At 33.4% G+C, this 144,179-nt stretch overlaps 10 protein-coding genes and 1 non-coding gene across 16 annotated transcripts; 4 read left to right on the top strand and 7 right to left on the bottom strand.

Moving 5' to 3' along the window:
- Positions 1-30,067: 30,067 nt before the first annotated feature.
- Positions 30,068-32,089, bottom strand: LOC110663443 (ethylene-responsive transcription factor RAP2-4). Its single transcript, XM_058150334.1, has one exon. The coding sequence runs from the start codon at positions 31,552-31,554 to the stop codon at positions 30,409-30,411; it is 1,146 nt and encodes a 381-aa protein (XP_058006317.1). The 5' UTR covers positions 31,555-32,089; the 3' UTR covers positions 30,068-30,408.
- Positions 32,090-34,774: 2,685 nt separating this feature from the next.
- LOC110663445 (uncharacterized) lies at positions 34,775-44,851 on the bottom strand. Of its 5 annotated transcripts, XM_058150332.1 has the most exons (6): positions 44,660-44,851; positions 43,472-44,283; positions 43,334-43,387; positions 43,013-43,197; positions 42,673-42,783; positions 34,775-35,092 (listed from the first exon to the last, which is right to left on the bottom strand). In XM_058150332.1, the coding sequence occupies exons 1-5, from the start codon at positions 44,701-44,703 to the stop codon at positions 42,697-42,699; spliced, it is 1,182 nt and encodes a 393-aa protein (XP_058006315.1). In that variant the 5' UTR covers positions 44,704-44,851; the 3' UTR covers positions 34,775-35,092; positions 42,673-42,696. The 5 variants fall into 5 exon arrangements, with proteins under 5 accessions (XP_058006315.1, XP_058006316.1, XP_021678425.2 ...); XM_058150333.1 differs by lacking the exon at positions 34,775-35,092 and having other exon boundaries at positions 42,439-42,783; positions 43,472-44,259; positions 44,660-44,850; XM_021822733.2 differs by lacking the exon at positions 34,775-35,092 and having other exon boundaries at positions 42,439-42,783; positions 43,472-44,262; positions 44,660-44,850.
- A 1,691-nt stretch (positions 44,852-46,542) lies between these two features.
- LOC110663446 (acyl-coenzyme A oxidase 2, peroxisomal) lies at positions 46,543-51,772 on the top strand. The gene is made up of 7 exons (XM_021822737.2): positions 46,543-47,066; positions 47,912-48,027; positions 48,473-49,353; positions 50,510-50,689; positions 50,781-50,947; positions 51,028-51,151; positions 51,375-51,772. Exons 1-7 carry the CDS (start codon positions 46,627-46,629, stop codon positions 51,528-51,530), a joined length of 2,064 nt encoding a protein of 687 aa, XP_021678429.2. The 5' UTR covers positions 46,543-46,626; the 3' UTR covers positions 51,531-51,772.
- A 412-nt stretch (positions 51,773-52,184) lies between these two features.
- LOC110663447 (protein ALTERED PHOSPHATE STARVATION RESPONSE 1) lies at positions 52,185-58,559 on the bottom strand. 2 transcript variants are annotated; one of them, XM_021822740.2, is made up of 5 exons: positions 56,503-58,559; positions 56,275-56,349; positions 55,618-55,823; positions 53,136-53,359; positions 52,185-52,969 (listed from the first exon to the last, which is right to left on the bottom strand). In XM_021822740.2, exons 1-5 carry the CDS (start codon positions 57,590-57,592, stop codon positions 52,315-52,317), a joined length of 2,250 nt encoding a protein of 749 aa, XP_021678432.2. In that variant the 5' UTR covers positions 57,593-58,559; the 3' UTR covers positions 52,185-52,314. The 2 variants fall into 2 exon arrangements, with proteins under 2 accessions (XP_021678432.2, XP_021678431.2); XM_021822739.2 differs by having other exon boundaries at positions 55,618-55,832; positions 56,503-58,542.
- Positions 58,560-61,971: 3,412 nt separating this feature from the next.
- LOC110663415 (type I inositol polyphosphate 5-phosphatase 5) lies at positions 61,972-65,595 on the bottom strand. Its single transcript, XM_058150564.1, has 10 exons — positions 65,213-65,595; positions 64,956-65,046; positions 64,803-64,877; positions 64,354-64,441; positions 64,164-64,268; positions 63,207-63,750; positions 62,822-63,015; positions 62,618-62,726; positions 62,365-62,513; positions 61,972-62,261 (listed from the first exon to the last, which is right to left on the bottom strand). Exons 1-10 carry the CDS (start codon positions 65,333-65,335, stop codon positions 62,036-62,038), a joined length of 1,704 nt encoding a protein of 567 aa, XP_058006547.1. The 5' UTR covers positions 65,336-65,595; the 3' UTR covers positions 61,972-62,035.
- Positions 65,596-66,484: 889 nt separating this feature from the next.
- LOC110663413 (protein DOWNSTREAM OF FLC-like) lies at positions 66,485-67,223 on the bottom strand. Its single transcript, XM_058150565.1, has 2 exons — positions 67,064-67,223; positions 66,485-66,975 (listed from the first exon to the last, which is right to left on the bottom strand). Exons 1-2 carry the CDS (start codon positions 67,221-67,223, stop codon positions 66,650-66,652), a joined length of 486 nt encoding a protein of 161 aa, XP_058006548.1. The 3' UTR covers positions 66,485-66,649.
- A 2,223-nt stretch (positions 67,224-69,446) lies between these two features.
- On the bottom strand, positions 69,447-71,710 carry LOC110663411 (protein SOSEKI 2). Its single transcript, XM_021822695.2, has 5 exons — positions 71,282-71,710; positions 71,132-71,201; positions 70,946-71,058; positions 70,089-70,872; positions 69,447-69,850 (listed from the first exon to the last, which is right to left on the bottom strand). Exons 1-5 carry the CDS (start codon positions 71,481-71,483, stop codon positions 69,733-69,735), a joined length of 1,287 nt encoding a protein of 428 aa, XP_021678387.1. The 5' UTR covers positions 71,484-71,710; the 3' UTR covers positions 69,447-69,732.
- Positions 71,711-76,486: 4,776 nt separating this feature from the next.
- On the top strand, positions 76,487-79,475 carry LOC110663416 (probable glucan 1,3-beta-glucosidase A). Its single transcript, XM_058150335.1, has 8 exons — positions 76,487-76,714; positions 76,807-76,926; positions 77,018-77,209; positions 77,673-77,834; positions 77,960-78,126; positions 78,340-78,489; positions 78,696-79,042; positions 79,216-79,475. The coding sequence occupies exons 1-8, from the start codon at positions 76,499-76,501 to the stop codon at positions 79,407-79,409; spliced, it is 1,548 nt and encodes a 515-aa protein (XP_058006318.1). The 5' UTR covers positions 76,487-76,498; the 3' UTR covers positions 79,410-79,475.
- An 8,385-nt stretch (positions 79,476-87,860) lies between these two features.
- LOC131181951 (small nucleolar RNA R71) lies at positions 87,861-87,967 on the top strand. Its single transcript, XR_009150421.1, has one exon. It is a non-coding gene; the product is annotated as a small nucleolar RNA R71 (small nucleolar RNA).
- Positions 87,968-94,628: 6,661 nt separating this feature from the next.
- LOC110643964 (FCS-Like Zinc finger 6) lies at positions 94,629-96,104 on the top strand. The gene is made up of 2 exons (XM_021796508.2): positions 94,629-95,271; positions 95,644-96,104. Exons 1-2 carry the CDS (start codon positions 94,880-94,882, stop codon positions 95,843-95,845), a joined length of 594 nt encoding a protein of 197 aa, XP_021652200.2. The 5' UTR covers positions 94,629-94,879; the 3' UTR covers positions 95,846-96,104.
- Positions 96,105-122,289: 26,185 nt separating this feature from the next.
- On the bottom strand, positions 122,290-125,401 carry LOC110643990 (inositol-3-phosphate synthase 1). The gene is made up of 10 exons (XM_021796548.2): positions 125,081-125,401; positions 124,871-124,939; positions 124,562-124,697; positions 124,216-124,463; positions 123,874-124,100; positions 123,645-123,760; positions 123,265-123,441; positions 122,978-123,166; positions 122,836-122,898; positions 122,290-122,691 (listed from the first exon to the last, which is right to left on the bottom strand). The coding sequence occupies exons 1-10, from the start codon at positions 125,266-125,268 to the stop codon at positions 122,572-122,574; spliced, it is 1,533 nt and encodes a 510-aa protein (XP_021652240.2). The 5' UTR covers positions 125,269-125,401; the 3' UTR covers positions 122,290-122,571.
- Between the last annotated feature and the right edge of the window lie 18,778 nt (positions 125,402-144,179).

The raw sequence follows: 144,179 nt of genomic DNA on the forward strand, positions 1-144,179 counted from the left end.
GTCTCGCAGGTATCAAGATTTGGTGATGCATAATGTGAGGAGAAACTATGGTGGTGCATTGTGGGGTGTAGACTAGGAGGCTGGCCTGGAAGGCGCGAGTGGGAGGCTAGAAAACACCATTAATGTTTTGTCTTTTAAGTTTATGATTTTATTGCATCCACCCGAGGATATGAAGGTTCGACTTCTGGTTGGTATGCCTGGGGTCTCTTAGGATGTGTCTATGATGAGAAGATCCTCTGAGCATGGTCAAGTACCAATAACTTGCATAGGTGCCATTTTTGCTTTGATAACGCATTTTCGGTGCTTCTCTGTGTGTTAAGTTATATTCCGAGGGCTGAAAGGTTGGCTTAGAGATGGTGCGACACTGTGAGTTTTTGCGCAAGGTTTTGCCAGGTCGTGGTTAGTCGAGTCGAACCACTCAATGTTGCCCTAGGTTTGATTTAGGCTCTGGCTTTCTTATGAATTTTGGGTATATTTGATCAGTTGATGTGGAATTTTCTTGTATTTGGCCCAAGGGTCTTGTACTTGGCATTTTAAATCAATGAAATATGTATCTACCTTTCGAAAAAAAAAAAAAAAAAAAAACTTCTGCATGCTCAACCCGAATATTCCATACTCGCATGAATTATTATCCACGATTAAGAAGATAAATCTGTTCCAATAAACAACCTAATTATTTGTTCATTTTCAACTATAATTTAGAATTCAATACCGACACACCTCCCCCAAAATATAGTTTAAAAGTGGCTTAAATTTGCTTTGCATCACCTTATAAAACCTTTGATTTTTTATCCTTGGCCAATGCGAAATTTTGTTTCATTCTTCACAGTCCAATGGACTATGCTGTTGCACGGAGTGACCCATTTGCTTGCATCCGGCTTAGCTCAGCTCAGCTCAAAATTTTAGCTCTTATGATCGTTGGGCGCCGCAGCTCTGATACCATGCAGATTTCTGGGCGCTTGAACTGTATTTCATCCGCATGTGAAATTTACAATGGGGCTGACACTTCATCATATGCTTAAATCTTGGACCTCTTCAACCCTAACAATTTTGAAGTCTGAACCCATTTTATCATTAATGGCCCATTTTACATATTTTTCTCTTGGGCAGTCTCTACCTTGTGGCTGCCAGGCTCATGGGATTTGATTTTGCAGATTGGTCCATCATCTTTCGAACCTCTGTAAGGTTTCCTGATCCATTTCTAGGTTCATATATGAATAAATTCCTAATTCGTACATTTGTCTTTGACTTATTTTTCCATATTATATAAAGGTTTATTTAGTATTACTGTTAGAATCGTTAATAAAAAATTATTTTTTAAAATATATTAATTAGATAATATTAAAAAATAATTTAAAATTAAATTTAATAAATGTATTATAAAAATATTAAAATAATAAAATAATTTTTAAATTATTTATTTAATATTTAAAATAATATATTTATTTAGAAAAATAATATGCATTATACGTAATCAAATCTCTTCTTTATATTGACATTTTTAATATTATTATACATAAAAAATACATTTTTATATATTTAAAAATATTAAAATATGGTTTACATATTTTTTAATATATATTGATAACAATTATTTTAATATTTTCAAATTTTATATTATAATTTTTATATTTATATAAACTAGTTTTATTGCAATGAATGGGATAAAATTAGACTTTCTTTTTTCATTTAAAATTTTCAAATAAAAAGTGGCTAAATTAATAATTGAAATATTTCAATTCAAATCATAATATATTAATTTATAATTATTAAGGGCTAATAAATTTGAAGGACCAATTAATAAAAAATAAAAATTTATTATACTTATTTGAGAACTTTTATAAATATTTACAAAAATTAGTAAAAAAAATAGGAGAGATTAATTAATAAAAAATTAAATATATTAAAAAAATTTTAAGACCACTCTTTCCCCAGTCTCCGCCGCTGTTTAATCTCTAACCTCCAACTGCCAATGTTAAAGACAAAGACAAAGAGGTGGTTGGTTGAACCTTAATACCGTACGTTGCTATTGTGTGCATCACGTGTACCCCATCATCACTGTTCACTTTCCACGCGCTTGCATTTTCTTTTCCTTTCTCTTTTTGTAATATTTACGTACTCTCTTTAACTACTCTCCACCTATCATTATAATATTCGGTTTCAATTTCTCCACCATCTTTAAACAATATAAATAAACTAATTAGATTCTTAAATGAATTTTATGTGGATTGAATGGTCACTTTATAAGTTTAAACGATAAGAAAGGAGTTGGGACGACCATTTGTTGGTCTTGAATGATCGCATGATGGGTTAGAACAGTCACTTTTATGAGGCTTGATGAATTTACAAGAAAATAAGGGATCTGAGGCCAAGATAGAGTCTTCTTAATTTAAAACTTTGATACTTAAGTTAGTGGAAAGAGAGGAGAGTGACCGATAGAAATAGAAAATCTGAATAAGTTGGAAATTTTGAGATTAGTTGATCCTTGATACCACAAGTTATTATATATTTTCATCTATTCAATGGGAGATTGCTAACTGGTTTTTCAATGAATGTGAACTGTTGCATTCACCTAATGATTGATTCGTGTATTGAATGCAGATGCCTGTTCTCTTACCACGCACACCTACCATGCAATAGCACAAACACTGCTTATCCCTTAGAATGGTTAATGGTGGTTATTTATCTTTTTTTTTTTTTTTTTTTTTTTAGGATAGTATCTTAATCTGGATATTATAGCCACGTCAGGGTCCATCAAAGCAGGAGCTTCTCGAGCTCCCCTCTACTTGATGTGATCAGATGGCTTAATGTTGCTTCATTTTCATGGAACTTGAGGTCAAGGGATTCCTTGGTTCTTCGCAAGAATTGCTAGGCTGTATGGCAATGCTCTTGGGATCCACACAAAGAATGAGCAGGTTTGTTACCATAGTCTCGTGCAGATCTCTCCAAACCATGTAGGCCCCTACAGGGGTTCATGACCTTTATTTCCTTTAAGTCTACTTGTCATTCTCATTGATCATAGAGATGAAAATATATTGTGATTGCGAGAAATCTATACACATGTCGTAGAGATGAACATACGTCATGATTATAAGAGATTTTTGTATTCTTTCTTACCACGGAAGTATGTAAATTATAAAAAAATAAAATAAACATACAAAATACTAATGTTTACGTGGTTCACCCCTATTCACATATGGTTACATCCACGGGCATGCATCTTTAACTATCGACAATAAATAATCATCATTACAAGCTCAAAACTATACCATCCATAAACTCAATTACACCCAAAAGAACCCATATTATATCAAACTGCTCATAGTAAATATATTAGTCAGTCTCCTCTAGATATAATCCAATATATTTACTATTACAACACTACAACACAAAATGGTGTCTTCAACTACATGGACAAGAGCCATCTCACTAATGGACAAGAATAATTTCCTCTTGAATTCTATGTCATTTCTCTACCTTAGGTCGAAGCCTTTCTTCACTGCAATGAGCAAGTGCCCCTCATCAACGAGCAAAACCCTCTCTACAATGGGCAACAATCCCTCTTCATGGGTAAAGCCACTCTCCATGACCAAATCCACTCCTTATGAGGGAAGTCACTTTTCACAATGGGGGAAAGCCAAATAAACTTTTTACCCTATCTATAGTGTTAATTCACTCAATCCTAATTTAATTAGGAGTCCCACTCAATTTAGGAATAATACTAAAATGAGAGTTCTACTCAATATAGGAAATATTCCTCCATCCTATTGAGAAATATTTCTCCAACTCAAATTAGGAAAATGTCTCTCTCCAAATCCCACTAGGATTTTGAGTCATAATTCCAACATTCTCTACCTTGACTTAAAAATCCATCAACTATTACATACCTTGAACTATTGGGTGTCATCAAATCATCAGTTCTTCATGCTTGAGTTTGAACCTTTCAACTCTTTAATTCTTCAATCTTCATCTTGGATGTAACTTGTTTTTTTTTTCAAAAAATCTCCACGTTATCAATCTTCTTAATTTTTTACATCAAAAGATCCACCTTAATTTCAACTCTCCACCATTACCATTGTTGCATGTGCAACTTTCTACATGTCGCAGTAGCTCCACCTTCAATCAAATTCACCAAGACCATCTCCATACTCTGATACCAATTGTTGTGCATCACGAAAGCATATAAACTGTAAAAAAATAACGCAAATATACAAAATATCAATATTTACGTGGTTCACCCTCTCTACATAGGGTTATATCCACGGGCATGCCATCTTACACTATCAACAATAAATAATCATCATTACAAGCTTAAAACTATACTACTCATAAATCCAATTACACCAAAGAGAACCCATATTACATCAAAGTACTTATAGTAAATATATTAGTCAATTTCTCTCAGTCTTCTCTAGACATAATCTAATATATTTACTATTATAACACTGTACCATAAAGGGTGTCTTCATGTCACACCCTACTCTCCTGTAAGATATAACATGATCCCGTAGTACACCTAATGAATTACCGTACTTCACCTACCGAATTACCGTACTTCACCTACCGATAACCCATTAGATATACTACAAGGGATTTTAAAACAATTTTCGTGAAATTTAAATCATCGATTAAAATATGGTATTATAAAATTTTTTTCAAAATTTCGGCAGAGTGCCTGCTGTATTTTGAGAAAACAGTTCTTTAAACCTGAAAAAGAAAACACTCCGAATATGTTTTCTCAAATACAACTCCAAGAAACTTCATTTCATCTCATAATTTAATCTCAATAATCAATTATTTCATTTTCAAACCAACCTCATCATAAAAGAAACATTTCATTGATTACAAGACTCAAAAATTAATATTACAAAACTATTTAGGTAAATGAAATCTCAAATTTACATTTACAATAATTTACATTTAATTACATACCAAAATATTTTACAAGAGTTTTTATACAACTGTTCAAATAATTTACATACATATTATTACATGCATACATCAAAACTTGTGTACATGAGTATACCTAGAGCTGATTTGAATGTCTCTTCAAAGAAGCTTACTTAATTGCTCTATGGTCTTTTCACCTGTGATAGCATACAAAGCTATCGCTGAGTAGTGAACTCAGTGGTGCACAACTATAATTTAAAATATAGTATAATATACCTTAACAAAAATTACAGCAATTAATTTGGAAATCTGGATACTCATCAAGTTTCAAAACTCAAAATATTCATTGCCAATAATATAAATCATTTGTATAAAATAACTTTGATCACGAAATTCAATTTATCAAATCATAAATAACCATTTAAGATAATTCCAACAATTTATTGAAAATACAGATTTATTCCAATAAAATCAATTATACATAAATCATAATTGAAATTACAATTCTTTACTATTCAAAAACCATTCTTTATCTCAAAAGCCATTCTTTATCTCAAAAACCATTATTTATCTCAAAAACCATTATTTATCTCACTAACTATACAAGACTAATATGAAAGGGCCATCTTCGGGGTGATTCTAACTCCCTATGGTCAGGAAGGTCGAATCAGATTCTAACTCCCTATGGTCAGGAAGGTCGAATCATCGTGCACAGTACACATCACAATAATGAATCTTTCGAAAGGGCCATAACGTAAAAAAACTTAGATCTAACCTCTAATAAGAGGAGAATCTAAGCCTGTGCACGTACCATGGTAATCAAAACACAACTAACTCCATTGTCTTCTCAACAAATGAGAGAGACGGGTAATAACCTAGTCAAGCATCCATAGTGAGATGTAAAATAATATCACAATCCTTTTAGTGAGCATAAATCACAATACAATTCGATTCAAAGTCAATTTCAATATCCAATAATTTTTATGCTCATCACAATTCAAATCATAAATTTGTATTTTTCCATGCAAATTGCCCATCACAATTCAAAACATGTTCTATCACAATTTTTCAAAACATAATTTATTCAATCCACAACAATGCTTAATAATTGTGGAAATACCATTTCACAAAGCTAAATTCATACATACTATAACAATTTCAATAATCATTGAATTAAATCCAATGTTTGTTAAACATAATATATAAGAAAAATATGTCATTTAATCATATGAAATTTTCAGAACAAAATTAGTTAAAAACTAGTTGTGCACAAACCTGATTTGAGTCGCTCCTAGGCCTTGACTCAATGTTCTTTATGCTTCTCAATATCCTTATCAACTGAAACACACAATTTAAAGTGTTTCAGTACTCAATGAATTTGTTTCCAACCATAAAATCTAATATCTAAATTTTCTTGGTACTATTTCCTTTAATTTATTTCATTAGTCAACTTATAATGTTGACCCTTGATGCATTATAAGTGAGTCAATTCCAATGTTACCAATATGTCACATTTTAGAGCCCTTTAGTTTTGGTATATGTTACCAAATTCATTTTCAAGTGTATTGCATTTTATTGCAATTTACCAGATTTCGGTGTACTATTTTGACCTAGCCAGATGACCTAGTTCCCTCAGTTTTCAGGTTTCGGTCCAAACTACAAACTTATAGGTCTATGTCTTATTGCACGCGGGGAAAAATTTCATGTCATTCTGAGTTGTGTAGACCAAGTTATAGTCAATTTACCAATGCTGGATAGAATGCATAAAAATGGTAACTTTAGGTTATTTTTTAGGTCACTTTTGGTTCGGCTAGTTTTGGTACCTGAACTTGTGTAAGCTATTTGGCTTGGTTCTGGCCATTTCTGAGCTTTGGTGTCCTCATAAGAATTGTAGATCTATGTCTAAACTATTCATGGTAAAAATTTCAGGTCATTTGGACCTGTTTTGAGTGAGTTATGGCCAAAACACTAACTACTACCCAAATGGTCAATTTTCAGGCTTTCAAGTCACTAATCCGGATTTGGTCATTTTTCAAGTCACCTTCTAGGCAGAATTTTGATAAGCTTCCTTCATGAAAGTTGGCATATTTTGTGCCTAGTTTCACCTCCAATTGGTCTCATATCAATTGGAGTCACACGCTTAAGGTTTTAAGCTAAAATGTACACTGCCCTATTACACATTGTTTATCCTTACCAATTACACATCCAACACTTATCAAATTAATTCTTCCATGCCAATTCTGGTTTGTACCATAACATTAACACATTTAGCAATACATTTTTGGTTATTTTGGCAGCTTGTAACCACTTTCAATATACACATTATAATACAGAATTTTTCCAAGTCCAATTACAACAATTAATCCACATGAACATACCTCATTTCCATGTCTAAACCCTAACAATTAAACACACACACATGCTGCCACCATAAGTGACATACTTCAACAAACCATTCCATGAAACTTAAACACTTCAATCTTCTTCATGAGACTGCCACAAGTTTACACATACCCATCACCTCCATTTGCAATTTTCAAGCTTACAAATCAAACCTTACACATGGAATTCAACTACAATACAATCAAACATTTAAATCATCATTCAAACCACTATTTACATGCAAGAACAAGCTGTTCATAGTGAAGTTCCATGGCTGCCAAAAGGTACATTTCCATTAAAACATCAAACTTCAAAACTTCTTCTACAAATCAACTCACCACAACACCTATTTAAAGTTTAATGAAATAAGAATTAAAAATATATACTTACCACTTTTGAAATTCTTCAAAACCTCACCAAAACTTAACTTTCTTGCTGCCTATCTACTGCCCATGGTGTGAGGACAAAGTTTAGTGAAGGAACTATGGTGAAATGAAGCTTGGAATGGGAGTTCATGTGGCTTGCTCCATGGACGGCAATGGAGCTTTAATGGTGGTTCATATGGCTGTTTGTTATGAGGTTGAAGATGAAGTGGTTTCTGCCCCAAATATGATATATTATATGTCCACTAATCCCTTTAGTGGAGCACTAAATCAATTAAAATGTTTGTTTATTCCAACATTTCCAATTTCCCACATTTTCCTCCTATCTTTTGCTATTTAGATTATGTACCACCATTTTAATTTTTCATGATATTTTCCTAGTGTAATATCATGTATTTTTAATGGACATTTAGGTCAAAAGACAACTTGGGGTGTCAAATGACCACAATGCCCCTATTCGAGTTGCATTCCTGATTTTTCGGTAACACCGAATTTTGTCGTTTTCTCGATTTCTCGTTTTTCTTTGTACTAATTAATTAATTTTTTTTATATTTCTAATGATATTTATACTTCAATAAGTCTTTAATTATGTCTTAAAAATATTTTCTAGGGTTCCCCGAGATCTAGGGCTAGTCAACGGTCCACGCCGCAACTTCCCAGTGTGGTCACCCATCTCTATAGTACTCGGCTCATTTAACTTGGTTAAATTTCATTACTATTATTTTTCCTTTGTTTTTCTTGTATTTTCTTTTCTTGTATTTCATTATTTTATGTCTCCTCACCCATATCTAAGTGTAGTTCTAGGCATTCTAGCTGTCCGGACAGATACTGTCACCAGAACAGTAGAATGCACTACCAAACATAGGGGTGTTACAATTCTCCCCCCCTTAAAATAAATTTCGTCTCGAAATTTTACCTGGCATCAGTTTTTGAACAGCTATGGGTGTTGTCTCCTCATGTCCTCTTCACGTTCTCAAGTAGCTTCCTGGCCTGAATGATGGTTCCACAGCACTTTAACCAGGTGTATCTGTTTGTTCCTCAGCTGCTTCACCGCATATGCCAGAATTTCTATGGGTTCTTCCTCATATGAGAGGTCTGGATTTACCTCAATCTTTTCAACTGATAGTACATGAGATGGGTCAGATCTGTACCTCCTTAACATGGATACATAAAAGACACTGTGTGTCCTTTCTAGCTCCGAAGGTAATGCCAACCGATATGCCAAGGGACCCACTCTCTCCAGAATCTCATATGGTCTGATGAAACGAGGATTCAGTTTCTCCTTTCTGCCAAATCTCATAATCCTCTTCCAAGGAGAAACTTTAAGGAATACCTTATCACCCAGTGCATATTCAATATCTCTTCTCTTCAGATCAACATAAGACTTCTGACGATCTGATGCAGCCTTGAGTCGATCTCTGATCAATCTGATCTTTTTCTCTGTCTGCTGAACAATTTCTGGCCCAATCATATTCCTTTCACCTACTTCATCCCAACATAGGGGAGTTCTGCACTTCCTGCCATACAAAGCTTCATATGGAGGCATCCTAATGCTTGATTGGTAGCTGTTGTTATAAGCAAACTCAATCACACAAGCCCGTAGCATATCCTCTAATACCTGAATTGCCCTCTCAGACTGGCCATCTGTCTGTGGGTGGAATGCTGTGCTGAAGTTCAATCTAGCTCCTAGGGCTCTCTATAGACTACCCCAGAATCTAGAAGTGAGCCTAGGATCTCTGTCTGATACAATCGATACTGGCACTCCATGCAGTTTTACAATCTTATTTATGCACAATCTGGCCAATCTCTCCAACTATAGTACATTCGGACTGGTAAAAAGTGAACAGATTTGGTTAGTCTATCAACTATGACCCATACTGCATCATGACTATTCTGTGTCCTCGAAAGTCTCATAACAAAATCCATAGTTATCCGTTCCCTTACAATGTTTCATAGGGTGCCATTTGTATGCTAGCTTGACACTTATTATTATATACAAATTCTGTTAGTGGGAGGCATCTGTCCCATCTCCCATCGGATTCAAGGACACAAGTTCTCAGTATATTCTCGAGGGCTTATTACATTTTACAGGTTATTATTATCATTTCATTTCATTATTTACAGAAACTCAATGAGTTTCAAAATTTACCTGAATTATTTGTTTCGACTGTCCATCCGTCTGAGGATGATAAGTCGTACTGATATCTCTAAACTTATAGCAATTACTGTGGTACAGGTAGTTCACATTATTGTAACCGAGTTACAAACTCCAGCTACCTTACAAGTGTAGTCTTTCTACAGGCTAGTTCTGAAGTTTTAAATTTCTGACTAAAATTTTCACACTTATTTCCCGTAATAGCACTCTATTCGAGTGTAACTATATCAATTTATAGATTACTTACAAATATTCTTATTTTATTGTACCACGAGGAAGCACGTATCTCTATACAATAATTCCGTATCGATACTATAATCTGCAGCTTACAATACAAACATCGAGAACATTACTTAGTCACTACGTTATAACCTCATGGACTAAGTTTTCTAACATCTTATCTTTCTCGAATCCACTAATATCCTAAACCGATTCTGATTACAATATCCCTTGATAATTACTAACAGTAACATCTTTGCCCTCATCTAGAGCAATTCTATTACTGTAACTTACTTTTAAGTCATCTTGCCTTACATTAAATAAGCTCGCCAATTAGCTTTATAATTTATGGTGTGTTAGAAAATACTTTTAGCTAATAATTCTTCCAAAATTAATGTCAATCATACTTGTTATTGTAATTTTTATCCTAAAGGACTAGTCACTAATACATCAAAATTCATTCCTATGTAAAGGAATAGCAACAAAACATATAGTTCTAACATTAGCACACAACTAAGTAGTGCTGGGATAAAATAATAACTAATTATTTCTTTCAAAAATTAAGAACTTACCAACAGCTACATCCGAAGTTTTTGTTCTTTCCCCTTGGCGCATAGTGGACGCTCTGATTGGTGCGCTACTATATTCGGGTTAATTCACTGTGTTATGGTGGTGAGGAGTACCAACTCTATTTTTATCTCGACTCTGACTGACTATCTGTGAACTTTAGAGACTAGATCGAGGTGCTCTAGTACAATCTCTAATAAAGTGTCCAAGCTTTCCACAATTGTAGTAGGCTTCAGAGGCCTTACGACAAATACCTCCATGTAGCTTACCACAAACATGGTAGAAACGGGCAGAATAGGAACTTCTGGTTGTTCGACGACTAGATCTTGGTGTTATTTGCCCTGATAATCCGCCTCTGTCATATCCCTGAGCTCGAGGTTTCTCAAATTCTTTTCTCTTCCCTAATTTACTGTTCAAGCTCTGACCCATAGGTTTCTCCCTCTTCTCTATTTCACACTGCCCTTGTGGGGGTTGGGTTTGTGCTTGAGCTTGAGCTGATAGAGTATCAGCCATTTGTTGAAAGAAGGTGGCCATTTGCTGGGCTATTTGTGTAGTAATTTGTACTGGTAAAACTGGTACAATCTGGCCTTCGACACTTTCTGGAGCTGGGGCCTCAACTTGTACTTCTGCCATCATAGATTGTTCTATTGTCTGATTCTTCTCTTCCATATCTTTTCACAGGATTTTCTATTTCCTATATAATCAACACAAGGAGATTTCTCTCCATTAGTTCATATTTATGATATAAATGTACTATATGTATCAAACATTTAAGCAGTTGTAGTTGCCGACAAAAAGATTTTAAATTCACAGTTCAAAATTTACTTTAAAACCATTGCTCTGATACCACAAAACATGTAACACCCTACTCTCCCGTAAGATATAACATGATCCCGTAGTACACCTAATGAATTACTGTACTTCGCCTACCGATAACCCATTAGATATACTACAAGGGATTTTAAAACAATTTTCATGAAATTTAAATCATTGATTAAAATTTGGTGTTATAAAATTTTTTTCAAAATTTCGACAGAGTGCCGGCTGTATTTTGAGAAAACAGTTCTTCAAACCTGAGAAAGAAAACACTCCGAATATGTTTTCTCAAATACAACTCCAAGACACTTCATTTCATCTCATAATTCAATATCAATAATCAATCATTTCATTTTCAAACCAACCTCATCATAAATGAAACATTTCATTGATTACAAGACTCAAAAATTAATATTATAAAACTATTCAGGTAAATGAAATCTCAAATTTACATTTAATTACATACCAAAATATTTTACAAGAGTTTTTATACGACTGCTCAAATAATTTACATACATATTATTACATGCATACATCAAAACCTGTGTACATGGGTATACCTGGAGTTGATTTGAATGTCTCTTCAAAGAAGCTTACTTAATTGCTCTATGGTCTTTTCACCTGTGATAGCATACAAAGATATCGCTGAGTGATGAACTCAGTGGTGCACAACTATAATTTAAAACATAGTACAATATACCTTAACAAAAATTACAGCAATTAATTTGGAAATCTGGATACTCATCAAGTTCCAAAACTCAAAATATTCATTGCCAATAATATAAATCATTTGTATAAAATGACTTTGATCACGAAATTCAATTTATCAAATCATAACTAACCATTTAAGATAATTCCAACAATTTATTGGAAATACAGATTTATTCCAATAAAATCAATTATACATAAACCATAATTGAAATTACAATTCTTTACTATTCAAAAACCATTCTTTATCTCAAAAGCAATTCTTTATCTCAAAAACCATTATTTATCTCAAAAACCATTCTTTATCTCACTAACTATACAAGACTAATTTGAAAGGGCCATCTTCGGGGTGATTCTAACTCCCTATGGTCGGGGAGGTCGAATCAGATTCTAACTCCCTATGGTCGGGGAGGTCGAATCATCGTGCACAGTACACATCACAATAATGAATCTTCCGAAAGGGCCATAACATAAAAAAACTTAGATCTAACCTCTAATAAGAGGAGAATCTAAGCCTGTGCATGTACCATGGTAATCAAAACACAACTAACTCCATTGTCTTTTCAACAAATGAGAGAGACGGGTAATAACCTAGTCAAGCATCTATAGTGAGATATAAAACAATATCACAATCCTTTTAGTGAGCATAAATCACAATACAATTTGATTCAAAGTCAATTCCAATATCCAATAATTTTTATGCTCATCACAATTCAAATAAAAAATTTGCATTTTTCCATGCAAATTGCCCATCACAATTCAAAACATATTCTATCACAATTTTCCATCACAATTCAAAACATATTCTATCACAATTTTCCAAAACATAATTTATTCAATCCACAACAATGCTTAATACTTGTGGAAATAACATTTCACAAAGCTAAATTCATACATACTATAACAATTTCAATAATCATTGAATTAAATCCAATGCTTGTTAAACATAATATATAGGAAAAATATGTCATTTAATCATATGAAATTTTCAGAACAAAATCAGTTAAAAACTAGTTGTGCACAAACCTGATTTGAGCTGCTCCTAGGCCTTGACTCAATGTTCTTTATGCTTCTCAATATCCTTATCAACTGAAACACACAATTTAAAGTGTTTCAGTACTCAATGAATTTATTTTCAACCATAAAATCTAATATCTAAATTTTCTTGGTACTATTCCCTTTAATTTATTTCATTAGTCAACTTATAATGTTGACCCTTGATGCATTCTAAGTGAGTCAATTCCAATGTTACCAATATGTCACATTTTAGAGCCCTTTAGTTTTGGTATATGTTACCAAATTCATTTTCAAGTATATTATATTTTATTGTAATTTACCGGATTTTGGTGTACTTTTTGACCTAGTCGGACGACCTAGTTTCCTTAGTTTTCAGGTTTCGGTCCAAACTACAAACTTGTAGGTCTATGTCTTATTACACGCGGGGGAAAAATTTCTAGTCATTCTGAGTTGTGTAGACCAAGTTATGGTCAATTTACCAATGCTAGACATAATGCATCAAAATGGTAACTTTAGGTCATTTTTTAGGTCACTTTTGGTTCAGCTAGTTTTGGTACCTGAATTTGTGCAAGCTATTTGGCTTGGTTCTGGCCATTTCTGAGCTTTGGTGTCTTCATAAGAATTGTAGATCTATGTCTAAACTATTCATGGTAAAAATTTCAGGTCATTCGGACCTGTTTTGAGTGAGTTATGGCCAAAATACTAACTACTGCCCAAATGGTTAATTTTCAGGCTTTCAAGTCACTAATCCGGATTTGGTCATTTTTCAAGTCACCTTCTAGGCAGAATTTTGGTAAGCTTCCTTCATGAAAGTTGGCACATTTTGTGCCTAGTTTCACCTCCAGTTGGTCTCATACCAATTGGAGTCACACACTTAAGGTTTTAAGCTAAAATGTACACTGCCCTATTACACATTGTTTATCCTTACCAATTACACATCCAACACTTACCAAATCAATTCTTCCATGCCAATTCTGGTTTGTACCATAACATTAACACATTTAGCAACATATTTTTGGTCATTTTGGCAGCTTGTAACCACTCTCAATGTCACGACCCAACCTATGGGCCGGACCGGCACTAGGACCTGGGCCAGCCTAAAGCCCCCGAGGCCCGTAGTAAGCCTAACTGTTCATTTACCCAATTCTAAGGCCCATTTGGGCCCAATTTCAAGAAACCAAACGGACAGAGTCCGGCCATAAAATGGACTTTCCAACGGGGAGTTTTCGACTCACCCGACCTGTAAACACAATAAATACTCAATTGGGGAGCTCAGCTCACCCTCCACATACTCATCAGCATAAAAATAAATGGGAGCTCAGCTCCCTCATCCAATCCATCAAACATGCATAGAATATTAAGTTTACAGGTCCAAAATAATAATTTAATTTACAAAACTAAATCAAATAAACATTTCTAACACATGCGGAAATTCTAAGATTTAACAAGTTTATATAAACATTAGTAATCGACCTGCGAGGGAGAAAGCAGGTTAACCTCAAAAATATCCTCCTGTGGCCTGGAAAATTTTTTGAACAGGAGTGAGCGTTCGACTCAGATGAGTAAAATATCAATTTTAACCATAATCTCTATAATTATCTAAAACTAATGCACCCTGTAGAGTGAAATGCAACATCAACAATATTTTCACATCATAACATCAAAAAGGTAATTTGGAGCACTCACGCACCCTGTAGCATCAATCATAATATATGGGAGCTGATCCCCTATACAGCTCTCTTAAATCCAACTCAGTGCCATGAAGAACTCAAGCCGGACTTTCGCTTAATAAACCAAATCGGGGGTCCCAGCGAAGAACTCAAGCCGTGACTACCCCCTGAAGGATCGGGTCCCAGCGAAGAACTCAAGCCGTGACTACCCGTCCTGTCCATAGTCTACACCACATCACACGCACACCAACGCACGCACACTGCTCCAAATTACCACAACAACATCATGACACTTTAACAGTTATCAATGCAACATAAATCGTGCCTAGAGTTTAACTACATAAATATATGCATATAAGTGATGCATGGGCATGCTTGAACATATAATAATAGTGAAATTACAATTAAAATTAATATTTTACTCACAGACTTGACGATGGTCACTGAGGCGGCTGGGGGGAGGAAGAAGGCTGTCCCGGCTCACTTGACAATTTTATTACAATCATTTAATAAATTTGACTCAATACAAAAAAAGAAAAGACCAATACGTCCTAAGTCGTGCCGAAAATCCGGCAGAGTCTCCCCTATACCTAGGACCTACCCAACCTGCAAAAGGGCTCAAAACACACTTCTATATTCACAATCCATATGTCCACAACTCAATCACATCACACAGCCCCTCCTGGGCCCACCAAATCAATCATCCATCACAACATGTAAAATTTCAATTTAGTCCCTATAATTAACATTTTTGCAAAAACTACCCAAATAAGCTCTAAAAATTCTAAAACTTTGTCCCGCGGTCCTTAGCAATATTACTAGGCTATTGCAAAAAGAATCATAATTTTCTAAGCTACCACGAATATTTTATGGATTTTTAATTCTATTTAAGCACTAAAAAATTATGAAAAAGCAAGGTTCGGGTTTACCTTTGCCGATTCTGACTTTGGGGACGCGCTCGGGACGTCTGACAATGGGGGGATAGCCAAAACCTCGATCCAATTCGGAGACTTTTCCGGTAACGGGTCTGTCTGGCCGGAAATTCACAGACCCGGACAACTATCGAATTTTCGCGAATTGAGGATACCTACACGAAGCCCATAACACGGGGGTTAGTACATAAATTTTTCAGAATTTTCTAAGCTCATTTAATGCTCGGAAAAACACTGCGAAGTTCCGTGGGACCCAGCGAAAAACGGCGTCGAAAAATTTTGAAATTTATATCCCCGCGAAGCTCTCGACTTGTGGAGCGCTCTGGTACTCTCGGTTTTCTCGTGGGATTCACGATTTTCGAGAAATCTAGCTCAAAAGTCAAAATGGGCTAAAAACTTCCCGAGCAAAAATTGGACAAACCGCTCTATGGATTTCGGCGTTCTTGGCGTCTATGGAAAGCTCTCGCCGAGTAGATGATTTTAGACACAAGACCCGGTCCAATTGGTGGCCGGATTTGCCGGATTTTGGCCGGGGAAGTCGAAACGCCGCGCGCGCTCGAGGGAGGGAGTTCGCGCGCGTTTTCCGGCCGTTAGCGGCGCACCGGGCCGGGAGGTCGGGAGGAGGCGCCCTACCGGGGTGGGTGGGGAGGTGGCCGCCGGCAAGGTGAGGAGAGAGAAAAGAGAGAGAGAAGGAAGAGAGGTCGACACGCGCGGGGAAGGAAAGAAGAAAAAGAAAAAGGCCGGTCCGATTCGTCCGGTCCGATCCGGTCCGATTCGACCGGTCCGATCCGGTCCGGTTCGATTCGGCCGGTCCGATTCAAGATACAAAATTTTGAATTTTTACTCTGCCTCGGGACCGAAAACGAGGTCCAAAAATTCCGAAAAAATTTCAGAAAACTTAGAAAAATACGTAGACTCCAAATATATTTTTAGTTTTGCCACGTGGTCTTTAAATTAATTTTTAAAAATTATCAAAGTTTATATTTTTGAAAAATCGAACCCGATTTTTAAAATCCGAAAAATCTCAAAAAAATTTCTAAAATTTAAATAAAATTAAAATACCAAAAATGCTCATAAAATTTAAAATTTTGGGGTGTTACATTCTTCCCCCCTTACAGAAAATTCGTCCTTGAATTTTTACACAAGGCAGAATAAAGCACATGATTATACATTGAACAAATAAGGGTACTTGCTACGCATGTCCCGTTCTGACTCCCAGGTGCACTCTTCCACTGACTTACTCCTCCACAAAACCTTAACCATAGGGATCTGTTTGGATCTCAGCTGTCTCACTTGGTAGTCCACTATGGCTACAGGCTGCTCCTCAAATGTCAAGTTCTCTTTTAGCTCTATCACATCTGGCTGTAGTACATGAGAAGGATCTGGAATGTATTTCCTGAGCATGGAGATGTGAAACACGGAATGAACGTGAGAAAGGTTGGGTGGTAGCTCCAACCAGTAGGCAACTGCTACAACTCTATTAGTAACCTCAAAAGGTCCGATATACCGAGGTGCCAACTTGCCCTTCTTTCCAAATCTCATGACTCCCTTCATTGGAGAAACCTTCAGGAATACATAGTCGCCCACTGCAAACTCCACATCCCTCCTTCTGGGGTCTGCATAACTCTTTTGCTCATCGAAAGTCTTCACTGCTCCTGATTAAAGGAACTACCTCTGAAGTGTACTGCACTAGGTCTACATCATGCACCTTTGCTTCCCCCATTTCTGTCCAACACAGAGGAGACCTACACTTTCTTCCATATAGTGCCTCATAGGGTGCCATCCCTATGCTGGAGTGATAACTGTTGTTGTAGGCAAACTCCACCAAAGCTAGCTGCTCATCCCATTGACCTCCAAAATCCAAAACACTCATGCGAAGCATGTCTTCCAGTGTTTGGATTGTCCTTTCGGACTGTCCGTCTATCTGAGAGTGGAAAGCCGTACTGAAGTTCAACTGTGTGCCAAGTGCCTCCTGCAACTTTCTCCAAAACCGAGAAGTGAATCAGCCCTCTGGCCGATATTATGGAAGCTGGAACTCCATGCAATCTGACTATTTCTCGAAAGTAGAGCCGGGCGTACTGTGCCACAGAATATGTAGTCTTCACAGGTAAGAAGTGAGCTGATTTGGTCAAGCGGTCTACAATTACCCATATCGAATCATATCCTCGCGTGGTATGAGGCAACGCAGTCACAAAATCCATGGTGATCATTTCCCACTTCCATTCTGGGATAGGGAGCTCCTGCAGCTTACCAGACGGTCTCTGGTGTTCAAACTTCACCTTTTGACAAGTCAAGCACTTGGACACAAAGTCTGCTATGTCTCTCTTCATGCCATTCCACCAATAGCTATTCTTCACATCATGGTACATCTTGGTGGAACCTGGGTGGACACTGTACAGGGTATAGTGTGCCTCTCGCATGATTTCGTCTTTGAGATTGTCCACATCGGGCACACATATCCTAGAACCTTGCACTAAGGCGCCATCATTGGCAAATCCAAACTCACCACCTTCACCTTGCTGTACTCTTTCTATGATCTTCATCAATTGTTGGTCTCTGTGCTGGGAAACTCTAACTCTGTCTCTCAAGTCTGGCCTCACCAAAAATGAGCCAAGAATACCCCTCATCCGAAAGATCTAGGATTAAACCTTGATCCATCAACTCATGTACTTCCTGAATCAACGGTCTCTTCTCTCTGAAATGTGCGCCAAACTGCCATAAGATTTTCTGCTCAAAGCATCTGCTACTACATTGGCCTTCCTGTGGTGGTACCGATGATGCAATCATAGTCTTTCGTAAGCTCCATCCATCTCCTCTGTCTCAAGTTTAAATCCTCTATTGGACGATGTACTTCAAACTCTTGTGGTCGGTGTATATCTCGCACACTTCACCATACAGGTAGTGTCTCCAGATTTTTAGTGCAAAGATTACAGCCGCCATTTCCAAATCATGGGTGGGGTAGTTCTGCTCATGCCTCTTCAGCTGTCTTGAAGCATAAGCCACTACTTTTCCACTGCATCAAAACACACCCTAAGCCAACTCTCGAGGCGCCACAAGACACCTGCAGTATCCTTCATCACTCATAGGTAGTGTCAACACAGGCGGTGGTTAGACACTCCTTAAGCTTCGAAGCTCTTCTCACACGATCATCTGTCCAAATGAATGGAACATTCTTCCGAGTTAACTTAGTTAGGGAGCCGCTATCTGGAAAAATCTTGCACAAAACGCCTATAGTAGCTAAACCCGTAAAACTTCGCACCTCGGTGGATTTGTAGGCCTAAGCCAATCGATTCTGACTTCAATTTTCTTGGGATCCACTTGAATACCTTCTCTTGAAACCACGTGTCCCAAGAATGAGATGCTTTCTAGCCAAAATTCACATTTCGAAAATTTGGCATATAGCTGGTGCTCCCTCAAAGTCTGCAACACCATCCTCAAGTGCCACACGTGTTCTTCCTCGGTCCGAGAGTATACCAAAATGTCATCTATGAATACGATGACAAAACGGTCCAAAAATGGCTTGAACACCCTGTTCATCAAGTCCATGAAGGCTGCTGGTGCATTAGTGAGTCCAAAAGACATCACCAAGAACTCATAATGACCATATCTTGTCCTGAAAGCCGTTTTGGACACGTCCTCATTCCTGATTCTCAATTGATGGTAGCCTGATCGCAGGTCTATTTTGGAAAAGAATCTAGCCCCTTGGAGCTGATCAAACAGATCATCGATCCGAGGAAGTGGATACTTGTTCTTCACAGTCACCTTGTTCAGCTGTCTGTAGTCAATACACAACCTCAATGACCCATCCTTCTTTCTCACAAATAGAACAGGAGCGCCCCAAGGTGAAGTGCTCGGATGTATAAAACCCTTGTCCAAAAGCTCCTGTAGTTGCTCCTTCAGCTCTTTCAATTCTGCTGGTGCCATCCTGTAAGGTGGCATCGATATGGGGTTTGTACCCGGCACAACATCAATGCAAAACTCTATTTCCCTTCCTGGTGGCAACCCTGGAAGCTCCTCTGGGAAGACATCCATAAATTCTCTGACAACAGGAACATTTTCCATGCTGACACCTTCTACAGATGTATCTCTCACCAATGCCAAATACCCTTGGCATCCACGCCTCAACATTTTTCTAGCAATAATTGCTGACACCAAATTATATGGAGCCACGCTCCTGTCACCATCAAAGCTAAACTCTTCCACACCAGGCATGTGGAAATACACCTTTTTGTTCCTGCAGTCTAAAGTGGCATAATGAGTTGCCAACCAATCCATCCCCAAAATTACATCAAAATCCATTACTGGTAAAGGAACTAAGTCTGCTGGGAGGATCTTTCCATCCACTACTACTAGGCTACCCGGAAAAATCATATCTACATCTATGTTATCGCTAAGTGGGGTAGCTACTGACAAAGGGCACTCTAAAGTTATAGGGTTTCTACCCAACCTCATGGCAAACACAGGGAAGACAAATGAGTGCGTAGCACCCGGATCTATTAAAACACGAGCCTCATAAGAATGCAGGACTGAAGAATACCGCCACAACCGCATTTGAAGCTTGAGCATCTGGTGGGTCGTGGTGAAAACCCAGTTTGACCCCCTACGAGGGGCGTAGCCACGATCGACTTCTACCTCTGATCCGCCTCCAAATCCACGCCCCTTGTCCTCGCCTCATGTACATCGAATCACTGCCATGTTGGAAGTACCCGGATACAACTAGCGAGGAACATTTGCAACAGAACCCTGTGACCCCATCTGTGGCTCACTGAAAACGGGGCATTCTCTAGCAAAGTGACCTGGTTGGCCACACCTGAAGCATACTCCTGATCCCATCAAACAAGGTCCTGAATGTCCTCTTCCACACTGTGCACAAGGTGCCAAGGAGGATCCTGAACCAGACCCAGAACTGCTGTACCCTGAACTGTGACCACTGCTGGATCCGTACCCTGATCTGAATCCTCGAGGTTTGTGTCTAAAACCACTCTTCTTGTTCCTACTTTTTCCTCTGTAATTACTCTGGCCACCACTGTACGGAGTACCCATGGAAGGGACACCTGAGGAACCCTCTGCTCTGTTTTTCTTTGCTCTCCTGCTGTCATCCGCAGCATAGCTAATCTCTATGTGTCTGGCTCGATCAACTACCACGTCAAAAGACTGATCAGAAATCATGGCTAGGTTCGCATACCTCCTGTCAAGCCCCATTAGGAATCTCTTCACCTTCATAGTTTCCGTAGCTACTGCTGCAGGGGCATATTTGCTCAATTCCAGAAATTCTGTAGCATATTCATCTACAGACCTGCCATTCTGTCTTAAGGCTTTAAAGGCCCACTGCTTTTGATCTCTGAAGCTTTCTGGCACAAACCGATTGATAAAAAGTTCCACAAACTGAGCCCATGTCAAACCCTCCATCCGGGGTAACACGTAGTCATTCATCCATTGTCTAGGCATAGGCCCCATGACATGCTGCATACACTCTATCGCCTTCTATCACCAATCAGAATTACATTCTGCCTGTCTGCAGGAATCCAAAAACCGATATGCATCGTTTGACACATCATAAGTACCAGGCACCAACTTCTTAAAATTGATGATCTGTTTGTAAGGTTCTCCTCTTGGTGCGGTGGACTGCTGCTGCTGTGGAGGGTGGACCATATATTGTGCCATCATATCGATGGTTCTCTGCAACCCAGCGAGAGTAGCTGCCATGGGGTCCATGGGACCCTGTGTCATAAAGGACTGATCCTGTACTGGGGGTGGCTGCCCCTCTACTTGAGCAGCTCTAGGCCTCCTACCCCGCCTCCTCGGGGCAGGAGCCTCATCCTGTGTCGACACCTCGTCCGGCACATCTGGTTCTGGTGCAGTGGCAGCTCTCCTGCTTCTACGCATTTTCCTGAAATTCAGCATCATTAGCCCACAAAATTCAAAACTGCACATTACATAGCTCTATAGACTCATGTTTACACACAATATATAAAGCAGAAACTAGAAGCAAAGATGACAATGCAAGACGAATATGGACCCTATTTTTCCGCATGTGACTCCTAGTAGACTCTTCCCAACACTTACATAATTTTTCCCTAAGAATCTGGAGCCTAAGCTCTGATACCACATTTGTCACGACCCAACCTATGGGCCGGACCGGCACTAGGATCTGGGCCAGCCTAAAGCCCCCGAGGCCCGTAGTAAGCCTAACTAACTGTTCATTTACCCAATTCTAAGGCCCATTTGGGCCCAATTTCAAGAAACCAAACGGACAGAGTCCGGCCATAAAATGGACTTTCCAACGGGGAGTTTTCGACTCACCCGACCTGTAAACACAATAAATACTCAATTGGGGAGCTCAGCTCACCCTCCACATACTCATCAGCATAAAAATAAATGGGAGCTCAGCTCCCTCATCCAATCCATCAAACATGCATAGAATATTAAGTTTACAGGTCCAAAATAATAATTTAGTTTACAGACCCAAATCAAATAAACATTTCTAACACATGCGGAAATTCTAAGATTTAACAAGTTTATACAAACATTAGTAATCGACCTGCGAGGGAGAAAGCAGGTTAACCTCAAAAATATCCTCCTGTGGCCTGGAAAATTTTTTGAACAGGAGTGAGCGTTCGACTCAGAGAGTAAAATATCAATTTTAACCATAATCTCTATAACTATCTAAAACTAATGCACCCTGTAGAGTGAAATGCAACATCAACAATATTTTCACATCATAACATCAAAAAGGTAATTTGGAGCACTAACGCACCCTGTAGCATCAATCATAATATATGGGAGCTGATCCCCTATACAGCTCTCTTAAATCCAACCTGGTGCCAGCGAAGAACTCAAGCCGGACTTTCGCTTAATAAACCAAATCGGGGGTCCCAGCGAAGAACTCAAGCATTGACTACCCGTCCTGTCCATAGTCCACACCACATCACACGCACACCAACGCACGCACACTGCTCCAAATTACCACAACAACATCATGGCACTTTAACAGTTATCAATGCAACATAAATCGTGCCTAGAGTTTAACTACATAAATATATGCATATAAGTGATGCATGGACATGCTTGAACATATAATAATAGTGAAATTACAATTAAAATTAATATTTTACTCACAGACTTGACGATGGTCACTGAGGCGATCAAGCGGAGGAAGAAGGTCGACTCACGACAATTTTATTACAATCATTTAAAAAATTTAACTCAATACAAACAAAGAAAAAGACCAATACGTCTTAAGTCGTGCCGAAAATCCGGCAGAGTCTCCCCTATACCTAGGACCTACCCAACCTGCAAAAGGGCTCAAAACACACTTCTATATTCACAATCCATATGTCCACAACTCAATCACATCACACAGCCCCTCCTGAGCCCACCAAATCAATCATCCATCACAACATGTAAAATTTCAATTTAGTCCCTATAATTAACCATTTTTGCAAAAATTGCCCAAATAAGCTCTAAAAATTCTAAAACTTTGCCCCGCGGTCCTTAGCAATATTACTAGGCTATTGCAAAAAGAATCATAATTTTCTAAGCTACCACGAATATTTTATGGATTTTTAATCCTATTTAAGCACTAGAAAATTATGAAAAAGCAAGGTTCGGGTTTACCTTTGCTGATTCTGACTTTGGGGACGCGCTCGGGACGTCTGACAATGGGGGGATAGCCAAAACCTCGATCCAATTCGGAGACTTTTCCGGTAACGAGTGCATGTTCGCCTGGAAATTCACGCATCCGGACAACTGTCGAATTTCAGCGAATTGAGGATACCTACACGAAGCCCATAACATGGGGGTTAGTACATAAATTTTTCAGAATTTTCTAAGCTCATTTAATGCTCGGAAAAACACTGCGAAGTTCCGTGGGACCCACCAAAAATCAGTGTCGAAAAATTTTGAAATTTATATCCCCGCGAAGCTCTCAACGTGTGGAGCGCTCTGGTACTCTCGGTTTTCTCGTGGGATTCACGGTTTTCGAGAAATCTAGCCCAAAAGTCAAAATGGGCTAAAAACTTCCCGAGCAAAAATTGGACAAACCGCTCGATGGATTTCGGCGTTCTTGGCGTCTATGGAAAGCTCTCGCCGAGTAGATGATTTTAGACACAAGACCCAGTCCAATTGGTGGCCGGATCGATCGGATTTTGGCCGGGGAAGCCGAAACGCCGCTCGCGCGAGGGAGGGAGTTCGCGCGCGTTTTTCGGCTGGCTGGCTGGGGAGGCTGGGAGGCGGCGCCGGTCGGTTGGGGTGGCAGGGGGAGGTGGCTGACCGGCGGCAGGGGCAGGAGGAGAGAGAAAAGAGAGAGAGAAGGAAGAGAGGTCGACGCGCGCGGGGAAGGAAAGAAGAAAAAGGAAAAGGCCGGTCCGATTCGACCGGTCCGATCTGGTCCGGTTCGATTCAGCCGGTCCGATTCAAGATACAAAATTTTGAGTTTTTACTCTGCCTCGGGACCGAAAACGAGGTCCAAAAATTCCGAAAAAATTTCAAAAAACTCAGAAAAATACGTAGACTCCAAATATATTTTTAGTTTTGCCACGTGGTCTTTAAATTAATTTTTAAAAATCATCAAAGTTTATATTTTTCTGAAAATCGAACCCGATTTTTAAAATCCGAAAAATCTCAAAAAAATTCCTAAAATTTAAATAAAATTAAAATACCAAAAATGCTCATAAAATTTAAAATTTTGGGGTGTTACACTCAATATACACACTATAATACAGAATTTTTCCAAGTCCAATTACAACAATTAATCCACATGAACATACCTCATTTCCATGTTTAAACCCTAACAATTAAACACACACACATGTTGCCACCATAAGTAACATACTTCAACAAACCATTCCATGAAACTTAAACACTTCAATCTTCTTCATGAGGCTGCCACAAGTTTACACATACCCATCACCTCCATTTGCAATTTTCAAGCTTATAAATCAAACCTTACACATGGAATTCAACTACAATACAATTAAACATTTAAATCATCATTCAAACCACTATTTACATGCAAGAACAAGCTTTTCATAGTGAAGTTCCATAGCTGCCAAAAGGTACATCTCCATTAAAACATTAAACTTCAAAACTTCTTCCACAAATCAACTCACCACAACACCCATTCAAAGTTTAATGAAACAAGAATTAAAAATACATACTTACCACTTTTGAAATTCTTCAAAACCTCACCAAAACTTAACTTTCTTGCTGCCTATCTACTGTCCATGGTGTGAGGACAAAGTTTAGTGAAGGAACTATGGTGAAATGAAGCTTGGAATGGGAGTGCATGTGGCTTGCTCCATGGACGGCAATGGAGCTTTAGTGGTGGTTCATATGGCTGTTTGTTATGAGGTTGAAGATGAAGTGGTTTCTGCCCCAAATATGATATATTATATGTCCACTAATCCCTTTAGTGGAGCACTAAATCAATTAAAATGTTTGTTTATTCTAACATTTCCAATTTCCCACATTTTCCTCCTATCTTTTGCTATTTAGATTATGTACCACCATTTTAATTTTTCATGACATTTTCCTAGTGTAATATTATGTATTTTTAATGGACATTTAGGTCAAAAGACAACTTGGGGTGTCAAATGACCACAATGCCCCTATTCGAGTTGCATTCCTGATTTTTCGGTAACACCGAATTTTGTCGTTTTCTTGATTTCTTATTTTTCTTTGTACTAATTAATTATTTTTTTTTATATTTCTAATGATATTTATACTTTAATAAGTCTTTAATTATGTCTTAAAAATATTTTTCAGGGTTCCCCGCGGTCCAGGGCTAATCAACGGTCCACGCCGCAACTTCCCAGTGCGGTCACCCATCGCTATGGTACTCGGCTCGTTTAACTTGGTTAAATTTCATTACTATTATTTTTCCTTTGGTTTTCTTGTATTTCATTATTTTATGTCTCCTCACGCATATCTAAGTGTAGTTCTAGGCATCCTAGCTGTACGGATAGATACTGTCGCCGGAACAGTAGAACGCACTACCGAACATAGGAGTGTTACACTTCAACTACATGAGCAAGAGCTTTCTCACCAATAGACAAGAATCTATTCCTCTTAAATTCTATGTCCTTTCTCTACCTTAGGTCGAAGCATCTCTTTACTGCAATGGGTAAGTGCCCCTCATCAATGGGCAAAGCCCTCTCTACAATGAGCAATAACCCCCTCTCCATTGGCAAAGCCACTTTCTGCAATGTGAGAAAGCTAAATAATCTTTTCACCATTCTCTTATTTATAATGTTAATTTTCTCAATTCTAATTTGATTAAGAATCCCACTCAATTTAAGAATAACACTAAAATAAGAGTTATACTCAATATAAAAAATATTAATCCATCTATTGAGGAATATTTCTCTAACTCAAATTAAAAAAAGGTCTCTCTTTAAATCTCACTAGAATTTTGAGTCATAATTCTAATAGATCTTATTGATAGTTAACTCTACCTTGCCTAGCATCCTTCTTATGCGCATTCTCTCTAGATGCGCTTCTCTTGTGGCATGACTAAGGGCTATGGTCGATCTTTCTTTAGCCGACAATGGCTTTTTATTTTTTTTTTTTGGGTTTTTTCAGCTATTTTTCTTGTTAATAAAGATAGTTTTTTTAGATTCATGAATTTTTTCATGGATTGACTTAGTTTTCTCTCTTTTTTGTAGAGTTGGCCCTCTATGAATTTTAGTTATATCATCTTAATGGGATTTCTAAGTTTGGAAGAAGAGTTATCTTTGCATTTTTTGAAAAATTTTGACTCAGCTTACCTGGTGGATAAGAAGATTTTCAAGCATAAATTAAGGTTAGGTTATGTAGTGCTACCAAATTGCTTTTGGATTGATCTACTCAGGGATCAATTCGTTTTTCGCTAGTCTGTGCTGTGTATGCACAGGGAGATATAAAAAATCTGTGTTTTTATTCCATAAGTCCTTGTAAGGGGTATATTTTTTCTTCTTCTAGCTTCTTTTATGAGTATAAATGTATGAGTAGGTTGATCTTTTTCATTTATGAATGAAATCTTTTATTCTGAACCAAAAAATCTCTGCTTTTATCAAACTTAATAATAATTAATTTAATTGCCTCTCAACACACATGGTGGCATAATTCTCTCTATGCTCCATGACCTACCAACCTCAAAGGCATCCACCATTTTTACATATACCGTACGATGCCATATCATTAAAATCTGTAAAGTGAAGAAATATGAGCCAAGAGCAACTTGAGGGTAATGACCTTTCTCCACCTTTAAAGAATCCTTCAACAACTTTGAGATTGCATAATTTAAATCCCATTCACACTCCTTTTTTGGCTTCTTATTTGATGCTTCAGACAAGATTTTAAGGTAAAGTAAATAGGGAAGAAAAGAATGGAAAAGAAAATTTTTTTATAGTCCCATTAATTATATTTATATGCTTTAAACAAATTTAGAAAAAAATCTAAGAATCATCAAGGAAAGAAAGGTGGAAGAAGCATGCTAAAGCTTTGTAAGGATTCCAAATGGCCCAAGAAGGGATTGTGATCAAGTGTCTCTTTCTCTTGTCCATTTAGTTATATGGCCAGTGTGAACTTGTCTTGGCATGTTTACTAGGAAGAAGAATAAGAATACTGGATAGGTTCATCTTAAATAAAAAAAATAAAAAAATAAAATAAAATAAAGAAAAAGGGGAGTGGTGGTCTCTAAATTCCTTATCTCAAGCCTCAAGAGATAAGATATTGTCATATCTGTGTTTTAATTTTTCTGTGCTAAGAAAGTGCCACCTGCAAGTTGCAACCCATGGTTTTGCCTTTCTCACCTGTCAATCATGCCTGCAGAGAGAAAATTACAGAACCTCCTAAAGTGATGGGGGATCCCAAATGCTTCCACTACACAATTATTTCTTTCTTTCTTTTATTTCTTTTTTCCTACCTTGCATTAATTCCTGAATTTATAAAAATTTCATTGGATGTTCTAAGGACATTGGTTTTTCTTGAATCCCTCAGTCCCTGTGGGTTCTAAACATTGAAGTCCTCCATGTGAATGTCTCACAGACAGAACATGCAAGGATGCTTCTTGAGAGCTCAACAACTCTATTGTTTATTGTCAGTAACCCATAATTCCATCTTACTATATAAATTTCCCTCTGGACCTACATTAATTTGAGGATGAAATTTTCATCTGTAATTTTCCAAGAAAAGTTTAGAAAACCTATAACTCAATGGATTAATATGCAATTATTGGACCCCAATCTAGCTCAAGTTGATTGACATTTGAGAGGACACTTGCTTACCTTTCTTGTACAATATGGATTACCAAATTGAAAAGTTTATAAATGCAATTTGGCTTTGTCAACTGTGGCAGCATGTTTCTGGGTGGCCCTTTTTGTTTAGTTTCACATTACATTGTGGCCATATCTTATAAATTCAAAAGAAATAGTAATTGAAGGACAATAATTGGGTTGAATTGGTCGCCCCTTTGAAATTTAATTCAATTTGGAATTCTTAGGTGGCCCCCTATATTTCAGTCAATTAATGTTTTGAGTGGAAAAATTAAATTAGTCACATTAACATTTTATTTTTTTGTCCCCATCAAGACCTTATTTATATTGTTTTTGGTAAATTAAGGGAGGAATGCTAAACTTCTTGTTTTATTTATATTGGTTGTTGTATGTTGAAAATTGAATTGAAAGTCTCTTATAATCTCATTCTTCAAGAACTTTCTTTTGTATCCTTCAAATTCTTAAGCAATCTACTGAAATCAAAAGCTTGATCAGCTGGTCAAGAGGGGTTGCTGAGTTTAAAAAAGAAAAAGAGGGAGGGATTAAGGCGCAATGGCTGATCTTCAAAAGTTTATTTTTCTTGTATTTCCATTCAACTTGTCTCAGCCAGTTCTGATTTAGGAGGTATTTGGTTTACCTGTTAGATGCAGTTGATAGCTGATAGATACCCAAACAGGTAAATTAGAGTGTTTGATAAACTTGAAAAAGTAAAACTGATAGCTGATAGGTAACTGATATAATACCTACCAGCTGCAGTTTGTATCAGCTCATTTTTAGTGATAGCTGATTTGATTTTATTTTTTATTTAGACCATATTATCATTTTTTATTTAATTGAAAAATTAATATTATTAATGCTTTTATATTTTTCATTTAATATTTTAATTAACGCATTATAATTTTATTAAAATATTTTTATTAATAATATAAAATATTTATTTATAATAAAAAAACATTTTTTATATTTAAAAACTTAAAATTAATTATAAGTTTTTTCTTATCAACAATAATAGTTACTTTGTTATTTTGTAACTATATTTTTAAAGTTATTTAATTATTTCTTTAAAAAATTTAATTATTTTTTATTTTAATAATAAAATAAATAATATAATATAATAAATCAATAATTATATATTTATTTTAATAATAAAATAAATGATATAATATATTAAATTAATAATTATATATTAATTTAATAATAAAATAAATAATATAATGTAATAAATTTATAATATTATATTTATTTCACTAATAAAATAAATTATATGATATATTCTTATTAATCATTTTACATATCAATAACAACAGTTAAATAAAGTTTTATCAAATACTTAACATAAATCAATTATCATCAGCTACCGGCTATCGGCTAACAGCTAACAGTTATCAGTTATATCCAACGGTTAAACTAAAGACGCTCTGTTATTTGCAAAAACTCAAAAATTATTGTCCCAAAAAGTTTGTTTAAAATAATTTGCTATATTGTATCTTTGCAGTTCGGTCTCTTTGCAGAAGGTTACAGCAAATTCATTCTCCTTGACAATATCTAGTACAATTACATATGAAGTATATTATGAGATAAATATTTAAAATAAGAAAAATAACGAGTGACAACAATAGATCTGCGCTAATTTATGACAATTAATGGTATTAAATTGATACTTAATAGAGTGGTAATTATTGACAGATTGACATCACCTCTTTTAGCCAAAGAAACAGAGGAGCAAAGTTGGCAGAACAACCTATTAATGGTCCGGCAGCTTGCAGAGACTTGCAACTCTAACCTGGCTTTTTACGTCTATTCCAATTTTACAGGCATATCCATTCCAAGAACATTATGTGTATGCTGGTCTTCTTTGCCTATGATCCTTTCTTTGCGTTAGGAAATAAAACTGCTACCTCACTTTGTAGAAATGTCAATTCTGTTGATGTATCAGTAACACCAACAGCATATAAATGATCTAATTCACCATTAATCAACTCCAAGACGCAGATTAAAAAAGAATAATATGATTTTTGAAGCAAGATGAATCCTAAACTGTAAAGTTGAAGATGAAGAACACATGAAGCAGTAATAAAGCAAGCAAACACAATCATATTTATACAAAAATTACAGGAAAAAGATACATTGATGTGTTGAAAGACGATACTTAATTACACTACCTAAAATTTCAAACCCAACTTAGAAACTCTCCTATGGTCAAGCAAGGAAAAAATGAACCAGTAAGACCAAATAGAGAGGCGGCTCTTACATATGGACATACAAGTACAACATGTAACCAGCTACTTCATACTCATATATCTAGGACTGACCCTATTTGCAGCTCTGCAAATGCCAAAAATTTCATTGCAGAAGCTACCTAAGACACCAAAATAAAAAGAAAATTGACCAAAAAGATTACATAATAATTGAAACTTAGAGGGCAGTCCAGTCAATCTCCAACGAAGGGTACTTCTCCAAACTAAAATTCTCGGTCTCATCCCACTGTGAGGAATCAGAGAAATCCAAGAATGAAATCTCAGACTGTGGTGAAGAACCAGCTAATGACTCATCAGATGAAACTGGTGCTGGTGATGCTGCTGAAATCTCCACCTTATAATCCTCAACTCCACAAGTCTCAAACTCCCTTTTCAGTTCACCTTTTATGGAGCAATCATCTTCCTTCTTCTCCTGTGAAGGAGCTGATAGAGTTTTCTTCGAATCATCGGCGGAAATCTGCTCCCCGCTTTTCCCCTGTTTCTGCGAGTTTGCCAAGCTTTGACAAATAGCTTGCAACTTTGCATCAACAGAGGAATGGAGAGGCTTGTAGTCGCCAAATTCTCCAGAGACATGAGCTCCTTGGTGGCGAAGATGGGGAAAGTTAAGCCTGGCAAATTCTCCTCTTAGCTTATAAGCTGCCTTGTCATAAGCCAAGGCTGCCTCTTCAGCTGTGTCAAAAGTGCCAAGCCAGAGTCTTGTCCTGTTCTTGGGGAGTCTGATCTCAGCGACCCATTTGCCCCAATGCCGCTGCCTCACTCCTCTGTAGAGTTTTGTTGGCTTTGGAGGAGAAGTAGATTGTTTCATGGGGACAGGTTTTGGAGCCAAGTAATTAAGCCTTTGGTTGAGGAGCGAGTGCGAAGTTGTGGTAAGATTGGCAATTTGTTGTTGCTGTTGCAGTTGCTGGAGGTGAATTTGGGCTTGGATTTGGAGGATTTGAGAAGGGGTGAGGTGGTTAAGCCCTATTGAACCTGTTTGCTCAAAACCCATCTGGTTATAATTAGCGAACCCTTGAGAAAACATGTGGGTACTAGATGGGGATCTAAAATCAGAGTAAAAGCTGGGCTGCGATGACATTGGAGAGTCATAAGAGCTAGAAGGGTAATAGGAGGAAGAACAAGATGGAGAAGGAGAAGGAGAAGTAGAGGGAGATAGTGAAGAATAAGAAGGGGACGTTAGAGTAGAGGTTGGTGAAGCACTTTTCATAAAAGGCTCAAGTGCTTTCATGAGTTCTTCTCTACAAGGATCTATAATTGAGAAACCTGGTGTTGTGCTGCTTTTGTAGAAATCTATAGCTGCTGCCATACCTTTCTCAATCTCAAAGACAAAGAAAGATCTTCAAATTAACCTGTTACTTAACAAAATTCAAGAACAGGGAGAACTGGTTTTATATAAACAGCAAACAAGAGAACAAGATAAAAATGTAAGTTTTTTAAAGCGCAAACCAAAATCCTAAAAAAGCTTGAAAAAAATGGACCAAACTTGAGGGAGCAAAAATAAACCCTCCAAGTTGATGAAACTAAAACCTTGTAGAAAGAAAGAAAGAAAATACAGGGAGTTAAAATAAGCCTGAATCTCTATTCTGAATCACCTGGCTTTCAATTTCAAATGGTTCGCCTGTTTCACCAAGAAAACAAAAACCAATATAAGTTTTGAAAGACAGACGATTGACAGAATGGGATACAGAGAAGCGGGGAATTACAGAGAAGGGGGAAGGTGAAAAAGAAAGTTTTTATTGAACACAGTTGCAGAAATTTTTCTCTCTATCACTCTTTTTCTTTTTTTTTTTTCAGCGGCCTCGCTGCTTTGCTGATTTGGCTCTTTGCATTTCTCAGTCCTTCCTCTGCCCCCCTTCTTATAGAACCTATTAGGCTCTAGCCCACAGTCTTGGCCTTTAGATTTTCTCTCCAAACCACATTTACCATTTTATTTTTTATTTAATTTTTTTTCGTCAATCTCAATGATACCTTTATTCGATGTGAGTTGTCAAATGGAGAGTCGCCACGTAAGACTCTCTGTATCTGGTGACCGGTTATGTCCGTTAATGAGCGGCGGCATTACACGTGTTGGATTCGTATTTGCTGATTATTTAGTTTGACTGTAATGGGCTATCAGCTATCTACTTTTGGAACTTAATGCGCGTTTTGTCCTTGTTATTGTTGCGGCACGCTCCTGTTCTGCCACGTCATTGTTAATTGATTTGTGTGGGCAGTCACCCTGTGTATTGCAGGTTCCGTAACGCATAATCAGAAAATAAATATCGACCCTTTGATGTCGATGCTATGATTTCGATCGTAGGGATGTTAGGTAAATATCACAAGTGCTTTTCAAAAAAATTATTAAATTTTAATTATTTTTATAAAATTTATTAAAATTTAATTTTAATCTATTAATTATTTTATAAATAAAATTATTTTATTTTATTATTTTTTAAAATAAATAAATAATCTAATTATACCTTTTATCATTAAATCTCTCCTCTTTCATTATTTTTTTTTTCATTAGTAACTATTAATTAAATAATTTTATTTATAAAATAATTAATATATTAATAAATTAATTTAAAAATTTTTAATTTTAGATTATAGTAATTTTTATGAAATTAAATTAAAATTTAATAAATTTTATAAAATAATTTAAAATTTAATAATTTTTATGAGTTATGACAAGGTGTGATGATTACTCTAAAAATATTTCAACATTCTCATTGTTAAGTCACTTCATAAGAATATAAATAATATTTCAATTATATCATTAAATTGTTAGTCTAAGAGTCACATTTATTGAATATTATAAATTTATGACTCTTAATCACTCATTTAAAATTTGCTAATTTAACTATAATTAGAGATCCATCTCAATGTTTCATAATTTTAAAGATAATTATAATAAATTTAAATTAAAATTTACTAATAAATAAATATTAATTTAGTATACTATTTTCTTTTTTTATGAGATTTTATTATTATTATTATTATTATTATTATTTATAAAAATAAAAATAAGAAAGAGACGGATAAGATAATTAAGCGCGTCGACGATTAGTTAAGGATTAGAAGGGGGCGGTTGGAGTTGGGCTTGGAGACGTAATCACGTGACCACTCAAGACAAAACGCAAGCGGGACAAGGTATCGTTAATTGCGGCGCCACGCCACGGCCTTCCCAAATTTGCAAGAGAAACAAACTCAAAATTTTGATTCTCGTATTCCGTGAACAACCGATTTAGGCATTCTCGTAATCAAATAATCAACCTTTTTTAAAAAATATAAGACCTTTTACCATTCGCATCAAATTCATTAATCACACTTAATTAATTATTAATTTTAAGTGAATAAAAAAAAATTAATAATAAAAAAATTTAAGTGGCTGTTTGAAAATTATTGCATGAGTTATATGTTAGTGGTGTATGGTTAAGATAACCATGGTTGAGTTAGCGGTGTGAAGTTAAACCAAGGAGAATGCGAGAAGGATAGACGCGCAATGCCCAAAAAAGGATGGGGATAAGAGTAGCGTAAGAATTAAGCCAAAGGATCCATTTTGGTTGGTTCGTGGTGGGAGCCAGAGAATTGAAAGCAAAAGAGAGGGCCCTACTTTTGACGCTATAACACGTCATATCCAACGTGGACATCACTTATAAGGCAAGCAAAGCACCATCCATCTGCAGTACTTTGTAATGTACGTGTCTACGTGTAAGCAGCCAATTCTAGTCTTTCTTCAATCTGACGTGGCCGCGGCTGCTCTTGACTTCACTCGTCAATGACCTTGGGAGGTGTGAAAACCCAATCGGATACAGAAAAGGCATCACCTGGTGACGGCTTTTATTTTCTCTGACAGATCTCTCATCAACTTCCAGCCCTTCCAGCTCTGATCAGCTACTGCCCTTCCTTCTTCTTTTTTAATCATCCATTATTTATTTCATAAAAAACAACAAAATGCATAAAATTAATAGATTCATTTGCCCATATTTGATTTGGTAAAAATTCATATAATTATAGTGTAAATAAATATATTAAAAAGAAAAGAATGGTTAGGGCACATCACGTGGATTCTTCATGTGATTCCATTAAAGTTAACACCACAACATAAGCATGTGTGTGGATTCCATCTCTTTCTCACTTCAATAATTTTCATTTTCCTTTTTGTTCTTTTTCAACTACTACCATACAAATTTTTTTTTTAATTTGCAGTTAAATATATTTTCACATTAATTTTTTACGCAATAAATTTAAAATTAAATTTGATTTCAACCTCATAAATTTTAAACCGAAAAATAGCTATCCCTTAGATTTTGTTCAGTAATATTAATTATTTTAACAGCTGTCAGCTATTTTAATAGCCGTTAACTATTTTAATTATTACATTTTCTTACAAATGATTTCTTGCCAGCTAAATTGCACTTCACAGGGGATTCATTTATTCAATTGGCCTATGACTTCTCTCCTACGCTATAGATCGCAACTCATTGAAAAAAAATAATTATAATGGGCTATCACAATCTCAAAAACAATTTATGGTGATCAAAATATGCACATAAGAGGGAATGATAATATTATTTAATCAGTTGACTCTCAAATGTCAATCTCAGTGCATCACAAAATAATGTTGACAGTGTAATGATAGAGAGATCAATTAGTTAAGCCTAGCCGAAACGTGGCACTCCCTAGTGCACATTCTCGCATATGAAGATAATGTACTAGCTTAGAGTTCTTTTCAAACACTAGGATTCAGCCATTTCCCACTTATGAGAATCTTTCTACCATTGCTAAAACCTTTTGACCTTTGGAGCATGGTCCCTCCCTCCCCTTGCTGAAGCAGACCACCATAGGTTGAGGACAAACTCTTGCTGCAATTATTAGAAGAAATCAGTGATGGACACGGCATTTAAATTTAGAGCACTAATAAAACATATAAGGTATCTTGTATTTGAATTTAGGAGTCAGTGACGAACATTATTACCTGTAATGATTTTTTTTTCTATTTATCAAACTAAAGATTTCATAATCTAGAAAAATATTTTGTCATCGCTAAGCTGAAACTCATTGTTTGCTTGCCAAGCATAAAAGATAATCATCTTTGGTCATGTCATAATCCCAAATGCAAAAAGTCAATTAGCACCTCGAGCAATAAGAGAGAGGGAAAACTGTTAAACGTGTTTGATTACATATATACTGAAATAGCATCAGAAACCATTAGTGTTGACAAAAACTATATATTATTTAACTAGCTTCATGATTAGCTTCCATCATGCAGAGCTCAAAACTTGAAGGTCAATTATCCCACATGCTGTCTTACATCTAATAAACCCAAACTGAAACTTAAATTAATCGAACAGAAGTTTCATGCAATGAACAAGTATTAAAAGAGTAAGTGATAGGCTCTTTCATAATTCAGGAGCATTTCACCAGGTTTGATTTGAAATTTTGTATGTATACTTTTATAGAAAACTTGATGACATAGTTGGGCCAGCTCAAATGCAAAGAAAAATTATGCCTCAGCTTATTGTCAGGTCAGCTCTCCAAGATTGGACAACCTAAACAAGAAAAGACCCTCGTGAAAATTGAATGGGTACTTTGACATAAACAAACAGGTCAGGCAGTTCTATCATTACTTTCAATGATACCACTATTGCATTACTAACTGTTACTCTTATTAGTATAATTAATGAATTCTTCACTAAGATGATGCAAAAACCAAGACCTCCCCAATTAAATTCCTTAGCACCTCAGCTAAGGCTGGTTGAGCTATTAGTACATCAAACATAAATGTAACAAAACTACAACTTAATCTGTAAGCCTTTAACGTAATCAGTACTGATATAGGAAAGCTCTACAAGTTAATGTACAGTGATGTGAACAGCAAACTTTTGGTTGGTAGGAATTATGTTAAAAAGATTTGGGGTAAAAGGGGAAGTTCTGCAGATTAGTACAGGTTTAAACATATAAAGTATCAACATACACAATTGCTTAGATAATCATGGCCTTGTTGTTAGCTTTTGTGATGCATTACTTCTTATGATAAAGAACAAAACCAGAAACTAAATCCTAATTCTAAAACTTGCAAACTGAGAACAGATCAAGACTAATTGCCATCTATTAATTGAAAAGGGTCTCTTTAGATTGAAGATGATGTAAGAGAAGGATCTCTTAACACCAAAGAGCAGGGTGAATTGAAAATGGCACACCAAATAGGCATTTGTAATTTATATAATTCAAAATAGGCTTGTATGTTGATGAATACCATATCATGTGAGAGCAGATAATGTATCACTGAACTTGTAGAAGATGAAGATGGCACCATGTAGTGAAGGATAGGTTGAGCCAAAGAAGCCAACCTGTTTTATGGAAATTGTTTTAGCTGATGATGTCCTTGCGTAGTTCCAGGCAATGAGAAGGATGCAGTAGGCATCTCTGGGAATTACAGGCTGAAACTCTTCTAGTAGTTTCATTTCTATCATTGAAAGCCCTGGTACACTCAGGAAGCATATAGATTTGTCTTTGATCACAAGGACCCTTCCTTTTACAATATCAGCTGGACTATTTCGCTAGGGTTGAAGCATTTCCTAATGAATTTGCTTAATAGTTATTGCTAGTTTTGCATCGGGTTATATGGAACTCAATGAGGCAAGTCAATTACTCTGTTTTGAAGTCATCAACTTGCTCAGATTGAGTAGATTTTAGCGTGTTTAAAAAAAAAGTTCAGCTGTTTATTTTTCTTGTGGGAGGTTCAGAAGTAAAAACGATGACATTAGTTGAATTTACATAACGTTAGTAGAGAAAGTTGAAACCAACGCAGATAAAATTGGCCAGGTGAAATTGTAAGCCCCTTCTTGAATGAAATTTCCGTTTGTAATGGAAGAATTCACTTGGATCAAGCTCCCCCACTACCACTAATGGACGTTCACAAGATTAGTCCATAGATTCTAGGAGGGAAATAATCACAAAAGTAGGGTTGAATTAGTCACTAAGAACTTCAATAGAATATTTATTAAATTTAATAAATAAGCAAGTGATATTTTATTAGCAATATATATTGCACCAAAGGCAGCTTACAGAACAAGTTTGTAGACACCATATTTTGACCGGTTATTAAATTCACAACTTGTATAATCAATACATGATTGTTTTCTCCTTCTAAGCTATAATGCAGTTTTAATTTTATGCAGTTTTCACCTTAAATTCACAACTTGTATATGTCATTTTCTTGAAAAGAGTTCAGATTTAAGCATTACCCCATCTCAATAAGTGGCTTTAATCATGGTTTAATCCGAACTTAACAATGTTCCAAGTTGTTTTCAAATGATTCAAGTTTTGATTGTTATCTGGTCTTTGAATTATCTGATCTTATGCTCATTTATTTTTCGACCTCTTTAATGCATGGTCTCATGTGTCCAAAAGTTTTTGATCAATATCCGATCTTAGGGTTATCCGATCTTAAGTGCAATTATATTAAACTGCTTTTCCAATCTCAACGACTTGGTTTTGTATTCAAAATATCTCAAAGTTTCAACTGCGACCCTGTTTAGTCTTGTGTTTGGTTATCCGATCTTAATCAGTTCTAATGCAAGCACTTGTTTTAATAAAGGTTAGGGTTTAGTGTTTTAATCCAATCTCTTTGGTTTTCTACATATATTCGAATTCGAATAGAAGAAGGATCGAAAGAACAATGAGTGGTGCAAAAATAAAATAAAAGTAATAATAATAAATAAAATAATTTAATTTCATCTCCAAAAGATCATATTACATCACTGGGCAAGTCCTCCCCAGCCCGATCATTAATTACAAGTGCATTATCTACAATCTACGTACATTCTTGATTCCACAGTTCGGACACCTCCCGATCTCAAGATGCCATTTAATAGATGCGTGGAGATATGGAAGGTAGCTCTTGTCAACTATGATAAAGACTACGAAAAGCTCATTGTCATCGTCGATGTCATTGACTAGAACGAGCTCTAATCGGGACCCCCGAGATGATTAGGAGCCAAATGAACTTCAAGAGGTGGTCATCGATATCAAGATTGAAATTAGCAGTCCCCTTGCTCGTGATCAGATTTTAGCTCAGACCAAGAGGCCGACCAAAGATCGGAATAGTGGTGATTTTAGTCCCAGATCAACCATTTGGTTCGATCTCCTCGCTTTCATCAAATGAGGCCTTCGTGACTCTTTAACTATCGTTGTCGTCCATTTTCTAGTGAAAGACAAGGAAAGTTAAAGGAAAAAGATCAAAACGGTCGTCATAGTGAAAATCAATGCTGAAAAGGTAAGGTATGGGAGGAGAACAAGCCGAAGACTATCAGGAGATGAAAAGTGGAACTGTGAAAATGACAGCCTTTCCCCCTGGTATATATAGGCCTGAGCATTTAATGCTGGTGGAACTCGAAGCGGCACATTGGTTAGTGAGGAATTTATTACTTTCTTGATATTCGAAGCACAGAGAAGAAAATGGGTAGAAAAGAGGTCGAAGAGGCAATAGGAGATCAAAAGTGAAAGGGGAAGGTATAGAGATCGGCAAGTAAGTTTTAAGATAAGCGATTATTAAGAGATTAGATGTGAAGGGGGAAAATAGAGACCGGACTGCTAAGTTTTAAGATATGAGAGATCGGTAAAAGAGATCAGGAGATCTTATAGATCGAGGAAATGACTAATAAAGATTGGAAGGTTGGAAAAATCAACTTTAGAATTTACTTTCAATCATGACCCTTGATTTACGAGGTCAACTTCTCCACTGTTGGATCTGAGTTTGTTAAAGCATTTAGGGGTACGATCCAATCAGCACAATCCACCCATTTGTAAGAAAGGATCTAAACCACCGGAATTGAGGCAGTTAAAGCATTTTGGTATGCTCCAATCCGCACCTTTGATATTATTTATAAAGATCGATTTTAGGCTGTTCGATTAAAAGTAACAAACAAATTCAGCACCTTTCATTCCCATCCCTTTAATCCGTTCTGTAAAGCAGAATCCCCAGCCATTGGATTAGAAAAAAAAGGACAAAAGAGTCCTGAGCTAAATCTCTGCCCTTAATTCTTGGTCTCTTTAATTATTGACCCTCAAATTTTGTTCTTTGAAATTTGCACCCTTCAATCTTGCCATAAAAAATCTTAGCCATCCATTTGAAGACCCCTTTTCCCTATAAATACCTAAAATCTTCACTGTAGAAGGGGTCTTTGGCGCTTAAAGTCTGGAGTATTTGGTCTTTGTTTATTGGAGATTTCTTTCGGTCTTTGACCTTTAGCCTTTAAGCTCCAATCCTAAGTTCTTTTGTTTTTCTCCTGAATATAAAGTCGCTAAAGAGGGGCTTTAGAAACGAGTTTTCTAAAGAATCTTAACTCTACAAATCCCAATACACCATGGTCCCCATCTTCAATAGATTTGTTCAATAGCTCAGTAGTCCATTTTTAGGGTTTTAGTCGTCAGAAGCCCATCCCCGTAGCTCTTGACACTTCAAAAGATGCTTTGGTCTGCCCAATCCCCAACAGTCCCATTGTGACTCAAGATATCAACATCTACTCTCCCATCACTTCTAGAGTTCTCGCAAGTAAATGCTTTAAAATAGTTCTTATTATTAGGTATAATTAGGCTGTGTTAGTGGCGTAAGCTAGAATATGGACTTTTAAAATCTCTAATCATGTCGAACTTTTAGAGTAAATTAGGGTTAGATTGGCATACCTCACATATATTACTGTTTTCTGTTATAATAGCATTTATTTCATTGCATTATCTTGAAAAGCATGTGTTTCTTTCTAGTAGTGCAGAAATAAAGTTCGGATGATAATAAATGGTGTTTAGAGTTTGGAGGGAAAGAGGAGAGCTCAGTTAGGATGGACTAGAGGTTGGAAATAATGAGTGAAAAGAGATGTTGACATGGAGAGTTCAGATCGATTTCGAAAAGGTCGAAAACAATAAGTGAAAAGGGATGTTGATATGTGGAGTTTGATTTGAGTTGAGAGATTGAAAATAATAAAAGGGGGTCTTGGCATTAGAGAATTCGAATCTTATTAGAGATCAAAAATGGTGATTACGAGGGTTTTGACGAGTTAGGATGAACATGGAGAGTTCAGGCGATTAGTAAGAGATTAGAAATAAAGAGAGCAGGAAAGGAGTTTAGATAATGGGAAAGAGATTGAAAATAACACGCACAATTTGCCATTCACATAGAAATTAGAAAGTAGAACCGCCCTATTCTTTACATCATTTTATAAATATTCATGTCTTTTATTTGCCTGCAGTATTCAAAATAATGAGAGTTAGGGAGAGTTCTTTCCTGGAGCTCATATTTACAAGAGTTAGCATTCGTTAACATTCTCTAAAAATTTCTCAAAAAGAGGGAGAGTCCTTTAAAATTTTCTTAACAATTTTTAAGAACTTTGTAATTCAACATTATGGGTTCACGGGAGAGTCCTTACGTGAGCCTCATGCTTTATAATTCAGTTTGGGTCCAATGGAGAGTCCTTATAGCCCCTGCATTTGTGATCTATCTAAATATGAGGGAGAGTCCTCCCATAAAGAACATCCAAAATTAACCAACTATTTTATAAACACGTAAATAATTTTGAAGTGAATTAATGCCGATAATGCCTTATGAATAATTATGCCGATGATGAAACCTTTCTTCATTAATAGGGAGTCCTCATTAATGAAGAAAATTCTCTAAGTCATAATTTACACATCCCTTTTGAATTAGAGTCCTAATTGAAAAAAATGAAATTCTTTACCTGTATTAATCCAATTTCCTTATACAAGCATCACGCCCTCTATCATTTGGACGCCAATGACAAGATAAATAATGAGTAAGATGAAAGTGCTCCTTATTCATTATGAATCTCTAGGAGCCAAGTGACACCTTTTCGAATTTAGAGTTCTAATTCCGTGAGAAGAGAGGAAAACTCAACAAAAAATAAATAAAATATAAATTCGTAATAAGACTTACAACCCATCTTAGAGCCTCCCCATTTACCCCAGTATTTGGGATTACTCTAATTAGTGGAAGATTAAATATTCTTATAATAAATACGAGAATCAACATGGTAATTTGAAAACTCCAGTAATATTATCAATCTTAAATTATAAAGAGCACACATTTAAATCTACTTGCCCTCGTTGAGGAACGATGTGGAATCCCTAACATCTTCCCCACGCGTATACGGATCTCGAATCTAGAATTTTTATTTTTGAAGTGATTGAATTCTTTTTAAACAATAAGTAGTTTTTTTTAATTTCTCTTAAAATTGAAGTAGCGACTCCTCACTTTTCCACTTCGGTGAGAATAGTCCAGCGACCGCAAAACCCTTACGACAACGTTTACAATCTACCATGCAAGTAGAAATCTCCAAGGATTTAGAGAAACTCAAAAAACTTCTCCATCTCAACAATTCTTCACAAAAGATGTTCAAGTAGATATCTAACTCGTTTCCCTAGCTTAGTTCAGCCAATTATAACAGGACAAATATTATCTATTCTATTAAACAAAACATCCCTAGATCTTTGAAACAGATCTTACTGTGACCTAACTTCCCTTTCCTACAAACGCATCTGGATATCTCACCATAGATATTAGTCATTCAGAATTGAGTTGAGTTGCCAATTCTGACGGTAATACAGCAATTGAAATATCTAGGCAGGCATGCTGAGACAGCAAAAAATTAATCAGATCAAACAGGTGGGGAGCTTGATCTGGTGGTTATCATAGTGGTCCTTGACAATTTTACCATAGGTTTATCCCTTGTGAGGCAACGGTTCAGCTGTTACATTTCTACCATGATTATGAGTTGGGAATAAAACACCGAACATGCACAACTACGAAAGTCTAAATTATCAGTCAAATGTCATCTTTATTTCCTGGAATTTTTGTACTATTCAAACATTGCAATGCCATAAAGACATTCAATATATTTTTTTTAATTTTCTGTTGGATCACAATGTTCAATCTAATCAAACAATTTGTCATGGAAACTTCTAAAACCCATCACATGCATTAAGAGAGTGAGGAACACTAATCAATAAAACTGAAATAAAAGACACTAATAAATGAAATTCCCTTGATGGTATTTCACCATGAATTTGAAAAGGGGAAAAATCGCACAAGCTTCGAGTATTCAAGAAATATATCCTACTAGCAATAGGCAAACGAAAAATAAAAGACAATAAGATATTGAGAAGGGCAACATAATCAACCATTAAAAACAGAGGAGGATAAAAACCACAACTTTCATTTTCCATAATGGAAATTCTTGCTAACGCAGATAGTACTGCAACGACAAGCATTACAATCGATGCACGGTATAATACAGCTACTGTGACAATGATAAGACTACAAAGAACTCTCTAAACAACAAATCGGAAACATGTGCGCACACAAATACTGGGGTGGTGTGTCTACATGCATGCACAAGTTTCTAGAACTGGTCTGACAAGAATGTCTTACAATCATCAGAGGAACAAATATCACTCAGTTGTCAGAAGGCATCCCAGTGGTCCTTTCTAAATCCATCTTGCAATTTTCTCTTAAATCTTTTAGTGCAACAAAGTTGGCTTGCTGCAAAGGAGATTTGAGAATGTTATTACTCAAAATTCACAGTTCAGGGGCCAGGCAGCCACATGATATATAGTTTCAACCAAATCCTGACAACTAACTATAGGAAGTAGGAGAAGTTATGGCAAATCAAATTCCTTTGATCAGCCACAATAATTGGAATCAATCTCAAGGTGCTAAATTTTACATGATGAGAAACATAATTAAGCAGAGAAGGAGAAGCTACACTCACAAGCTGGTTGTTTTCATGAACAAATATATCCTCCATATGATGAAAGAGAGACCTCCATTGAGTCGTGAGGTCAGACTCCAATTTTGAGGATTTGTTGGAGTTCCCTTGGCTATGGATGTCAGTCTGCTTTCCCCTGGCATATTTATTAACCAAGATGCTTGCTTCTTTCTGACTCTTCTTTAATGCTAGAAGGACAAAGAAATAGCATGAAATCCATGACCAAAAAAGCTACATCACAGTTGACATGGTAAGTGAAAGTTGGAGAAAATTGCAAATGAAGTAATGGTAGTTAGTCTTTTTTCTCTTCCTGCACAAGCTTACCAGCTGTTCGTCCTTTAATATCCTGGTAATGGAGGTCTGACCAAATATAAGCAGCTGATTGACCAAATAGACATGTGATGGGTAAATTTCATAATCAATGTCCAATAAACAAATTCAAAAGTCAGTGTTTATAATTACCTTTCAAGCAAAAAGAACAAGAGCAAGCTTTCATCAAGTCAGCACCTGCACTCAAATTAGCACAACCATTACCTTTAAGAGCCGTGCACCTATCCAACTCATATGATTTGGAGCCCTGTGACTTGGGCAACCTTGACCACTCAACGGGCCCATATTTACTACTGGCCAATATACCAACACCAAGATCCTTGTCAACACCTGTACCAACATGACCTTCCGGATTGCTTTGCTTTACATCAGAAGTGAGTCTCCCTTCATCATCACTATCTTTCTTGCAAGACGACGAGTTTGTAGGCATTGAACCAGTAGACGCACTACTATCTCTCGATGCATCCCCACCTTCCCCAACACTCTGTGTCAATGTAACACTCTTAAGAACATTGACGCCGCCATCTAACAAGAGAGATGTTTCCTTATTTTCATTAGGTCTATGTGAGATTATGGAAACAGTATTCTCCTGCGAGGTATCAATATCGCTATCAGTAGGTGATGAATCGCTAGGTTGCTTATCTTCCATGAGAAACAAACCTTTCTCGCTACTATTATCAATCCCAAATTTGGTTTTACATTTCTCTTTGACCAAATTTTCGACTCCTAAACACACTTGTTTTGCACAACGTGAATCCTCATCTTCAGTGACCAGTCTTTTACCATACCCATCTCCAGATTTAAGCCGCACATCATTCGAAACTGATGAAAACTCTCTTTCAATGGGACAATTGGTCAGATCTCCCAAAACAACACGCTTTTTGGAAACCCCTTCAGTGAAGTTATCTCCACTCATCATTCTTCTAATAGCAAGGAAACAGAACCTATAAACGCTATCAACTTCAGAAAACAAAAAATAATCTACAACCCAAATTTACCAAAAAGAAAACCCACTTCACCAATTAGACAACCTCGATAAAAAAATATAATAATCATTGAATTAAACCCACAGATCGTCAAACCTGGAAACCGCATCATTAAAAAGAAAAGGATAAATAAACTAAACTTAGTTTCAATCATGTGAAACAAATCTCTAAAACTAATTACAACATACCCAGAAAAAATAGCAGGAACAAAAAAACAAAAAACGTCAAATAATCCGCCAGATTTTATGGAATAAAAGCCCTAGAATTCACCCAAAAAAATGGAAAGATTGATGTGAAAAACTTGAAATTTGATTGAGATGTTGGAGATACTGACCTTATAGAATCATTGAAAAGGAAAAAGTGCATCAGGATATGCATATCTTAGTCATCTCTTAGATCAGAGGGCTTTCTACGAACAGGCAAGAGTATAATTCACTACCAATTTTTGCAGAGGCGGGAACCAAGTGAATACGGACCCTGACCCGCATTTTTGAATTATTTGGACTTTTGGGCGCTCACGCTCAGCGCTTCCCTCGTGAAAACATTTTTCCTTGCGGCAAAAGGACTATTTAAGCCCTTTAAATTATGTCAAATGTCACACAAGTCCTTTAAGCTTTTTAGGATCCCATTAAACTTTTTAACTTAAAAAAAAATAAGTTTAAAATTTTTAAAAATACACCAAATAAACCTTTTAACTTTTAAAAATAAATAAAAAAAATTAAATTATAATTTAACTCTAATATTTAATAGTGCATAAAATATATATACCTAATACATACTAGAACAAATTAATAGGTTCTTCTTTGCAATAAATATCTAATATGATGTTTTAAATTAAATATACAGAATTACTAATAGGATCCTAAGTATTAGAATATCTTCGTGTACTATCTTGATTAGATTTATATTAGAGTTAAATTATAACTCAATCTTTTTAAGAGTTTATGTAAAATAATTTATTTAATTTATTTTTAAATTTTAAATGATTTATTTGAATTTTTTTTAAAATTTAAATGGTTTGTTTATATAAGAAAAAGCTTTAAAGATATTTTACCTTTTCATTAATGAGTAGATTAAAAAAAAAAAACTTCAAAGAATGAGGATGCAACAAATAATTAATAGGCATAAACAACTGACTTATTTATTTGGTTCAATGGCATTTTTATCTAAAATTTTATATTTCAATAATTGTATATTCTATATTAAAAATATAATTCATACATGCATTATGTTCGTAAAATAATAAATATAATGTTTTATTAATGTCTCTTCTCTCATTTCTTAAAATTTTAAAAATAAATATACTAAAAATATTTGCGCTACAATGTATATCCACATTTATAATTTGTAAATACAAAAAATATATACAAGTAATAATACATATTTAAAATATGTTAAAATATATGCGAGTAATAATTTATTAAATTTTATATTATGATAAAATATGTTGTTTGTTATAATTTTTTAAAATAATTATTAACATACTTATGTTGTGTTTCATAGAAGATTAAAAAATTAAAAGTTAAACGTTACTCTTATAAATTTTAATATTTAAAGAGAATAATTATTGGCCTAAGTCTCCTAAGTCAACATTTTACTTTTTAAAAGGCATAAATATTGATGATTTGAAAAGTGATTAATTATTAGATGTACCAGGAGTATTAAAAAATAATACTTTCTCTCTTAAAAAAAACATATTATTTTTATAATATAAAGAGTAAATCTCATATAATTATGTGAGATAATACATATATACTAAATATATCTAATAATTTTTTTAAAAAATTTATTTTAACCTTTTTAAATATTTAAAAAATATTAATAAATAATTAAAAATTAAAAAATAATAATTATCCCTTATTGATTATATTCCAAACACCTCCTTGATTGAATGCGAAGAAATTGGCGCAGCCTTATTTTATATAAAATATTTCCCCTAAGTGTATATTTTGGTTTGAAAAATTTTTATTTTAATTTATTAATTATAAATTATAAATATAAATATATATAATTTATATATTTAATAAGTATATCAAATTAAATTTTCCGTATTGGGGTCAAACACAAGAAAAATCATATTTTCGTTGCGTTGGAAGGCGCGCATTGTTTACTGCCACGATCTTATCCAATAGATCAAACCCACGTGTCAATCCTAACAACCCCCACGTCACCTTCTGAAACGTATAAGCAAAGAAGAGAAGAGAAGAGAAGAGAAGAGGAGAAAGCTTTCTATTCTTGGACTCAGAGATCAATCTTTGCCCATTTCTCTTTTCCTATCCTTAAAACTCAGCAAAAACGGTAATGGATCCAGAAAACCCAAATTGGACGGCAGACGATGAAACCCAGATCGTTTCTCGCCGCATCCAACGCCTTTCCTTCCACCTCATCCCAATTCCTCGCCCTCTTTACGAGTCCCACCAACTGGGGATGGTAGCGTGCGCCAGGGCCAAGTTGGAGGTGGATACAGAGAAACTGTCCTTTTACATGAGAGGCAAGCACAGGGAGATACAGGAGAAGGTGTATACGTACTTCAACTCGATGCCGGAGTTGCAGACCCCAGTGGAGATTTCCAAAGATGAGCACAGGGAGCTTTGCTGGCGGCAGTTATTTGGTTTGATCAGAGAGGCTGGGATTAGGCCTTTTAGGTATGTGGTGGAGGATCCTGCTAAGTATTTTGCCATTGCCGAGGCTGTTGGGGCCGTGGATATGTCGCTTGGGATCAAGCTAGGAGTCCAGTATAGGTGTGTTTTTGCTTGTCTTTGACTCTTTTCTCAATTTCTTTTACACTTGAATTAAATAGAGAAGTTGATTTTGATATGATTTTGGTAGTCCAGTAATGCTTCCTCATCCATGATTTGAAGTGAAATTGAGGAAAATGAAATTTATGGGCCATTGAATGTTGTGGCTAAGTGTGGGGATCATTTGCGAGGAGCCGGATGAGAATAAACTAAATTAGGTTTTCCAATCAAAACATATTTGAAATTAATTTTTTTATTCTTGTGACTTCATCCTCTATTGTAGTACCTTTCATTCTCACTGACCATCTGTATTAGTTGGCAATATCATTGTTGTTCTGCTTACGTGGTTCTCACTCAGGATTTTCAATGTAAATCAATGTTTGCAGATCATGCTCATGTTTTACTTCTAGGAAATATATTTGTCTTGTTTCTTTTACCCTTTGAGAAAAAAAAAAGTGTCCTTTTGCTGTTCTAGTGCGTGCATTAAGGCCATGATCCCTTCATCAATGTGAGTGATATTTTTTTTCTTATAAATGTTCATGCCGTATTTGTAAGGTTCATGTGTTATATTTAAGAATTATTATTACCGGTTGAAATTTTTTGTGGGTAATCAAGTGTGAGATAAGTGCCTTACCTGCCAGTCTTAGCATGAGCTTAAGAAATTTCAGAATCTGTACCCTGTCGTCAGCTTTTCCTTTTTTTTGATCATCTATACTTCTTAGGTTCTAATGATCATGGGGTAAAAATTAGTTTTCCCTAGGAAAAATGCATCCTATTATTGTAATTGTTCACCTAATCACATTTCATCTTTTCAATGTGATGCTGACATTTGGTATTTGCTCATGCAGTCTTTGGGGAGGCTCTGTACTTAACTTAGGAACTAAAAAGCATAGGGATAAGTACTTTGATGGTATTGACAATTTGGACTACCCAGGTTGTTTTGCTATGACAGAGCTATATCATGGTAAGCTCTTCTTCCCTTCCTTATTTTGTGTGTGCTCTGGTATTAAATGGGACATCTAACAGTGTAAAGTCATTAACATTTTATTATGTATTAGAAGCTCATTAACAAAGTTTGATCAACTTCTAATAACTTCATAAGATTCTAATTAATGAATATTTTAATTTTTGAGATGTGAAACTGAATTAATTACATAGTATATTAACTTCTGAAGATAGGCATCCAAGAGATGCTGTAAGTTGTAGAAATGCTGTAGGTCCTGATAATACTGTTGTATCTCATTTTGGCTATTAAAAGAGAAAGCTGGTTGATTATAGTTATTGATTATAATACTGTTGTATCTTTACATGTATTTGATTCTAGTGGGTGCTTATTAATTTTTCTTTCCCCAAAAATGCTGGGGTATTATATTTTTGTTGCTGTAACTGTGATATTTTATGTTTCAAAGGGTCAAATGTTCAAGGACTCCAAACTGTTGCAACATTTGATCCAATTACAGATGAATTTGTTATCAACACTCCTCATGATGGAGCCATCAAGTGGTGGATTGGCAATGCTGCAGTTCATGGCAAGTTTGCCACTGTTTTTGCCAAGCTTATGTTGCCTACTGATGATTCTAAGGGCGTCTCTGATATGGGTGTCCATGCTTTCATTGTTCCAATAAGGGATTTGAAGACCCACCAGACGCTTCCAGGAATTGAAATACATGATTGTGGCCACAAGGTTGGCCTGAATGGGGTAGATAATGGAGCATTGAGGTTCAGTTCAGTAAGAATTCCCCGAGACAATCTTCTTAATCGATTTGGAGATGTGTCTCGAGATGGGAAGTACACCAGTAGCCTTCCAACCATAAATAAGCGATTTGCTGCTACGCTAGGCGAACTTGTTGGTGGAAGGGTTGGCCTTGCATATTCTTCAGTTGGTGTCCTCAAACTTGCTGGAACAATTGCCATCAGATATTCATTGCTGCGCCAGCAGTTTGGCCCTCCCAAGCAGCCTGAAGTTAGCATTCTTGATTATCAGTCTCAACAGCACAAGCTCATGCCAATGCTAGCTTCAACTTATGCATTCCATTTTGCTACATTGCATTTGGTAGAAAAATATTCGGAGATGAAAAAGACTCATGATGAACAATTAGTTGGAGATGTCCATTCGCTTTCAGCTGGCCTTAAGGCATATGTGACATCATATACAGCAAAGTCATTGAGTGTCTGCAGGGAAGCCTGTGGAGGACATGGCTATGCTGCTGTCAACCGGTTTGGTTCATTAAGGAATGATCATGATATTTTTCAGACATTCGAGGGGGACAACACAGTGCTTCTACAACAGGTGCAAAAATCCATTTTATCACGTTCTTACTTGATAATTTAAAATGTATGCTTCTAGCTTGTTCTTTGCATAAAACATGAGGATACCTGAATCCATGGTGTTCTACTCTGGGAGGGGCAAGAAAAGGAAAAAAATTGGCAATGATTTATGACGAGTGTGGCAACTCTACTATATACTTCATTATAGATTTACCAGGCATAAAGCCCAATTAGTTATCTGATACCTTAGTAGTGTTCCTAAGTCTGCATTCATTCACTCTTTTCCATTGATTATTATGTGACTCGTCAGTTTAACGCTACAATAGTTTGTACAACTTTGAATATCTCCTTTGTTCTTAAAGATGGGAACTAGAGCGCTCTTTCTCCACTCATTTGGCATCTTTCAATATTTTAGTATGTCATTGAATAATTTGGATAGCCAACCTACTCCAATCTCTCCAAGACATTTCCACACTTCTATAGGGATACCATTTAGGTTGCAAGCTCTCCCTATCTTCATATTCATCATAACCCTCTATAACTTTAACAAACTTGATTCTTGGTAGTTAAAGACTCTTGTTGGCGTGGTCCTCTACATTTGGATACACCTAGTACATCCACTTCTACTTTTAATACAGCTTGCCATTGCTCTCCATGTAGTATCAACGTTATTGACTAAATTTCATGCTCTCCATGTAGTATCAATGCTATTGTCTAAATTTCATACACCTTTTATCAATAGCTTCTCCTTAAAATCTATTTGGTTCTGTGCCTTTTTGGTTCCACCATGAAGTTCTAGGTTGCATAAATCTCTTTTTCTTCCTCAGTATGCTTTGTATCTTCACATCCAAAAACCGCTAGCTGTGGACACGAACCACAGTTCTTAGTTGAAGTAATCCCCTTGATAAATACTCAACCGCATTCATAAATCTAATATTTATACATGAATGTAATCAGTTAAAGAAATGACCAAATTTTATTCAAACAATTTAAACTAAAATGATATACTTCTGTTCAAACAAAGGAGCTCTTTTTTTATAGCATTGCTTTCACTGATAATCACTCTTTCAGTAGCATGTGTTATAACTGGTAATTATTTTATACGTAAGGATAAGATGGTGGGAAAACATTGTTTCTCCATAATTATAGCTAGATCTGAAATTTTAGTTATGATGCAGGTAGCAGGTGATCTCTTAAAGCAATACAAGGAAAAGTTCCAAGGTGGGACACTGGCAGTTACATGGAACTACTTGAAAGAATCCATGAACGCATATCTGTCTCAACCAAATCCTGTAACTGCACGCTGGGAAGGTGTTGAGCACTTGAGAGATCCTAAATTCCAGTTGGATGCCTTCAGAGTGAGTGCTGCATTAGTTTTGTGATATAAATGTCTTGGTCATGACTCATAATATACCTTCATTCATAACTCTTCATCCTTTTTTTTTACAGTACCGAACATCTCGATTACTTCAAAGTGTTGCTGTCCGACTTCACAAGCACTCCAAAACTCTTGGGGGTTTTGGTGCTTGGAATCGGTGCTTGAATCACCTTCTTACACTTGCAGAATCTCATATTGAATCGGTGATCCTGGCGAAATTTATTGAAGCAGTGCAGAAGTAATTCCTGAACTAATTAACTTTTGGTTCTCTCTATGTGGTGGTTAATAGTTTCTAATTTCACCTGTTTTATGTGCCAGTTGCCCAGATGTAAGTTCTCGAGCTGCTTTGAAACTTGCTTGTGATCTTTATGCCTTGGATCGAATTTGGAATGACATAGGAACATACCGCAATGTTGATTATGTGGCACCAAACAAAGCTAAGGTATTCAAATGTTCAGATTTTTGTAACAGAACACATCAGCATGTTTTGTACTGAATGCCATAGGGGTGTTGGTGGATTAGGCCCTCTGATTTTTGCATCTTTAGGCTGTTATTACAAGTTGAACTGAGGAGATCAGAAATATCTCACACCTGCTTTCACAAGAAAGTCATAGTTGTTGAGGATAACTCATGTAGGTTATTTATTTGTGTCTGTCCTTTTTCAGGCAATTCACAAGCTCACAGAATATCTTAGTTTCGAAGTGAGAAACATTGCAAGGGAACTTGTTGATGCATTCAATCTTCCTGATCGTGTTACACGGGCTCCAATTGCCATGCAGTCTGAAGCTTATGCTCAGTACACTCAGCATGTTGGATTTTAATTTGTAGAAAAGCAATGACAGCAAAAGATGAGTTTATTCAAGATGGCCAGTTGGGGAAGGCAGGGATAGTTTGCATATTCCGTAGTTTTGTATTGTTATTCCTAATAAACTCAATGGGGATCAAGGGAAGAATAATGTAGTGAAAACTTATACGTCTTTCTCTTCCAGAAGGTAGCTTGTACACTTATATGTATATCTTTAATCGTGTAATCAATTACATGTAATACGAGTCACTTTTAAAATATGACTCTGGAATGATTTGAGTGGGAAAACTGTATGGAAATAAAATCCAACACAAGTTGATGTTACCTGCAAAACTGGCATCGAACAATGTTATTGTGAAGTATCCAAAAGATACAAGCTTTCATATTAGGTTGGTTGGTTTGCCTTCGATGGGAAATATTTTCGTGGTCAATAGAGGAATTTTGAGACATTTTCTCTGACCAATAGAAAAACTAATAATTTTTAAGGAAAACTAAAACAGGAAGTCATTTTGTTAACCATTTCGTCCATAGTTTTTTTTTTTTTTTCTTTGCATAATTTTCTGATATATTTTTATTGATATGAACAGCAATATAAAGCAAAATTAAGTAACCCGGCTGTCCGAATGTAGCTCTCCTCCTGCAAGAGTAGGGTGCAAAAATATTTCTGAACTGCTACAAAAACTGTTCACATTCTTCCCGCATTTACAAGCATCTATTTTCATTTCCAAGTTCCAACTACAAACTTAGAAATGCTTTATAATTACACATGTGAATGCAAAAATATTATAATTACATAAGCTTTAATATCTAACTGGCCTGCAATTCAAGTATGCTATTTGAGCTGCTTCACTTTTCTGCCTAATGTCCTCGTACATTTTCAGTGAAGCCTCAGAAAATTTGTTCAGTCTATCAAGAACCTTTGTCAAACTTGCTTGTATGCAGCTCAAGCTTGAAGCAGCCTCATCATTTTTCTCATCATCTTTGCTCCCCGATTCTCCATTATTTTCATCAATTAAATTCTCCTTGTTTGGTAATTGTTCCACCTGTTGCTCCATTAAATGGCAAAGGTCAGATATGAAGGTTTTGATGGCATTGCCAAGTTCCTCAGATGGCAAAGCTTTTATGCCAGCTGACCAATCACGACAAAGAACAAAAATAGGAGGGGCCAGGGCTCGACGAGGGGAGAATGGTTTCCTGCTCTTGGAACGCTCTTGTGGTTGCAGAATGCAGTTTTGCAGCCATCCATTGAGGGCTTCCACATAGGACGCATGACTGTTAACCCAGTTTGCAAAGCTCAGGCCAAAACACTCTATCTCCTCCACGAGCTGAGCCACAATCTGCCTGCGAGTATCTCCCTGTGGAGTTCCTGTTGTATTTCTTGAATGGTATGCCAACGAGATGGTGATGTACTGTGCATGATGGCATTCAAGCATAGCCTTCCACATCCTGATCAGCCTGCATAGGCTCACTGGTCATAAATCCAATACTTGTGATGAATTAAAAGACATGTTTCATTCAGGAATGGCTCTCAAGGATTATATTGATAATAAGTAGCCACAATATTAGATCTTTAATGCTTAATTTTATTTAAGATAAATAAGGAAATGAAAAGATTACCTACCCTTGAATTAGCTCTAGAAGTTGAGGCTGCAACTCTTCATCTCGCATTTTCTCAATCCGCTTTGATATTGTATCAACAGAATGAATTGCAACTATTATCCTTGAATGTAGATCCTTCACAACTGCACGTGTCTTGTCAATCACTTGAGCACTATGATCCTTGGCAAATTGATGCCTTAGTTGGTCACATTTCTGATCATAATCCTTCCTGATAGATTCACTGGCCTATAGACAAACAAATTTTAAGTGAGTCTGAACATCCAAGGAAGCCATTGGCAGCACTAGTATGCTTGGTTGACACAGAACAAAATAATAGGAAAGTCAGCACAATGTTCAGGTAGTAGTTGCTTCTGAGAAATCTAAACATTTTTTTACAACACTTCCTTAGAAAACATGATGTAAGACAATCATCTGTCTCTATCTCTCATAATTGAAAAGTTTAAGTGTTACATACAGTGATCTCATGATCAAGTTGAACCTGCACTAAGATTAAATTACGCTGAAGGAAATCCCAGATTAGATTTGTGACTATCAACTTGCGATTCAAAAACAAATCAATCTAAGACAATGTTCAATTCATTGTGTGTCTATAAGATATAGGTAAGGCACACAACAGGTTTTGAACCTTAAAAAAAAAAAAATTGCGTCTATTATTTATTTATTTTGCCACTTTTCAGCAAGCATCAACTTTTTTTATTGCACTTAAATATCATCAGGAGCAAGAAAGAACATAGTTTAGTATCAACCAGAAAAATAAAGAGAGGGAAGACATTTTCTTGTCTTTACAATCATTTTTTTGGTCCCTCACTCCTGTCAAGAAGCATAACCTTAATTGCACAGTTGCCAATTATTGTAAACTAATTTTTCCTTTTCAGAAAGTAAGTGATTTGGCCACAGAACTTCAAACCAGATGCCTTTCCATGTCCATTAGATGTTGAAGGATAGCAAAAGTGCATGAAAGAGTGAAGTTCCTTGTGAATCTTGAATTCAAGGCTATGTTTGTCTGGAAGAAAAAGTGGGAGGAAGGATTATGTAGGAAGGAAGGATAAAGAAGAAATGCAAGCTTGCAAATTCGAACTTTTTTTCGTATTTACCTTTCTAACCTAATGTGCCTACAAATGTTAACAGCCTAAAGCAAATAAACTCAAAAGGACATAAATGGAATATACAGAATAACAGTTCTCTCTCTCTCTCTCTCTCTCTCTCTCTCTCTCTCTCTCCCTTCCTTCCCCCTCTACTCTCTCTGATACTTCCTGTTTCCCATCATCCAAGCAAACGAAGCACAAGTCAGCTACCATAAAAACAAATGCCCAAGAGGTTTCTGTAAAACAACCATTTATTACAATAGCTTTAACAATATGCTCATTCCTGGTCATGAATGGGTTAAAATCTGTCTCAATCATGACAATATCCCTTGCACATTAACTTTGAAAGATGGTATGGATTGAAAATTCAACTATTAGATGAAGGTCTAATAATTCTCCTCCTTATTAAAGAAAGCTACAATCACACATACCTTTTTTTTTTTTGTGTTAACTTAACCTGTCAAGCTAATTAATAAATTATTTTGGAGGGATCAACAATTTTCCATCATAAAAATTTGCCATATTTTCACAACTTATGGCACACTCACGACTCATCAGTTGTTGTCAGGAGGATAATTCAGAGCCCCAAAGTGAGGATCAATAAAGAGTGGAAAAAAGAAGGGGGAAAATTGTAAAAATGTAAGGGTACATCAGCAGAATGCATTTGATCCGGTCAGTGGCATCTACCTATGTCTCCTCAATTTATTCAAGCCACTCCTCTCCACATTCCTTATCAAGAAAAGGGTAATGTGTGAGTTGAACTTGAGTTCGTGTCTAAAGCCTAAGCTCTGCTTTATTTCAAAAATCTTCATAGAATTTCCTAATGAATTGAAGAATCAGAATACAATACCACATCTGAGCATCCTCATCTGACAAGTATTTTTGGCTTTAGTAAGAGTTGAACTAGTAATACCATGAATCATAGAAGCAACAATCGTTTCTTCTAACCTCTCTTTTTCATGTGGTAAAACTCATATTTTAATATCACAGATAATTGACAACTATGATATCATATACTCTTATCCCATTCTACATCACAAAAGTTGTCAAATATATTCAAACAACAGGTAAGGTCATACAAGAAAGATCCTTTTTTTTAAGAGGAACATACAAGAAAAATGCTTCTTATTGACAAAATTACGAATAAAAACTGTTAATGTTTAAGACATGAAAAATGCTTCTTACTGACAGATTATTGTAAACATTGTTGATGCGCTTATTCATATCATGAATCAGAAAAGAAACAAACGCACTCAATAAAGCCATCCCACATATACACTACATAACATTAGAATGTAGATAATCAAAGGGGCCGAAAAGATGTTTAACATTTATGTCATGCAGGCTCAAGAACATATCAAAGCTCATATAATCAAAAAGGTTTTTTAACCAAAGTACCTTTACTTCATCATATAGTTTTCTTTCCCATGCATATAGCCTATCAAGGGTAGAAGAGTGACTTCCAGCAATCATGCAGAACTCTTCAACAAAATCACTACCACTATCAGAGATATCATCTCTTGTTGCCACAGCAAGTGGATTTCTTGATGAAGATGACCTTGAAGATGCTGTCCGCTTCCATGTAATGACCTTAGTAACATGTTCTGCAGGTTCTAAAATGTTGGAGAAGACTAAATGGTATGAAAAGACAAGAAATGCTGCGCCCATTAAACTAGTAAAAAAGAGTAGGAAAATCTATATCAAATAAATCTGCCTGCAAGTTGAAATAAACTATGGACTCAACACCCATAAGCCATAAGGCACCAATGGGTACGTATAGATGGTGGCCCTAAATGCCAAGAATCATTTGGCCCCATGAGCAAAGTAAATGAAATATTGATCGTTAAACAGTTACAACATGCATTTCCGATTCTTTGTGCAATGGATACAACCCAAAAAAGCAATTTACACCCTTGAACAGGTTATAAATCATTGGCATTTGATGCAACTTACTGCTGAATCTGATGAAATCAGTATAAATCAGTTTCTGCACCTAAAACATTACAAATTCTTAAAAGCTGACCCAAAGCTTGATTTGCTTGAAGTTAAGCTTACCATGAGACACAAGTGCAGTCTTTCCACGGCAGCATATATGGAAAGCTGTCAGAAATGCTGATGCAGACGAACTCCCTATGACAATCAAAGTTATTACAAAGTAAATTTGCATAAAGATTTAGCAATGAAGAACGTACATGAATAAAAGCATACATGAATTTGCATTGCAGTGGACAAATAAGGAACCTGCTTATAAATTAGCTGTTAATTATCAACAAAGACAATTACCTTTCCTCTCAGAATATCCAACTCTTATATTGTTTGCCTCAAGCATCCTCGAGACTTCCTTGCCAGATTCAGAAGCTCTAAAGAATCGATGTTCTATATCCTTTATGCTTGACAGAAAATCTTTAGCCCTATGGGTAATGAACTCCGATGGATCTTCTCTCTCTGCAGATAAATCTTTCATGGCCATTTCTTTTTCTTTCTTTGAACCTGACCGCTCAAGAGTTAAACCATTGGCATTTTGGGCCATTTCCACCTGCCCCCCTTGAATATCCATTGGTTTTCTAGTAGAACCTTCAACTCCCATCAATCTACCTGAATGAGCATTACTATCTACTCTTATAACATAACTGCCATTTCGTGTTGCAGAGTTACCTGAGGTTTCTAAATCCTTTTTCTTCAGTCCAGGCCCTATAATTCCTTCATGTCCTTTACCATGTCCCTCTAAACTAACTTTCGTCCATTTCCCCTTTGCATCTACTATATTATGGTCAATGCCAACCCTTTCGCCCCTAAATTCGTTCAATCCTCTAGCATCATCAAAATCCGCATCCAATTCATTTTCCCTCACAAATCTAAAACTTTCACAATTATTACTAGGATCAAAATAATCCCAAGAACCACCCGACTCAAAAGGAGGTGGTGGCGGTGGCATTGGCATGCAAAATGATTCATCCTCAACAAAACCATCAGTACTATTATTCAAATTAATCTTGACAGTCACTGGATTAGTAGCACCCCTAACTCTCATGTAACTTATATTAATCACTGGGGGTGAAATGGGGCTTTCATTATGCAAGGGTGAATCCGAAGCCTCTGGAACGTGAGAGGGAGAGGGAGAGGGGTATGAAGAGTGTGATGGAGTCTTGTAAAGTTCAGTGGCTGAGGTTGTTGATAGAGAAGATTCCATCAAAATCTCTGCTTCGGCATATCGCCGGAGAGCTATGCCAATGTTTTTCAAAGAGTTAATATAAGAGACATGAGATGCAGCGAGACTGTACCTTGAATCAATTGCTTGCTTTATGAATCTCCTGCGTTCTTTGCATAGGCGCAAAGCTTCATTTCTGTCTGCTTTGGAGCTCGCAGAACCCATATTTTAGAGAAGAAAGGAAAACCCAGTTCATGAAATAAACTTCATTTTTTAGTATCTAAACAGAATATCTTAGAATGATGAAGACCTTGAAAAATCAAAATTTTTCAGTAGAAATTGCACGAACCGGTAATGTAGACCAACCGCATTTTCCTGATGTCCAAAGAGAAATATCCTTAAAAGACCCAAAGAAAACAACTGAACATAACAGCTTGAACGACCAAACTTTTCACTACAAATTTAACACCCCATTTTATGGAGCAAACTTTGGCCTTGGGAATCTGTAAAAGAAATACTTGGAAACAGTAATAAAAACCCACAACTTCAACGCTAGCAAAACGAAGGAAATGATAATAAAGAAAAGGCAAAACCTTTTCTCCTTCAAAATCCAACTTTAGATTAGAACAGAGCAAGACAGAGCAACCTTTTTCCAGCCACAGGAGATGATGTGTTCTACAAGAAATGAGAAACCCACTTGGAGAAAGCTTTTATTATAGGATTGGGACAAGACATAGAGAGTGAAAATCGAAAACGAAGTACAAATGGTTGGACTTTTCTTTCAGGTTAGAACAGAGCACAGAAGAAAGCTAAAAGGCTCAGTGGGAGCAGTTGTTTTCAGAGGAAGAAGGTAACATTAAACAGCAAAGAGTAGTTGGGAAGTCATAAAATCAAAGCCATTAACGGAAACCTGAAAGATTGAAAGCAATGAATGTGAGGCCTGAGATGCATCACTCTTCAGGCTCCAAAAGCAAAGATTTTGCAGAAGCAGAGAGAGAGAGAGAGAGTGCGAGAAAAGTAGCAGCAGCAGCAGCAACGAAGCAAAACAGAAGAAATGATAAAAATGAAAGAAAGGAATCTGCAATTGTGCAACAGCTACTGCAAAGAAGAAGATTGCCTCGTTTTGTGTGCGTGATTGTTTTTCTGTGATATCTACATTCATAAAAAAAAAAAAGTAAAAAAATGGAAATCAGCTTCAGGGGACTTTGCAGTGAAAGAAAATGTCGCTTTAATTTGTTTGATATATGATACTAAATTAAATTAAATTAAATTAAATTAAATGAAAAAGACTTATTTTAGCCCTAAAGTCTTATAAATCTTTGTCTAAATAAATTTTTAAATTTTTAAAAATATCAAATAAATTTTTAACTTTTTAAAATATATCAAATAAAGACTTTTATTATTTTTTAACAAATAAACATTTTAACTCTTAAAAATTAATTAAAAAAAATTAAATTATGATTTATTTTTAATAATAAATTCAGATAAAATTTTTTAATTCTTAAGTCTCATCATTTTATGTATTTAATTTATAACATTTCAATAGATGAGCAGCTAAAAAAAATTTGTGTATGACTAGGTAATTATTATACATAATCATTTAATTTTATGAGTTTTTTATAAAAATTATTAAATTTTAATTTTTTTATAAAATTAATTAAATTTTAATTTAATTTTATAAAAGTTATTATAATTAAAAATTAAAGATTATTTTATTAATTTATTAATTATTTTATAAATAAAGTTACTGATAAAAAAAAGAGAAAAGGAAATAATTTAATGATGAGAAAAGTAATTGGATGTGTTTTATTATTTATTTTTTTTTTAAAAATTAATAAAATAAAATAATTTTATTCATAAAATAATTAATAAGTCAGCAAATTAATTGAAAATTTTTAATTTTTTGTTATAATAATTTTTATAAAATTAAATTAAAATTTAATAAATTTTATAAAAAAAATAAAATTTAGTTATTTTTATAAAAATATTTATAAAATTAAATAATTACGTGTGATATTTATCATCAGATTACAAATTAACTACGTAAAATTTTTTATGGAGATACCATGAATTAGAAAATCTTGTCTTAGAGTCAATTATAATTTAATTTTTAATATATTTTTAAATGTTAAAAAACTTCTTCAACCTAAAAACTTATTTATCTAATTTTAAAAATTTTAAAAACTTATTTAATATTTTTTAAAATGTTAAAGCTCTAATTTATCAAAATACTTTATGAATTTATAGCATAAATTAAAAAAAAAAAATCTAAATAGCTTTTGGCCTAAATTAAATTTTTATAATTGCTTTAAAATAATTATGCTATCGCGTCTCTAGTATGTGATAGCTTGATAGGGTAGTGGAGAAGAGAAATGGTGAGAGCCTGATCGCACTGAACAAGAAATTGTATAAATTGACGCAATTGCCCCTATGTTTTCCCGAGGGAGGGACTCTCTAACGGCTCCTTAAAATCCGGGTTTTTGGGGAATAGCGAGCTCTTTTTTCTTTTTTCTTTTCTTTTATATATTATTTTCTAAAAGAATTAGCTAAAAATATATTTATATTATCTCAAGTAACTTTTTCTTTACTAATATGAGATAATTTAATTTTTTTTAATTAAAATGTATTATTATTTTAAACATATTAAAATTTAAATCTTAATTTTAATTTTTTATATTAAAGTTAATAATTTATTTATGGTGCACTTAATTATCAAGAAAATAGTAATGTTAAAGAAATTTAATTGTTAAACTTTATATTAATCTAATTATTTATTATTTGTATTTATTTTTATCTGTTATATTTAAATTTTATATAATAATTAATTAAATAATTAAATAATTTTATTTTATAAAAATTAATTAAATTATTATTTATCTCATTTAAATATTATATAAATATTTATTATAGTATTTAATTAAAATAAAGAATAAAATTAGAAAAAAATAATTAATATTTTTTAATTTTTAAACTATGATAGATAATTTTTTAAAAAAAATTACAGATAAAAATGAATGAAGATTAAAGAATATTGAGTTTATTTGAATGCAATGTGGAGGTAGAAAAGGAAGGTTAATGGGGAGGGGGATGTCTGCAGTGGAGAAGTGTGTTGGATTTTTGAGGAATAGGGACAGTGGAGGAGATGTTGTGGGCCAATGGTTTTTTTAATATTTTTATTATATTTAATTGGTGGTTTTTTCAAGTAAATTTATTGGTTCTTTATGTGAAAGAGTCAAAAAGATGGGATGGGATGGGATGGGTTGGGTTGGGTTCTTTTGCAGTTGCAAGAAGCCAAAGAAAACAAATGTAAAAAATTATAGGGAAAATGAAAAAGAAGACAAATGTTATGCATGCATGTGATGTGATCTGTATACGCACGCAGTGAGGCTAAAGGAACAATAATGGTTTTTGGACTAACGCTTGTTTGGTCTGAGGAAGTATATTAAAAAGTATACAAAATTTTTTTATTTAATTTGTATTATTAAATAATTTTAAAAAATTATTTTATTATTTTAATTTTTTTATGATTAAATTAATTAATATATTTAAAAATATATTTTTTTCTTAATAATAATATAAATAACAATACTAAATATACCTTAACTTTTACCTGATGAAAAGAAATATATAATTTTTTAGTAGGAAAAAAAATTGTGATTTTAACTGAGTTTTAATTTAGATTATTTTAAATTGTAAATTATACACCCTATTTGAAATCTAGAAATTTTATACAAATTTAATTAATTTTTTCATCAATTGATAAACTCCCAATAAAATTATTTCTATTTTCTTTTTTTTTCTATTATATGGTTAATCATCTTTACCAAAAGGAGGAAAAGAAACAATCAAATTTCTTTTCTCATTTGGCCTTTAATTATACCCTCGTTCCAAGGATGCCAAAGCAGTCTTTTCTTTCGTTTTCAATCTTGCTCAATTAAAGGACCTAATACTATTACTTTGGAGCCTAACCTTTTAATTTTCCTTTGCTCACTATTTCTTTTTTCTTTTCTTGCCATTCAAGAACAAATATTCTTGCTTTTTTTTTAAAAAAAAAAAAAAAGCACCACATGGGTCATCAAGATTGAACAATAATTTCTTCCTCCACATGTGCATCATCATTACTATTTTCTTTAATAATAATCTTGCTTGTGAAAAACAAAAACTCGTTTGAATCATGGTTATCATTTAACATATTATTGTTTTGAGTTAATCAGAGATGGCTTTAATGGGGGAAAATTTAGACAGCTAGTTAGAAAGTAAATAGACATTATAGACTTATGATGACAAAGCTATTGGAGTTTTCACATTATGAATGCATTTTATAATTGATTCTTTTATCATTAATTATTCACCAAATAATGGGGTTTGCTTGATGGGTTATTGGGTTGGGTCTTCTTCTTCTTATCAGGTTCTGAGTGCAGGCAGCAGGTTCATTGGCCATTGCAAAACCTTTCTTGGGGTTTTACATCAAATGTACACAGTGTAGTCCTTTTTATCTATTTGCCATATATTGATAATTTGCCTGTAGAAACAAAAACAATTAGCAAAAAAATGTTTTTCAAGTGAAAAAAAAAAGAAAAAAGTACGTGTGGTGATTTCTCCTCCCTCCCCCACTACATATTAAAAAAAAAGAAACTAATGAAATACACACTACTTGGTTGGTTTTCATTACAGCCCATAAAAGCTTTGCCTTTGAAGCTTGAATTCATCATATTCCACCATCCTGGGAGCAGCACATGAGTAACCCTTTCTGAACTTGCTGTTGTTTCTGTTCTTTGCTTCCACCTCCACTGCAAACACAGCGCAAACCGGTCTGTGGTCGGAGAATCTTGATTCTACCCGAATATACGACAACTGATCAATGCCATTACCACGCCATAATATCCTGTCACACCTGAAAATTTTGAGCTTAATTAACAAAGTCAATCACTTCTGCAAGCTCCTTCCACGTATGCTTCATTATACTCCATAAAAGAAAGAATATATTACATATGTACCATGCTGGGGTTCTGCGTTTCTTCTTGGATTTTCCAGTTTCTCCAGCATAAGAATCTGAATTATGGGAGTATTTATAAGTGGGAGCAAACAAAATCCTTCCTTCAGTGAACCCGTTAAATACCCTCCCTGCTTCTCTCTCCATATTCAACTGCAGTTAGCAATTAATGTTAAAGCAAGTCAGCCTTGTGAAATATAAGATGAAAGCAACAAACCTGGTCTCTGTGAAGTCTGTAAACAATGAAAGCAACAAACCTGGTCTTTTTCTAGCAAGGTGTCCCAGTCATTATCCTCCAACAGTACCTTTGTTTCCTCATAGCTTAAAGATACTCGATAATTTAAGTCTCCAAGCCAAATTATCCGGCTGCAACATTTAATTTTTTTTCTCAGTGAAAAGATTAGATACACACCTCTTTGTGCGAGGAATTTTAGCTAAAAATGTTAATGAGTAACACATACTCATGGTCAATTATTCTTTCTGGGGCACGAGGATTTTGATTCTTGCAAATCTTGGGGAATTGTGTGCTCTTGAGGATTTCAGCTACATCAGCATTTCTTTTGAGTTCATCCCCTTCCTTCTCCCCAGAAGCCAAGTGACAACAGATGAAGCAAAGGCTCGTTCTATGCAAAGACAAGCTTATTGATATACACCCCTGCAATATGATCAATCAAATTAAGCATGCACTAAGATCCAACGCTCGTCATGATTATTACAACTGATAATTATCTTCCAGGTTAGATCTCTCCAGTACTGTCAGGATTTGATAAATTGTCAGGAACCAATTTGATTCAATAATTTTTTTTTGGTTACCAAAGACAACATGCAATCATTCAGCTAACCTACCTTGTTGCCAAGACAACCCATTATTCCTCTTCCTACAGAAGAGACTCTGAGATGGCCAATGTGAGGCACCAACTCCTTTCTAGCCCACACTGAAAGGAAAATACCAACCATTTGCTTGCTTGCTATAAGGCTGTAAGTTTGTGTGGGTGAGTTAGGCATATCAACTGTATAAATTGATCCATTTGAGCTGTTATATTGATGATGAGGAGCAGTTTCGGGGTCTAATTTATCCATGGACTCGTTAAGTTTTCTTAGTCTATGTCTCTCTTGAGATGGGTACTCCACGGGACAATTGCAGATCTTGAGAAGACTACTATCTGCCTTCAAATTTTTACTAAGGACCTTGAAAGAAGGTTTGTGGAAAAACTTGTCTTTTACATTGTGGCTTTTGTGGACTCTTAAAGGGCCTGAATCAGGAAAATAGTAGGACTCTTGCCTTGGCTTGTTAAGTGCGTGGTTTATCAGAGCCAGCCATTTTGCTGCAGGTTCATTGTCTTCAATCACCAATACATTTCCAGCACTGAGTGGAACAATTTCCTGAAACCTGAAGAGAAAAAAGCTTAGACCAAATTGTTATTTCTAACCAGAAAATAACATTAACATAGACATCAATCAAACAAATTATAAGTCCACTTGTTGACGTTTGTAATTATAACTACACTTCAAACAAATTACCCTCCAATATATAGGACTACTAAGCTCATATTTCATCTGAAAAATGGAAAAGAGAGACTACTGCTTCATTTTTCTTCTTAGCACCATAGCCTTCCCTTAGAACTATGTACATTCAATTTGACATTAATTTTCTATCCTGAGGTGCTTTATGCACAAAAATTTGCAACTGCAATTTGAATCTTTTTGCTCTGCTATCATTGTCTGATGACACATGTATTCAACAGGCATGCGGTAGTTCACTTAACTATAATTAGAAGATGATATTTGTGATTTTTATCATACCCACAGACATATAAATCTGCACAGCCTTCCACCTGCAAGAAATCTTCCAAGTTGAGGCCAGAGTTTGGTGTCCTTCCTCCCACATTCCATGTTCCAGCGAAAATCCTGCAACCCAATCACAATTAATGTTCCTATTGAAAGGAACACGAACCTGATTTTTCTTTAAAACAACAACAATAACAATTCATACCTAAATTCTTTGATTTCTGTTTCTTGTGTCATAGACTGCCCAAAGTTTGATAGGTTCAGGCCTTCAATTGAAGGACTAGTCTGTGTTTCTGCAAGTAGATAAGAAATCAACATTATGGTTTACCTTTTAATTAAATCCTGAAGTCCAAAATCAACAATTTGTCAATGACAAGGACAACAGGTCAATAGCAAATATAAACAAAAATTTCCATGTCTCTATCATATTTTTCTTCCCTATGATTTACAAATATATAAGCCAACAATCAAAAACTCATTATAATGTTAGGTTAGCTACCTTGATTTTGCAAGATGGTATAGGTTGAACTTAGACTCCTTTTGATGCTACGTGGCTTTTGGCCATCACATATAGATTCAATAAAAAAATGACCCCCCAAGTTTGCATATATCTTGGCATGGAAAATATGGTTCGATGCACCTAATAAAACATACCCGAGTAATTATTGCTCATTGTCAGAGGCGATTCCATGAACGTTATTCTTCTTTCTGATATATTCTTTTCTGCATCTGCTAATCAAATCCCAAAAAATCAAGAACAAGAATATATACATAGACATACACAAACATTCACGGAGAAGGGAATACCAATAGAAACTTCATCACCATCTGATCCTGTGTCATCGTTAGAGCCTGCTTTGCTGTTTCGCTTCGAACTGAAAATCTTTGGAATGATAGACTGCACAAAATTATATGGATGGAAACAAATCATAAAAATTTATCATCATGCCTGTATTTTTTTGGATCAAAAAACATTGAATGAAGCAATAATGATGATAATGAACAAGAAAGAAGACCAAGAAAAAACAATCAAAACATACAAGAAACAAAGAAACAAAAATTACCCTTTTTTTCTTCTCACTCTGGACAGAATTTTCAGGAGCGATACTGATAGGGCTATCGGCCTTGATCATTTCTATCTTGGTATTTGATTGTTCTATCTCGAAATCATTCATTAACATATTCATTTTCAAAAAATAAATATCATATAGGGTCAATTTTTCAGTGGCATCTTCGTGAAAAATGGCCACAATATGATTTTAAATTAAAATCTACATTGAACTCTGCAAGAAGACAATAAATTTCTGGGTTTGCTCATAATCATGAATGATATTGCTGTAAATTTGTTTTTCTCTATCTTTCCTGTTTTTGGTTAATGAAAATGAAAAATGGAAAATTAATTTTTGTGATCTGTTGCAAAGGCTGAGATTTTAGCGCCAATGGTCTCGGAAAACTTGAGAAGGTAAAAAAACAAGGGAAGAAACCGTTAGAATCATACTTCGTAGTCACCTAACTACTTTACAATCTAAGTTATTTTCTTTTCAATTCTCTCTGAGAGAAAAAGAATTAGCTCTATGCCTGCTGAATGCAATCATAGGCAACTTAAATTTGGTTTATTATTATTATTATTATTCCTGCCTCGGTAATTAGGTGAAAGGCATTGGAATTTGAGGAACAATTTATCATAAATTAAGTAAGGAATGAGAAAATAGGCATAAGCATTTTTTGTTTTTAATTTAATGGAAGTATTATGTGCTAGATAGACTCGAACTCTAAATCTTTTCGCTTCCAATACTTTGAAAGTGAGGAAACCAATCAGATTACCTCTAATTGGCATAAATATGGGCATTTGAAATATTATTAACTTACAGGATAACATACACATAAGTTATATTAGTTCCCAGTGGATCAGCTCTTCATTGCTAAATTTATATTTAAATATTTTTATAATATTGATTTACAACAAATTTTAATAACGAATGTAAATTCGTTGCAAAAGAATTTTGTTTTTATTTCTAAAGTATTACTCTATGTAATTTTATTCTAAAATTGCAATAAAATAAAAAAATTAATTACAAAATCTGTTGCTAATATTAATGGATTAGAATCTATTGCATAATTTATAAAATTCGTTGCTAATACTAACAGATTATAATTCGTTGTTAATCCACTATTTTCTTGTAGTGTGCTATTTTATTAAAAATCACCTTTAATTGTCCTAATTTATATTGAATTTAAACAAAACTTTGTCTATTCCTATTTGGTCTCTTCTACTTTTTTATTAAATGCATTTAATTTTAACCGAAAGTAATAACATATCTCAACGTTCGCTAGCATTAAAGAACAATTTTGAGATACTGGTAGTCTCCTGGGCTAGGAGACTCTCACAGATCAATAAGTACCAAGACATGACATCTATTCAAGGGGCCAAAAAAGGCATAAAATGGGTCTAATTAATAACTAGAATAATGGCATTAAACAAAATTAACGAGAAGTGTATTCTATTCATTAGATTCCAGGAGTTGTTTGAGCAATTCAGCGCAGCCAGAAAGTGGTTCATCTCTCAAATATCCCAAGGAATTTGCGAAATGCAGGTCAGAAATCGCACCATTGTTGCGAGTTAGTATAACTTCAGCGCGACTGCGTCCTCGGTCTGCCGTCCTACAATTAGCCACTGGACTGCTAACAAGAGTAGCATAGCAGAGCTGATCTTGATGGTCATCCTCTACCTTTATTTTGTATGTTCCAGTCGAGTCTGTTACTCCCTCCACACTGTATTTAAGCTGCAAAGTTTCCCTATCTTGGCACTCGATCCTGACCCTCGCACCTGCTAGTGCACCAATTGAGCTAATCTAGTAAGAAATCGATACTACAAAACAACGTTAATACATATATACTATGTAGAGAATTATCACCAGGAATGTAAGTTGTTTTTTTGGTCTCAAAGCCACAGCGGCAAGTGTCACAGTAGACTCGGCCATGGATATGGAAAGGCCTCCCAACTATGCTTGCACTAACCAGTCCAGAGAGTACACAGAGAGAGAGGGCAAACAACAGCAACGGCCACCTAGCCATGACTATCTAGAGATGCAGATGAGAGTGAGGAAATAAGCTAGCACAAGTGAAGAAATTGAGTGAGGCGTATGGTATCAGTGTTCAATTAAATAGTGTAGCAATGGAAGAGGGAGAAGTCTCACTTACAGCAAGATTCGAAATATAGCACCTATTGCGGCATTTTAGACTCTGTTAATTAACTGATGTCCTTTTCTTACGCCAAGATTTGTTTATATATATTCACAAATGATTTTAATTTGAAACTCGAACTTGAGACCTTAAAATTCTGAAGATAGACTTTAATAGAATTGTTTATACTTGATTGACTTGCATGGGCATGTGGAAAGATAGCTGACTTGATGGATGAGAAACACTAATTAGAGATGCAAACAAGTTTTAACCAAGCAAGATCCAAGAAAAACAAATTAAAAGCTGCTGGGTTTGCTTAAATAAAGAGACTTTAATGCAAATGTTCTGGATCCCAAGGGCAGTTTCGTTGGATTCATCAGCAATGTCGCTCAATATCTGAGTGCTATTGTAACGTTCTTGTCTTGTGGCTCATGACGGAAAGTAATCTTCAGGATCTGATGGGAGCAGATAATCAGTTGATTACCCACATGCTAAGAGAACTTATTAGAAAAGGTAGAGAGAGTAGTCACGTTAAATCCTTTGAACTTTCATGTTAACATAATTATGCATATTTATTTTTGTTAAAAATTTATTGACTTTTGACGAAGGATGATGATATATATGCCACTCTGCCTACAAAACGTGGCATTCTTGTCTACTTGATCCAACTCATGCGCCTCGAACCTTGGATTGATTGTTTGAGCTTCGACCTCAAAAGCATCAATAGGTTTGAATTTCATACATGCGCACCAGTCCTTTTGTTGACCTTTCAATCTGTTCACTTCGAAATGAACGCTATGTTTGGGAAAGGGAGAAAGCTTTGGGGGAAGAAAGTTGGTATAAGATAGGAAAGAGGATGGTGAAGTGATCCGTTGTGGAGAAAATACGAACGAGGGATTACTTATTTCTTTTTCTTTTATGGGAAATTTTTATTTATAAATTTAAAATATAAATATATACTATTCATTATAAAAATCAATGTTAAACTGTTCAACTTTCTAACTCGAATGGAAATCTTCCATTGTATACTGATTTCCATTTCATTTCAGCTGCTATGAGTTCTGTTCATTAATTTATCACTGCTGTTGCTTCCACTGTATCTTAATTCATTCTGAGTTGAAGGATTTTGGGATCTGCGGCCTTGCATTGGGTTCTTTCAAGAGTTACATTATTTTTTTGAATTACATTTTGTATTTAAGGCCTTAAATTAGCATCTGAATACAATATAAAGAGTAAAATTTTAAGAGTGTTTGTGAGCTAATTACACAGTAAAACCTGGTTCCTTTTAAGTTTTGCTACATAATCAGCCAAAACATTAGCTTTTTTATTATTATATTGTTAATTTTTTATCCAATTTTATGAGTCTTGCCAGATCAGGCCATACTCCAATTCAGTAACTTATAATTAAAATCAAACTAAAAAATTAAGTCAAAATTAAATTGATTAAAAAATTTCAAGAATCATATTTAATTAAAACCAAACAAAATAAGATGAGAATTAAAATCAAAATTAAAAGAGATCTTCCAGTCTGATTCTAGTTTCTCTAAACCTTAAACCGAAACCAACTCAGATTGATTTGGTGATCACCCCTAGGTCTTGCCTTTTAATTGGTTGTAGTGTCAGTTGGATCAATTAATAAGAAACCTACCTAGCACCTATTTAATTTAGATGTTGTAAGCAACTAATGATTTATATTAGTTAATAGTTAAGATAGTTAATTTATGTTAAGTATTTGATAAAATTTTATTTAATTAATATTTAAAATAATAATAAAAGTTTATTATATTATATTTATTTTATTATTAAAATAAATAAATAAAAATTAAATAAGATAATGAAATATGAGTAACATATACATATCCACACTTTTACAAGTTTAAAATAATTATTGGATATGAAATTTCCACCGGCTACCCAAATTTGTAATCAAACATCCCTTAAGCAATGACCAATTCTATTCAGATCATTACTGTGATATTATTTTTATTAAATAAATACTTTAATTAGTTTTTAAAAGTTAAATCAATCACTTTCTGAAAAAAAGTTTTTTTTAAAGCACTAAAAAAGAACTGATTTATAGACAGATTCGATTCTAAAAATAGAACTATAGGAAGATCATCAATTAAAATCTCATTAAAGCGCTTCAACAGAGCCATTAAACTGGTCACATGACAGGAAACCTGCAACCAAATCAAATGAAGAAGAAATCTCACCATGGTTACAATCTCAACATCTTCTTCATTCCCCAACTCCAAGATTTTACAACATTTCATCAACTTTCCACGGGACTACAATTACCCTTGGTAATTAATGATGATACTAAGCAAGAAAGAAACATTAGCTAATAAGTGCTAATAATTACTGCAACAACCACTCCACTCAACACAACGCTATTATATATTCATTTTCTGGTTTGTTTAAACGATGATGAAGCCTTCCTGCGAGGGATACACTTGCCTCTTCCTGCTTTCTCTTTAATGTCCTCCTGCACTACTTCTTCCAGCCCGTTCTTCGTGCTCCTGATCAATCAGGATTACAAGTTAATTATAGTTGATGAAAAAATTCACATAAATAATGAAAAATTAAAATATAAATTTATTAATTGGGTGTATCAAGGTGGGACTATTTTTCTACAAAGGAATATATTATTTCACCACCAAAATCCAGGATGTGAGGGCCTACTTGACATGGGTGGTCAATATGCAACAGTAAGAATCAAGAAAAATCCAGGTTCAGTCCAATAGAATCATCACTTACCTTTCTTCATTATATGAGTTTGATCGCTTCAACCCTGGCTCCGCAGCAACTCGGTTCTCACTCATAGATTCAACAATGCTGCCGCTAAAATATTCCTTCTCTTCCGCCTGTAAATTTCCAAACCTAGGATTCTCAGACATGTATTTGATTATCATATCCTCCTCAGCAACCTTTAATGCACTTTTACACAATACTCCTTTGTGGAGATCGCTTTCGCTCCTTTTAACTACATTGATGCTGTTCGTCTTTGCTGATTGCTTTAAACTCGGTGCATTACCCTTTGCTTTAGCCACAGCTAAGTTTCCACACGAAATGAGTTGGAGCAGGACCGAGTTCCGAGGCACTCCTGAGACGGGGGCAATTGGGTCACCATCTTCAAATCGTTTAGAAGTGGTGTTGGTGGAGTTTTGGTGGGTTTTATCTGCTGAGAGTATTATTGAGGATGTTGACGGCGGGGACGAGCCGTGGTGAGTTGACTCACAGGTGGGGATTTTTGGAGGTTGCTCTTCGAGCTCGTCTGTTGATACGCCTCTAGAACAACGAGAGTGGGGCGTTGTGGAGGTTGTGTAGCAGCTTGTTTTCTCTTCATCTTCATACTCTTCTTGTGATTCTTGTTCTTGTTCTTCTTCATCTTCTTCATAATCTTCGAATTCGAACTTGGTGTTGTGCGTTTCTTCTAGCTGTTTGGTTTGACACGGAGCCTGCTGCTGTTTTCCCTTTGCATGGAGAATGGGTTCTTGAATTAGTGGTCTATTATTGGTTACCTGAAGCTGTTGGAACCTTTCTGCAAAAGAAAGAAATAATTGACGGTCCCAATTAGAAGAACTGTACTTAATCAATTAATAATGGGGACTGACCAGAACATCCTTCAACCAGCTCAGACCCTTTGAGTACATACTCAGCTCCATCTGATGGATGGATGATATCATTCTCTGCTAAGTCATTCCACACATAGCCATTCTTGTAGCTCCTGCGAAAACCAGTTAATTGGCTCAACAAGATAACAGACATATAATTAGTGGGTTAATCATATATACACGAACCTTTTGCAAGACCATGAGTATAGAGAAGGCATGCCTTTGCCTCTAAGGGCCGTGAGCCGATCCATAACATCTAAGAAATCAAGATATAAGAAGAGCAAAATTTGAGTCGAAAAATGGGAATTAGCGATCAAGAATTAAATTTTGTTTTACCTCTCAAACGAAGATGTTGATTGGCCAAATGGGTAACTTCCATGTAATGAGGATGTTCAAGCTGCCCATTTCTAGAGAGATAGTAAACAACTTGAACCTTTTTGATGGGTTTGACCCTTGGCTGCACCTGCGCCTGCGTGCACACTTTGGCCCTGTCGGGACTGGTTTCTCTTTCTCTGGCTCTTCTAGATCGAACATCCATATTCTTTTCTATTAACTGGAACTCAAAGACGCTTCTGCTTTATATTTTAGCAGAGCAGATCTAGATTACAGGGGAAAAGTGAAAACGAAAGGTGCGTGAGCCATCAAAAGGCGCAAAAAATGCATAAGCTGGTAAAAGACTTAAACTTTGGATGCTTTCGATCAGATTACGTACCACTAGTGTAGGAAATGCAGAGAGAGAGAAGAAGAGAATGTTTAAGTGTAGGGTCATGATCGATCACTGTTTATGTTATGAATTTATCTTGACTTTGGCTTCGCAAGCTCGGGGGGGGAGAGGGGGGGAGAGGGAAGGGAAAAGAAAAGAAAGGTGATAAATCAGATGGATCAGCAAGCCAGTGCCCTATAGGCAGTAGCTGATACAGCCTTTTGACAGCACTAGATATTTAGGACGTTTCCTACTTTCAATATATATATGCCTTTATTGCATGGCCCGTGTTCTGAAAATGAAATGGCAACGACTTCGCGATTGAATTATGAAAGAGCCCTGCCCCTGCCAAAACCAAAACCTCTGAATTTTAGTTGTATTTTCGATTATTATTCAGATTTTCCTATGTATATATGTTGTTTGTTAGATTGAAATTAATTTGGCAGGTGAACAAATTTCAAGAAAAAGAAAAGAAAAAAGATGGGTAGTCTTGATGATTTCACATGGCTTGCTAGTTGGTAGTCCAAAAAGATTCGCCTGCAACCCTATAGTAGTATATGGTACTGGTAAGTAAAGCAATTTAAAGCCACAGTAAACCAAAGGCTACCCATATCAACTGCCTCTTATCTTCTCTTTTCATTTTTTTCAAGAGAACAATCGTGGACCCACCTTTCATCATCTCAATCTGATTGGTTAACATTATGACCCAGAATTCCTTCATTTTACCTACAACAAAAAGTTTCACCCGTTGACCTTTTCCCTTTCCATTTCCACCTCAACCTTTCATCATATGCTGGCTTGCCCATGCCTCTTTTTTGATGGAGTGTCGTAGAGATAATATTATGAGTTTTTAAAGTATGGAGTAATTTATTTGAAAGTAAATTTTTTTAAAGTTAGAGTCATTCTCATTTTTTTAAAAAAATTATTTTGAAAGTAAAACGTTTAGCAAGTGAGTTTGATCTCTAAATTCTCTCTTTTTTTTCTATTTTTTTACGTTTTTTTTATTATTAATGAGCATTTTTATCGATATTGCCTTTATCTTTTTTGTATATATTTTTATATTTATTTTATATATTTTTTTAATAATTTTATATCTATATCCTTTTAAAATATATATGTATTTATTCTCAAATTATTTGAGTTTTTATCTTCTAATTTGAAAGGATTTATTGTCCTATCTTTTATAAGAATTTAGTATTTTTACTTTCATAAAGATTTATTGTTTCCTACATTATGATGATTTTTATTTTTTATCATGAAGTTGTTAAGTGTCATATTTTATTATTTAAGTAGAAGTGTAATAATAAAAAATATAAATTTTTTCTTTATAAAAATATAAAAGTTTAATGATTTCTAGATTGTGTTTGTAAAAATATCATAAAGTTGTATAATGACAAATTATTATCGAGTAGAGCATACTTTTTGTTGAACAGTCAACTCAAATTTTCTATCAATAAGATTAAATCCTTTAATTAAGACATTTACTATTATATTTAATTTATATAAAATAATTTTTTTAAAATTTTTTTATATAAAATTATAATAGTATGAAATTTGGTACTTCATGTCTCTAAATCTTTTAATTTCTAAAAAATAATTTAGAAAGTGTAGAATTTAAAACTTTTTAAAACTTTTTTTTTAATATATTAGATAAACAAATAAAAATATAAATTACGATTAAATATTTTATCTTATCCTTCATCACCTTATTTTACTTTATCTTATTTAAAAAAAAAACTTACATTATTTATATAAATCTAAATCCATTTTATTGTTTAAAAATATTCATACTAAAATTAGTATATGTATCAAGATTTATTTTCTTAGTGTTTATAAAAATTATTATTTAAACTCATCCGGCCATAAATTAAAACATATAATATATAATCAAATTCATTTATTTTATAAAAAAAATCCGTTTTTTGAAGAGAAAGGAACAAAACAAACACAGCACAAGGTAACAACAAGCCTAGGCGTAAACATCCCAACAGAATCAGCTAAGGGCATAGGACCAAGCTCAGGCGAAGGAGAGTCATAACAGGTTACACCCAAAGGGTAGTCATGAGCCAATCCAACAAGACGATCTGCACATCGGTTGGCCTCTCAATAGGCATGCTGAAAGAGGACACTCTAGTTGCGAAGACATCAACTCTCTTACAGTAGAAATAAGAAAACCATAGATACTCCACGCAGCATTAGAGCCTAGAACAGCGGCAACAGCCGCTTGACTATCTACTTCCATAACAACAAACTTGAAATCAAGATTCCATGAAATAGAGAAGCCATGATAAATGCCCCACAACTCAGCCCCAAAGACATCGTATGATCCAAGATTGCACATGAAGCCCGATAACCATTTACCAGCAGAATCACAAAACAAACCTCCAGTAGTTCTCTTAAGGTTTCGCATACTGCCATTGTATTAAGTTTGATCCATCCTTGGGGAAGGGGATCCCAACCAATCAAATGAACATGACGAGCCTTGGGAATGGACTGAAAGGAACTCCTGTGTTGGGCTTCGGCTACTTCATCCAATTTGGCAAGGATAAAATCAATTGAGAATCTAGGAGGGTCATGATAACTAAAAACATGGCCATTCATTCACTTCCCCAGTCACATGATAGTCAGACCAAACACTAAACTTCAACGACTGGCTAAACAAAAAGACCTAAAAGCAAGATTGGAAAACACCCAATCCTTGATATTACCATCAAAGAAGATTTGCTAAAAAGAATGACCAATTAAACCCATCCAAATAGCAGCAAGGCAATCACAAAGAACATGAATCACATCTTTAATACGACTGCCACAAACTGAACAGCTAGCATCAGTGGTCAACCTCCTAATACAATATTAAGAGTTGGAAAGAAGATAGCCAAATAAATTTAATGCTATATATAATACAGTAGCTGCTTTTTATTAACTCTGAATGTTTATTAATATTTGAAAAAAAATACACACGTCTATTTAAAAAAAAATGTGAAAAATGAGAGAGTTTCAGCTTTTAATATGTATCTGAACCCGATGGAACAAACAATGTATAATACAGTAGTTGGTTTTCCAGCAGAAATTACAACCATTAGCACGAATGTTTCCATGGACACCCTTTTGACTCTGTCTGTGTGCCTCATCTAAAACGACATAAGTTTAACTTAAAAGCAATGTCAGTCGAAGTGAATTTTTTAAAGCAAAAATCAAAAGCTGAAAATAAATTGAACACCTCGTTGCTGCTGTTAAAAAAAGAAAAGAAAAAATCTTCATTAAATTAAAAGTAGATGATCTCGTACACAAAAGCAGAAAAATGAGTTATTTAGTCTTTTAATTTTATAATATATTATAATTTAATTATTATAATTTTAATATTTATAATAATTTTATAAAAAGATAAAATTATTTTATATGTTAAAATTATAAAGATTAAAATGTAATATTGTATAAAATTTAAAAATTAAATAATTAATTTTTAAAAATTTAAAAATTGAAGTATAATTAAATAATTAATTTTTAAATTTTAAAGATTAAAAAGTAATAAAGGGCAACATTCAGATATCAAATTATAAATTCCCCCATATATTTGGATCCATAAACCCTAAATTTTTCCGGATGTGAAAGGCTGAGCATTGTCCACCATGTCTACGAGTAAATGAAGCCTTAATAAGAGTTGACCGTTTTGATGGACTGACACAGACTGCTTCTTACTGTTAGGGGTCGCAGGTCTCGTCCTAAAGGGTAACTTTAGGAGGCTCCGTCCGTGTCAGCGTAGGCTTCCCTCCAGTGATAATTATTAATAAAATTTAAATTATTTGTTTATTTACAGAAAAATAAAATTATTTCAAATCTTCGCCCAAAAATTTTAATTATTAATTTCTGTTCAACTGCAATGCTTTAAAAAATTATTTATATATACATATAATATAATTATACAGTAAATAGATTTTATTAAATATAATTGTTAAAATTAATAAATATTCATCCAACATGCTGGTTAACCAAACAGGGCCTTAATGCAGCTTTTTATTCTGAAGTGAATGTTGATATTATACAATACACACGGCCTATCTCTACCAAAAAAAAAAAAGGCCTTGCTAACAAGGCCTCATGCAGGGTGATTATGGTTCAAGTTTGCTGTGGTTTGGTTTGTGGGCTCGCTTGATCAACCTTTCACAGGCTGCCCTTTCCTTCAAAGGCCTTAAGCAATCCACATATGCTGCGCAATGGTCATGGTCTAGTCTATCCTTGACCATTAAAGAACATGAATTTCATTAAACAGAGAAGCTCTATCACCATGAAGAATGTAGCTAGAAAGTGCACCACCGCTGCGGTTTGGAACTAAAATCTTATTTTTTGAGTGATGTAAAAAGAAAAAAAAAGGAAATCTTGATACTTAATATTGTACAAAAACATGAACTTCCAGCAAAATCTTTGGCCATTTTTATCTGATTACTTGGGAGAGGAGGGAAAATAGGAGAAAATGAGCAAAACATGAATTTCCTTGCTCCAAGATTGCAGTCCTTCCGATCACTCAAGCAAATAGCTCTGCCATTAAGGACTAGCTCATATAAAACTTCAAGATGCATGTAATTTTTGAAATGGAATTGACTATCGAAATCAAGAGCATATATATATATATTTTTTAATTATAAAATTGCTAAAGAAAATATGGTTGTCCAATTCAATTGTCACAAAAGAATTTAAGCTACCAGATAGAAATAAATTTTGCACAGAAATCCAAGTCAATTGTCTTGTCAAATGCCAAATGTCATGTCATATTGGAGATGAATGCCACGGAAACGAGCTAAGGTGAACTGAAACCCTTGAATCCATTCTTCTTTTTGATAAAGCTGCTAGCTATGCCATTTCTTGTATATAAATTCTCATTTGTCAGAAAAGAGAGTGAAAGAAAAATGGGTTACCATTACCTTCTCTTTGTTTTTTACTTGTTTTCTTGTGTTTCCTCTGTTTCTTTTGCACAGCCATTTAAAGCTGCGAGTTTGGGGAACTGGCTTGTCATAGAAGGCTGGATGAAACCTTCCCTCTTTGATGATATCCCTAACAATGATCTTTTGGTAATTGTAGCTCCATCTTGGAGCTATCTTTTGGATTTTTTTTTTAAATTTAATTCTTGAAATATAATGAGTTTTACTGTATGATTTTGCAGGATGGAACCCAAATGCAATTCATGTCCACAAAGCTGCAAAAGTTTCTGTGCTCAGAAAATGGAGGTGGAAGCATTCTTGTAGCGAATCGCACCTCAGCCTTTGGCTGGGAAACTTTCAGAGTAAGTCTGTTACTGTATACTTTTAAAATGTTGGGCATGGACAATATTTAATGCAGTCCATTGATCTTTCATTGCAATTTCCATCACTTAGTTGTGGAGGATTAATGAGACATTTTTCAATTTGAGAGTGTTCAACAAGCAGTTTGTGGGTTTGGAAGGCGAAGGAAACCGAGTAACAGCAGTTTCAAATACAACAGGAAACCCACAAACATTTCAGATTATTAGGGATAATGGTGATCCTAATCGAGTTCCCCTCCAAGCACCTAATGGGCAATTCCTTCAGGTGTATTTCATCTTTTGGTGATATAAATGTTATTCATTTGCCACTGTCAGTGAATTAATACCTTAATGGAAACTACAATTTCATTTGAACTCCTGAAATTAGGATTTTTATATGTCAAATAAATGTTGTGAGTTGCAACCTACCATGAAGAGTTTATATTTGGTCTTCTTCAAAGAAGCATTGGTCTAGGTGATATTTTATCTCTTTCTTTGCAGAAAACAATATTTTAAAACAATCAATTAGAGATGGTCTCTAAACTCCAATGGACCTGGGTTTTTATTAGTTATTAAGAAGCAATCTTCGAGCCACTAGAGAATCAACAATCTTGGTCATTGTTCAATCCAGTATTCCTTAGTCAAGGCCAACTATTATTGATATCTTAGCCCATCAAATCAAATGTATCAAAATTTTGAGAAACAATTGTTACAAAATGGAAGGATTCTTAGCTTATCTTTGTAACCAGGCAGAGTCAGAAACGTTGGTGACTGCAGATTATGGAGGATCTGGTTGGGAAGACAGTAATCTATCCATCTTTAAAATGATCATTCTCACTGACAGGACCATACGTGGTGAATACCAAATTACAAATGGCTATGGCCCAGAAAAAGCTCGTCAGGTTTTGCAGGTAAAAATCAAACTTATAATATGATCAAGAAGAATACAAGTTTTTTGCAAGGCATTTTTTAACAAGCAGAGATATCATCCAAGTGGAGAAAGCATATATGACATGCAAATCTATATCCATCCCAGGCTCATTGGAGTTCTTATATAACTGATGAGGACTTTAGATTCATGTCTGCAAATGGTCTTAATGCTGTGAGAGTTCCAGTTGGATGGTGGATAGCTAGTGATCCCACACCAAAGCCTTTTGTGCATGGCTCCTTGAAAGTCTTAGACAATGCTTTTACATGGGCAGAGTAAGCACCAATGAATGAATCATTATGCTAATCTATCTCTGAGAAATTTATTTGATTAGAAATCCCATAAGTATAAACAAAGTTTTGGATTCATTTGGTCTGAATAAATTCAACATAAATCAGGCGGATACGATGTGTACTTTTTCATGATCAATTTAGAGTTCTACAATGGCCAACAATGTTCATTTCTGCGTTTAATGCATATTTATGCAGGAAGTATGGAATGAAGGTAATAGTTGATTTACATGCAATTCAAGCTTCACAAAATGGCAATGTGCTCAGCGGAACACGAGATGGATATCAGGAATGGGGAGATTCCAACATTCAGGATACTGTAGCTGTGATAGACTTCATTGCAGCAAGGTATAAGAATATGAGATGTTCTGAGTGTATCTTACATATTAGATTAATTGTTAATCTTCTTCAATTCAATTATGTCATGGAATATGGACCATCCGAGAATTTAATTCAAAATCGTTTAGAATGGAGAAAGAGAATTCATGTAGAATGGGATAAAGGCTTAATTGAGTTGAGTTCAATAGTCTAATATAGACTTTACTTCAAAGCAGATATGCAAAGAATCCAAGTCTTGCAGCAATTGAGTTGATGAATGAACCTATGGCCCCAGGCATCAATTTAGACACCCTCAAAAAGTATTATCAAGCAGGTTATCATGCTGTAAGGAAGTACACCCAAAGTGCTTATATGATCCTTTCAAGCAGGCTAGGACCTGCAGATGCGAAGGAGCTGCTATCATATGCTAGTCCCCTTAATCGGGTAGTCATTGATGTGCATTACTACAACCTGTTTTCAGATTCATTCAAAAGCATGAATCCACAACAGAACATTGATTACATCTATAATCAGCGGTCTGGTGATCTCAGTGCTGTGACCACTGCAAATGGTCCCGAGTTTTGTTGGTGAGTCTGAAGTCTTATGTTCAATTCTGCAATCATGACTATAGCTTCTGTTTTCCAGACAGACTCCTATGCTAACCAGTAACTACAAGTTCAATTCGAAGTCGAACGAGGTTGTATTTGTATCAAAATGGAATGATAAAAATTGTTTGCCTTGTAATGGATTTTTCAGGGGAATGGACTGGGGAATGGACTGGAGAATGGGCATTCAAGGAAGCAACAAAGAAAGATTATCAAAAATTTGCTAAAGCTCAACAGAAAGTTTATAGGCGTGCGACTTTTGGATGGGCATATTGGGCTTATAAGTGTGCAGAGCACAAATGGAGCCTCCGGTGGATGATCGAGAGCAACTATATAAAGCTTTAAATTTCGACCATGGCTAGTGGATACTTGTTTACTACTAACAACTGCCTTAAGAAATTATTAGGTGCAGTTGGTGTACATACATCATCTCTTATAATTATGTGTGATTCACTCTCCATATTATAGGGTCACTTTTTTGTAAGAGAGAGCACTCTCCTGATCTATCTAATAAATAATCCAACTGCCTTATGGTTCCTGCTATTCCACTACAATGATGTATATTTCATTTTCATTTGTCTTGTTAGTTTTCAAGGAATAAAGGCATGCCATACTATCTCTAGAGTGCACCAAGAGTATATACTCTCATCCACTTTCTACCATTTAAAATAAAATTATCTTTTTAGTGCTCTCGATATATTTTAGAATATATTATTTTAAATACAGTTAAAAAATTATTAGTTAGTGGTTTAGCTAAAACTCACATATGCTTTATTAATTTCAATTGTTATAATTAAATAATTAAAAAAATTTTGAACAGTATAAATTGAAAAATTATATTTTATTCTTTTTTAATTTTTTTTATTTAATCAGGTTATATTAATTGGTGAAATACAATTATTTAACATATAATTATTGCATGAAATACAAAATTTCGATAAAATTTGAGCAAGCATTTTAGTGGTTATTTTCTATAACTTGAGCAAACCAAACAAATTAAGAATCTTCAAAATCATATCCTAAGATTCTCCATTATTTGAACTTATTGGGCTTCAGGTTTGGGCTTTGGTGTTGGGGATTTTAGTCTTGGCCCTCAGCCCTCTCACCCAAGGTGACAACCTCTATATTTAAAAGGTATAGTACTTTAGCTTCAACAACCTTTGATGCCTTATTTTAATGATGAATTTAGCTTTGTAGATTTCTTTTTTTTTTTTTCCTTGTACTATTATCACAATTATTAATTAATGAAAAACCTCTTATAAAGTAGATGTACTTCTCAAAATCCATACCAGTTACAATTCAATTTGTACATTTAAATTTAAATTTATCGTAAATACACTTCAAAATTAAAAATATGCACAGTTCTTGAAATCTCAAATTGGATCAAAGAATTATATGGTGTCAAACTTATATTATTTATAATTTTTAAATATATTATACTTTCAATATATTATACATTTATATGCAATCAAAACTTTATATATATATATATATATATATATATATATATATATATATATATATATATATATATATATATATATATTATCTTTCATTTTTTTCATCTATTTTTTAATAATTTCAGTTATATATTTAATCCTTAAATATATATGTACTTTATAATTAAAATCATATAATTAAAAACATACTTAAAAGATATATATATATATATTTTTTAAAACAAAAAAATAAATTAAACTATAATTAAAATAACAAAAAATAAATTAAATTAAAATTAAAACATAAAAAATTATATTAAAATTTTGATTAATTTCAATTATTAAATAAACTCTGAATAAAATTGAAACCCCACGTCCCCACAGGGTGGGACGATGCAATGGATGGATTGGAGAGAGTGTCCTTTATGTAGCCATTTATAACACCTCTATCTCTTGTTGCTTTTAAGTCGGCATGGTTGGAAACATTCATTATTACACCTCCATTTTTGTGGAATTTTCTTAGTGGATCTCCCCTACACTTGTTCTATTTGAGTGTCATTCTATTCTCATCATGTCCCACCCATTTCACTATTATATATTATCCTTGCTCCCTCTTTTTCTATATATTTTTTAATAACTTTCATATTTATATATTTTTTAGAATATATTGATATTTATTCTTAATTTATTTGAGTTTTATTTTCTTCTTTGAGAGAATTTGCTATTTTCTTTTTGATGGATACTTTGCAAGTATACGGGTCATTCAAGTAGTAAAGAAAATATATCGTTCCACAGAGATTTGTTGTTTGAGTACTAAATTATAGAAGTCACGATTATTTTGGGTATTAATAATTTATACTAAAAATAGTGTAAGAGATGCAGCAAATTAAATTGAGAAAATAAGGAAATTATAATGAATTAAGTAATTAAAATTCTAAACACTATACTAATTTACTAAAATTTCAGCAAGTAATTAAATATTTAATTAATAAATGATAAAAATTAATTCTAGAGTTGAGGTTCATGAAGTAAATTTCATTGGACTTTGGATAAGCAAAACCAAGATTAAGGGAAATACAAATTTGAAAGAAGTTGATTCTGATTTCCTTTAATTTCTCTTTCAAGCAAACTAAAAAGTGTTTTAAAGGAAACTAAACCCCAATCCACCAAACACAAGCTAAAACATTATTCAAGTAATATTCACATTAACAATCACAGCACACCCAAATTCAACCTCCAAACTCAACATTAAAAATTCATGAACAAGGAATAAAATTTTACTGCAGACACTGTTCACATGACTAAATTTCTACAGAATTGTATCATGAAATTTTACAAAATATCCAATGGCAAATATGTCAATCTCAGTGCAATACATCAAAATTAATTACCCAAAAGGTAAAATCAAAAGCATGTTGCTATTGATTACCATGAAAGTTACTATATTTCTCATTAATTTCCTCAAAATTTTGAAACAAAAATGGCCTTCCACTCCACATATTGCTACAATCAGACATAAAGCTCAAATTAGTTCAGATTTAACTTTGTGAAGAACAACATGCACCATGAAAAACAAATATAAGGTTCAGCAACTTCCCAAACACTTATTCCTTCAATTCAACATACACATTTGCTTAAAAATCACCATTAGCCTGCAGTGAGAAATTTTAATGTCAAATTTGAGTTCAATGGGGTATAAAATGAAACAAAATAAAAGAAAAATTAAGTATAAGGAAAAATTTTGGGGTACCTCCCAAAAAGCACTAATTTTAGGTCATTAGCTTGACCCTCCTTAATTCAGTGAATTGGTGGATCATCAAAGAAATAACTTGTTCTCTTCTCAATTGGCTGGCCTGTATATAAGTCTTGAGCCTTTGACCATTAACTTTAAAAAGCCTAGAATTTTCACTCTAAATATCCACAACTCCATGGAGATAAACATTCACAACCATGAAAGGACCAGACCATCTTGATTTCAACTTCCCAGGAAAGAGTCTAAGTCTAGAATTATACAATAAAACTAGATCATACTCTTTAAACTCCTTTCTTTTAATATACTTATCATGCCAAAATCTAGTCCTTTCCTTAAAAATCCAAGCATTCTCATATGCATCCAACCTTATCTCTTCAAGTTCATTTAATTAAAGCAATCTTTTCTCTCCAACACCTTTTAAGTCAAAATTCAAAGTTCGGATTGCCCAATATGCTTTGTGTTCCAACTCAACCGGTAAATGACATGATTTCTCATAGACTAACTTAAAAGGTATAGTTCCAATGGGTGTCTTATAAACTGTCCTGTATACCCACAATGCATCATCTAGTCTCAATGACCAATCCTTCCTTGAATGATTAATAATTTTTTTCAAAATTCTCTTCAATTCCCTATTAGATACTTCATGTGATACCCCTTACCCGTCTACAGTGTAGCCGAGTAAAGCGTGCCACATTCGGTATCGGAGCATCCTATCTTATCCTGTCCTGTCCATTATTAATTTTAAATTTCATAGAAAATATGTGATAAATTTTTCTTTTATCACAATTTATTTCTGTGGATACCCGGGCAGAGCCTCCTCTATTTTATTAGTATCTGGCGGATTCCACTATTCATCTGTTAAAAACAATTTCAAGAGAATATATTTTTTATTCATTCATTCATATGGAAGTTTATATACAATAATTTACAATTTATTTAGAATAGCAAAATTGAATTACATATCTCAAAAAGATTTACATCATTTACTTCTATACAATAAACAAAATGCAAAACTAAATATACATGGGCCCTACCAAAACTACTCTACTAAGGTGACTAGCAGACACTGTCAGATCTGATCAAATCTCTGTCAGGGCATTACTGCTATGGCTGCTGCTGTGGCTGTGTTTGGTCTCCAGTACCTACGCAATGAAAAAACCAATGCGCTAAGTGAATTACTTAATGGTGCTTAACTTTAAAAGAAAAGTAACTATATAATTAAAATAATTATTCTATGCTTAATTTCATAAATTCTAAGTCAGTTATGAATTTTCTGCACTTTGGAAATAATTAAATTTAACAGTATCTTTTCTGTTCATTTCTCATATTTTCAGTCTTGGTTAATTTATAGCAGTGCTCAAGTAACCTATAACAGAGTATAAGGCTGGATACAAGAGAGTATACTGGTTTGACCTCCATATGTCTACTCTGTATACAACTGTCATGTCAGGCACAAGGCCAGCGAACAGGCTATCAAAGCAAGAAATGAAATTAGGCACAATGGCCAACGGGCAGGCATATAGCCTATAGAACAATCATATCAGACATATTTTGTCGATCAATAATTATTCATGTAGGCAGTACTGCTATCTATAATTTCTAATTGGTATACCAATCGATCCAAACTATATACATAAGCCTAGGTTTACTTTGGGCAATTAAGCATTATTACTTATTAGAAATTTCATGTCATTTGTAGTGGAAAAGTGAGTCCCACATACTTATTTCATGTAATTTAGTGTTTAGTAACTTATTAGAGTTAAACCCTACTGTAAATTTATTTGTCTTATGAACCTTTCTTTAGGTTCAGTTTTAATGTCTTGAATTTACCTATCAATTTGATTACTTTGTGGCCACTGTTTGGCCATACTTCCTTCATGGAAGTTGTTCTTCTATGTCTTTTCTTGTTTTCCCTTTTTGAATCATGTCATTTGGATTTCTGGAACTCAAGTTATGGTCAAATAATCATAACTGGTTCATTTCCTAATTTTGGATCCTTAACTAGGCAGATTTTGAAGTTACACTTTACCAATTTAATTGGACATGTTGCAGTCACTTTTAGGCTTAGTGTTCTTCATATAATTTGTTGCCCTATGTCATATGGTCACTCAAAATTTTGGATACTTAATCCTTGATAGATGATCCACTACAACATTTTCAGCTCCCTTTTTATCTTTAATTTGTAAATCAAACTCCTGTAACAATAGAACCCATCTTATCAGTCTTGACTTTGCTTCTTTTTTATTCATCAAATATCTTATGGCGGCATGGTCTGTATAGACAATCACTTTTGATCCAATCAGATATGACCTAAGCTTTTCCACAGCAAATATTATAGCTAAAAATTCCTTCTCAGTGGTGGAATAATTTACTTGAGCATCATTTAAAGTTTTGCTGGCATAATAAATTGCATAAGGCCTCTTCTCTTTTTTCTGACCAAGTATAGCTCCCACAACAAAGTCACTAGCATCACACATAACCTCAAATGGCAATGACTAATCCGGAGGTTGCATAATAGGGGCTATTGTTAGAGTTTCCTTCAACCTGTTAAAAGAATCAAAACAAGCTTAGTCAAAATTAAAAGGAACATCATGATTTAACAAATTTGTAAGAGGTTTAACAATTTTTGAAAAATCCTTTATAAATCACTGTAGAAACCAGCATGCCTAAGAAAACTTCTAATTCCCTTCACTGCAGTTGGTGGAGGCGTCTTCTCAATCACTTCTACTTTGGGCTTGTCCGCTTCAATTCCTCTATGTGATACCAAATATCCAAGAACAATGCTTTCTTGCACCATAAAATGACATTTCTCCTAATTTAGCACCAAATCTGTTTCTTCACATCTTTTAAGCACTTTAGAGAGGTTAGATAGACAATTATCAAAAGAAAAATCATATACAGAAAAATCATCCATAAAAACTTCCATAATTTCCTCAATAAAATCAGAGAAAATGACCATCATACACCTCTGAAAAGTAGCTGGTGCATTGCATAAGCCAAAAAACATTCTTCTATATGCAAACGTGCCATATGGACATGTGAATGTAGTTTTCTCTTGATCATTAGGATGTATTGGGATTTGGAAAAAATCAGAATACCCATCCAAATAATAAAAATATGAATATATTGCTAACCTCTCTAACATTTGATCAATAAAAGGTAAGGGAAAATGGTTTTTCCTAGTGGCACTATTAAGCTTCCTGTAATCTATGCACATCCTCCATCCTTTGACGATTCTAGTAGGTATCAACTCATTATTTTCATTTTTCACAACAGTCGCACCTCCTTTCTTAGGGACTACATGAACTGGGCTAACCCAACTACTGTCAGAAATAGGATAAATGATCCCAGCTTCAAGCAATTTCAATACTTCTTTCTTCACCACCTCTTTCATACTAGGATTCAACCTTCTTTGATGTTCTATGGTGGCTTTAAAATTATCCTCTAAAAGAATCCTATGCATGCACAAGGTAGGGTTTATACCATTGATATCATCAATGGTGTAACCAATAACTTTCCTATGTGCTCTTAACTCTCTCAACAATTTTTCAACTTATACATCACTCAGACTTGCACTAATAATGACAGGATAAGTTGAATTAGTTCCAAGAAAAGCATACCTTAATGTAGATGGAAGTGGTTTAAGGTTTACCTGTGGTGCTTCCTTCTCATTCAGCAAAGGTGGTTGTGCAACTTCATGTTTCAACTCTTCAACTCACAAAACTTGATCTCCTACAACTTCTTGAGTAGCTTCCAAAATTTGAGCAAAAGCTGCAACTTCAAGATTTTCATCCTTTTTTGTTTTGCTATGTACCAAACAATTCTCCAAAGGGTCCTCAGGATATCTTTTCCTAAATTCTTCTTCCACAATCTCATCAATAACATCCACCCTTAAACAAGGGTCAACTTCATGACATTTCTTCAAAGCTTGATTCAAATTAAATTCCACCTCCTCTTCTCTAACTTTTAATGTCAATCTACCATTCTTCACATCAATTATAGCCCCTGTTATGGCTAAAAATGGCCTTCCAAAAATGATAGGTATGTGAATATCCTTTTCTATTTCAAGAACCACAAAATCTACAGGAATAAAAAATTTTCCAACTTTTAAGGGTACATTCTCTAAAATTCCTACAGGATATTTGATAGATCTATCAGCTAGTTGCAAAGAAATGGTTGTTGGCTTCAATTCTCCAATCTTTAACTTTTCACAAATGGAGAGTGGCATCAAACTTACACTAGCTCCAAGATCACACAATGCCTTTTCAATACTTGTCTCTCCAATGTGACATGGAATAAAGAAACTCTCTGGATCCTTTAATTTCGGTGGGAGCTTATTCTGCAAGAGAACACTACACTCCTCTATTAATGCCACCGTTTCATAATCTTCTAATCTCCTCTTGTTTGACAAAATTTCTTTCAGAAACTTAGCATATAAGGGCATTTGAGAAATTACATCTGTAAATGGAATGTTGATGTATAACTTCTTCAAAACTTCTAAAAATTTCCCAAACTGCTTATCTAGCTTTGCTTTCTAAAACCTCTAAGGATATGGCAATGGTGGCTTGTATGGTGGTGGAGGCACATACTTTTCCTCTTCTTCTTTTTCAAATTCCGTCTTCTTGTTTGCTTCCTCATTAACTTCATCGTGATTTGAAGTAGATTCATTCTTGTCTTCATTTTTTTTCTTTTTTTTTTTTCTCTTCTACCTCATCTTTCTTTTCATCTCCCATAATTTTCCAACTTCTTAGGATCACTGCCTTGCAATGTTCTCTAGGATTTTCTTGTTGACTTGGAAGTTTTCCTTGTGTTTTGCTAGAAGAACTTGCTTGTTGAGCTATTTGGTTTTCCAACAACCTGTTATGAGTGGCAAGCTGATCTATCCTTGAAGTTAATTATTGAATCATTTCTCCTTATTTCTATTAAGCAGCTAAGAAATTCTCCATCATAGACTTTAAAATTGAATCTTGGTCTGAAGACTAAACTGGTGGTTGTGGAACAGGTGCATTTTGATTCCTTTGTGGTGGAAATCCAGGTGGTACTCTGTTTTGCTGAAAATTCTGTTGCTGCTACTGAAAATTAGGAGGTTGTTAATAATTCTACTGCTGCTGTCCTTGTTGACCTCCCCAAGAAAAGTTAGGGTGATTTCTCCACGCTGGATTATATGTAGCAGAAAAAGGATTATCAACTGGTTTCTGATTATAATTTCTAACAAAATCAACTTGCTCATTTCCAAATTCTTGCCTATAAGAAGGAAAATCATTGACACAATGCACATTTCCTACATCAACATCTTCTGCACGATTAGGTCCTCCAAATGAAGAATCAACCTTTATGCTTAACTTATCCATTTTTCTTGTTAAAGCATCAAATTTGGCATTGAACATACACATGGCATCTAACTCATATACACCAGCTAATGGCTTCTTCATTTCATTCCTTTCACAGTTCCATTGATAATTATTGTAAGCAATTTTATCCAATGCTGAATAAGCTTCATCTTCTGACTTCTCCATAAGATCCCCTCTTGAAGATGCATCAATTATACTTCTAATTGCTGGAGAAACACCATTGTAGAAATGTTGGACTAGCATCCATTTAGGGATTCCATGATGTGGACATCTCCTTTGAAGATCCTTGTATCTCTCCCAAGCTTCATAGAGACTCTCATCATCCCTTGGTCTGAAAGAAGTTAATTCATTTCTTAATTTTGTAGTCTTGCTAGGAGGAAAATAATGAGCCAAGAAAGCTTATGACAACTCATCCCAAGTAGTTATTGAACCCGAAGGTAATGAATGCAACCACTCCCTAGCACGATCCTTCAAAGAAAAAGGAAATAATATCAACCGGATGGCATCATTTAATACTCCATTTATCTTCAGCATGTCACTAATTTTAAGAAAATGTGCAAGGTGCACATGTGGACTCTTCGTAGGACCTCCCCCAAACTGTGATTGTTGAACCATTCGACAAAGTAAGGGCTTCAACTCAAAATTATTCGCTTCCACTCTAGGCCTTGTAATACTTGGTCTAAAATCTTCAAAACTAGGGAAAACATGATCCTTAATTGATCTGTTGTTGTTGTTTGCCATAGCTTTTTTCACTTGTTGCTCTTATTGTTGCTTTTGCTGTCTTTGAATTCTGAGTTCAGTTTTTCTTCTTTTAGACTCTGCTCTAAAAACTTTAGCTATCTTTTCAATCTCAGGATCAAAAAATAAATCAATTTCTGCACTTTTTGTTCTTCTCATATAAAAGATATGTTTCTGAAAAATCAAAATAAGAAAATCTCAAGGTAAAATGATATAGAAAAGAAATTAAAATAAAAAATAAAATGCCCAAATTAACCAAACAATAAATCATCTAATATCAAACAAAAATAAATCCCCAGCAATGGCGCCAAAAACTTGATGCTTACTCCGTAAGTATACGGGTCGTTCAAGTAGTAAAGAAAAGATATCGTCTCACAGAGATTTATTGTTTGAGTATCAAACTGTAAAAGTCACAATTATTTGGGCTATCAATAATTTGTGCCAAAAATAGAGTAAGAAATGCAGCAAATTAAATTGAGAAAATAAAAAAATTATAATGAATTAAGCAATTAAAATTCTAAGCACTATACTAATTTACTAAAATTTCAACAAGTAATTAAAGATTTAATTAATTAATGGTAAAAATTGATTCCAGAGTTGAGGTTCATGAAGTAAATTTCATTGGGATTTGGATAGGTAAAACTAAGATTAAGGGAAATACAAGTTTGAAGGAAGTTAATTCTGATTTCCTTTAATTTCTCTTTCAAGCAAACTAAAGAGTGTTTTAAAGGAAACTAAACCCCATTCTCATGCGATGTTTAATTACCCAAAACCCTTTAAGCACTTTAATCAACTTGAAATTCCTCTTAACCCACTAGTTTATTTCTAATATTAGGTGATTAAGTTCATTATCTTGATTATCTATCATAGATTTTCACCTCTCGGTCCTTCAATCTAAGATTAAGAACAAAACCTAAAGGGTTCCAACAATGGGTATGTAAATAAGCACACAAGATAAGAATCAAAACTTATATATACTAAAATCTGGTTAAAATCAGTCCCAATCCATAAATAAAACTTAAATCATTTCACCCAACTCTGAAATCCTAAGTATCTACTCACTCATGCTTGTATTTATAAGTAGAAAATATGAAATAGAGCAAGAAAATATGAAAATAAGACTAAAAATAAAAGAATCGAGAATAAGAGAATCTAAATCTCTGAAAATGGAAGTTGGAAACATCACTCTGCAGGTGTTCTGTGGTTCCTTCTATCCTTCCTCTTTTGATTTTTCTCTCTCTTTCTCCTTATGGTAAAAATGAGAATATGATACTTATATATCCCCTCAATGTTTGCCCTAAAAATAGTCTCTAAAGGGATAAAGACAAAATGTGTAAAAGGTGTGAAAAGATAAAATTTTTCCATGTCAGCAAATCTACCAGCACCATCCCACATGCCTCATGTTGATTTAAGTTATTTTTAACATGCCTCATGTTGATTTGGAAGAGGAGCCTTTAAATTTTGCACGACCAGCTACACGGGGCATGTTGAAGTCCCTGAAACTTTCGGCGTGTTTTGTTCCAAAATCTCTGTCTACACGACCCAGTGTTGAATCTACATACCTCATGTGGATTCCTGCTGGTTGACTCATATCTTTACACGACCTTCAACAAGGGGCATGTTGAAGCCTTTAAAAATCTCGTCTGTTCTTCTTCCTTAGACAAATTTTCTTTATTTTTCATACTATTTTAAGCTTCCGAATCACTTTGAATTTCTTCTAAATGGACCTTTTTCCCTTTAAACCTTATTAAAACCTATCAAAAACATTAAAATTCCAAAAATTAAATATAATGAAACTAAAATTAACAAATTAACTAAAATAAGTATTAAAAGCATAAAATTATTAAACTAAAAAAGGTAAAATAGATGCAAAACTACCCTAAAATACCTATATAAAATTAGTTTATCACTTTTCAATGAAGATTTTGATATTTTCTCATTTATGAGGATTTTCTATTTCCTTTATTGTGAGAATCTTTTTTTTAATATTTTATTTTATTATTTAATTAAGAGTATAGTGATAAGAAATACATATTTTCTCTTTATGAGTATATCAAAATTTGATAGTTTCTAGATCGGACTAGCAGATAGACTGTGAAGTCGAACAGTGATAAATTACTACTGAGTGAAGCATGCTTTTCTTTAAATGACTAATTCAAAAGATCTATCAATACAATTAGGTCTTGCTATTATTTTTGGTATAAGTGATTTGTCTTCAATTTTTTTCTACAAAATTATAGTAGTATGAATTTTTATACTTCAAATTTATATTATTTTCTTCATGAAAATTCTATCTTTTATTTTTTTTTTAAATAATTATTATATATTAAAACTCAATCCGGTGGTAAATGTTAATGCTTATAATTGATGATTTATAATTAGTATTTTTTTTAATATAAAAATTAAGAATATAATTTTTCAAAATTTTTCAATCAAATTATTATAAAAAATATAATAACAAAATATGAAATCGAATAACATCTATACAATTGTATGAAAAAAGTTTACTTAACTAATGAATTTTAATTTATTAAATTATTGAAATCTCGAATTTAAATATTAAAGTTTCATTTTTTTTTTTGGAAAATAACTTATATATAGCAAATATTTTTTATAAAAAATATTTTAAAAATATTTTTCGTTATTTACTTACAATGTTAAATTAATGGTATGTATTTATATTATTTATATATAAGTGTTTTTATAATTTAATAAAATATTTAAAGTATAAAAAATAAAAATAATTTTTCTTTTTTATCATTTTCTTTAAAAATAAATTAATTTTTCTCTCAATAAAGAAAATATTTTTCATTAACTTAATTTTTTGAGTATCTCAAATATTAAAAGACATGAAAAATATTTTTCTATAAAACAAATGAATCTAAATATAAAAAATAAGGCCACTTATTATACTAATACAGCCAATATAGCCACCCACAATAATTAGTTAATGATTGCTTAATCAGATAATAGTTTGCTTAAGCTTGTCTAATAGAGTGTTTTCAATTTCAATTTTAAAATAAATAAATATTTATTTTTTTATTATATATTTTTCAGGAGACTTTCCTAATATAGAAACTAAATGAACTTATATATCTCATAAAAAATTACAGAAAATTAAACATATAAATGTATTGTAACACTCAATCAATTAAAAGCTAGCTACTTTCATTTTTTTAATTATTCACAATGTATAGAGCTTAAATGTTTTTGCAAACATATAAACAATTATGGTCCAAGATACTAAAAGATACTTTTCAAAAAGTACTATTAAAAAAAGTAACTTTCTAAAAGTAATTTAACTTGAATAGAGCGAAATAAGTAAATTATTTTCTAAAAAAAATGAGAAATTGAGAGTCTTAATTTTTTGAGAAATTAAAAATTATGATCAAATAAATAAATAAAATTTTAATATTTTTTTAAAAAAATTAAAATTTCTTAATTGAATCATTCATCAAACAAGACCTTAAACTTATTAAAAATAAAAAAAAATAAAGTAAATAAATTAACTTGAAGTAGAGTAATACAATATGACCTAAAAGTATTATATATTTTTTTATGATTTAACTTAAAATCATTTAGAGTGGAGAAATAGAATTTACATAATCAACATGATATGAATCTGCCTAACTCCACCTCAAAAGCTAGCTCACAAGAAGAGATTTACAAACTCATATATATAATATGTAAGACCTCACTGCAGAATCGATGTGGGACGCATCATTTCCGATCCTTTTAGACTGAACGTCCTTGTGAAGTAACCGGAATCATGACTCGTTCACCTCGACCTCTCCCGAATAACGTCAGGGAACCTTTGTACATGGTCCACCGACCCATGCAGAGTGAGGCTCTGATACAAAATGATATGAACCTGTCTAACTCCATCTCAAAAGTTAGCTCATAAGGAGAGGTTTGTAAACTCATATATAAAACACCCAAGACCTCCCCGCAGAACTAATATGGGACGCATCACAACCTCAAATTTTTTAGGTAAAAGTTTAATTGAATTAAATTAAATAAATAAATTAAAAAATAACGTTAAAAATTAACATTAACTGTATTGTTTGCTATAGAGATTAATAATATTAAAATAAAAATTTTATTATATAAATTAAAATTAGGATGATATTGATAATAATTATTTAAGTCGTGAAATTATTAATGAAATTAATTAAAAAGTAAATTAATAGAATTTAAAATTTTAATATTTTTATTATAAAATACACATAATTATAAAATTATTAATTTAATTATTTTTTTTAAATGAATCACGTTATATTCACTTATAGTCAATTATTGCTTCTCGTGTGGGTTAGTGGCCCATGGCTTCTCACACAAGCGTATAAAAATAAAAATGCATAAATTACAGTAAAAAAAAAAAAAAAACCATTATAGCAAAGCAACTTACAGAGCCAATCAAGGCATGTGATGTGAGTGTTGTCATGTAATGCGCCAACCAACTCCACATTTATAGCAGTTTTCGTCTCTATTTGCTTCCATTTTTTAATTTTATTTTTACAGTATTTATTAATATTTTAAATTTTTAAAATTATTTTAATAATATTAAAATAAAATTATTAATTTCTGTAATATTTTAATAACAAATAAATTAATAATATAATATTCACCCCTTACAATAAATTTATTCAAATTATACTAACAAAGAAAATTTACGCCGATGATTTTGGTTCATATAATATAGGTGATTTTCTGATGATAAGATTAAATTTAAAAATTTTTTTAATTGTTTCCTTTCATATATTAAATTTATAAAATAATAAATTAAAATTATTTAAATTTAATATAAATAGAAATAAAAATTTCCAAAAATCTATCTCATCAAGGGTTATTATTAGAGGGATTGATGCATGCCCGACATTCACAAAAGTGAAAAGATATTTGTTTGGTTTTGGTTTTGGTTTTGGTTTTGGTTTCCCCCAATTATCTCAGTGCTGCACCTCACTCATCAAGGTCCCTAAAATTGCCCTTCCCATCCCACCATTACGTGTCTCACTCGTCAAGGTCCCTAATTAAACTAGACCTTCACATCCATCAAATAATATCTCTATTCAAATTCTCTTGGGATTTTGGAACATACCTTTTTTTAGTACGTCATCATTTATCCCATCAAACTGTTCATTGACCACTAGATTGGTTCTCTCAATTAGGGATACATAAACAGTTAGTTTAATTTTAAATTGATTCGAATCTATAAAATTAAAAATAAAAAATTAATAATTTTAAAAATTAAAATAAATTAATTATTAAAAGATAATTAAATTAAATTAATAAATATTAATTTGATTAATTTTAAGCTGATCAAATTGAACTGTATAAAATTTTATATTCTTAATATTAAATTTTAATAATAAAAAAATAAAAAAAAATTAAAAATCAAAATTCAAAAATTTTAAAGCTTTCTTGGTATATATATTAGTAATTTTGATTTGGTTTGATTTTTTTTATTTATTATAAAAATAATTGAACCGAACTAATTAATTAAAATTTATAAATCAAACTAAACCGATTGAATTGAATTGACTTAATTTGATTCAGTTTTTCAGTTCAGACCAAAATCTGCTCACTCCTACTCTCAACACCACCATTTACTCTACAATTAAGAGAAATCAAATATATTATTTATAAGATATTAAAAAATTAATTTATGTAATATTTTATGAATTTAATTTTAATATTTGAAGTTTTATCCAGTTTATTCATTTTGAGTAATTTCAAGTTGGGGTGGCACATTTTAATTGTTTTTGTAGTTATTTAATTATCTTATATGTGATTGAAAATTGAATCAGGTAGAAATTTTAAAGAGATTGAATTGAATATAAAGGAAGAAGAGCTTATTATGAGAAATATATATAATGATTTCATATGTTACATAATCAAGAGGTTAATGGAACAAATAAATTAAGAAAAATAGTCGCTTTTTATAATTTTTATTTAATTAGCATTAGGAGAGAAAATTATATCAAAATAGTCTCACATAATTTATTTTTAATTAAAACTTCCGCTAATTTATTTATATGAAAATAAAATTTTTTAGATTAAAATAATTAAGCATTGTATGAAACTAATTAAATAATTTTAATATAATAAAACCTTAATAATTAAAATGATATTTTATTATTAATTATTTATTTTTATTATTATTATTATTATTATTATTAATTACTTAGAATTGATGTTTACCATTGGGAATAAACGTGAATAAACAGCAATTTAGGGAATCCTTTAATAAGAAATTAATTATTTGAAGGGTATAAAGGAAAAAAAATTAAAGAAAAGAAAGCATTATAAAAGGAAAACTAAAGAGCATAGGAGGAAGGGCAGCAAAGCTAAGCATTGAAGGAAAGGAGAGGGAATGACGTGGACTTGTTAGGACTTAGGACACGGTGCCCGCAAGCAACGGCCAAGATTCGCTCTCACTCTCCTCCGTTTATCTTCTCTCCTTGCCTTCTATTTTCACTAGCTACCTCCAAAACTCACTCGATCTTTTCTCTCTCTCTCTCTCTCTCGAAGAGGATGCTGCTAAGAAAGCGTCCTCGTCCACCCATCAGAAGAACTACAAGTGTGTCCGGCATCACCGTTGATCTTCCCAACGTGGATGCAGTGGAGATGCCGTCGTCCGATGATCATGGGAGTAACCAAAACCACCAGATGATCGGAGATCCTCATCATGCACTGGTGGGAACTGAGGAAGAGTGTCTAAGTTATTATAACAACTACTACAACATGAGTGGTTTTGATGGTAATAGTAATGGCTTATATGATCAGCGTTTCTTGCCAACCATGCTGTCTCCAAGGAATAACCAAAGGAGAAGCTCTGGTGATTTCTTGGAAACTGCTCATTTCTTGAGGACTTGTGGCCTTTGTAAACGCCGGTTGGCTCATGGGAAAGATATTTACATGTACAGGTATATATATATATACATCTCTCTCTCTCTCTCTCTCTCTCTCTCTCTCTAAGATTACTCAAATGAGTTCTGGTTTAATTCCTTTTAACCCCGCTTAGTGTATATATATATATATTATGATCTTGTTCAAGAATTCTTCAAGACTCCTTTTTTTATCCTCTCCAGTGGTTTTCAACAGATATACAAAGATCTGTATGGAAATAAAAATCAGCAAGAGTTCTTGCAGTGCTTCTGATTTATGAATTTATGCAGAACTTGATATTGCTATGCTTAAGCTCCTGAAATCTTAACCTTGTTTCCTTTTTTTTTTTTATTCTTATTTTCAATTTCCTATATTTATTGATTTGATTTTATTTATATTATTATATGCAGAGGGGATACAGCTTTTTGTAGTGTAGAGTGCAGAGAACAACAGATGAAGAATGATGAGAGAAAAGAAAAGTTGAGTGGTGTTGTTATTATGGCATCAAAGAAAGAAGATCACCATGCATCACCATCCACAACATCATCAAGCTCCAAGGCGGCTGCTGCTGCTGCTGCTTCTAGGAAAAGTGAGACTCTGGCTGCTGCTTGACTTGAAGACTCTAGTATTTTGGAGAGATAATTAATGGCTACAGATAATATATATTGCCATTATCAGTCCACATCAACTCCATTGATGCCCCCCATAAATATTTTACATGATGAGCTTTGAGCAAGACAATATATTATATAATATAATTATTGTGTAAAATTATGTAGAAATTAAAAAAAAAAAAAACCGATAATGGGTGTACTTATTTTTATGGATGCTAAATTGCTAATTAATGGAAATGGCTTGATCTTTCTCTCCATCTGAAAAGTCTGTTTTTATTTTTATTTATTATTATTATTTTTTTACTTTCATATGGGATTAAATGGAAGAAAAACAGATTATTGCAAAATGGGAGAAAAATACATAGGTTTTATTTTCCCTTTTTTAAAACAATAATTTTTTTTTTAATCTTAAAATTTTCATAAAGGGATTAGGTAGAAGTGATTAGGTTTTGATTAATTGTGTTATATTTATTGTAATTTTATCTAATTAATCAAAATTATTCAATGAATACGATTATTTCTAAAAAAAATAAAACTAGATTTTAATTTTAGTAATTTCTTTTAATTTTGTTAATAAAATTATATATAGTGAAAATGAGAAGTTGATAATTGTTATACTAATTTTGATCAACTAAATAAAATTGAAAATCTATTTTAATCAATTGAATTAAATTACAATCAATTTGGTTAATATATAATACAATTTTATGAAAAGATTTGATTTTTTTTTTTGTAGTTAGGCCAATAGTCAATTACCAAAAATATATTATTATTATTATTATTATAACATAATTTATTGGAAGAGATATTGATTAAATTAATGAGGTCTGTGATTGAGATGGGTTTTACTTCATAAAAATTCTACCATTTTCCTGTGATACATGCCTGCCCTATTAGAAATTTATAAAATAAAAAAAAAAAAATGAATATAGATCCTTCACATATGCCACCAAAGTAAAAGTAAATTATATATGCAAGTAATTTTTTTTAATAGATCAGGTAAACACACCAACTGTGTTAATTAAATTTGCCCAACATTGCAATTATATATATATATATATATATATATATATATTGTCAACTTCAGCTTCCACAGACTATATTCACCTAGGTTTTACCTCCAAGCTTAGCTAATAAAAAATTGTATTTAAAACTTGTGAACAAGGTTAAACCTTAATTAATTAATATGATCTCCATTCTAGAAACAGATGTATTATGTACATATTCAACTTGTGAAAATTATGTGTTAAAAAATAAAGAAATAAAGAAAGAAAGAAAGAAAAAAGTGGCAATGGACAAAGGAGAGCTTAAAATCGTGGCAGAAACCAAAGACAATTGCACTTTATTTTGGTGATGTCCGGGTAGTGGAATAGCACCACCCTTTGTTTCAACCATGAAAATGCCATTAACATTTGCAGTGGTCCCTCACTACTCCCTGCTTCTTTCAATATTAATTATACTTTCACCTTTTTCCAATTGGTGATGTAATCACCACTTGGAAAATCTCTACTTTCCTTCACTTTTTTTTTTTTTTTTAAATGTGAACATATTAAGAAAGATCAGAGGAGGCACGAATCGCATTAGGAGGGACAGAACCCCGAATCTGAAGATCAGACATAGAATTAGCTGTCGTAGCCAGCAAGTGGGCAACATAATTCACTGATCGCTTGGTAAAAACTGAAAAGCAACTGCTTAACTGAGAGGGCAAATGCTTACAATCAGAAACTAAACTACCAAAATAAGACCAATCATCTGAATTATCATTTACTGCCAAAACAAGTGACTAGCAGTCTGACTCAAAGATGACATGATGGAAGTTGTTATTAGTTGCCCAAAGAAGAGCCATATGTAAGGAAATTGCCTCCGCAGTAGCAGGTGTAGAAGGACCAAACAATTGACGTTGGCAAGCCTGAATGATGGCACCTACACTGTCCCGAAACACCCAGCCAGAACCCAAGACATTCGGACCCATTTCAGACTCTAGTTGAAGGCAGGGAAGCGTGATTATGGGCCTTTAGAAGATTGGAATTCAAAAATTTCATTAGGGTTTCATGCATTCATGCCAAATGATTTATGAACCTAGCCAACTTCTTACACCCATAGGCATGCCAAAACACATTTTAGCATGCATTAAAGTTTCATTTGCTATTAAAGATTGAGGTTTAGCATTTAATCACATTAAGTCATAATTAAAAGAGGGATTATTGATTTCTAACCTCAAAGGCACTGAATCAATCATCTTAATCCCTTTGATAGTCTCGAAGAGCTCCAAATGTAGTTCTTTTAGCTTGTCTACCACAAGCACACCAAGGTTCACCAATGGTAGCCCCTAAATCTCTCTTTGATTGCTTGCCAACCACTTGAATGATAGGGCTTTTGCACTTGGTGAGGTTATATGGATGTAAGACACTAGAAATTCTTTATAGTATTTTTTATTCAAGAAGAAATCAAGGTTTCTCTCACTTGTTAATGGAAGAAAATGGAAGAAGAGAGAGAGGGAGAGTTGCCATCCAACAAGAAGAAAAGGAAGAAGATTAAATCTTCTTCTTTCTTCGTTTATATACATAAGACAAAGGAAGAAGATTAAATCTTCTTCTTTCTTCGTTTAAATACATAAGACAAAATGCTTAAATGCAATGTCACTTGTCAAACTCCAATTTAATCTTGCCTTTAAGTTGTTTTAATCTCATTAAGCCAAGTGTCAAGTCAAAACTAAATCATCAAATTACATCCTCCATCACATGGAAGACAAATTCCACACTTTAATGAGTGCCATATATCACTATCTCATGGTGCCATGTGTCACTTTGTAAATTTACCATTTTGCCCCTTGTCTACAATTTTGAGTTCTCAACCCAAAATTATAATTTCTCTCTCAAATTAATTCATATCATATAGAAATTAATTAATTAATTAATCTCCATTAATTAATTCCACCATTTCATTTATATCATACATCCAATATCCCAGATTTGGTTTCAAGTTATGCTAGAGACTTTGTAATCTTATTGCAAATCAAACCTATTTAATCTATTAATTAAACTCTTTAATTAATCAAATAAATCATAATTTACTTTGTGATTAACTTGTGTAGGTGTGTGACTTACTAGGCTCATTACTAGTTGGCAATGAAAAATGATATTAACTCTTAATATCATTAGAACTCTTTCTTACTGTGAATAATTTTCCTAAATTATTTTAGGCATTTCATAGACCATGGTTGACACCTAGCATAGCATGTCATGGCCACCCAATTAGCAATAAGGAATACCTTAAATATGAACCTTTAATCATACGTTAACATGCACTAAGATCTCTCCGTTATAAAATCCCAATTCCAGTTGGAATCATGGTTAATGTCAAACTCTATTTGCCATGAATCTTATATTCTCTTTTAATTTCAGTTCTTGATTAATCAGACTTTTTTATCAGAAACTCCTTTCTGGCTAAGTCTATCTGTCCTGGCTAGGAACTTGAATCATCAAGAATAATTAAATGAACATAGGATTTTATCCTTATTTACTTAGGGTAACGGATCCCATCTTGACTAACACCTATCTCCATATATAACTAGTAGGAGCCAACACATGCCCATATACCCATACACAGTACGAGTATGAAAGCAGTATCAAACTCAAACTACCTATATACAAGCTAACTGTGTTAACTCAGGTCAAAAGATTATATGCATTGATATGACATATGACAATGCATTGACAAGAATAAACTCCATGTGCTTGTCATAAGCGTCACTGTTTTGGCCTACTTATCATATAAGTGCCTATTATGTTTGTTATATGGCATGAGACTCACCACCCCAACCTATTAGCATCTCATACTAATACTTTGCGAACAAACATGATTACAATCTTTCTGGATAAGTCATGTCCTTTGTGAAGTATTCTCAATTGTGAACCAATTTATGATACTTTGTGCTAGAAATACTGTCACTCATATTCTTAACAACTTAAGAATAATATTTCTAACAAAATACAATGGACCTTTTCAATTATACATAAAAGGATTATGTAAACAGAAAAGTATAATTACCTTTTATTAATAAAATTATATACAAGATACAAGCAAAATGATAAGCTCTAGGGCATATTACTAATAATCTCCCATTTGCACTAGAGCCATTCATTACAATATCTAAGACCCATCTTCTCAAGATGTCGCTCTAACTGATTTTGAGACATAGCCTTTGTGAATGGATCAGCTAGATTTTCAACTGACGTTATTTTCTGCATGGCTACATTGCCTCGCCCAACTATCTCTCTGATAATGTGGTAGCGCCTTTCTATGTGTTTGGATTTCTAGTGAGATCGGGGTTTCTTAGCCTGAATGACCGCTCTATTATTGTCACAATAAAGAGGAACTGCTGACTCAATGGAAGGAACTACTCCAAGTTCTGTCACGAACTTTTTTATCCAAATAACCTCTTTTGCAGCATTTGATGCAGCAACATACTCGGCCTCTGTATTGGAGTCAGCAATTGTACTTTGTTTGGAACTCCTCCGATTAACTGCACCTCCATTATAAATGAACACAAAATCAAAGATAGATTTTTTTAGCATCGATATCTGATTGAAAATCAGAATCCGTGTAACCATCCAATTGTAGGTCACCACCTTCATAGATCAAGAATAAATCCTTAGTTCTTCTCAAGTACTTAAGGATATTCTTGACAGCTATCTAGTGTTCCAAACCTAGATTGGATTGAAACCTGCTAGTCAAACTAACAGCATATGCGATATCCAGCCTAGTACACAATATTGCATACATTAAACTTCCAATAGCCAAAGCATATGGAATCCTGACCATTTTGTCTCTTTCTTCAAGTGTCTTAGGAGATATCTCCTTAGAAAGATGGATACCAGGTCTTACTGGTAACAATCCTCTTTTGGAATCAAGCATGTTAAACCCCTTTAACACCTTTTCCAAATATAGACTTTGAGATAAACTAATTATTCTTTTCGCTCTATCTCTATAGATGTGAATTCCAAGAATATAGGTTGCTTCCCCTAAGTCTTTCATGGAGAATGTATTTGACAACCATACCTTGACAGTTGTTAACAAACCTATGTCATTGCCTATTAATAATATTTCATTTACATATAAGACAAGGAAAGTGACAGCACTCTCACTAATCTTCTTATAAACACATGGTTCATCCTCATTTTTGATAAAACCAAAAGATTTAATTGCTTCATCAAAATGGATATTCTAACTCCTCGAAGCTTGTTTTAACCCATAAACAGATCGTTTTAGCTTGCATACTTTGGAAAGATCATGGGATTCAAAAACCCTAGGTTGTTCCATGAAAATGTTTTCCTCAATGTTTTCATTAAGAAAAGCTATTTTGACATCCATATACCAAATTTCATAATCATAGTATGCAGCTATTGCTAATAAAATCCTAATGGATTTAAGCATGGCAACAGGCGAGAAAGTCTCTTGATAGTTGATTCCTTGCCTTTGGCGAAACCCTTTCACAACTAGCCTTGCTTTGTAGATTTCTACCTTTCCATCAGAACTAATTTTCTTCTTGAAAATCTATTTATTACCTATAGGTACAATACTTTCAATTGGGTCTACAAAATCCCAAACTTGGTTCTTATACATGGAATCCTTTTCGGATTTCATAGCTTCAATCCATCTAGAAGATTTTATATCTGATATAGCTTCTTCATAGGTTAAAGGATCATCTCCATGATCTGTTTCTTCATGAGTAAACAACTCTTGTTCATTTTCACAAAGAAAACCATATCTCTCTTGTAACGCCCTTCACCCTTCTACAGTGTAGTTAAGCAAGGTGTACTATATTCGGTGCCAGAGCACCCTATCCTATCTTGTCTTGTACAATATTAATTTAATTATCTATTTAATTATATTATCTTATGTGTAGAAATTTTTTTTTATCCCATTTCATTTTTATGGAGACCCAGACAGAGTCTCCTCTGTTTTATTAGTCATGGCAGGTTTCCTTATTTACCTGTTAAAATCAATTATATCTATTTCATCATATCATTTCTCATATCAATTATTTATGTACCATATCATATCATTACTCATAAAATTTTCAAGAAAATAAACTTTCATTTCATTCACATAACATTACATACAATAATATACAATTATATACAATTCAAAATTTAATTACATGTCTCAAAATAATTTATGACATTTACTTATGTACAATAATCAAAATGTAAAATCTAAATTTACATAAGCCCTACCAAAATGGACTACTGAGGTGACACTAACACTGTAGCAGGTCTGATTAAAATCTTATCTAGGCTCTACTGCTGTTGCTACTACTGTTGGTAATGATCTCTTGTACTTATGTGAGGAAATAATCCATCGCGCTAAGCATTTCTGCTTAGTGGTGCAATAATTAAAAAAAATAACTAATAATTGAAATATTTATGTCATGTATAACTTTATAAAGAAACATAGATTTCATGAGTTTATAGTCTTTTACATGTTTATAGAATTTTGGAAGCAATTAAGTTAATCAGGATCTTTTTTGTTCATTTATTTCATGTTCAGTCTTATTACTCATATCAGTGATCTCTTCATGTAATTATTTAAAATTTAAGGTTTATTACTGATATCTGTGCCCAAGTAACCTATAACAAATTATAAAGACTGGATACACGGGAGTATACTAGTTAAACATCCATATGTCTAACATGTATACATTTGTCATGTCAGGCACAAGGCCAGTGGACAGGCATAAAGCCAGAAATAAAATCAGACACAATGGCCAATGGGCAAGCATAAAACCTGTAGAACAATCTTATCAGACATATATTGTCCATCAATGATTATTTCTGTGGGCAGTACTGTAATCTATAGTCTCTAATTAGTATACTAATCGATCAATGCTATATAAATAAGTCTAGGTATACTTTGGACAAATTAATGTTATTAAGTATTTATGATCTTATCATTTCATGTCATGCACTATTGTGCTTTATAGTAGTTTCATGTCAATTTATAGTGGCAAAATAGGTTCCCCCTTCATTTTCATATAACTTATACATTTAGCAATTCATATAGGTAATTTATATGTCATGTATCAAATAATATCTTGAACCTTTCTTTAGGTCCAGATTTGATGTCTTATTTTCTCCTAGCAAATTGGCCAAGATGTGGCCACTGTTTGGCTACACTTTCTTCATGGAAGTTGTCTCTCTATGTCTTGTCTTTGTTTTCCTTTTTGAATCATGTCATTTGGAGTTTTAGAACTCCAGTTATGGTCAAATAACCAAAACTGGTTCCTTAACTCACTTAAGTTCCAGAAACAGGCAAATTCTGAAGTCAATCTTTTCCTAATTATTTAGACATGTTACAACCACTTTTAGCCTAATGTTCTTCATAGAAGTTGTTATCCTATGTCTTATGATTACTGAAAATTTTGAATTACAATTTTTTATGTCTTGTAGAATTAATTATAGTAAATTAACTGGCCTAGACTCAGGTGCCCTGTGTCTACAGGATTCCAGGTTCAGGTCAGTAGTTTTGACTCTCATTTTAGGGTTCTTACACTCAAATTTTGAGAAACATTTCTAAATCAAAGTTGAAGCCCTATCTCTTAGGTTTCCAGAACAGTTTGACTCATCCCATTTAGGATTTCCTAGTGAATGTTATGATATAAATTCTATTCTGGGGTCAAGTGGTAGTTGAGGCAAATTCCAGGATTTGGTGTACTAAATTTTTCTAATAATATGACTTAGTTCCCTTGGGTTCTGGGTTCTAGTCAAAACATTAATATTGTAGATCTATGTCTTATAAAAAATTTTGCACTAGTTTCATTGCTTTTGCAATTTTGTAGGCAAGTTGTGACTTTTTTTCCAAAACTGGTCGGGTGAGCCTAAGTCCAACAAATTCTGGGCAGATTGGTTCTGGACAGTTTTGTTGATATAATTTGTGCTAATGATTTGACTTTGTTAGAGGTAGATCTGGGTTCTATATTCTCCAAGAAAAATGTGCTCCAATTTCTAACTTTTCCAATGATTCAAGAATCAGGTCATTCTGACCTTCTTAGTGTGAGTTATGGCCATTTGAATATTTACTGTTCATTTGGTCATTTTTCCAGGTCCAGATTAGGGTTACCCAAATTCAAGTCAATTTTAGGCCAGGTTAGGGACAGTTTTTGGGCATGGTTTCTTCATGAAAAATGTGGCAAATTGTCTTAGGTTTCATCTCCAATTTGCGTCACACCAATTGGAGCTACACAATTCAACTTATGGCTTAAAAACCACACTAAACTTAAGGTTCAATTTCCTGCACAGAAAAATCAGCACTCCCAATTTCAAATCCTCCCAACTCCGAAACTTCATTTTACATCATAGCACTTCAAATGATCAACAATTCATCTCAACATGCTTAATTTAAAGCCATAATGCAAAAGTACCAAAATTAGGTCAAAACCCTAACTCAATATTCCCAACACCATACAAGCTCAATGCAATTTTCACTTCCAATATATGTAAACTCATCAATCAACATCACTAAGCTAATTTATATCAATTAATAGCATCAATTACCACTTTACATCATGGCTGCTACAAATCAAATTTCTACATACTCCAAGTTTTCTTTTAATTTCATAAAATTTACACTTAAGTTAACATGCCTAAGCTAGTTAAAAAAGAAAGAAACTTGTTTAGGCACTAACCTTCAATGAACACTCCTTAGACTTGTGAAAACCTTGAAATTTTTTCACTTCTTGGTAATCAAACTCTTTCTCTTGGTGTAGGGATAAATTTTTGTGAAGGGAGTTTAGGGTTTTATGGTGAGAAAGGGCGGGAAATTGAGCTAGGAAGGATGAAAATAGAAGAGAGAAAACTCTCCATATGATTCGGCCATTGGCAAAAGGAAGAAGAAGATAAGTTGCTTTTTATGTTAATTTTATCTCGTCTCATCTCTTCTTATCTCTTATAAATATTTGTTAGCATTTAATTGGTTAAACTTTTTAATTTCATCACCTTTACGTCATGCTTATGTGATAAATCCCATTTTAATTTCCTTTTCTTTCTTTTCTCATTTCAATTGCATTTTTCAAGATTTAATTTATTTTATATGTTTTAATCCCTCTCATTTTAATTGACATTTAGGTCAAAATTCAACTCTGGGGTTAAAATGACCAAAACGCCCTTTACTAGGCTCATCGGTTATTTTTTGTCTGTACCGATTAACTAATTTTTCTGAATTTTTCTTTAACATTTTTAATATCATTTAATCTTCATAAATCCTATAATTTAATCTCGAAAATTATTTTCTAGAGTTCCTCATGGATTCGAGGTCAAGAATCGCTCGTGATCGCTTCCCAATCTGTTACCCATCATTGTGACCATTTCGTTTAATCGAGTTGCACTTTGCTTGTTTTATTTTTTTCTTGATTTTTCTTAGTCTTTATTCAGTCAATTTATGCCTCCTCACTCTAGTTTGAGTGTAATTCCAGATATCCTAACTGTCCAAACAGACATTAATCGTCGAAATAGTAGAATGTACGAACTATTTAAAGTGAAAGCGTTACATCTCTGGTGGGTGAGATATTTTGGTTGATCTACGAGGAATTATTGTAGATATATCATCAATAGGCATAGGTTGACTAGATGGATCTATATCCATCTGATTTATTGGTTGGTTAGAATTCTCTAATTCTAACTCTATTTGCCTTTCTTTGCCACCTTTTTGAATAAACTGTTATTCAAGAAATATGGCATTTCTACTTATCACAACCTTTTGTAATGTAGGCAAATAAAAATAATATCCAAAAGTTTCTTTTGGATATCTAAAAAATCGATCTTTTTCTGATTTGGTTTCCAATTTATCAGTCTTCAGCTTTTTAATGTAAGCTGGACAACCCTAAATCTTAATATGTTTAAGACTTAGTTTTCTTCCATGCCATATCTCATAAGGTATGGAAGAGACCAATTTTGATGGAATCCTATTCAGAATATGCAAAGCTGATTCTAATGTAAATCCCCAAAAGGAGATTGGCATGTCAGTATAGCTCATCATGCTACGTACCATATCTAATAGGATACAGTTTCTCCTTTCAGAGACTCCATTTAATTGTGGCGTTCCTGGAGGAGTCAGCTGGGAAATAATACCATGCTCTTTCACATCAAATTCAGTACTTAAGTATTCACCTCCACTATCTGATCGAAGAGTTTTAATACTTTTTCCTATTTGATTTTCTACTTCAGATTTAAATTCTTTGAACTTTTCAAAGGATTCATGTTTGTATTTCATCAAATACAAATACCCAAAACTTGACTTGTCATCAGTAAAGGTAATAAAGTAATAAAAATCGCCTCTAGCCATTTCCTTAAATGGACCACATACACCACTATGTATTAGTTCCAAAATATTTTCAGCTCTTAACCCTTGTCCAACAAAAGGTGATCTAGTCATTTTGCCTTAAAGGCAGGATTCATAAATTGGAGTGGGTTCAGAACCCAACAAAGATAAAATCCCCATTTTCTCCAGCCTTGTAATCCTATCTTCTGCAGCATGACCTAATCTTAAGTACCAAAGACGTTTTGGACAGGAGTTGATTTTCATTACGGCATTACATTCATTTAAATTGTTTGCATTAGATTTGTATTTATCATTATTATCTAAATAATAACGTCCATCATGCATATAACCCGAGTCAACATATTCATTTCCAAAATAAATATTGCAAACATCATTTGTGAACTGAAATTCATAACCATTTCTAGTCAAACTAGATACAGAAATGATGTTTTTAATTGAATCAGGTACATACAAAACAAGATTTAAATACAAAACATGTCCATACATGTACAAAGATTTAGACCCTATGGCTAATAATTTAACAGTTGAGCCATTGCCAATCCGGAGTCTAACATCTCGTGCCTGCAAGCTGCTACTGCTTGCTAGTTCCTGCATATCAAAAGAAATGTGAGAACTGGCGCCAGTATCTAAAACCCAAGCTGTAGATGAACTAAGAGCATCATCAAAATCCAAATAACAAAATATAGACATACCTTCTGAAGGTTTATCTTTCTTGTCCTTCAGAGATGCAAGATGCTCTGGGCAATTCTTTTTCCAGTGCCCATCCTTTTGGCAGTGGAAATACTTTCTTTTGCCTTTGTCAGCTTCGGTATTGCCCTTCTGTTTGGCTATTTTCTTGGAAGGTTTAGGAATTTGAGATTTTCTTTTCTTATTGCCCTTCTTCCAACTGAAGAAGAAGATGCAACTAAAGCTACCTCTTTTCCTTTATTGCCCGGTATGTTCTTTTGAGCAATAACCAGCATATTAAGTAAGCTAGCCAGAGTGCATTCTTGCTTAGTCATATGGAAATTTGTCACAAAATTTCCAAAAGACTCTGGTAGGGACTGAAGGATCAAATCTGTCTGTAGTTGAAAATCCATGTGAAAATCAAGATGTTCCAACTGCTCTATAAGCCGAATCATCTTGTGGACATGATCTCTTACATTCTGTCCCTCTGACATCCTCATTAGGAATAGCTGTCTAGATATCTCATACCTAGCATTCCTACTATGTTCACCATACAACTCTTGTAGGTGAAGAAGGATCTCATTTGCACTTTGTATGTTTTCATGCTGCTTCTATCACTCATTAGTCATAGAAGCCAGCATATAACACCTGGCTCTCGTATCATGCTCCTTCCACTTGTCCAAAGTTTCTAATTCCTCTGGAGTGGCCCCTGGAGGTAAGGGACCAGGAATTTTTGAATCTAGAACATATCCTATATGTTCTAGATTCAGGACAAGCTTCAGATTTCTAAGCCAATAAAAAAGATTAGATCCTGTCAACCTATTATGATCAAGTATGCCCGCAAGGATATTGGATGGTGGTGGTTGTTGTATACTCATTATTATTAGAATATAAACTGCAGAAAATAACGAGATCAATTGGTAAATGTATCAAATAATTAACTAAAATAATTATGGTCTTTTAATCAAAGTGGTCCTCCCACTAACTTGGTGAATCCTATACTTCCATAGTAGGAAATGAAAATTCTAGTTGGATGGATTTCTAGTGGGTGATTGAATTCTTATAGTCTTATTAATCATCCTTAAGCACATCCATTATTGGAATCACAATAAACTATAAGTGAGCAACTCCTTGCCCATCACATCTCATGTGAGGTTTAATAATTTATTTGGCCCCCAATGCTCAAAACTTCAGGCACATCCATTATTGGTTTATCTTGCATTAGTTAAGTTGATCCCATTAAGATAGTAAGCATGCAAATAACTTTAATGACCTCAGGCACATCCATTATTGACCACCAAGCATTGACATACTTACAACATCTCATGCTTATCAATTACTCTTAAGAAAATCTCTTAAGACAAATGCATCATTCCCATGTTTCCATAGCCAATAATACAATTGATTAAACTTCCTTAAAGTAATTACCTCAATGGAGGGCCATGATATAATTACCATAATTATACCATTACCAACTTAATCATTTAATTGGAAAATTTTGTGGTCGGCTTAATTATTATTATGGTCTCACTTTGCACATTATCCAATTTGGCATGCATATATTGCATATTTGCATACATTCATATACATCTCATGCATACATGGATAATCAAACAATATGACATGATCATGAACTTTCTAAGGGATTCAATTCTGAGCCACCAAGAATTGAATTAGAGTATTCATAGGTGTATTTCATTCATTCATTTTACAAGAGTTGCTGAAGGAGTACATAACCAACATCTTGATCTTGATGTCCTCCCACTAGTCCCACCAATGCTTTTGACCTCCTTATTGTTCTTACAATCTAATTACATTGTAACCCTTGGCAAACCAAGGTAAATTTACAAGAATTTGGACTTTAAAGTCCTTAAATAAATAAAAATACATCCTAAGTTATCACAACATTTATGATACATGTCACTAAAATAAAATTAATTATTATATCCTAAAGAAAAGTAAAAATAAATAAATAAATCTAATCACATTGGTCTTTTATTGTCCATGATCATTCATCATACATATTGACATTTAACAATTAAACATAAATATATATGTTTAAATTAATCTTAAATTTAGGAACCCTTCCCAAATTTAATTTCTATGAAAACAATTTTCTAAATTTATTTGTGTTATTAGAAATCCTAATTAAACTATTTAATTAGATCTATACTTGATTTTGGGTCACAAATTACACAACAATTGCATAAAAACCCAAAATTTTAGCCAAAACATGCCCTTGACAGAAGATTACACAGCCTTGGCGCAAAATTACATGGGCCGTGTAAATATGCACGTCGCTGTTTTTACACGGGCAATGTTTCGAGTCACTGTCAGGTGGAATCAAACACGGGCAGTGGGGCAAGGAAGCACGGGTCATGTACCGCTACACGCCCGGGCTGTGATCACAGATTTCCAGAACATGGCCCGTGGTATGGGACATGCACAGGCCGTGTTCTTTTTGGTAATTAGGTATTTCTTGGGTTTTCTCCATCTGAATCTCATTCAAATGCACCCAAACCTCATCCAATCACACAATTAAGTCCTAATTCAATCCTAATGGCAAATATAGTGGCTCTGATACCAATTGAAGGCAGGGAAGAGTGATTATGGGCCTTTAGAAGATTGGAATTCAAAATTTTCACTAGGGTTTCATGCATTCATGCCAAATGATTTATGAACCTAGTCAACTTCTTATGCCCATAGGCATGCCAAAATACATTTTAGCATGCATTAAAGTTTCATTGGCTATTAAAGATTAAGGTTTAGCATTTAATCACATTAAATCCTAATTAAAACAGGGATTATAAATTTCTAACCTCAAAGGCACTGAATCAATCATCTTAATCCCTTTAGTAGTCTCCAAGAGCTCCAAATGTAGCTTCTCTAGCTTGTCCACCACAAGCACACCAAGGTTCATTAATGGTAGCCCCTAAATCTCTCTTTGATTGCTTGCCAACCACTTGAATGATAGGGCTTTTGCACTTGGTGAGGTTATATGGATGTAAGACACTAGAAATTCTTTCTATTATTCTTGATTCAAGAAGAAATCAAGGTTTCTCTCACTTGTCAATGGAAGCAAATGGAAGAAGAGAGAGAGGGAGAGTTGCCGTCCAATAAGAAGAAAAGGAAGAAGATTAAATCTTTTTCTTCTTTCTTCATTTATATACATAAAACAAAATGCTTAAATGCAATGCCACTTGTTAAGCTCCTATTTAATCTTGCCTTTAAGTTGTCTTAATCTCATTAAGCCAAGTGTCAAGCCAAGACTAAATCATCAAATTACATCTTCCATCACATGGAAGACAAATGGCACACTTTAATGAGTGCCATGTGTTACCATCTCATGGTGCCACATGTTATTTTGTAAAATTACCATTTTACCCCTTCTCTACAATTTTGAGTTCTCAACCCAAAATTGTAATTTCTCCCTCAAATTAATTTATATCACATATAAATTAATTAATTAATTAATCTCCATTGATTAATTCCACCATTTCATTTATATCATACATCCAATATCCCAGATTTTGTTTCAAGTCATACTAGGGACTTTGCAATCTTATTACAAACCAAATCTATTTAATCCATTAATTAAACTCTTTAATTAATCAATTAAATTATAATTTACTTAGTGATTAACTTGTGTAGGTGTGTGACTTACTAGGCTCATTACTAGTTGGCAATGAAAAATGATATTAACTCTTAATATCATTAGAACTCTTTCTTACCGTGAATGATTTTCCTAAATCACTTTAGGCATTTCATAGACCATGGTTGACACTTAGCATAGCATGTCATGGCCACCCAATTAGCAATAAGGAATACCTTAAACATGAACCTTTAATCATACGTTAACATGCACTAGATCTCTGGGTTATAAAATCCCAATTCTAGCTAGAGTCATGGTTAATGTCAAACTCTATTTGCCATGAATCTTATGTTATCTTTTAATTCCAGTTCTTGATTAAATAGACTTTCTTGTCAGAAACTCCTTTCTGGCTAAGTTTATCTATCCTGACCAAGAACTTGAATCATCAAGAACAATTAAATGAACATAGGATTTTATCCCTATTTACTTAGGATAACGGATCCCATCTTGACTAACACCTATCTCCATATATAACCAGTAGGAGCCAACACATGCCAATATACTCATACACAGTACGAGTATGAAAGTAGTATCAAACTCAAACCACCTATATACATGATAACTGTGTTATCTCAGGTCAAAAGATTATATGCATTGATATGATATATGACAATGCATTGATAAGAATAAACTCCATGTGCTCATCATAAGCGTCACTGGTTTGGCCTACTTATCATATAAGTACCTATCATGTTTGTTATGTGGCATGAGACTCACCACCCCAACCTATTAGCATCTCATACTAATTTTTTGAGAACAAACATGATTACAATCTTTCTGGATAAGTCATGTCCTGTGTGAAGTATCCTCGATTGTGAACCAATTTATGATACGTTGTGCTAGAAATACTGTCACTTATATTCTTAACAACTTAAGAATAGTATTTCTAATAAAATACCAATGGACATTTTCAGTTAGACATAAAAGGATTATGTAAACAGAAAAGTGTAATTGCCTTTTATTAATAAAATTATGTACAAGATACAAGCAAAATGATATACTCTAGGGCATATTACTAACACTAGTCACGACCATCTGGAGCACTAGAATTCAGGATAACACTTGAGCTTTTAGCCTCTAGCCATTGAGAGAGGAAGCATGGAGCTTGGAAAATCATCATAGCTGGAGAATGACGCTTAAGACAATGAAAGAAAACCCCAATTACCAGCCCTCTTTTGCTTAAGACAATGAATGACCTCATAGGCAATCATTATGTTATCAGTGATTAAATGACTGGAGACAAAAGCACTTTGTTTAGGAGATATCAAAGTAGGCAGTAGTGATTTTAACCAATTAGCGAGAACCTTAGAGACGGCTTTATATAGTACGTTACAGAGAGAGATGGGCCTCAAGTCATTCATAAACTTTAGGTCCTTCTTTTTTGGGATTAGTATAATCAACATTTCGTTGAGATGGTCAAGCAGATAACCATTATTAAGGAAATCCAAACAAGCCTTAATGACATCCGCTCCAACAATATTCCAAAACTACTGATAAAAGGCTGGGTTAATTCCATCTGGCCCAGGTGACTTATCCGCATGCATTGAAAAAATAGCCTTACGTACCTCCTTAATAGTAAAGGGAGCAATAAGGAATTGATTCTATGCATGAGACACATGAGATTGCACATAATAGAAAACTTCCTGCACTTCGTTACCTATGGAGGAGAACAAGTCTGTAAAATAAGAAACCATTTATTCAACGAGACTCGAATCCCAACCATGCCATATTCCATTAAAGTCTTGAAGTTGAGAGATAGTATTCTTTTTCCTCCTTAAAGTAGTAGTGTGGAAAAACCAAGAATTGCAGTCCCTATCGCGAAGCCAATTCTACTTTGCTTGTTGTTTCCAGTAGATTTCATACTCATGCAAAACACATTCATAAGATTGACAAGCAGATTCATATTGAGAAATAACATAGGCATCGATAGCATTTTGAAAGGTAGCCATCTGTTGCTTACTATGATGAACACAATCCTAACACTACTATAAAAAACCACCACCCCACATTCTAAGGTCGATAGCACAATTCTGGATTTTTTCTTAAATGGAGCAAAAGGGAAATAAGTTCTAACTCCAGTTCACAACCTCATGACATGAAGGTTCCCTAAGCCATAAGTTTTCAAATCTGAACCTATGAACCAAAGGAGATGAAGAAACAAGAATAAGCTGTAGAAGGAGTGGAGAGTGGTCAGATGAGAAAGCACAATCCAGGTTCAATACTACGGCATTAGGAAATAACTGAACCAAGCTGAATTAGCTACTACACGATCCAACCATTTTGCAACCCATTGACTTACCTCTTGATTTTTCCCAAGTAAAAGCATAACCTTGCATTCCAATATCAAAAAGGTGAGAATATTTTATGGCTATTCTAAAACCATCAATGAGCTATTGTGGCTAGGGAAGACCTCCTCACTTCTCATGATGGAACAAAAGGTCAGTGAAGTCGCTAAAACAACACCAAGGAAGAGATGAGGAAGTACTTAAAGACCGAAGTCAATCCCACAAAAACCTACGGTCCTGTCTTTCAAGTTCACCATAGAAGCCTGTGAGCCACCAATGAGGAGAACCAAACAATGAAATTTCTACATCAATATGAAACCTAGAGTGACTCAACAAGCAAACTAAATTTTGATATTTCCACAAAAGTGTAATACCACTGCTACCACCAACACTGTCAATAGAGAAGCACCAATCAAAAGAAAGTAAACACCTAACATGATCAATTTTATTGTAAGCAAACTTAGTTTCAACCCAAAAAATAAACAAGGGCTTATTTTTTTGTACAATATACCAAAGGATTTGAACTGTCCATGGGTGACCCAAGCTGTGACAGTTCTAGCCCAAGGAAATCATTGTCCCTGGTGGGTCTAGAGGCCAGAACTTGTCGCTGGAGTAGAGTTTGGATAGACAATGGAGGCTGAAGATTTTACATCCTGCATCAAGGTGACTTGCGTATTTTGATCATTCAAAATAGAATGTTGACATTTCTTGCTCTCCTCAATATCCACCACCAAAACTACATCTTTAGAACTAGGTTGACTAGACACCTGCCCAGGGCTTTGATCATTCAAAATAGAATGTTGACATTTCTTGCTCTCCTCAATATCCACCACCAAAACTACATCTTTAGAACTAGGTTGACTAGACACCTGCCCAGGGCCCAAAGGAGACAAATCCTGGCCCACTACAATAGAAAGCTGTGGACCCAAGTTCATGGCAACTTAAGCAGATACAGATAACGCATGTGATGAATTAAGTAGGTGCGATGAAGTGTTAGGTGTATCTGTAGTCATTGTGATGCCTTGGTTCGATATAGAGGGGCTCAAACATTAAGGGACAGGTGGACCAATAACAAGGCTAGTTTCATCACGAAGCCATCGTCCACCTAATTGTTGGGACGATCTAGCTGCAACACGTAACCAAGGTCCCCATTCTCAAATCAAAGGCATTGCAGAATCAGAAAACAACTTTGCACATAATGAATCAGAATGACCTAAGCACCCACACAAAAAGCAAAAAATAGGTAATCACTTATATTTAAAGGAGAACGTTAATAAAGGACCATCTGGCTTCTGAATTTTTTTCCATTGCTTTAAAGGTTGTCGAACATCGATAATAACTCGAATTCTCATAAAATACTTCTAAAAGGAAGAGTACATAGAGTTGTCATAGGACACAAAGGTACCAACATAATTACCCAACTGACGAGCCACTGCCTCTGAATGGAAGCCCATAGGTAAGTTGTGGACTTGAACCCAAAATTCACAATAGAAAAGAGGGATGTCCACTGGGATTTCCCCGTGTTTTAGTTGATGTAAAATGTAACACCTCTCACCCGACTACAGTGTAGCCGAGCAAGGCATGCTACATTCGGTGCCGGAGCATCCTATCTTATCTTACTTTATTCCTTTAATTATTTGATCTCATTATATTTTAATATCAATTATTTTTCTACGGAGAAACCAATGGAGTTTTTCCTATTCTATTATCAGTTGACGTATTTTACTATTCACCTGCTTGAAATTTTCAATAATATTTTACAATAAAAGTATCATTCATGCTCATCATATTCATCTCACATTCAATTCTTGTAATTTAATTTCCTTATTTTCTTTAGTAATTAATTCAATTACAATTATACTTTTCCATGCCCAAGTAACCTATACAAATTGATCGGACTGGATAAACGGGTAAACTAGCACTAGGTACCAGGTACCTCGGGCCGTCACACCATCGGTCACAATGTGTCTCCCGATGTGCAAACAGAATGGCTAATAAGCCATAAAAATAATAAGGCATAAAGCCAAGTTAATATCATAATCAATATAGCCATAGGCTATCACATCACAGAATGGCATGAAGCCATACATCATACGTAGTACTGCTATCAGAACCCTATTGGCATGCCAACCTATCCAAACCAATCACATTAGGCCTACTAGGGCATATTACAAAATTATTTCTTAAATATTTGTACTTTACATGTAAGGTTACTATTCATTTCATTAGTCAATTAAAATGTTGACTTTTTCATAGACAATGGGTATATTGGTTTTAATATCCCCAACATACCACATTTTGCATTCTAAAGTTGTTGGTATTGGTTGCCAATACCATTTCAAAGCTTAGTATTAGTTATTTACAATTTTCAGATTTCAAGCATTAAGTTTACTGTTCCATTGGTCATTTGCACAGTAGGAATTTGGCAACATTGCCTTCATGAAAGTTGTTCCTTATTGTGTCTATTTTTTTTTTGAATCACTCCATTTGGAGTTTTGTAGCTCAAGTTATGGTCATTTTACCATAATCGGCGGATTGACTGTACCTGAATTCTCGGGCAATTTGGTTACGCGGATTTGGTAACCTAAGTTTGATTGACAATTTGATTAGGTTATGGTCAAAATTTGGATTTGTATTCTCATGAAAGTTGTAGGGCTATGTCTCAGATTTCCTCTGGTAAAAGTTCAGATCAATTGAACTTTTCTATACTGAGTTATGACCATTTGAACAAACACTGTTCATTTGGTCATTTTCCAGGGATAGCATGTTAGTCACCCGGATTAGGTTAATTTTTAGGTCAACTTGGTTTGGTTTTCTGGGTAGAGTTTCTTCACCAAAGTTGTGCCATTATGTGTCTAATTTCATGTGCAGTTGGCCATGCACCAATTGAACCTATACAACTCCATTTATGGCTGCTCAAACCTGCTGGACTCACAACCAGTCCTGCAGGTTACCAAGGGCAGCATGCCTAAACTCAACTCCATTATCCTTACTCACTTCAATTCCTCCTCACACACATTCAAATGGTCACTAATTGACCATTACAAGGTTAATATACCATTTCATAAGCAAAACTCCAATTTTTTCACAAACCCTAATTCCCAAGTGTCCATTTCATGCTTTTCATGTCATCTAACACATCCAACACACATAGTTTAACATCTAACTCAAGTTATCTCATCACAAACCACTTTTAAACAATTCAAGTCATACAAATCAACAAATCTCATCCTTCTCCCATGGCTGTAAATTTTCATACAAACTTCAATATAATTGTTTTGTTCAATTTTACAATAAATTCTCATTTAATTTGTCTTCCTAACAAAGATTAAAAGATATGGAAGTGAGTATAGGCACTAACCTTGTTGGAGCTACTCCCAAGCTTGCCAAAACTTTTCTTTCTCCTCTTCAAATTGAAAACTTTTCTTTCTCCTCGTTAAATTGTTGTCCAATGCTTGCTCTAGTGGTAGGGACAATTTTTTATGAAGAGAAATTAGGGTTTGGAGGTGATTTGGTGGGTTAGTGTTTATGAGCTGCCCATAGCATGAGATGAGTGCTTGAACATGATTGTGTAAGTGAAATGCAAGTATAGTGCATGAGTGAAATGCAAGTATAGTGTATGAATGAACTTGAGAACTTGGACATTGAATAACATTAGGATTTGATCATGTAATGGTATGTTACAATTGGTATCAGAGACGCTCGCGTGTCCTCTTGGGCGATGGTGGGGCAAACCTCAGCAAGGACGCTGAGTCCCGAAAGGGGGGGAGAAAGGTCCCTTAGGCAAATCCCACATCGGCAAAGCAAGGAGATGGTCTTGGGTTCAAAAAGTAATAATATATAAGATGGGAGAACTAATCACTAGAGACGCATTTTGGTGGAATGGCCTGGAGAGTTGGAAGAACTCCAGGGTTAAGCGTGCTCGCTTAAGAGAAATCCTAGGATGGGTTACCTCCTGGGAAGTTCTCCATTCCACCTATGGGACAAAACCGTGAGGCTTATGGCCAAAGCGGATAATTCCTCTAGTGGTTGGAGCCCGATCGTTACATAAAACCTAAATATTGTTACTGAAAGACCAAGGGCCCCCCCCTCCATAACCTGTCGCACATCAACTGGATGAAAGAACTGGAAGGTGAAGACTGAGGGCCAGCCTCCTTGATACATAGACCACGCCCAGGTCACCAAACATTTGCCATAGTATTATGCATAGCATTAAAATTGATCAAGCTATCGGTTAGGAAGCGATCAAGGAGACAGAAATGTGAAGGTACAATAAAAGAGACACACGAGCAGTGATTTCATCTTCCATAGTTGAAAGAGAGGATGAAGACGAAGCCATAGCTTGCCACCACGAGCAAGAGAGAAAACTTACCACCATAAGCAAGGCCTTTTTTTTTAAAAAAAAAAAAAAACTTTCCTTTACTTAACTCATTAAATTTTTGTTTAAAAAAAATTAAATAATTAAGGTAATTAAAAAGTAAATAATACTATTTTTAATAACAAATGATTTTCTTAATCACCTCTTGTTTTACAAGTGGATAGAAGACTGATCCCTTCGAGTAAAGTAAGATTATGTTAAAGTCGTTTCTATAAACGATAACTTCACTGCTCAAACCTGCATTCAAGCGTGGGGTACAATACATATCACCACTCGACTAGTTTTTCATGAGTGCAAATATTATATTATTAGTTTAATTGAAAATTTAAATTTAATATGATGTAGGAAATTTAAATTTGATACCCTAACGTTTTTAACTTAGTCTTTTTAAGTGATTAATTTTGGTTGCAATCTCTAGTGAAAGGTGCTTGTGATTAGCTATAAAAAAAAAATAAAAAATTGAAAAAGAATTTGTAGCTATGACTGACATGACATCTTCATGTTGTGAATTTCTTAATTTGAGCAAGTTGCGTTTAGACTAAGGAATTAAATTATCATAGAGTTCAATTAAAAAAGAAAAATAAAATAAATAGAAGTGAAAAGAAGAGAGCCCAAGAATCTGCGGCACCGTAAGCTGGGTGTGCGGTGTCGTTGGATTAAAATTGAAAGAGATTCATTTGGTGTCATTTGTTGATTGATTGATACGGCTTGGTATGTTGCTTTTGGGCCCCTACCCTACACATTTCACCATGAAAAAGTCCCATACTTTTTTTGTCGCCTTAAGGGACCACCCACTTAGTTCACATCTACTAATTATTTTCATTAAAATTTTAATTTATAATTTTGCAATGATTTTAATATTATTAAATCAAATTTCATTAATATTATTTTTTAAACTTAATGATTAAGAAATTTATCAATCTAATCTTAATTTTTATTTTTTTAATAAAAAATTAAGATTATAACTAAAAATAAAATATTAATTTTTTAATATAAAAGAATGTGAGAAACACTTAATCAACTTAAAATTTTAAATATTCCCAATTTTTATATTAAGCTTTGATTTATTTAATTGTAACACATGGGATAATTGAATTATTAATGTGATGGGATACAAGAGTGTGTATTATTTGGTTATAATTAAATAATTAAATTAAATTAATAAAATTTGATTATTTTGATAAGAATAAATTTAGTTCGATTCGAATTTTGATTAATTAGTAATAATAAAAATTTAAAATTTTCAGTTATTAGTTCCGTTACCTTTGATTTAGTAATTGAATTAATCAAAATAATCAAATTTTAATTAATTAATATATTAATTATAATTTTATTAATATTATATTATTTATAATTATTATTTTTATAATTATTATTTTTATAATTTTATAATAATATTTAATTTATAATTATTATCTTATTAATATTAAATTATATTTATTATTTTTTATAAATAAAAAATAATATAAATATATTTTTATTAATATTTTATTAAATAATTTATAAAATAATATATATATATATATTTTATTTTTTTAATTAATTCAATTTTAACAGATAATCAATTAATTTTCAATTTTAATTAATTTTGATTTTTTTTCTATTTTTGTTCAGTTTGATTAATAATTTTAAAATTAATTAATAATTCAATTAGTTGAGAATTCGGTTCGGTTCCGTTAACTGAATGCTCACCCCTGTATACAAAAACAAGATTAGACTAAATCCACACGTGTCAGAAGAGCATCAAAAATTAGCAATTAAAGATATTCTTAAATCAAATTAAAATTATTAAATTTAAGGATAATGAAATTCAAATATTATATATATATTCTCAATATGAGACATTTGACTCTTAACAAATAATAAATTCATCTACTAATCAGGCTTTCAATAATCATAAATATATATTTTTTTAATTTTATTATTGGTCGATTGGAATGTCTAATTCAAATGGTTACATCTCATTAATCAAGCAACGTTTAATTTCAGGTGTCCTCTTGATTAGTTAAACTCATCACTAGCAATTTTTCTTTTGAGAATACTACCCATTATTATGGAGAGAAGCTAATAACAGAAAACAACCATTATAGTTAAGAGAGTAATTTCTTCTTTTTTTTTTAAATAAAAAAAAAACTCAATTAATGGACCTCATTATTATTAATGAAGAAAGAAATTATTAGTTAAATAATTAAAATATTTAATTAAATTATATGTCCCCATCTCAATTCTCATATCAAATTTAGGCTAATATTAAAATGCAACTAAATCTTTCACTAAAAAGCAGGAAAGATTTCTTCTTAATTTTTAACTAATGAGTCAATGCCCCCCCAATTGGTCTCACTGCCTGCCCAATAATATGCTAATATAACAAATTTCCTCTCCTTCAACAATAATTATGCATCTGTAATTTTCCATCCTTTATTATTATTATTATTATCATGAAAACAATATAAGACATGTTCAGTGATAGACTAAATAACAGACATAATTAAATGTGGAATTTTTTAAAGATAATATATATATATAATACATGTATTTAATTCTTTTTTTTTATTTAAAAGTAGAAAAAATATAATAAACAGACTCTGAATAGGCCCTCAATAAGTTTAGAAATTCTTGATGAGGCAGACGACTGGGGGAATAAACCTGCAACTCTTGATATGAACTTGATTGAGAAACGAGGAATTGTGTTTTCTTCTCTCTAATAATACATGATTTGTCCTGTCAATTATTAGAATTTCTAAATTTTACTTAAATTAAAAAATCTGAAATCGTTTTCAGTATTATTATCTTTGTATTCTTAATCGAAATCACGCAACTAATTTATTTTATAAATAATTTAAGATTTAAATTTAGTACCTCACAATTTTAAAAACGACAGAGAAAGAATATGCTTTAGTGTGACGACGTTTTCCTGTGGTTAGTTGCAGGGGGTCTTCTTCATGGCTTGTATCTTAAGGGCGGAACGAGTGGCTGCTAGGCTAGGCTATGCTCCCTTTGGGCTCTATGAGATTAAATATGCCCAATGGCCAATCGAAATGGGCCGGACTGAGCCGTGTTGGAGGTAATTGGTTGCTCAGTCCAACCTAGTTTTGTTGAGCTTAGACTGAGCTCAAGCTAATTTTTGTTTTTTTTTTTTTTGAGTTATTGAATCCAATTTTAGCTTGAATCTCACAATAAATTTTAGAGTTTGGATTAATTATTTCAATTTATATTATTTTTACTTTTTTCATTTTTATAATTTTATTTATAAAATATAATCTACAAATTTGTTTGTTTAAAAAGAAAAAGAAAAAAGTTTCGATGAGGACTGAACATTGGGTTTGTTCACATTAAAGCATTGGCTCAATTTATATTATAAAAATTTTTAACTTTAATTTAATATCATCAAAAGTCCTTCAGCCATAAGTTAATTTAGACATATTTAGATAGATTAGAAATAAAAAATAATCAAGTATTTGATATGTTTAAAGATAAAAAATAAAAGATATATATACATACATATATATATATATATATATATATATATATATATATATATATATATATATATATATATATATATATATATATATATATATAATGTTTCGACCATAATTAGAGAAATTATTTTCTCCTAAAGAGAGAAATATTTTTTGGTGTCAAATTTATCCAAACATGTCTATATCAATTTTTGACTGAAATAGAATCTAACTAGAGGGATTTTGAGTGATGTTAAATTGAAATTGAGCATTTTTATAATACAAATTTTAGTTAAAAAGGATGATAATCACATTACCTTGAAGTTGAAAGATAATGGATTAAATTAAGTCATAAGAATGCTTTGTTCTAATTCGTAACCATATCCAGAGCTACTAATTGTAAGGTTTAATTTCACCTACCATCTTTTAATTTATAAAATTATTTTAATACTATTTATTTATTTCAATTTATATCATAAAAATTATTGAATTTTAATTTAATACCACTCGAAGTCTTCTTGACCCAATTTTATTGAGAGCTGTGGACAAAAACTAAGTTGACAATTTAACAGTAAAAACTATTCACTTCCTCACACCTGACATTAACACTCTTTTTCTCTCCCTCTTCTATGGTCTTCTTTCTATAGTCTGTCTCTAAATTGAGCAGATTTTATTGCCAATTATAAAAGAAAACCTTTTTCTTTTTAATTGTTAAAGTGTCAAAATGGCATTTCTAGTTTGGCTTCTAACTATAATTCTATCAGGATTTGGTTAAAAGAATTTTAGATAATATTAAATTAAAATTTAATAATTTTATGATATAAATTGAAATTGATAGCAGTATTGAAATACCTTTAGAATCTGAGAGACAATGAAGGAAACTATGCCCAATTATAGTAGTTCATAATTTGTTACTGTTACTGCTGAACTAGCAAATAGCAGCCCACAAGCTACCAAGTTCCACCTACTTTATTTGCCGTCACTTCACAGATCCCTCGAGAAACTCAACAGCTTGCCCTTATAATAATATCTTCATATTCTCATGACTCAATCTCTAAGGAATCCCAAAACATCCGCGAATTCGCTTATATGCAGGTGTCCTGAATTTGTAGGATGTGGTATGGCGCTGAATTATCATCAGCTATCACTATAGGAGCCCATCATGTCCCTTTGTTTAAAGAGATGAACCCACTCGATCTAACTTCATATCCATTTGTATTATTGAACTTGTCTTTCATCCTGGAGGATTAATTTACAGTGCTAAGTGAAGTGCCCTGGGACATGAGACTCACAGGTGACAGGACCACCATATACCAACAAGAATTAAATGTCCTGGGATAGATGCATTCATGTATCAATTTATCCTGCGGCCGTTGGATGTGGCCCTTCCGAAAATGCTCATGTCCCAACATTTATGGGCATTCCACATGTATGGTACTGGAGCAAAGGAGAGCCGGGACCATTCATATATTTATGTTTGCCCCTCTCCGTGGTAATTGACAAGCTGCCTCAAATAATGCCTTGGCTGGTGGCGAACATAACATTAATCAAGTGATCAATAATTGAATGGCACTACCCCTGAATTGAAAGGACATCATAATTCATAATGCATTGCCCTTGCAAGGCTAAGGGAAAGTATCCAGGAAGCAGGAGGCAAACTAGTAAACCAGAGGAAAAGCTCCATATTTTATTTTATATATATATAAACCTACTACTTCCAGGACAAAAGAAGGTGCCTGGTCAATAAACAGACCTAAAGCCACTGACCAAAGCAAAAAAGAAATGAACACAAAATCCATAAATGGAAAAATTAAATGGCAATATCACACAAATATTACATATATGAAGGCCATTAACAATAGAATCAGTGAAACAAGGGAGATGGCTCTTTTAGCTCCTGGACCGATCTCCTTCCTTCCACTATTTTCCTCCTCTAGTGTTCTTTCACTTGTATTCCAAAATCATGTTGTTCTCAGGAGCCAAGCCAACACAAGCTCTCAGTATGTTCTCAAGCATTGCACGCTGCTTTGCCAGTGCATTCACCACTGGTGTGCCTGGTGGAACCTGTTTTTCCCACCAAACCATTTTATGCCAATTAGTGATAGAACTCCTAATGGTTAAACGCAACTAAGCACCGTATTATGATAATTAAACATAGCCTTCATTTCCAATGACAACATAGCTATCAAATCCAGGGTTGGAACTTACAAGAGGAGCCTTGGTGAGGTAACTGAGAATGGTAGCCACGGGGTGGAAGGAGTGGAACTTGCCCTGCAGCAAAGTAAATTCAAAGTTGTAAGTTAAATCAACAGGAATCTATAAAGTGAAGACAGTAAAACGGAAAACACACCTCCCCTTCGGCTTTAAGCTGGATCCTGGTGCTGAGCTCAGCAAGGAGGACCAAATCCAGGATGATGGGTGCAGCCAAGAGAGAGTCCTCGCAGGTGTTGTGCAGGACTATGGTGTTTTTGCCACCCATAAAAATCTCTGAAGTGTACTCGTCCATAGCTCTTTTGCTATCTCCCAAGTATGGAACATACTAGAAGGTCCTCACAGAATCACACAATTATTATCAAGAGTTATTATAAAAAACAAAAAAATTCAGAGAGACACAGAGAAGGAAGAGGGTATATTTACTTTGATGACTACAACATGGTCAGGATGTTCCCCAGGTTCATAGAGGATGCCATTGCTAGAGACCATGTCATCAACAACATTGCTTTTGGAGATTTCCTTGGAACGGAAAGTTTGAGGTGCTGACAGGTTCATCCCGTCATTATTCCCCAGATGGTTGTAACTGACTATTGATGTTGGCTGCATCACCACCATTTCCAATACCCATCAATATCATCTCAATTATTAACAAAGTGGTATCAACAGAAGTAGAAACTGTTTAGAATGACAAATCAGGCTATTTAAAAAAATTCTTTTGCAAATCCACATAGATTATGTTCATGAAATTGATTATAATGGGACTCTAATTGTATCCAAACTGGTACAATTTGGAAATTATATACCTTAATACCAGCCCCCACAAGGAAATCAACCAGTACAGATTTCATCTTGGTCTGACCACTCTTGAAGTCATCTCCACCAATCAAACTGTTACTCTTAATAGCCAAATCAATAAGGCCTGTAGATATCATCAAACACCCAGAAAGAATTATTTAACTTAAACAATTTCATTTAGCTGTGAAGGCAATGGTAATTGCAGCTTCAAAAAATGTCAAGAAAACAATTGAATACCTGGAACAAAAGTGTTCTGTGGGCTTCCATTAATGAAAGGAACTTCTTCAAAAACACAAGCCAAAGCATACAAGGTTGATGGAGATATTTCAGCTTCATTTCTCTCCAAAGCAGCCAAGAGGTTCTCCATGGTGTCATTTAGGCCCACAACAACATTACTGTACCTCTCAGTGTTGGCAGTCCACAGAACAACCACCTTGTCCACCTTGTTTTTCTCCTTAAACTCCCTGGATAATTGTTACATCGGATATCAGAAAACATCCTAATAATTACCTTTTTTTTTCCATGGAAAAAAAGGGTTTTAACACTGTACTTGAAACACGACTGAGAGGTAATTATTACCTAATGTCTTTAACAACTTGCTGGACTTGCTCTTTCCTAGTCCCTTTGATCACGTTGTTGGCACGTGAGCCTTGATTGGCAGCAATGAAATCAGGGTCAAAGATTCCAGGGAGTGGGACCCTAGATTCCATGTAGGGCCTCAGTTGCTTCTGAAGATCAATGTCAAAGACCTTGGCCCTGGCCATGGCATCCGCCAAGTTCATGTCACTTATGTCCCAACCACCAAACACGATGTCATCAGGGTTCACCTGTATTGTAAATTTAACAGACTTCATTATTAGCAGCTGCTTAATTCAAAATTAAGACATTCTAAATTCTATCAAGGTAAAATAGAAGACAAAAATACCATAGGGAGGAGGCTCTTAAACGGAGAATATATCTCCTCTCCATTGAAAGACCCAACTCGGATTGATGACGCTTGAGTGAGTGAGCCAAAGTAATTTGCCTGCTGCACTTTGTCCTTGGTTGCCCATGAAATTCCTCTGGAGTAGAATCATGACCCATATCTTTAAATTAATTAAAAATTCGAATACAAACAAGTTTCCATTAAAATCAAATTCTACCAACCAAAAAGTTTAATTAAAGCAATCTGTAGATACGATACAAGAAAATGAACACAAATAAATTAAAATAAAAGAACATTAAAAGAACTCACTCTCGGTTGGCTATAACCCCACCGGTGAGAGTAGAACCATTGTTTCCTCCCCACCCCACAAGCATAACCCTATGAAACAAAAATCAACACATTTTAAAATTTTTAGATTGACCTACGAGAATAATCATCGGATCGATCGATATTACACAGAGATTCAGAGTTAGATAAAGAAAAAAATTTGAAAAAATTGAAGTGGGGAAGGGTTCAAACCCTAGTTTAGGGACATGGGTATCGGTCTTGAATTCATATTTGATAGTTTTAGGCTTGACAATCCATTGATAAGTACCACTCCTGTTCTCATGAACAAGCTCAGTGGTCTCATAGTTGTATACAGAGTGAATCTCGTCGTCTGTGTACTTAACATTAGGGCTCTCAACCTTAAACTTATCAATAAACATTTTCTTTTGGGGGCAAAAATGAGAGGACGAATCAGAGAAAAAAAAATGAACCAAACAAGACTAAGATTGCAAACGAGTAGAAGGGAAAGGAAGGGAAGAGAAAACTGGCTATTAATCTCAGCCTTTGTGCTCTCTCGATTGCCACCCAAGCTGTGCATAAATAGAGGAAATGCGGCCCAAGTGAGACACGTGGCGGCACTGAATGAGTGTGACCCTCACTAGTCAGTATTATTGAGCAAACTTGGCCATGCACACACTGTATAGAGTCAGTCCATTGGCCCACACGTTGGGTTCGATACGTGGCAGCGTAAATAGAGACAAGTGGCAGTACTTTACGCGTGGCGTAATCCTGAGAGTCTTGCGGCATTTTTTTTTTAGAAAATATTGTTTATTTTACTTTTTAGATATGTGGGGTCCAGAATCTAAGAGAGTACTCAAAATGCTGGTGCCACCATGGTAAAATTATATCATACATTAGCACGAACAAGTGGGCTTACTCAACAGAATATTTTAGCTTTTTTTATTTATTAAAATTTAATTTTATTAAAAAGTAAAAATACATTAAAATAATATAAAAATATAAATAGTATATAATTTATAGTGACAGTGACCAGTGAAATTTTTGGAGAGACTGAAATGATTGACTGGAGAACTGTTTCGGTGGGACCCTTCTTTCTTTTTCCAAAGGCTTGCGTGACATGAAGTGGAAAATTGCATATTGTTTTATATAAAAATAATTTTTTTAAATAAAAAATACTTTTTTATATATAAATTATTTTTTATAAAAAAACACAATCGTAAATGAAAATTTAAAATTATTATATTATACTAAAATAAATAATTTTTTTATTGTTCTAAACAAATTTTTTTATTATTTATAAGAAACAGTAAAATATAATTTATTATTATTATTATTATATATTAAAGAAAAGCAAAGTGAAGATTTCTTTTTACGAGTTTATCTTTTTTTTTTATCATATATAACACGTGTTAATTATAGGGAGATGAAAAATTAAAAGTGTTTTTATTTTTATAATTTTTTATTATAATTATTGGATGATAATTAATATTAGCATAAGTACATTATGTGTATGATTGGTAAGGACTCCATACGTATCTTTTATAAATTTTAATAATTTTTAATTTTTTTTTAAGTTTAATAATATACCAAATAATTTTAATATATATATAGATATATTAATTCAATTTTTTTTTTCATTTCAATTTATATTTTAATTTTAATTACTTTCAAATTATTTAGTTATTATTATTATTGAAATAATTTTGAAATTTATTGATTAATAACGATGTTGTGATAATTTTTTCTATTATATTTTTTATTTTTAGTGTCTTTTTTTTTAATTTTTATTTTATTATTAAAAATTAATATTTTATTTTTAATTTTTACATGAGATATCTTGAATATCTAAACCGCTATAATATTTTTTTTAATTAATTAAATTTTTTGAATTAAAACGAATGCTTGAATATTGTTTAAATTTTTATACAAAAATTATATTATATTAATTGAATTTTTAAATTTTTATTTATTTATTTTAATATTTAAACCATTTATATTTCATAAATAAATTGATTTTTGTATAATTTTTACTTTTTTATTTTCAATTTAATTATTTTTAATTATTTAATTATTTAATTATTTAATTTATATTCATTATAATTATTTTTCTTAAATCAGTTTTAAGATTATATTATTTTATGATAAAATAAATTTTACTTTATTAATCTATTTGAGCTTCATTTTTTTTTCAAACACTAATTTAAAATGGTAAAATTTTGATTAAAATTATTTTTTTTTGTTATAATAATATTATTATTATCTTTTAAAATGTTTAAAAAATAATATTTATAAATTTTTTATCACACCTTACTCCTCTGTAAGATATAACATGATCTTATAGAATACCTAATGAACTACCGAACTTCACCTACCGATAACTCATTAAGTACCTTACAAGGGATTTTAAAATAATTTTCTTATTTTTATAAGTGGTGAGCATTTTCTAATAGATATTAAAATCATTTATTCGAAGTTTTAAAATTAGTAAAAAAATTTATCCCATTTTATTTTTTCGCAAATTTTATAGAAATTTCGGCAGAGTGCTGTCTGTATTTTGAGAAAACAGTTCTTCAAATACCTGTAAAAAGCACTTTCAATGATTTATTTCAACAACTTCATCAAATCCACAACCATCCCAAACAATTTCAACATCATTCCTCAATTTCCAAAATTCAACAATCATCAAAATACTATTAATCAATTTCATTCAAATTAAAATAAAATACTTCCATTCATATTTCATTTAAGATAAAATAATTTATATACATCACTCTAAATATCAACATTAAGAAAAATCCAAATCAAAATTTATTACAAGCTTTATACAACTGCTCATGACCATTTTTATATGTCCATACAGTTACATACATTTACATATATCAAAATAATTTTTACAATCAGGGTATAAAATATACTCGATAGACTTCAAAGCAGGTAGCTCCTCAATCCTCAGCAGCTTACTCTGCTGCTCCTCTAGGCTCTATATCTATGACAGCAATAACAGTCATCGCTGAGTACTAGGACTCAGTGGTGCACAACATACTAAAATAATCTTTATACAGAATTAAAACATAATTATTCAAAAATTTAACTGAACATGAGATATAAATTTCAAAACATGATTTTAATCCAAACAATTTCATTTTAAAAGTCTCAAAACAAATTTCATAAAAACACACAGTTATATCATGTAATTTGAAACAAATATAATCTCAATAGTCAGAGGCTAAGGAGAAGTCACAACACAAGGCTAGCTAGCTCAAATATATGAGAACTCATTTTTTTTCTTCTTCTACAGGCACACACCTCAATACTTCAGCCAGAGAAGGAATCAAAATTCGAAACTGATTTCCCCCACTAGTCATGCTAGTGAAGTATTCAAATATATGGTCATGACACTGTGGTTTCAAAACTTATCTTAATAATTTACTAAACATTTATTGCCATTTCAAACATACACAAATAAACTTTCAACAATTTAAATTAAAAGCATAATAAACATTTAAAGACAATGATATCACAATTCAATATTTCAATTCATTCAAAATAATGAACAGAAGAAAATTTACAAAAATTCTATGTTGTGCAAAACCTTATATGAGTCGCCTCTTGGCCTTGACTCGATCCCTCGGGTTCTTTCCCGGTATTTTTTTTCCACTGAAACACACAGTTTCACAGTGTTTCAGTATCATAACTTATCATAAATCCAAAAATAATTTCAAATTTACTTTTATCTAGCTTTAATATGCTAAACTTGACATTCTTTAAAATTTATATTTCGGGTTACTATTCACTATACTATTCAAGTCAATTTATTGACTTTCAAAGGCTTAATAGGTATGAAAATTCTATTTTCACCCACATACCACATTTTGGTTACCTAATTTTTTGGTTTTTGTTGTTTATTCAAATTTTAAGTCTTTTAGGCAAATTTGTAAATTTTCAGTTTTCGTATCTTATGTTGTATTGTTCTATTGGTCATTTTGCTGTTAGAATTTGGCTAAATTTTCTTCATAGAAATTGTTCCTTATTGTCTTAACTTTATTTTCCTTTTTGAATCACTCTATTTGGAGTTTTGTAGCTCAAGTTATAGCCATTTGAACATGGCTGGCGGATTGGCCTAACCCAGATTTTCTAGGCAAATTTCTGGGTTCTAGCAGTTTTAGGTCACCAATTTTGGGTGGCTAAATGATTTGATTAAGGGCATAATTTGGTTTTATGTTCTTCATAAAAGTTTTAAGTTTATATCTCAACTTTCTACTGGTAAAATTTTAGGTCATTTAGACCTGCCTAGCCCAAGTTATGGCCAAATGTATAAACACTGTTCATTTGGTCATTTTTGTACAGGACAGAACACTCACATCCGGATTTAGCCAATTTGTTCACTACACTATGGTCACTTTTTGGCCATGATTCCTAAATGAAAAATGTGTCATTTTGTGTCTAGTTTCATTCCCAATTGGCCTCACACCAATTTGGCTTGTAAATTTTCAATTTTGGTCCCTGAAAAGGACCTTGGTCATACTGCCTGCATACTGCCCACATCCAATCTGAATCTAAACCTAATTCTAACACTTTCAACATACCTCAATTAGCCACAAATGACCATTTCTCAACTCCAACAAGGTCAAACACATTATTTAACAAATTTTCACATTTTTGTCTTCTAAACCCTAGGTGCCAAAACCCTAACTACACTAATTATTACATTTAATTAATTCTAAGCATAATGACATCACTCCATCACTCAATTAAGCTTCCTAACATAATTAATTCAATCAAAACACAAGCATTTCCATCACAAACCCTAGCTGGCTGAATTTACTTCTTGTCCTTCAACAATTATTTTCATTTCATTTTAAGCATATTCCTAAGTTCATTCAACTATAATCACTATTAATTCAACTAGAAAATTAAGTTTAGTTTACTAACCTTAGTGCATCAAATTTTTCCTCTTCAAACCTCTTCTTTTCTTCTTTCTTTCTTCTTGGACCTCGTTTTCTAATAGCCCAAACAATTTTTAACCTTGGCAAAACAATTTTCTATGGTGGGGTTTTGAGATTTGCATGCTCAAAGATGAGCTTTAATGGTGGATTATGGGTGAGGGAGAGGGAGAGAAAGGGACGGAAACTTGGTTGAAGAAGATAATTTTTTTGTTTTTTTTTTTCTTTCTTTATGACTTTTTAATCTTATGGAAGACCAATAATTATCCAAAATTTATTTTTTTTAATTAGTGTTTATTGCATCATGCATGATATCATGTATGATGTCATCACGTTTCACTTTTCTTTTCTTTTTTATTTATTTTTTCATTAGTTTTTTAATTTAATTACGGATTCTGAAATTTTCTTTTCTCCTATTTTATTTGACAGTTAGGTTAGGAGTCAGCTCTCGGGGTCAATTAACCAAATTGCCCATTGCCGGTTCGACCCGGTTTGCAAATAATTCAATATTTCTTTCAGATCCCTGACCTAATTATTTGACCGGCTTAACAATTCTTTGTCGTGATTTCTTCTTTTCCACTGTGTTCGCAATAGTCTTAAGGACCGCGGCATTACATTTTACGATTCGAAATTTAAGTTTAAATCGACCTCGCAGTCCTTCCCGAGAAGATCACCCATCGCTGTGACTCTCGACTCGTTTAACTTCTTATGTTCTGTTCTTCTTATTTATACTTAACTAATTGACAATTACTAATCATTTGTGTCTAGGGTTTATCTAGTTGTCTTAAGTGTAGTTCTAATCTCCTAAATTATCCGGACCGATACCGGTCACCGGAATAGTAAAATATACCAGACTATACAAATAGGGGTGTTACACTTTTTATAATATCTATTTAGAATTGTTAGTCTATTAAATGTATAATTATAAATAATTAAATTTTCTTTACTTATATTTATTTTATTTTTTAATAATTAAAAATATTTTAAAACAATATGCATTACATTATTTTTATATACTAAACCTATTACCTTAAGAATAATATTAGATATATTTTTTTATTACTTTTTTAATCAATTATTAGTATTATTTTCTTTTATAACTATACTCTACAATTATTATTATTATTATTATTTTGAAATTATATGTTTATTCCATGTATTATAATAAATAAATAATAAATATAATATTATTAATATTAATTTATTTTAAACTAAACTATATACACATAACTAATATATAACATAATGAATGATTAAAATTTGATTTCACTTGAATTATGATCTACACGTAAATAATATGTAATATAATTTTGTATATATTTTTAAAATAAAATTACATGTATTTTCAAAAAAAAATATCATTTTATTAATTATATTAATATAATAAATATGTATACATAAAAAAAAATCACATCCGTAGCATAGCGCAGGTTTTAAAAAGCTTATAATTTTTCTATTTAAACACTGTAAAATAATATTATACAATTAAGTATCATAATTTTTTAAAATTTTATATTTCTAAAATGTCAATTTCAAATATGTAAAGCTTGTCTTTTAGGCTATATTTGGATTGGGGAAAAATAAAAAAGAAAAAAATTATAAAAAAAAAGTAAAAATATTTTCTTTCCACTCTTATTTGAAAATGAGAGACAATTAACAAGGGTAATAAATAAGGATGGAGTATAATAAATGAGTATTACTATTTATTTTCTCTTTATTTTGAAAAGAAAGTAAATAAAAAATAAATAAAATTACTTTTTTATCCCTATAATTATTTACATCGATTTCAATAAAAAAGACAAAATAGATATTTTACCATTTAAATAATAGTTTTTTCTTCTTATTTTTCTCCCTAATATGTAGTATCCAAATAAAGAGAGAAAAATAACTTAAAAATTATTTTTATTTTTCTTATTTTCTGTTCTTTACTTTCTTTTCTCTCTAACAAAGTTTTCAAACATAGTGTTAATATATAATTATAAAATTATTATTTTATAATTATTTTAAAAAATAAACAGATTATTGTTTTCCATTATACTTAAAAAAAATACCACGGTGATCATCATTCTCTTAAATTTACTCAATAGAAACATTTGCTAAACTTATTTAATCACTAATTACAAATCAATTAACTTTAAACAAGGTGTGCACATCTTCACAGTGTATCTAAAATGTTTTAAAGAAGGATTTATTTCTTGTGTTTTGAAAAATATAGTATTTAGATTACGAATTTTATTTTTTAAAATTATTTAATTCATCTATTAATTTTTTTGTTAGTAATGTCAGTTAAATTACTATGTAGTCTCTTTATTTTAATAAAATTTATTGGTTAATCTTTTTATGTTAAAAAACGTATTAGTTAATTTCTGTAATTTAGTTTTATTATTAATTTAGTCTCGTAATTATTTTTTATATCTAAATTTATATAATTCTCCCTTTCTTATTTTTTTTCAATCATTTCTTATTTCTCTCTCCTCGTGTTTTTTATCCTCTATACCCTGTACCTAGATCTTTATCTCCCTTATTCTATCTCTATTTTCATCTTCTAATAAAAATGATATAGATTGTTTGCATAAATTCTAAGTAATCAAAGAAAATTATTTTTTTAATAGAGAAAATATAAAAATAATATTAAAAAAATTGAATGAATTACTTAAACAATTTTAAAAAATATAAATTCAAATTTAATCTCTACATAGTAAAATTTTTATTTTTATTAAAATACATATTTTTTAAAATATTAATTTTTTTAAATATAGAAATCAACTAATTAGTTTCATTAAAATAGAAGTACTAAATAATAGTATCTTTCAAAATAAAAGAATCAATTAATTAATTTTCTTTTAAAATAAAAGAAATTAAATAGTAATTTGATTAATTTGACAAAAGAATTAAATAATTTAATAAAAATAAAATATAAAAATTAAATAGTATATTTTTGAAATAAAAATTAAATAATTAATTTTATTAAAATATAAAAACTAAATAAATAAATTTCCCTTTAAAGAATTGAAGGCCAAGAATATTTTCACCAAGTGGCAAATGTATGATTATTGATTAAAAGAGAGACCGAATGATAAAGAGGAGAGGCACCACCTTTGAGCAAAGCTTTTGAGAAAGTGGATTGGAAGATCGTGTTTAAATAGTAAAAAAAGACAAGTGGTAGGATGCTTGCCCTTTTTTTTTTTGTAATCTTGTGGCCTGCTTTTCCACAAACTTGGGGTATCTCCATTAATTAGAATCATGTGAATTCCCTGTCTTTAATTTGGTTGGTCGTGTCTGGAAGCTGGCAATTTTCTATACGACCCATTTACATTTATATCAAATATCAATCATTCATGCTGTGGTGCTTTGTATCAAACACCTTTTGATCTTCAATTATTGTATGGTTCTATGTATAAAAAATGTCACCATCTGCCTCCCCATCCTTCTTGCAATTAATTTTAGACATAGTTCTCCATTCTGATAATGTTTTTTTTTTTTTTTTTTTTTTTTTTTTTCAAAAGTAGAATATAATCACATGAGATAAAAATAGGATTGAATTACTGTTAAAACTGTGATAATTTTAACAAATATTTTGTTTTTATAACAAAAAAAAGTAATCACCTTAATGAAAAATAAAAAAGATGTGGTCCTAATTGAGGTATGCAAGTGAATTAGACGTACCCAAGAGTTAATCCTTCGGTGATAATGGGAGTTGAATCGCCAGTTAATCTTATTTACGTATTTTAATTAAGATAAATCTAATATGATGACTTCAAATTTAATTTTTTGTGAAATTTTACCACAATAAAAGAAAGAAAGATTTTCCTTAATTTTAATTTTAGATGAAGAATTTAATTTATATGATATATGTAGAAGAATCCAGTTTCCTACTCCAGAGGAGTCTTGATGAATGTAAAGGTTAGATATTATGAGAGGTTGGACCGTTAACCTTGACTATGGAGTAAATTCGGCTGTTTTCTGGAAAAATAAAGAGGTTTTGGGGCTCATTTAAGCAGACAAAGAAACAACTAAAAGAAGCTTTGAGAAACAAATTGAAGCATGTAATTTGCTAGAAAGTTTGAGAGACATCACTATTGCTAAATCATCTCTCAATCCCTCATGTCAAGAATTTTATATTTATGTAAATATTAAATTAATTTAAATAATAAATATATAATTATAATTAATTTAAAAAAAGAAAGAGTATTTTTGGCAATGTTTTAAATAACAATATTGAAAATTAATATCTATTTATCAATCAAAGTATAATTTAAGATTCTTCTAATTTGAGTTCAAAGTAAGGCCAAAGATATTAAAAGGTATAAATTGTATAAATTTTTTCATTTTTTAATAAGATCTGATTTATTTATTTGTAGAGTTATTTATTCAATTACAGACATTTTTAGAATACCTCTAACCAAATTGGTAGTACTTTTTAATAATTGAGTCCTAACTTACTAATTTGCATTGCTATAATAAAAATATATTATATTTTTGAGAATTCTAATTATTTCAAAATTAAAAAAAAAAACCTCACTTTTGAGAAAGTTTATTATAAAGAGTTTTTGCCTCGAGTAGAAAGCAACATAAAAAAAATACAATAAATATTAAGAAAAGTAATACTTAAATTTGATTAATTTTATCCAATTTTAATATTATACGGGATGGGATGGTAGATTTTTTTTTTTTACTAAAATTTTCATAATTCGTACTGTATGATAATATATTATTATTTTTTATTTAAAAAAAACTATTTCCATGCATTTATGTAAATATTAATATATTATTAAAATTATATTTAAAACTTGTATTTTTAATTTATATTTTATTTTTAATAAATAAATTTATATTATATATTAATAAATTAAAATAAAAAATAAAAAGAAAAGTCTCCGCATAAAAATCCACTTCACTCCATCCTGTTCGCTCGCCTTTCAATAGGAAAATTTCTATTTCGATCTCAAATTCTTACAGGATGAGAATGGAAAGTGTCCTGCTCCCAACCTGCCCGTTTCTATTCCTAATGTGATATTGTTGTGTTCCAGTGGCTTCATATCAGTGAGGATAAATTTTGATAATTATTTAGAAATTTATCTAGCTGTAATATTATAGTTCTTCAACTTAAAAATATAATATAAAATTTTATCAACTTTTAAATTTTACACATTAAAATCCTTCTAACTTCCAATTATCAGTTTTTTTGTTAGACGTTGATCTGGATAGTTCTAGCATGGAGCTTAGTCAGTATTTCTCTTTTTCTTCTCAAGTCATATGTAAATTTAATTCTTCTTCTCTCTATAGAAAAAATAATTTTTCATGTATAAAGAGAATAATTTTATATTTTGCATAAGAGAAAAAAGTGAAATATTGACTAAGCGCTATATGAGAGTTATTCATATCAGTTTCTAACTGAAAAATTAACAATTAAAAATCAAAGGGATTTTACTGTGTAAAATTTAAAAATTTAAGGGATTTTATGCTATATTTTAAAGTTAAAAGATTATAGTATTATAACTATATAAATTTAGAGACAATTATTAAAATTTATTCTAGCAGTAACGAGGAGTTGCATTGAATATGTAATGTCACTCTTATAGGCAAGCTTTAAGATAGACATGGATGAAAGTGATGTGTTTTGGATAAGGTTGTATAGGTTTTAAGTTTATTTAATTTTTATATTTGAAATAAATTTTAAAATAATATATTTTAATTAAAAATAACTAAGAAAATGTAATAATTAAATGTATAGGAAATTTAAATTTGGTATATTTTACTATATTTTTATTGTGATTACTGAATGTACACATATAACTTGGATATATTGCTGTTTTGCCTTACCGTCTCAAATTTCATTATCTCATTTTTAAAATTTGCTAACGTCTCTGACTTTTTTTTTAAATTAAAATTATAAAAGTTTCGATATGCTTTGATTCTTGAAATTAAATTTAAAGTACATATCATTTTAATTTTGAGATTATTTTATTATATTATTGAAATTACAGGTTTTTTGTTTTAATTTAAGTTTGATTAGGATTTAATTCTATCTTAATTTGATTAAATTTAATATTTTTTAAATTTGATTTAATTATGATATAATTTAAAAATAATTTTAATCAATTTTAATTTTAATTTTAAATTAAATCAACTCAATTTTAATTCTAATATGCTCTTCAGCGGGTCTATCTTGACCCGACTTAATTATAGCTAAACTGACCATATATCTAGACGAACAGCAAAAGCAACCTACATTGGCTAGATAGAAACTATTCGCTCGGTCTTTCTCTATGCCACTACCTCTACTTCTGGTGGTTCAATTTTCTTAGGGATGGTGATGAATTGCAATTGATCTAAATCTTCGACCACCGACTTACTGTGACTCGCCCAAAATGCCCACACATATTAAGACCTTATTCAAATCAGAAGGAGCTACGGCAGCTCGAGGATTGCTTGTGAGGTAGTTGAAATTCCAACCTTTATCCTAGGGGTCCCAAGACTCCCTTTCTTTGAATCTTTGAACCTGATCTGCATTCACAACCTGATGGAATGGAAGCAAATCTCCATTCAAAACACGTTTATTCCTATTCTTCCAAACTTGCCATCGAAGAAAAACAAACAACAGAATAATCTCCATGTGTGTGTGTGTATATATATATAATAGAATAATAGATACTAAATATTAATTATTAATAAAATAATAGAATATTAAATTAAAATGCTTGTAAGAAAATAAAATCTCAAATTGCGATTTACAGGAAAATTTCTGCTATTTCTTATGCAACAGCTACAGGATCAACAATTCCATGAGCTTGGGCTTTAGTTGCTAACATAAAAACATTTCTTTCCATGTCTTCGGATACAACCCATAAGGGTTTGCTCGTTCTTTGTGCATAAATCGTTGCGAGGTGATGGAGGGATCATACCATTCGAGCCTTTTTTTTTTCATGCTTTTGCCGGAGGTCTGGAAAAAGCTACAATCAAGGTGAAATTTTTTTTCCTTTTTGTAGGGACCAGGAGATTATATCTAGCCGTAAGAAAATTGCTTGCCTGATAAATAACTTAATTCTTGGCCTTTGACCCTCTCAGTCACTGTGAGCACCCCTGATTAGTGCAATGAGATGTGTCTATTTATCTATCTCTTGACTCAAAATGGAAGCAGGTTTAAAAATGGATCTTAGAGTGTCTAAGGTAGGGCCAGGAGGATCTCTTAACACCTTCTTTTTTCTTCTCATCGTGGTATTTCAAAAAGACTTGCCATGGTAAGGAAGAAGGGGAGAACAAGCACACTTAAAGAGTGCAGTACAATGAAAAATAGTATGATGCATTTGGGAAGGATGAAATGCTTTCGAAAAGGAATCTATCAATTCTCTCCCAATTGGTTGGACCATAGGTGCGATAATTTACTTCACGGGTGAGGTTTCTACTTCAAGTCTAAGATGGCCTAGTTGCGCTAAAGAAAAGAATAGAAGAAGCATCTGACTCCTTCATACATGATTCACTTGGCTTGAGGGGATATAGCTCAGTTGGTAAAGCTCTACTCTTGCAATTGGGTCATTGTGATTACGGGTTGGATGTCTACTTGTCCAAGTGGTAATGATAGTATCTTGTACTTGAAGCAGTGTGTCACGGGACGGGAGTTTTAGCCCCATGCAGCGCCTAGGTCCCCCTTGGCCAGGGCCCCTAGGCCAGCCTTCCCCCTATCTGGCAAGCTCGCATAAGCTCAAATATTAAGCATCTTCAAGGTTTCTCGCACGTACCTGTACAGATTCATACTGGTTAGCTCCATAGGGCAAGAGATAGCTTATGACGGCCTTGCCAACTGCCAAGAATAGGAGTGGGGAATTGCTGAACCGTTACATTCTCCCCCACCCAATCCCACAAACGCCCTCGTTTGCGTGCGTTCACGTCACTTCCCTGCGCAACTTGTCACACTCCCTCGCACATAGGAGCCCACACACCATTTGTTGTGCTCGCCCAACACAAACACTTGAGCATTATATTGGCCACTAGTTTACCAATGCACTCGCCCTCTTTCGCACGTAGACATCCTCCAAAATGCCTTACCAAGATTCTTCATATTACTCGCTAGACACATACAAGCTGCATGATAGGCCGCACTTGTCCCTCGGATCGACCCCTTTCTTGTCCGATGTGGGATTGAGAAACCCTTGTCTACCTTTGTCCCATTGAGGCTTGACACTCTCCCCCACCCGATTCCAGCAACACTCTTGTCGCTATCGGCACCTTGCTTACCCCGGTCCCATTGGGGCGCTTGGCGTGATTCGGATCATCTGGGGCCTGCTCTGATAACACATTGTCATAGGACGGGAGTTCTAGCCTCGTGCGACGCCTAGGTCCCCCTTGGCTGGGCCCCCTAGGCCAGCCTTCCCCCTATCTGGAAAGCTTGCATAAGCCTAAATATTAAGCATCTTCGAGGTTTCTCGCACGTACCTGTGCAGATTCACACTGGTTAGCTCCATAGGGCAAGAGATAGCTTGTGACGGCCTTACCAACTGCCAAGAATAGGAGTGGGGAACCGCTGAACCGTTACAGGTGACTCACTTTTTCCAAATAATGGGGAAGAGGACCAAAACATTCCACTAAAAGACTCTACTGAGACAAAGATGGGCTGCCAAGAACGTAGAGGAGGTAAGATGGGTAGTTAGTCAGATCTAGTATGGATCATACATGGACGATGGTTGGAGTTGGTGGCTCTCTTCGGGCTCCCTCATCTGGGATCCTTAGGGAAGAGGATCAAGTTGGCCCTTGTGAACAGCTTGATGCACTATCTCCCTTTAACCCTTTAGCGAAATGCACCAAAAGGAAGGAAAATCCATGGATCGATCCCATCGTCTCCACCCCATAGGAACTACAAGATCACCCCAAGGACGCCTTCAGCATACAGGGGTTGTGGACAGACCATAGAACCCTATTAAATAATCAATAAGTGGAACGCATTAGCTGTCCGCTCTCAAGTTGGGCAATAAGAGTCAGATAAGGGCAATCACTCATTCTTAAAACTGTAACACCCCAAATTTTTAAATATTTATTATTTTGTGAGTAAATACTAATATTTTATTTTATTTAAATTTTAGAAAATTATTTGAAATTTTTCAGATTTTAGAAATCGGGTTCGATTTTTCAAAAATATAAACTTTGATGATTTTTAAAAATTAATTTAAAGACCACGTGGAAAAATAAAAAAATATATTTGGAATCTACAAATTTTTCTGAGTTTTCTAGAATTTTTTTCGAAATTTTTGGGCCCCGTTTTCGTTCCTAAGGCAGAGTAGAAATTCAAAAATTTTGTATCCTGAATTGGACCGGCCAAATTAAACCGGACCGGTCGAATCGGACCAGCCTTCTTATTCTTTCTTCCTCTCCCCTTCGCGTTCCCGTCTCTCTTCCTCTCTCTCCCTTTTTCTCTCTCCTCCCTCCTCTCCACGCTGCGCCGCTGCCACCCCAGCCTCCCCACCTCGTCGGCGGGCCGCCCCAGTGCCTCCTCACGGCCAGCATATGCTCCAGGAGGCCGGAAAACACAGGCGAAGTCCTCCCTTGGGCGCACGACGCCCCACCTTCCCTGCCAAAATTCTGCCGATCCGGCCACCAATTGGACCGGGTCTTGTGTCAAACCTCTTCTACACATCGAGAGCTTTTCATAGACACCAAGAACATCAAATTCATCGGGCGGTTTGCTCAATTTTTGTCTGAAAAATTTTAGCCCATTTCGATTTTTGGGCTAGATTTCTCGCAAACCATGAACCCCACGAGAAAACCGAGAGTACCGGAGAGAGCTTCGCGGCAATATAAATTTCAAAATTTTCCGACATCGTTTTTCGGTGGATCCCACAAAACTTCATAGTGTTTTTTCGAGCATTAAATGAGCTTAGAAAATTTCGTAAAAATTATATACTAACCCCCGTGTTGTGGGCTTCGTGTAAGTACCTTCAATTTGTAGAAATTCGACAGTTGCTCGGATCAGTGAATTTCCGGCCAGACAGATAGGCTATTGAAAAAGTCTCAGAATTGGGTCGAGATTTTGGCTACCCCACCGTTGTTAGATGTCCCGAGCGCGTTCCCGAGGTCAGAATCGGGACAGGTAAACCCGAACCTTACTTTTTCTTAATTTTCTAGTGCTTGAATGGGATTAAAAATCCATAAAATATTAATGGTAGCTCAGAAAATTATAATTCCTTTTGCATTAGCTTAGTAATAATGCTAAGGACCGTAGGGCAAAGTTTTAAAATTTTTAGAACTCATTTGGGTAGTTTTTGCAAAAGGGTCAATTATAAGGACTAAACTCTAATTTTACATATTGTGATTGATGACTGTTTGGATGGGCCCAGGAGGGGCCGTGTGATGTGATTGAGTTGTGGGTGTATGGTTTGTGGATAAAAAAGTTGCGTTTTAAACCCATTTGTAAGTTGGGTAGGTCTTAGGTATAGGGAAGACTCTACCGGATTTTCGGCACGACTTAGAACATTTTGTTATCTTTTCTTAGTTTGTATTGAGTCAAATTCATTAAATAATTGTGATAAAATTGTCGTGTGAGTCAGATGACCTTCCTCCTCCACTCGACCTCCACAAGAATCATGTTAAGTCTGTGAGTAAAATATTAATTTTAATTATAATTTCGATATTATTATATGTTCAAGCATGCCCATGCATCACTTATAAATATGTATCTATGTAGTTAAACTCTAGGCATGTTTTATGTTACATTCACAACTGTTAAAATGCCATGGATTTTATTGTGGTAATTTGGAGCAGTGTGCGTGCGTTGGCTTGCGGGTGGTATGGTGTTGGATATGGACAGGATGGGTAGACAGGGCTTAAGATCTTCGCTGGGACCCGGTCCTTCGGGGTAGACACGGCTTGAGTTCTTCGCTGGGATCCCGTATTTGGTTTATTAAGTGAAAGTCTGGCTTGAAATCTTCGCTGGCAGAGGTTAGATTAAGAGGGCTGTATAGGGGATCAGCTCCCGTATATGTATTGTTTGATATTATCGGGTGTGTGAGTGCTCCAAATTGCCTTTTTGATGTGATTTGTATGAAATTTATGATGGTGTTGCATTTCATTCCGTAGGGTGCATTAGCTTTAGATAGCTATAGAGATTATGGTTAAAATTGATATTTTACTCTCTGAGTCGAACGCTCACTTCTGTTCATTATTTTTTCCAGGCTACAGGAGGATTATTGTTGTGGTTAATCTTCTTTTCTTCTTCGCGAGTTGTTTATTAATGTTTGTATAATTCTGGTAACTCCTAGAATTTTCGCATGTGTTAGAAATATTTATTTGATTGGGTCTGTAATATAATTGTCATGTTGGACCTGTAAACTTATTAAAAGCATGTATGGTTAGATTTGATGAGGGAGCCAAGCTCCCATTTATTTTTATGACATTTGATTATATTGAGGGTGAGCTGAGCTCCCCAGATGATTATATATTGTGTTTACAGGTCGGGTGAGTCAAAAACTCCCCCTTAAATGGTCCATTTTATAGTCGGACTCTGTCTAGTTGAATTCTTGAAATTGGGCCCAAATGGGCCTTAGAGTTGGGTTGAGGAATAGTTAGGCTTACTACGGGCCTGGGGGGCTTTAGGTTGGCTTAGGTCCTAGTAGCGGTCCGGCCCATAGGTTGTGTCGTGACAAAAACCAACATTCTTAAGACCAAAGAGTGGATGGAAAGGGGGGGAGGGGAAGCTCTTCGTTCTTGGTTTTCCTATAGCTGGATCTTGCAGAACCACAAGAATCCTTAGTTAGAATGGGATTCCAACTCAACACCTTTTTTCCTCAAAGTAAAGTGAATAGCATATATGAATCAATCCCGTCTCGATTTTAGATACGTTTAGAAATCTTCATTATAGTTAAAGTCAAAGAGAAAATATCTGAAAATGAAATGAGATTAGTTAAAAGAAAAAAAAAAAAAAAAATATATATATATATATATATATATATATATATATATATTAAAAAAATTGAGTGTAATTAAGCTTCGCCCATGGTGGTGATAGGGCCTTAATCTCTCTAATAAAATATTAAATAAATAGTTAAAAGAATATGTTTTCATCTATAGAATATGCTATCTTCCATAAAATATACTATGAAATATTCTCCATTTACTTTTTCCTTTAAACAGGCCTAAGTAAGAAGGGTAATGCATTTCTCTTTCCTTCTATCTACACTCTCCCATCTCCTTTACCAGAAAATAATTCTCTCTCTAATTTGGGCGTCGAATGATTTTCACCAAAAACTCTTCTTGATAGATCTCTTGCCAGATTTTCTTTGTCTTGCAAATCCCTATAGTTAAGACTGAAAATGAGATCCCATATCAGAAGCTATAGATTCAAACTTCATCAAGTGGGATAGTTTTCATTCTCATTAAGAAGCTTATTTCACTAAATTATGAAAATCAATTCAAATGGTAGTTCACTTTACTCTGTAGATTATTATAAATAATTCAATTCTCGTTATTAACATTTAAGAGTTATTTTTTAAATATGTAAACTAAGCGTGAGAGTAGACGTTCATTTAAAAATGTAATTTAATTAATGCTCAAAAAATTAATTTGAATACTATATAAAAAAAATAATTTGATGATGATCAAATGAATTAAAACAATTGTATTCTTATTATAAATTAGTTGCTAAGGCTTTTTGAAGTGTGATTTGTGATATTCTTTTGTAAAAAAAAAGTAGTCTATTTTTTTTTTATAAGTAAAAATTTTATTATTAATTAAAAAAAGTTAAAAAAAAAAATTTAAATCCAACCATACACTAATCAGCAGAGAACAATCTTTTACACAAAGACCTAAGATTTGGCAGGCTAAGTGAAAAGAGTTGCACTGATAGAGTATAGCCAAGAAAAAACTGGACAAAAATTGGGGATGATCAAAAAGCCAAGAACCAAACAAACAATTTAGCCAAAACTAGTAAATTAAATAGCAAAATAGGGTATCAATCCAAACAGGCACAATCCCATACAAAGTAAAACGCCAAAGCCACATAAGGATAACCATGCTGTTGTGAATCACGAAAGCATAAAACTGTAATGAAATAGAACAAACAATTATAACCATAAAATTTGGTTCATCTTTTTAATATAGGTTATATTTATGTGCATCTAATATTTCATTATTAATAAAATAATCAAATAATTATAAGCTCAAAACTATCCACTTATCAACTCAATTATATCCAATAAAACCTCATTACATAATTTTTCATAGTGAATACATCAGTTAGTTCCTTTCATTTTTTTTTTAGACATAACCCATATATTTACTATTTTAATTACTTTTCAACTATATAACAAGGGCTCTCACCAATGAATAAGAATTCATTGCTCTTAAATTTTATGCTCTTTCTCCACTTTAGGCCAAAATCTTTTTCCCTTTATGAGAGGCAATGGATGATGGTCTTTTATTCTTGGAGTATGCCATTTCTTAACCTTTAAAGCCTTTTTTCCTATATGGAGATTGCAATAGGCAGAACCCCTCATCAACGAGTAAACACTCAAAGAAAAAATTAAATAAATAGAAAAATAAATAATGCTTAAGTCTTGCCGAGTTTTGACGACCAACCGCATGCTTTCATAAGTTGGATTATTTAGGCTTAACTAGTTTAATACGCAACATCTGATCATATTGAACATAGATTAAAAAAAAAAAAAAGTTTCCAGAGCCATGTTTTACAACATATAATAATATATGAAATTACGGTTATTATATTGTCATTAATTTTAATTATCTTTTTCAATCCAATAAAATTCTGTTTATGCAGGCGTGACTCCATTCACTTGCCTATTTGATTGTCTGGCCTTGTTTTGTTTTTTCTGGGCGGATGTTTTGAAGAGCTGGTGTGGGTTTCAACTAATTCTCTTGGTGCTTTTGAACTATGACTCTGCTACTGTATTGCTGATTAGATGTGCTTGGAGTCCTCTGTTTCTCTTGTTATTTTGTTTAGCAATCCCCAACACTGGTTTTGGGGCCTTTGCTCTTCTTTGCTTCTTGGCCGTGTATTCTTTAGATTTTTAAGTCTAATTGTTTAGGAGAAGTCTGATGACTTTTAGATGAATGATGCATGCAAAATTTTTCATGGATGTTATAATCAAAACAATTTCTGCTTTTATATTGTTAGAAGAAAGAATACAAGTAATGAAGGAAAAGATTGTGTATTTGTCTGTGTCTTATTTACAGAGATATTACATTTATTTATACATGAGAATATGAGCTAATTTAGACAAGAATAATAATTGCTGTAATTATGCTACACAAATCTCCTATAATCATGTTAATTGTTGTAATTATGCTAACACCCCCCCTCAAACTCAAGGTGGTAGCACAGGTGCCAACTTGAGTTTGCTTAAGAGATCCTGAAAGCGAGCGAGAGGATGTGTTTTGGTGAA

The sequence above is a fragment of the Hevea brasiliensis genome, chromosome 7 (assembly GCF_030052815.1).
Source record: "Hevea brasiliensis isolate MT/VB/25A 57/8 chromosome 7, ASM3005281v1, whole genome shotgun sequence".
Classification (NCBI taxonomy): Eukaryota; Viridiplantae; Streptophyta; class Magnoliopsida; order Malpighiales; family Euphorbiaceae; genus Hevea; species Hevea brasiliensis.

Excerpts from the sequence above, each read along its gene's own strand:
- LOC110663447 (XM_021822739.2), bottom strand. The coding sequence starts at position 57,592 with ATGGGTTCTGCGAGCTCCAAAGCAGACAGAAATGAAGCTTTGCGCCTA. Across the intron at positions 56,350-56,502 it reads TGGATATTCTGAGAGGAAAG|GGAGTTCGTCTGCATCAGCA; the intron begins GTAATTGTCTTT and ends TGATTGTCATAG. Across the intron at positions 52,970-53,135 it reads CTTCTAGAGCTAATTCAAGG|GCTGATCAGGATGTGGAAGG; the intron begins GTAGGTAATCTT and ends GAGCCTATGCAG.
- LOC110643990 (XM_021796548.2), bottom strand. The coding sequence starts at position 125,268 with ATGTTTATTGATAAGTTTAAGGTTGAGAGCCCTAATGTTAAGTACACA. Across the intron at positions 124,101-124,215 it reads CAAGTTGTTAAAGACATTAG|GGAGTTTAAGGAGAAAAACA; the intron begins GTAATAATTACC and ends ACAATTATCCAG. Across the intron at positions 123,761-123,873 it reads ACAGAACACTTTTGTTCCAG|GCCTTATTGATTTGGCTATT; the intron begins GTATTCAATTGT and ends TGATATCTACAG.
- LOC110643964 (XM_021796508.2), top strand. The coding sequence starts at position 94,880 with ATGCTGCTAAGAAAGCGTCCTCGTCCACCCATCAGAAGAACTACAAGT. Across the intron at positions 95,272-95,643 it reads AAAGATATTTACATGTACAG|AGGGGATACAGCTTTTTGTA; the intron begins GTATATATATAT and ends TATTATATGCAG.
- LOC110663411 (XM_021822695.2), bottom strand. The coding sequence starts at position 71,483 with ATGGATGTTCGATCTAGAAGAGCCAGAGAAAGAGAAACCAGTCCCGAC. Across the intron at positions 71,059-71,131 it reads TACTCATGGTCTTGCAAAAG|GAGCTACAAGAATGGCTATG; the intron begins GTTCGTGTATAT and ends TGGTTTTCGCAG. Across the intron at positions 70,873-70,945 it reads GCTGGTTGAAGGATGTTCTG|AAAGGTTCCAACAGCTTCAG; the intron begins GTCAGTCCCCAT and ends TTTCTTTTGCAG.
- LOC110663415 (XM_058150564.1), bottom strand. The coding sequence starts at position 65,335 with ATGAATATGTTAATGAATGATTTCGAGATAGAACAATCAAATACCAAG. Across the intron at positions 63,016-63,206 it reads TGGGTTGTCTTGGCAACAAG|GGGTGTATATCAATAAGCTT; the intron begins GTAGGTTAGCTG and ends ATCATATTGCAG. Across the intron at positions 62,514-62,617 it reads CCTTGCTAGAAAAAGACCAG|TTGAATATGGAGAGAGAAGC; the intron begins GTTTGTTGCTTT and ends TGCTAACTGCAG.
- LOC110663445 (XM_058150332.1), bottom strand. The coding sequence starts at position 44,703 with ATGCATATCCTGATGCACTTTTTCCTTTTCAATGATTCTATAAG. Across the intron at positions 43,388-43,471 it reads TTGTTCTTTTTGCTTGAAAG|CTGCTTATATTTGGTCAGAC; the intron begins GTAATTATAAAC and ends TTGGTCAATCAG. Across the intron at positions 43,198-43,333 it reads TATTAAAGGACGAACAGCTG|CATTAAAGAAGAGTCAGAAA; the intron begins GTAAGCTTGTGC and ends TTGTCCTTCTAG.
- LOC110663443 (XM_058150334.1), bottom strand. The coding sequence starts at position 31,554 with ATGGCAGCAGCTATAGATTTCTACAAAAGCAGCACAACACCAGGTTTC.
- LOC110663446 (XM_021822737.2), top strand. The coding sequence starts at position 46,627 with ATGGATCCAGAAAACCCAAATTGGACGGCAGACGATGAAACCCAGATC. Across the intron at positions 48,028-48,472 it reads TATGACAGAGCTATATCATG|GGTCAAATGTTCAAGGACTC; the intron begins GTAAGCTCTTCT and ends TATGTTTCAAAG. Across the intron at positions 49,354-50,509 it reads ACACAGTGCTTCTACAACAG|GTAGCAGGTGATCTCTTAAA; the intron begins GTGCAAAAATCC and ends GTTATGATGCAG.
- LOC110663413 (XM_058150565.1), bottom strand. The coding sequence starts at position 67,223 with ATGGCTAGGTGGCCGTTGCTGTTGTTTGCCCTCTCTCTCTGTGTACTC. Across the intron at positions 66,976-67,063 it reads AAAAACAACTTACATTCCTG|GTGCGAGGGTCAGGATCGAG; the intron begins GTGATAATTCTC and ends GTGCACTAGCAG.
- LOC110663416 (XM_058150335.1), top strand. The coding sequence starts at position 76,499 with ATGCCATTTCTTGTATATAAATTCTCATTTGTCAGAAAAGAGAGTGAA. Across the intron at positions 78,490-78,695 it reads ATAGACTTCATTGCAGCAAG|ATATGCAAAGAATCCAAGTC; the intron begins GTATAAGAATAT and ends ACTTCAAAGCAG. Across the intron at positions 79,043-79,215 it reads TGCAAATGGTCCCGAGTTTT|GGGAATGGACTGGGGAATGG; the intron begins GTTGGTGAGTCT and ends TGGATTTTTCAG.